Genomic DNA, 140,455 nt, shown 5'->3' with positions numbered 1-140,455 from the left:
CTTTAGGGACCCAGCAGGAGAAATAACTCACTGGGGACACCTGCTTGGAGCATCAGATGGCAGATGGGAAACGATGGCATCACTCCCACATCATCACTGACCACGAGGCATCAAGCTGGGGGTGCTCCCAGCTGAGCAATGAGCAGAAGGAAAACCCCAGTGAGGCTTTGTGCAGACACAGGGGTCAGCAGGTAGCACAGCCAGCCTCCTGCAAGTGCTGTGAGGAAGAGGAGCTCCTTGTGGAGAAGGCTGGGAGGGTGATGGATGACTGGGCTGACTTCCAATAGGTTCACTACCAAGTGACTTGTTGTGTCCATAGCTGATGCAATGCAAGCTGAGGTACACTAGCAGAGATTGTTGCACACCACAGCTTGTCCAGCTATGCCTGAGTTTCCTCTGATTGGCATCCACATGTCTGTCTTCATCCACACAGCATGTATACAAATCTATTTAGTGAAAGAAATGGTGTTCCAAGCAAGCCTTTAATGCCAAAGCATCTCCTGCTAGGGGAATGATGCTTCTGGGGGTGCTTACACAGAAAGTGGAGATGTGGGTCTGAATTCCCTGAGGCAGAGAGAGAAATCCATCCTGTTTGTCTCTCCTGGTGTGTGTTCACACAGAAGGAGTGTGCTGTGGGTGCTCTGTGCTTTTCAGTGCAAGCCCCCCAGAGCAGGCACACAGCTACCTTTGGCTAGTACATCAGCTAGTCTGAACATTACTGGTGCTATCAGTGAGTTGGTCTTTTTTTTTTCAGCCACTTCTGAAGAAAATCCTGACCAAGAACTGGATTTTGGGGATGGAAAGGCTGGACTCGCTGCCATCAGCAGTCTCACAGTTCTCCAAGCACCTGCAGCACATGAGGGAGCCCCTGGGGCAGGTAGGCAGCTGGTCCCAAGGCTGAGTGCAGGGGTGCTGGGGGGTCTCACTGTCATTTGCAGGCTATGGTCCAGCCTGCAGGCTCCTCTCCAGCAGTGGGGGCTACTTATAACCATGGGGACTGCTGATATGGGGGGGTTCAGCTATTACCATTCTTCCATGTGAGGATAAACAGCATCTTTGCTTTCTGTAGTTTAAATACAGAGCAAGAAAGCTTTGGTGAATGTTACCACTAAACATCATCATTCCATGAGTTGCAGGCTTATGTGCTCCTTTCACATCCATGCAGCTGTGAAATAGATGGGTGGGTGACACCACAGCTGACATGATGTGACACACATTCATAAAGCACCAGCAGCTCTGTTTAAAACCTGCAAGCATCATCAGCATCTACTTTTAAAACAGTCTTAAATAACCCCCTTTGCTACTGAGGAGCCAAACTGCCAAGGCAAAATCAGAGGCTGTTTCAGAGTGAGGAGTATTTCATTCCCTTGGGTATTGCCATTGGCTCTGTGCTGGAGCAAGGGGCTGCAAACCACCTGCTCCCTTTGCCATTCTGGCCCAAGCACAAGCTGCCTTTGTGTATGTGCTTTACTCCCTCAGCTGCTGCTAAAGCCTCAACGGCTTCCCCTCCTCCCTCTCACTGCCTTGCCCTTGCATGAGAACAACAGAAAACAGAAGAGATTTGCTCTTTTTGTTGCAACCAGGAGCTTCTACGTGATGTTCACAAGTATGTGGTGAGGGAATACATCAGGCAGGTCATCAAACCCAGGTACAGAATGAGCAGCCAGACACGGCAGCGAGTGAGTGAAAAGATGAAGCAAGAAGCCAGAATCCTGAATAACACACTCATTGATCAGGTATGTGAGCTCCCTCCTGGGCATCCCCTGGCTGCCCCATTCCCAGAGGCACCATATCCTCTCTTGGCTTCCCAGGGACTGAGCTGACAGGCTCTTGAGGAGGCCAAGCCTTGGGAAATGTGATAGTGCTTCAAAGAGATGGAGAGAGGTGGTTAGTGCAGGCTGATGGTGGGGGCTTGCAGCCTGGCAGCCACTCTGCAGCACTGGCTTGTGAATGCTCAGCTGGTAGCTCTCCAGTCACAGTGCCTGGTGTTTTAACACAGGTGCTTTGCACAGGGAGGGTTTGGGTGCTATAGCATCACGCTCGTGGCAACTTCTTCCTAAGCCTGTTCCCTTGGGCCATGGGATGCTCCTTGTCTCTGAAGGATCCCTGCCCTGGATACAGCTCAAGATGGTCCATCCAGGCACAGAGTATGCACACAGGAGGGTGATGGGGAGAAAGTTGTGGCTCTGTGTGTGTTTGGTGACTAGACAACATCAGCCTGGGATTTGCAGGGAAGCCAGCATTGGATTCGTTGGATTTTGCAGAAAGTCAGGTGCCTGAGGCAGTAAATCCCTCTGAGGCAGATCCCTCTCAGAGCTGAGGCACACAAGACTATCAGGTAGCAGGAGGGGAAGTCTCTGGCACCTGCTGCTGTGCTGTACCACAGCCACAACACCCTGCTCAGAGTCAGGCTCTGCAGGGTGCTCATGAGCACCAGGGAGAGCAGAGTCAGGCCCCAGCAGAGCTCCCAGGGGTTCCTTGCCATTGCCACCCAGCGCTGCCTCAGCCAGCACCCTGCCAGCCCTCACAGCATGCTGCCCACCACAGCAGAGCTGTCTCACACCAGTACATGCAACCCACTGCCATGGGTACACGTACAAAGGCGTTTTGGAGGTGCTGTGCTCCCTCCCTGATGTCCTCCTGTGCCTCTCCATTTCCAGGGCTCTGACTCTGACTGGCTCCTTCCTGCCATACACCACATTGCCAATATCACTGGGGAGAAGAAAATAGACAAGATCAAGGAGTATGTCAAGGAGCTGTGTCAGGATTATCCAGATATCAGGTATATGAAGGCAGAGCTGCTGGGCTCCATCCCAAACAGCACCAGCTCGCCCCTTGCCTCAGCCAAGCTCTCCAGCTTCTCCTCTCTGCTGGTAGCCACACACTAGAGGTCAAGGAGACAGGAGCAGGGGGGATCCTACCTTATCATTCCTTCTTTATGGCTGTATCCTTTCTCTTTTCTGCACAGCTTGCAGACTCCAGCTTTAGTACAGACCATCTCCCGTTCCCAGGCTCAGACATCAAAGTGCAGCAGACACAGTTCAGCTGCAGTTTCTGAGAGGGGCCTCAACACAACCACAACATTTTGGAATGAATGATGAATTCTTTCTTCCCTGCTTTCCATTTGCTCTTCCAAAGTAGCATCTGCAAAGCTTTAAGGCTACTGGAAAAGGAAACAGAGTGACTAGCTCTGTACAAGCCTAAGCCTGCTGCAGGTCAGAAGCTCCCTCCTTTTCTACAGCTCCTCTATCAGCCTTTGAGAGGGAAGATCAGTGGCACAGCCTGCAAAAAAAAAACCCCTTTTCATCACAGTCATTGCAGGAAAAAAAAAGACCAAAGGTTTTCACTGGGTTACACAGATCCTGCTGGATAAACCAAACAAACCCAACAACTCAGTCCCAGTGGGCAGAGCAAGCTGACGAAGGAGGCAGTGCCCATTCTGGGAAGGATGAGGGAGGTGGATGATAGCTAGTCAGGCATAGCTATTTGAAAACAGTTTTCCAGGCAGAAGAGATATTTACAAGGCTGTGATTTGTGGGACTTTTTCATCATTATTAGCCTTGGAGCCAAGCCAGGTTGGAAGGCTCATCCTCTTGATTGATCTGTTTCCTGGCTTTCCATTATTAAGTAATAGTATTCTTAACAATTAAGTTTGGAAAATGAGGTGGAACCTGCTGGACCTGCATTGCTTCCTGTTCAGTTCTCTCTTAATTCTTCCCCTGAGCTCTTGGAGACGTTGTTGAGTTTGTATATATCAAGATTACTGGAACAGGGTATGTTTTCAAGCTGGTTTTCCCTAAGCTCTAATCTAATTAGTGCCTGTCAGCTTCCTAAATGTTAGGACTTCCATTACTTAACTTAAAATAATCATTAAATAAAAGACCTGCAGCCTCTCAGGAAAACTTGGAAAAGACATCAAGTGTGTGTGGAGACTGAGGAGGAAACCCCCTGAAGCAGCAGCAGCAGGAAAGTGTCCCAGCAGCAGGAAGGTGTCTGAGCAGCAGGAGGGTGGTAGGAGCTGATGCTCGTTGACCCTGCAGGCTGCAGACTTCCATGCCAGTGGCTACTCCAGCACATAGAATCATATCATAGAATGGTAGGGGTTGGAAGGGACCTTTAGAGATCATTTAGTCCAAGCCACTGCTAAAGCAGGTCCCACCTAGATCAGAGGGCACAGGGACATTGTCCAGGTGGGTTTGGAAACCTCCAGAGGAGGAGCCTCCACACCCTCCCTGGGCAGCCTGGGCCAGGGCTCCCTCACCCTTACAGTAAAGAAGTTTTTCCTTATGTTTAAGTAGAAGTTTTTGTGCCCCAGCTTGTGTCCATCACCTCTAGTCCTGCTGCTGGACACTGCAGAGAAAGTGTCGCCCAGCCTGCTGCCACCCACCCTTTAAGTACTTATCATAGAATCATTACAGTTGGAAAAGACCTTTGAGATCATCAAGTCCAACCACAAACCTAAGCCTGCCAAGCCCCTTAATGAGATTCCCCCCCTTAGTCTTCTCTTTCCTAGGCTAAGCATCCCCAGCTCCCACAGCCTTTCCTCACAGGAGTGAGCCCTGGTCTTCTTGGTGGCCATGCACTGACCCCTGTAGAAGTGGTGGCAGTGGGTTGCCTGTCTCTGGGCTGGTTCTGCCGGGCAGGGCTGAGCGAGGTGTGTTGTTTTGCTGCAGGAAGGAGCACGTGCTGGCAGTGCTGGCGCTGCGGGGCCTGGGCCGTGCCAGGAGAGCGGGCATCGTGCGCCACAGCTACCGCGTGCCCCAGAGCCCTGCCAGCCGCCAGCCCAGCACGCTCTTCGCCGAGATCACCGTCCCAGCCATGGTCAGCTGCTTCTAAACCACAGCCCAACCAGCCAGCAGCACCCCAGCTCCTCCTGCGCTGCTGCTACGAGCTGCTGGGCAGCAGTTGCAGCCCAGGCACTGCGTTCACCCCGTGCTCAATAAAGATTGTGCTGCTGAGAGGTTGCTCTGTCGTTTGGTCCCAGGTTGAGTCTCTTTTTCAGAGGACAGGGGAAAACCAAAAGGAATTCACTCAGAGCTATACTGGACTGTGCATTGCATAATTACACAGCAGCAGAGCAAGAGCCTCCTTCATAATTGGTGGCCCTGAGCAAGCAAGGGTCAGAGCCTGGCAGGGATGTGGCCAAGCATCATTTCCTCTCCAGCTGGCCAAGCTGGTACGCCACAAGGTCCATGATGTGAGCTGATGCCACAAACCACAACCTGCCCAAGGAGGAAAACCTTGGAGGGTAACCAAGCCCCACAGCTGGCACACAGAGCAGCTGGACCACTCTGCACTCCAGGATGGACCTCGTGGCCCTCCTGCTGCTTCAGATTTTCCTCCCTCGTGGGCTTCTTTGCAAAACTCCTGTTGGACCAAAGATCTGTTCATGCCATCGCAGTCTTTCTGTGGACAGACACATCTGGGGACTGGATGGGCCATGTGGAGGGAGGGTCTGAGTCCTCCTTGCCCCAGAGAAAAGGGCCACCACATCCCTGAGCCCTCTTCTTGTGTGCTCAAATGTAGTTTAACAACCCTGGCACAATCTGACTGCAATATGAAACCTAATGTGAGGCGGGCAGGATCGGATCCTCACCTGGTGTAGACAAGTGTCATCCCATTGATGGGCATGAACCACCACCAGCTTAACCCTGCAAGAGACCCAAAGCAGCAGACCCAGCATCTGCAGGGACACTAACAGAAACATCCAGCAGCCTACAGCCAGGCAAATCTGATTTCACCTAATTCAATTTACTCTGCAGGGATTAATCCAGGACTGTACAGAGACATGGTTACAATCTACCAATTACTGTGACAAATGTGGACATGGCATAGCCTTGAACACTAATTTTTCTGCTGGAGAGTTTACAGCATCAATTGTGAGCCTCTTTCATTTCCTTTGCTCTGCTTTGCACTGGTGTAAATTCACCCTGAGCGAGCAGCAGGCGCTGGTGACAGGCCAAGGGAGCATGAGAAATACACAGTGCACCTTCAGTTCACAAGGGGAGGGAAACTGTTCTAAGGTGGACTTGCTACCTTCATGGTGAAGGTGAGGTGTTTGCCTAAAGATGGCTTGGAAACAGTAGGTATAAATTCTGGGAGGGATTTTCTGCCCTGTGTCATTCTTATGGCGACTCCTGGCTTGGTGACTCTCTGTATGTGCTCTGGAGAAGGATCTGCATACCACCTGCATCTCCCATTAGGTGTGCAGAGCTCAAGAACACTGTGGAGCTCCCCTGGCCTGTCCTGGTGCAAGCAGGGAGCCCTGGCTTACACCTGCTGTGGGTGTGCACGAGCTACACCTTCCACTCCATCACAGGGGAAGGGTATCAGCCGTGGGAGATCTACACGTGAAAAGCATTGACTAAGTGGGGAAGATAGGAAGGGGACTTCAACTTTTGCATCTAAGATTGGATTTTCAGAGTGGAGAATTCGAGGCACTGAAGCCTCAGCAGGAGGTTCTGTGCTTCAGAAATTCCCCTCTGCCATGTATGTATCTCTGACCCAAGCACCTCCCACAGGGCATCTGCAGCACAGAGATTTCCCCAAGTGCATTCCATCTGTACTGGGTTTACTGGCAGTCTCTCCCCAAGGCAGCTGCCTTTCCTTAGCCTCCAGTTAGATAAGACACTCAGCTTCCATTTCCTAATAAAAGTTGTTAGCCTGGAGTCATGGAGGGAAGCTGGGCACAATAACCTGGCTTTTGTCACAGCCTCTCCTGGGACACTGGGATCCTGCAGCCTGGCATCCTGTGAGTCAGCAGCTCCTGCTTCCTCCAAGAGCTGCTGCTCTCCTGCTGATTGCTCTTGAGCAAACCCATTTAAGGTTTAACTCCATTAGAGTGAGCCTATGGTTCAGTCCCTGTCCTGCCCCAACAGCCATGCAAGCAGAGAAGGAGCTCCAAGGAAGCTGGGGAAGCACGGATTTCACCTCTGGGCAGGAGGGTGATCGGTCTGGAGACACCTGAGCAAGGACAGATGAAGGGCTGTGCCCTCCAAAATGAGCTGCTGCTGTCCAGTCATCTTCTGTGAAACACCTGGTGTTCATCAGGGCCATATTTCACATTCCAATAAAAGAGAAGAAAGGCCTCCCAGGGCTTTTCTGTGGAATGTGTTGCTCCTGTGGGAAAGTGCTGAGCAGCTCACTTATTACCCTCTAAACTCCCTCTGTTTGTTGTTTCTCTGTGGTTTCCACAATCATCAGCCTTATTCCTACCCAGCACAGAGTTATATTCCACAGCTTGCTTTTACCCTGAAGGGTCCAAGCCAGCAAGTGCAGACACTCCTCCAGTGAACAAGGCTTTCTCAAAAGCATTCAGCTACATGGAAGGGCCAACCTCTCTCCAGATTTAGCTTCTCAGGGGTGAGTGCTGCACTTTGGGGAGGGACTTGGCACAGCTCACAGCCCTGTGTGGGTGGTGACTGATGTTATTTTTGTTTCAGAGGTCTCTGCTGTTTCACAATACTCTTTGTTTCTGGTTTGGGGTGAAAAGCAGGGTTTCCAGTTCTCTCTGTCCAAGGGAACAGAGCTGGTGGGCAAGGGGGTGGGGATAAGCTGGGGTTTGCCATCTGGGACCAGCCATTGAGTGCCCTCACTTCAGCCACTGCACTCAGTGAAATGGTCTTTTCCTGGAAGGAAAAGACAGAAAACAGGCTCACTCCAAGCAAGAACTGAACAATACCAGGATATTGCAGGGAGAACACAGGAGAAAAGCATCCTAAACAGCCAAAACACTGCAGAAAAAGCCTTTTAGTGCAGCAGCACTATAATGTTTAGGTCCCTGATGTGTCTTTCAGCAAAGAGCTCTCAGTTGGGTTAAAATGTGAAGGATGTGCCATGAGAAGTGGATGGCAGCTTTCCACCCACTCCCTGAGCCTGGCAACGTGGCCTGACACCACCCAGCAAACACAATGGGGAGGAAAAGAAGTGCCAGGTCACTATTATCTCAGGGCTGGCTATGAAGTTATATTAGTTCTAGGCTTCACTACTTTGGTAATGATACATCACAGTTCTCTAAGGTACCATTGCTTAGCAAACATCTCTCTTCTGTGTTTTGCCTGTTTCTCCAGGAAACCTTGCCATGGCTGGATGTACTGCCTCAAAGCCAGCCCTTGTGGCTGTGTGAGCCATGGGCAGGTAACAGGAGTGCTCTGTGCAGCATTGCTGTGCACTTCCATCCCTTAAAGGCATTTTCATGTGCTCCTCTTAGTCACGAGAGAACAGTAGCAGTGGGATTGCCCCACCTGTCCTGTAAAACCCAGGCAAGAGATCAGCCAGATTGCCAGAGCACTTATTTGACATAGCACATTTAAACTATTTACTGACACTGTTACAATGAAAAGACAATATTTGGAAAGGGTAAAGTCTGGTAGAAGTTAATGTGGCAAAAGTGGGTTAAGATTAACTTCTAAAGAAGCACAAGAACTTCCTCTGCTCCCACAGCAACGTGACTCTTTGCCTGAGGATGCTGAGCTAACGTGAACTTTGCCTCCCTGGCATCCAAACACATGATCCCAGAACATGAGCAACATGTAAAGCACAGAAACCTCCAGGAAAAGGCTGTTGTAGCATTTTTGCCATCTTGATACTACCCAAGTCAGATTCTCAGAATGCTTGTGTGAGGCTGCACAGACACAATACCTCTTGCTAATTAAGGCAGAAGAAGTGAAGGGCTGATCAAAGATGAGAACCTAAGTCCCAAGGTGCCTGCCAGGCATAGTTTATGTTTGGCCATGCATGAAATCGTTCCTGGCAGCACAAGCAGATCTTAGTCTAAGCTCTGTAATGAGCACAGGGCTGGGAAGCTGCCATGGCTTTGTTATGGGATGCAGGATTATGCCTTGGCTCCTGAGACTGTGGGGAGACTGGCACCAGGCAAGACTGAACTGCTGTTTTGGGAAGTGTTACACAAGAAACAGCAAATTGAGGCAGAAGGCAGAAAGGGGGGGTTGCACAGCTTGCCAAGCTATCCCCTGGCTGCACTCAGACCCTGGAGAGGTGCTGGAGAGCTGCAGCTGGCTGAGTGATGCTGATAGTCAGAAGAAAGTCCAGAGAACAAGAATGATCTTGCAAACTGCCTCCACAGAGAAAGAGAAGTTTGCTTCATGTTTGTCAGTGCAGAGCAGTGGCTCTCAGCTTTTTTGGGCTCAAAAAGTACTTCCAGTGAAGGCAGACACAATGATTGTCTCCCAGCTGTTAAAATACTGCTGCAAGAGGAAAGGAACACACTCCTCTCTATTTCTTGGGGAGGTCAGGCATAGAGAAACAAGCTTCTGCTACAGCCAGCAGAATCATGGAATCGTTTCAGTTGGAAAAGACCTTGAAGGTCATCAAGTCCAACTGCTAACCTCACACAGCCAAGCCCACCACTAACCCATGGCCCTCAGCTACACGTCTTTGAAAGATCTCCAGGGATGGGGACTCCAGCACCTCCCTGGGCAGCCTGGGACAGTGTCTGACAACCCTCTCAGTGAAAAAGTTCTTAATGTCCAATCTAAACCTCCCCTGGTGCAGCTTGAGGCCATTTTCTCTTGTGCTGTCATTTATCACTGGAGGCAAGAGACTGACCCTCACCTCTCTACAACCTCCTTTCAGGCAGTTGCAGAGTAATTGTGTCTCAGCCTCCTCCAGACTAAACACCCCCAGCTCCCTCAGCTGCTCCTCATCACACTTGTGCTCCATGCCCTTCACCAGCTCCACTGCCCATCTCTGGACACGCTCCAGCACCTCAGTGTCCTTCTTGCAGTGAGGGGCCCAGAACTGAACACAGTGAGGTCCTATCAGCACCATGTACAGGAGCATCCCTTCCCTGGCCCTGCTGGCCACGCTATTTCTGACACAAAGATGTAAGTGAGCTGCAGCAAAGCCACAGTTAGTGCTGAAGGGGCTGAGGCCAGCGTGGTGGCTGTACTGTCAGTGGCACCCAGCAGCATGCCAGGCAGAGCCCTGCTAGAGATGTGCTGGCATGGCTGGGCTTGCTCTGTGGTGGGGATCAATGGGTCCAGCCCCTTCCAGCAGAGCTGTGTGACCACATAGGTGCAGGAACATGTTGACTGGTAATCTTAGAACTGAAAATAACAAAAAACCAAAGTAATCACAAAGAGTCTGGCATCCTGAGCAAGGCACAAAGTGTTGGGGATCATTCCCTGAGGGAGGGAGATCACAACTTCACAGTACTTTTGTTGAGGCTTGGGGGGAAAAAAATAGCATCTCCTGATGGAACTGTGCTATGAACAGCAGCTCACTGAGTAGATGAGACAGTCATGGAATTAGTCATCAGGGACTCGTTAGGAGGACCAAAGCCAAAAAAGCTGGTGGCTTTTGTCTCTAAAAGCACTTCACCTGCACACGTGGACCATGATCGTCCCTTGGCAGCCCCAAGTACAGTGCAAGAATGAACTACATGAGCTTTTGTCTTGAGAGCCTTTTAAAGGAAAGGCCCTTGAGCATTCCAAAGCACTAGCAAAAGCCCACAGTGCTTCTTTCCCCTGCTGATCTCAAGGCTGAATCCACTCAGCACGTGTTCTTGCTGAGTCACCCTCCGAAACAAAGCCTGTTCTCTAGGATGACGTGTGCTGTTTCCAAGGACATCCATGGAGAGAAGTAACAGGCCAAAGGGCCAGGGTCAGTTTGCCCATGGCAAGAAGTTCTCTCAGCAGGCTCAGGGAAGAGCTGTTATTTGGAAGCATGGTTGCTTGTGGCTGCTGAAGGATGCAGCAGACACTGTGTTGACTCAGGACCTTCTGATGACCTGGGTTCTGGCACAGGGAGAGAGGCAATGGGGAGGCAGTGGGGTACAGGGAGGGGAAGCACTGAGAAACAGCTTGTGCTGCTCATCCCATACATCTTGACTTAGCATGCAGCCCAGACCTCTACCTGCCTCTATCCAGAAGGAGATGATGGCCCTGGGAAAGGAGGCACCCACCCAGCTCTGGTCCTGCATCCCCATCTATCTCAGGAGTGCCTCTGGCACACGTGAAATGCCTCTCTACAAGTCTGTTTTATCTGAAAAAGTAAACCCAAATCTTTTTCCCTTTGTTGTTAACCACAAAGCTTTTGATCATTGGAGGGTTGTTAAGCACTGGAACAGGCTGCTCAGGGAGCTGGTGGAGTCATCATCCCTGGACATAAACACACACATGAGGTGCTGAGGGATGTGGCTTAGTGATGGGCTTGGCAGTGTGAGGTTAGTGGTTGGACTTTAGGATCCTAAAGCTCTTTGCCAACCAAAAGGATTCTATGGTTTCTTCACTACCAAACAGCATAAAGCAACTTCAGCCCCAGCTCAAGAGAAAAATAGATCCATAGTACCAAGTCATGGTCTAAATTTCAACCTGATTATTCTATGCAAGGAAGAATCATACTCTCCCCTTGTGCTCTGCACAAGCAATGCTGGCTAGGGTCTTGAATCAACCATGGCACCCCTCCAAGGCTGGACAGGCCCTAGGCACAGCAGCACTTAGCATTGCAGGGAAGGCTGTGTACACCTCCCTGGAGCTCCCACAGCAAGAGGGCACCTCCTGGGAGCCCCCACGGCAAGAGGGCACCTCCTGGGAGCCCCCACGGCAAGAGGGCACCTCCTGGAGCTCCCATAACAAGAGGACACCTCTTGAGAGCCCCTACAGCAAGAGGGCACCTCCTGGGAGCCCCCACAGCAAGAGGGCACCTCCTGGGAGCTCCCACAGCAAGAGGGCACCTCCTGGGAGCCCCCACAGCAAGAGGACACCTTCTGGAGCTCCCACAACAAGAGGGCATCTCCTGGGAGCCCCCACAGCAAGAGGGCATCTCCTGGGAGCTCCCACAGCAAGAGGGCACCTCCTGGAGCTCCCACAGCAAGAGGGCATCTCCTGGGAGCTCCCACAGCAAGAGGGCACCTTCTGGAGCTCCCACAACAAGAGGACACCTCCTGGGAGCCCCCACAACAAGAGGACACCTCCTGGGAGCCCCCACAGCAAGAGGGCACCTCTTGGGAGCTCCTACAGCAAGAGGGCACCTCCTGGGAGCCCCCACAGCAAGAGGGCACCTCCTGGGACCTCCCACAGCAAGAGGGCACCTCCTGGGACCCCTACAACAGAGTCCCAGGTGTGATGTGTCAGCACAGCCCACAAGGAGGGAGCTGAACCTGAATGGATCATTTCCTCCACTTTTGGCCCTGTCCCTTGGGTCTGGAATTTCTCATTTCCACCAACATGCCTTTTGCAAGTGATTAAGTACTGACACAACTCAAAGTTATCTCTTCTGGTGAGTTAATTAAAAGAAAAGGAAAAAAAGCACAAGCAGCTGTTTGGCTTTCAAGAGGGCAAGAATACTTGAATGGATGCCTAGTTTTTTTGCTCTGTTAAATATCCAGAGCAAGAGAAAACCTTGAGTTAAGAAAACATCTACAGACAGGCAGCAAATCTCACACCAAAACTGCACCTTTTTCCCCCAGAGTTCTTCACAAGCCATTGCAAACAACAATTGCACTCTTACAAGTGAAGCTGCTTCTTCCCAATAGAGGCAGAGAAAAGCTTGAAGGAGTTAGAAGTGCACATATAGGGGCTCACATTTAAACACTGCATCCAAAATGTTGCCTTTGTATAGGCACTGCACTATTGGCTTTCACATCCATCACTCATCTTGTTTAGGAAGGATCCATGTCTGGCCACTGCACTACTGGGACAACTCCCAAGAGAGCAAATAAGCACAAAGCACCTTACCCAGCTCAGCAGTGCAGGCTCTGCCAGGGCAGGGAGGCTCAGAGAAAAGGGTTCTGGTCCTGAAGAGGCAGCAGGATTCCTCAGATGTTTGCTGAGGAAAGAAGAATATTTTATTGCAAGGTCAGTGGGAATTTCAGTCCTTGGAGATCTGTAAATCTCATTCAGGAACATACCACCATTTATGAAGAGCCTGCCAGTAAATGTGATAGCAGCAGCTCTGATGATTTCAACAGTGCAGGATAAACTGTGAGCTCCTTGCTGAGTCAGAGGGATTGAAACACAGGCCATGGAGACCTTACAGCCACTTGGATTTCCCCTGGAAACTTCTCTCTGTGCCATTCACCAAGCCTGGACATGCAAGGAGAACCCAGCACGAAAGAGCCCAGGAACAGCAATGGGCAAACCTTGAGGACCCAAAAGGAAGTTCAAAACAGAACTTCTTGGTGTCTGACTTCCAAAGCCTCAAGAAGAAGTACTGCTTTTGCAGTTTCCCATGTGTTTTCCCCCCAGTACTTTCCACCATGCAATGATGGGGAGTTTATGGTCAGCCCTTCCTGCTGGCCAAAAAGACATGCTCCAAGGCAGCAAGTCCTGGGGCATGCAAGGTGTCTAGGCTAGGAGAAAGCAATCACAGTGAAAAGACATCATGGACAATCCCACCAGGTCTAAACATGATGCTGGTACTATCATGAGGGCCAGCTGGGATTTGGTCCCATCCAGTGACCTTTGGGATCAGTGTTTCATTCCATTCTAATATTAGGCTTCTTACCCTCTAGCTGTGTGCCAGCCAGGCACAGCCTTCAGAGTCTGGAGAGGACCCAAGAGCTGAGCACTGGTGGGTACAGGCATGCCCCAGCTTCTAAACATGGGTGGGCACATTTCTCTCATGCCCATGGGCAGCAGGTATTTGAGCAGCCCCTCTGATGCAGCCGAAGCCCTGCACGGTGGGTTTGGCAGCATCAGGGTTCAGCTGGCAGAGTTTGGCTTGTGGCAGCTGGTGAAGATCACTAGACATACAGACAGCTGCCTTGAGCTTGGTTTTCTATTCAAGCCTCATGCTGCAAAGCAGGAGATGGGCAACTCAACCCTGCACTGAGCAGCCCAGCCGTGCTACCCCACCTGGGAGCACCGAGCCACACCATGGAGAGTACAGCTGTCTGATGCTGCCCAGGATGTGCCTTCTTACACCCTTTCTTGTAGTTAACTAGTGAGCAAGTTCCCTTTTGCCTTCCCTCAGCCCCTGGCTGTGCTGATCTCTGGGGGCATCACAAGTGGCCCCATCTTGGTGACTCGTTTTTAATGCAGAGGCATTCTAAAAACCAGCATGCATCTTGCAAGTATAACACACACACACACTTATCCAGCTTTAGAGAGAGCTGGTCCTTGTCTGCTCATGCTGCCCCTCCCCAAGGGCATTGGGAAGCTGTAAATAGAGAAGTTATATAAAGAAGCAAGAGCAAGCTGTGAAGAAGAAAGAACTACAGGGCAGCAAATAGCTTAAAAATAGAGTGATAAAAACAATGGTGCTTTCTTTTTGTCAGAGGATCTCTGAGGCTTCTGCAAAGCAGCAGTGCTTCCCAAAACTTCTGTGGTACAGACAGATGTGACACACAGCCCCCAAGTGCCCCAGCCTACAGCTCTTGCAGATCTGCTCGGAGCGCCTCATTCAGCTCCATCCCAGACACAAGCCCAATGCTGTGACTCCACAACATTCCCTCCACTCCCCAAGGGGAGCAATGTGAGATCCCACTCCTCTGGAGTGAGCTGTGTTGAGCTGACTGCATTTCCACCCTGGGAAAAGTATTTCAAGGTCCTTTCCCTTAGCACCTGCTGCTCCTCTCCATCAGTGAGATGCTGATCCTGAGGATGCTGGTCAGTCTGCATCAGCTCCAAACACAGGGACAACATCACTACCCACATTGCATGATTTGTCTCAGCTCAGGGTCTGGGGATAGTCAAGTGGGAATGTCTACACAAGGGGACCTCACTTCCAGCACATGATGTCTCCTGCCCAGTGTGAACATGTCAGGGACAGCTGGGCCCAGCCAGAAACCTCTGACATGGACCCCTCCTCCAGTCTCCCTGCCAGGTGGAGGGTGGCAGAGAAACCTCAAAAATGCACACCTCCCTCCCACAAATATCAGGAGGAGGGTGCCAGAGCCACCTCAGAGACAGATGCCTCCTCCACCAGGCATATCATGGCAAAGATGTCATCAACCTCAGCTACAGACCACTTCTCAAGCAGCAATATCAGGGTGGGGATGCAGACCACACTTGCATACAAGTCCTTCCCTTGGTGAAGATTTAGGACATTCCTGTCAGATTTGAATTCCTGGGTCATTGCTCAGACATGTAGGATTTTTTATGCCAGTGGAAATCAAAACTGGGAGAGCTCTGTGGAGTTTTCTTCCTTGGAGGGCTTCAAGACCCACCTGGACATGTTCCTATGCAACCTGAGCTAGGTGACCCTGCTTCTGCAAGGGGGTTGGACTGGATGATCTCTAAAGGTCCCTTCCAACCCCCAGCACTCTATGGTTCTGTGTGCTTTGTTCAGTTCAGATGTGGCTGGAGAGGGCAAAACTGTCACCATGTGAGGTTTGTACCTCTGGTAGCAAACTTCTCAAAAGAGGTTCATGTTTCTGAAACTACCAAATCACAGCTTTGCTGCAGGTCAAGCCTCCAACATCAACCTCCCTCAAACAGACCTGGTAAAAACATGTATGTTCACCATTTGGAGAAGGGAGATAGAGCTATGACAGAAGGATGAAGATCCACTGCTGCAGTGGCTGTTGCTGCTGAACATGGTTGGGGAAGGTCATCCCCCTTGGCTTTCCTATCTAGATTCAGTAAAGCCTGAGCAGATCAACCTTCTTAGCACAGGGGCAGGCTTTTGCCTGCAGCAACAAGCGCCATGTTGGAAAGGACAAAGGATTTTGCAGGAGGAAGGGAACATTTTGGATCCAAGAACATCAGTTTGGGAGAATCCTTCAATAACAAATATTCCCAATCATGTGGCACTAAGGGATGGAGGGTAGGTGTTGCTTTTGACCAGGAAGATATGACTAGAACTGGTCAACTTGATGGCTTTCCTTTAAGCTCTGAATTATCACAGATGTGAGTGAAGGGACTGCTCCTCCCCTACTGCAAAACAGAACCTGCCCAAGGGGTTCTTTAGGGAAAGACACAGGTAGGCTTCAAAGACAGCAGAAATGGCCCTTCTATGACTATTTTGAAAGCCAAGGGAAGCTGTGCTTACAAATCATATCACTTCTTGCATGCCTACAGACAAAGAGTTCATTGCAAATGCATCGTTAGCAAGGCTTGTGGGACTCAAATGGGATCAAAGTCAGGCCAGGGAAGTAGTTCATGAAATTAGATGGAAAAATGGGAGGTTATATCCCATTGTCTCACAGGAGCTGTCTCACACTGGCTAGAAACAACAGTCCTGTCAGCCTAAAAGGTTTCAGATGTGTGTCCTGGGTGATACTTCCCACTCACCCATCAAAGCTGGGCCCTCAGGACATCCAGAAGAAGCTCAGTTAGCTACAAGGTAGGAAGTTCTCAGTTCATTGACACATACAGAAACTGTGAAAAGAACCAAAACATCATCCTAGGGATTTGGGGTGTTGTCTGAGAGAAGTCCCAGGTCCTCAGTCTTTGCTCACCAATACTTGTGTCTCTTGCATGAAGCAGTCATGCCAGGAACGTTCCCCCCAGTGACAATGCTGCATGGCACTATCTGCATGGTGAAATCCTGGCCCCTCACCCCTTATTGGCCATACTCTGCTCCTGCTCCCAGCTGCCCTGTTCCTCTGCTCTAAGGCATATATTCAGGTGCATCATCAAAGCTCTTCTGAGCCTGATCACTGAGGGAGGAAAAAGACTTGCTCTCATTACTTGCAGTTGCCATGAATACTGGAGAGGAAGATACTTCAATCAATCAGAAGCAACATATTTTGGTGAGCACATCATCCAAGCAACCCTTTTATGACCCAAGTGGTCCAAGTTAAAGTGCACAACAGTCCTGAGAGCTGGGTCCATCTCCTCTAGGCTTCTCATCAGTGACCAGCTGCTTTGCCCCAGCTGCTGATCAGTGGCAGTGCCTTTTGAGCCAGCAAGCTCCTCCACAGCTCACTGACCCACCGTGCTCCTCTACTCAGGGAGAGGAGCTGGGGCCCCTCACAGCCTAGCTGCCATTTCTCTGGCCTGCAGATCTGAATCAGTCTTCACAGCTCAAACTCTCAGCCCTTTTGCTGACCCCAAACTCTATGAGATTCTGGAGACAGTGGGATAAATGTGGCTGATATGACCTCTTGGTCTTTTACTCCCCAGGTTAATGAGGATCTCAGATGCTCCTGCTACCCTAGCTTGCATATGCCCCCACTTGTGTCAAAGCATTCCTTAGTGAGCAGAAACAAGAGGGATTTCTGTGCACAGAAGCTGTGAAGCAACCAGCTAGAGGAGGCATGTGTGGGAGGCACTGCTCAGGCCACAGTGGATGCAGAGCCTCCCACACATGCCTGCTCCAGCACTGCAGGGAGGCCAGCCACCACAGGGACATGCCTCCCTGTCCCCCTCTCAAGCTGCTGCACATCCCATCCCCCAGAGAAAAGCTGCTGGACATTACCTGATCCTGGTTTTCCAGTTCAGCCCCACACTGAGAGCGTTTTCTGACTCTCTCAAGCTCTACACGAGCTTGTATATCCCACCAGCTCCAGGAGATCAGCTGGTGGATCACCAACAGAAGGTGATGAGGTGGTGCCTGCTCACCCTGAGGGCTGCTGGGAATCACCTGAACCCAGACCTGCTGCTTTTCTACCACTGAAACATGCACAGCTGGAATTACTTAGGACAGATGCATTAAGCTTGTGGAAAATCCCCCAGGAAAGCTGATAGTTCCTCTGTTTAGTAATAAAGGCAACTGAAACAAGCCTGAACAGGAATCTCAAATACCATGCAGCATACAGATATTGGAAGGGGTATGGTTAGTAGGTGCACAGAGGTTCTCCTCCCCCTCTACACTGCCCTCATGAGACCACACCTGGAGTATTGTGTCCAGTTCTGGGCCCCTCAGTTGCAGAAGGACAGGGAACTGCTGGAGAGAGCTCAGTGCAGGGACACAGAGATGCTGGAGTGGAGCATCTCCCTTGTGATGAAAGGCTGAGGGAGCTGGGGCTCTGCAGCTTGGAGGAGGCTGAGGGGTGACCTCATTCATGTTTACAAATCCATCAAGGGTGGGTGTGAGGAGGATGGAGCCAGGCTGTGCTCAGGGATGGCCAATGACAGGACAAGGGGCAACGGGTACAAGCTGCAACAGAAGAGGTTCCAAAGAATTTGTTCCCTGTTGAGGTGAGGGAGCACTGGCAGGGGCTGCCCAGATGGGCTGTGGAGGCTCCTTCTCTGGAGACATTCCAAACCCAGCTGTATGAGCTCCTGTGTGCCCTGCTCTAGGTGCTGCTGCTCTGGCAGGGGGGTTGCACTGGATGAGCTTTCCAGGTCCCTTCCAGCCCTTGAGATCCTGTGAACTAACAGATTCCTAGAGGAAACTCTTTCCCCTCATTGCAATCCCGTTCTTGACACACCTTCAGCTGGCAATGAAGCACAACAGTGTGCTGAAAGGAGACATTTAAACTTCACTTCAAAAACAATTGTATCAACACCTCTTTTTTGCAGTGCCTTCACTTTCACAGGTAAGACAAATCTTTCATTGCCTAGTGCAAAGGATTCACAACTTGCTTCTTAGTAGAGACACATCCCTTTGACAGACTCCTGTCCAGCTCAGTTTGGATATAAGGATAGCTAGCGAGAAAGTCTTTGATGCTCAATATAGAAGAGGTAAAGGATCCCATTTGCTGTTCAAATTCAAGGAAGCATGTGCAAAACTAAGTTACAAATGTCTGAAGTCCATCTTGCCTTTAAGTGTGTGTTGCAGCTGAGCAATGTACCGTGTATATCGTGGAAGCTAGGTGGAAAACCTCAGCTTTCTCAAAATCACAGGCTTAAGATAGCTTCTTAGATTATAGCACAGACTGTAAACACAGAATATCAGTGTAGCCCTGTGCAATACATTTAAAGTAGTTACAGAGCACAGAGAAGGTCTCATGCAGCACTAGAAGATGCTCAGCCTGGTGCATTTTGATTAGCTGATATTATCTGAGCAAACAGAGGATGCCTAGACAGGCAGTGTCATGCTGGTGAATCAGCAGGAGGTCAAAGTGCAGGTCTGTTTGGGGTAAATAAGGGCACCTGAAGGGTGACATTTAAGTTCTAAATGTTTCATGTAAGATCCAGTTACATGATGCTTCTTGTTCCTCTGTCTGCTGGCAGAATTAACTGAATGGAGTTAACTGAAGATGAGGCCCAGCAACGCTTTGCACTGTGACTCTAGTTTGGATCCCACATAAATGTTCTGTACAGACATTTATCCAAGGAAACAACCAAGGATGCCCTCAGATTTGCAGCTACATTTGCTAGCACCAACTGAGCATCAGACTTCCTTCCCACACTGCTGCAGGAGTCTCCTACAGTCAAATCATCCTGTTACTAGGCTGGGGATGAGACCTTGGTCTGCTGCTGAGCCAAATGCAATGAGGCCCCCTGAATATTTAAAGAGAGGTTCCAGTGGATCTGAGACGTTTGTCACTGAGCCACTTCCCACTGTAGTTTCACAGCACACGTGGGGACAGACATCTCTGTGTCCCACAGAGATCACATAACTTAGGACACGAGCAGCAAACAGCCTCAGGATCCTCACTGCAGCCACAACAGCATCCTCTGCTTTCAAGCAGCCACAAATGCTGCCTGCCCAGCCATGCCCAGAGACCACACTGGCCTCCCCAGTGCCTCCCAGGGACCACATCCTTTTGCCTCCTGCATAGAAGGGTCATTGGACACAGCATCATGCTCATCTCCAGCTGCACTATGCTGCCCCAAAACTGCCTGTAACTGCAGCTGGCAGCACTTGCCTCTCCCGTTCCCCATTGCTGTTGGAGCAGATGAGACACAGGGAAAGTTCAGGGTCAAATCTCACACTGTTTCATGTTTCCAATGACTACCAGAGTGACATGGCAGGCAGCATTTGCTCCACGTGATGGTGGTTGTTTCTGGCCACCAGCAGCCAAGCAACAAGGAGACTCAACCCCAGGGCAATCCCAGAGGGGAACCCTCCACCCAGCTCAGCTGCAGGCTGGCCTGAGATGAACCAGTGTTTTCCAGTGACCAGAGATCATGGGTTTGCCCATTGGGGTGGCCCCTCTGCTCTGCTTCCTGTTTTGGCAGCCACTGTAGGGGAAGAGGCTTTTTTTCCCGTTAGCATGGTCTTTCTGAGGAGAGAGAGAAAGGAAAGCAGCAGCCTTTGCAAGCAGGATGCCTGCTGAAAGGCACAGACGAGGGCAAGGATCTTCTCTGCAGTGCTGTGCCTGTTCAGCCAGGTGCCTCCTTCCAGCACAAACGTTGGCCTCAGACCACATCCACTGCTGGGAGATGCTTCCAAGCTGAGTGTCACATGTGGCACAGTCACCAGGCACTAGGACCTGCTGCCTGCCCCACTCCCTGCCCCACGGCAGCTTTCCAGGAAAGGAGCCAGGAGGTAGGCTCTGCAAGATAATAGTTTGATTTTCTGCCTGCAAGGCAGCTGCTTCAGCCCATATTTCACCCAGGTGAGTTCAGAAGATGCTCCACATTGAGACTGTCTAAGCAAGGAACAGCACAGCCATGGCAGCCTTCATGGACCCTCTGCAATTGCTGTCACCCAGGTGTCCCTTGGCTGTCCTCCAGTCACGTCCTGCCCTGGCAGCATGTACACCTCCCAGTGTCACACTGGGGTCACCACACTTCAACAGCCAGGGATCATAGAATCACAGAATGGTGGGGGTTGGAAGGGATCTTTAGAGCTTATCCAGTCCAACCCCCCTGCAGAAGCAGGGTCACCTAGATCAGGTCACACAGGAACGTGTCCAGGGGGTCTTGGAGACCTCCAAGGAAGGAGCCTCCACAACCCCTCTGGGCAGCCTGTGCCAGGGCTCCCTCACTCTCCTAGTAAAAAAGCTTTTCCTTGTGTTTCAGTGGAACTTTCAGTGTTCCAGCTCGTGCCCATTACCCCTTGTCCCGTCACGGGGCGCTGCAGAAAAAGTGCTGCCCCATCCCCTTGACACACATCCTCTAGGTACTTGTAAGTGTCGATGAGGCTCTCCCTCAGTTGTCTCTTGCCTAGGCCAAACAGCCCCAGGTCCTGCAGCCTTTCCTCATAAGAAAGCTGTCCCTGGCAGCAGGGATGCAAGCGCCTGGGAAATCAGGGACGGAACCCAGCAAGGCAAACGTCCCTTGTGCCAGTGGCAGACACAGCGGGAGGCTGTGAGGAAGGGAGAAAAGAGGTGATGAAGGAAGCCCGTGTGCCCAGCCCCTAGGCAGGGACTCAGCGCAGTGTCCGATGCTGTGTCTCATGCAGGACCTCGCCTGGCAGGCTGCGCTTCCCCCTGCCAGCCCTCCTGCGCCACCGCCCCGCTCACGGAGCCACCTACTCCATCCCTAACGGTGGGTCTCCAAGAACACCCCGCAGCCACCAACGCCGTCGGCAGCGGCGCCCCATCCATCCACCGCTCCTTCCCACGCCGGGGCTCAAGCGCGGGGACCAGCCCAGGGCTCGTACCCCGCCGCAGCGGATTTCTGGCTCGCCTTTGGGTTGCCGCCTCGGAGGGAGGGCGGCGCGGCCGGACTTTCCGAGGCGAGGGCTCTGCGCGGGCCGGGTCCCGCCCCCAGCCCGGCCCGTCCCTTATAGCCGCGCTGCGCCGGGGCCGCGCCGCTGCCAGCGCCCGACGCGCCCGGGACCGCGTGAGTAACGCGCAGCGGCCGCCCCGGCTGCCCGCACCGCCCCGGCTGCCCCTGCTGCCACACCGCGGCTCGTCCCTTCCCCCGCTGCTCCCACGCTGCTCCCGTGCCCCCCTGCTACTGCTTTTCCTCCCGACTCGGCTTAGCCAAGGGGAAGGCTGTCGGTTGGGGTTGGGATCGGGGTGGTGGGAGGCGGTGTGAGTAAGTGGAAGGTGCTGAAAGGATGGATTCGTGGACAAACGACTGCTTTCAGATCTTTCAGATCCACGTTGCGGCTGTTGGAATAGGAAAGAGGTGCTGAGAGGAGGGCAGCAGCTCCAGGCACACGCCAGGGCTGGGGGCTGGTGGTTGCTGTGGTCCATTGCTGCTGCTCATGCCCCAGACTTCAGGGCATGAGCACAGGGACTCCTGGTCTTCTCCTCTGCTTCTCCCTAACCTTTCCCCCAAAATCCAGTCAGGGCTCATGGGCACCAAAGCATACAATCATATGGTAGGGTTGGAAGGGACCTTTAGAGCTCATCCAGTGCAACCCCCCTGCAGAAGCAGGTCCCATCTGGATCAGGTCACACAGGAACGTGTCCAGGTGGGTTTTGAAGCCCTCCAGAGCAGGAGCCTCCACACCCTCCCTGGGCAGCGTGTGCCAGGGCTCCCTCACCTCAGCACTGAGTTTTTCCTTATGTTTAAGTGGAACTGTTGTGTTCCAGCTTCATCCCATCACCCCTTGTCCTGTTGCTAGATACCATAGGAAAACGTGCTGCCCCAACCTCCTGACACCCACCATTTAAACTCAGGTCAGGCACTGGGATGCAGATGCAGTGTGGCACTTCCCACCCCCTCCTCTTTGTTTGGAAGGAAGTGGTTTTCTCCCAAATTGCAGGAAAATCGTTGGATTATGATTCACTCATCCCAGTTGCACTGCAAAAACAGCATTTCAGTGCCTGGATCCTGTATGGTCCTGGGCAGCCCCTGTGCCCTGCACCCTGACAGGGTCACTGTGTTGAGCTGCTGTGTTTCTGCATTGCTGTGCTCATCATCTGGTGACTATTTCTTAGTCTCACTGCCCCTAGGACCTGCCTTTTCCCAGACCACTGAAGAGCCTGTCAAAGCTCCCTCCAACCCTTGGGTAGCTGCCCCACATCCACATCAGCCCTTCAGGCACAAATTGAAGGCTTTAAGCTCAGGGTGAGCATCCTCAGTGTGTTTAAAGTAGGATTTCTTCTTGAGGCTGCTGCAAAGTAAGGAAGAGACTTTCTGTGACTGGAGCATATGACAGCTCTAGGAGCTGTGGTCCCTCACCATCACATCCAGGTTGAGAAGAGAAAACCTGAAGGAACAGTCATTCTCCAAAGCATTCAACCAGCTGCTCCTGCCAAGGGACTTTGAGGCTTTCCAGTTCTGATAGAGCTGATGGGACTGGAGCAGACAGCTTTGGAAAACTCTGGCTTGGGTTTGCTTCAGCCACCCTCCCTGTAAAAAGAGGCCTGAAAATGCTGGTAGAGATGAGTGCTACTGAAGCTCTAGGTCTCTCTCCCAGGAAATCTGTCAATCTTCTCAGTCTCTGTTAGCTCTAGCAGTGAACTTTGTAAGCTCCAGGTCTCAATGCAAGATTTGGCTTTGGGAACAACAGTCATATGAAAACAAAACCCCAGACAGCAGCAGCTGGATTCTCTTTCAGTGGCAGCAGTTCAAAGTGATACTGCCCAGATTTGAAATGAGAAGGAACAGGAGCAGATTACATTGCATCTTTTCTGCTTGTTCCCGCTAGCAATGTGTGGAATTTTCCCTTCTCTTTCCCAGCTTGAAAAAGTCTCACTAACAACAGGAGATGTTGATTTACAGGACTGCTTTCAGCTGTCCTTCAGTAATTAAGATAAACCAAATATAGCTCTATGTACACTGCTCCCCAGGCAGATCCCACCATGGCTCTGCTAAGGCACATTAATTGGGTCCTCTGAGGAAGTTCTGCTTCTGACTTCTTTACTGGAGACAGAAGGTTTGTTTCCCCCCAGCATTTGAGTCCATTAGAAGCAGAGCTTGGCCACCATCAGGATGGTGCTGGAGCATGTGAGTTAGTGAGTGTTCTGCAGGGTTCTGTGGACAGGAGCATGGGCTTAAACAGCACAGTGCAATTTCAAGGTGGGGATGTTGGTGGCCCAGCTTGTCTGTGGGCTGTGATTTCCCAGGCTGAGCTGAGTGGGAGCCCTCAGTTCTACAGTGTCTCCATTCCATACCCATCCAGCTAATGATAATTGGTAGGAAAACCCCACTTCTTAGGAGGACTTCCCAGCTTGCAAAGGTTGGGGCTGGCATCTCCATAGACTCTTTGCTTTACTAGCAGCTTATTTAGGGGTCTGGCTGCCCTGCTTTACTGCTTCAAAAGATGCTTTGACCCAGTGTGATTTTCCTCCTGGGGACAGGAGAGTGGATGGAGGGAGAAAAGACTGATGCAAATGCAGAGAACAAACTTTGCTGAATAACTCTGGATTTCTGAGAGGCTGCAGGAGAATGAGGCATTTCCACTAAAACAAGACATAAATCCTTGTGACCTAGGATGTCAGCAGGCTGGAGAGCACTGAAAATCCAAACAAAGGCTTGCTAACGCTGGCAGCAGCTCAGGAAGAAGGAAATCAAGAGAAAGATCAGCAAAAAAAAAATCAGACTAGGGGTGATTAGTGAAAATCTCTTCCCCTGAGTGCTCTCTGGCACGCCACGAGCCTCCCTCACCAACGAGCTCAGTCCTCCCTGTGCAGTGTGAGAGCTGATTCCTTTGAGGAGCAAAAGGAGAAAACAAGAAGCTAGAGTCTGGGTTGTGTCTTTCTGTGTCTAGCTCTGCTCCAGGTGTTTCCCTCCCCCTTGCTGCCCACCCCAGAGAGGCTCACACCATGACCAGCACCATGCAGGGAGCTCGCTGGGTCCCTCTCCCAGCACGGCTGTCCAAAGGGTGCAGGGTCTCTGTGTGGGTAGCAGAGGATGCTGTGTGAGCTGTGCTGCTCTTCTGGTGGGCAACTGTGAGATGAATAGATAATAATTGGAGCTAAAGGCTCCCCTGGCACAAACTATAGGGTCACATAGTGAGGATGGTGATGATGATGACAATGAATTACCAGTAAATTAGTAATAATAGTGAGTTGGGATCTGTGACAAGTCTTGATCTTAAACCATTAAATTTCCCAAGACTTTGAATTTGAGCTCTGTGCCTGGGAAATGATTCAGCTTTTCACAAAGCATTAGCTGCTAGAATAATGAGGAGCATGCTGGAATTGTAGCAAGCTTTGATTTGTGACCCAGACACTGGTGTAAAGGAGGAGCCCGTGGCCAGCTGAGCCAGAGCCGAGCTCAGTGGGCAGGAGAAGAAGCTGGGGGGAAGAAGAGAACAGGGAGCAGAGCTGGCACAGCATCTCCTGCTCACAGCCTCCAGTGCCACCTCCTTTTAGCTGAGTGTTTCTGGTGGGAAGAGGGAGTTGTATATAAGAAAGTTCCCTATAGGAAGTTCCTTACAAGCATTTCTTACATCATTTGGCTGTGCTAAAGAGGTGAGGTGGGGGGAGTTTTTGGTACCACTTGCCATAAGAGACCGAGGCTGTGTTTCAGGGCAGAACTGTGAGCTGGGGTGCACTGGTATTTCCTGCTGCAGATACAAAGGTGTGCAAACCATCAGCAGCCAACTGATGAACACTGGGCCAGTGTTCAAGCTGGCCAGATGCCAGTGAGCATGGTAGCTGAAGTCAGTTCAGGATGAAAAAGCACACCCTGACGTCTCAATATGGCCAATAGATCCCATGCTGCTGATGTGCTGTCCCTGGGATGATTTTTACCTTCTAATCCAGCTGTAGGACAAGGTCTGGGCCCAGGGCCATGCTGCAGAAGATGGGGCTCACCCCAGCTGCAGCCCCCAGCAGCACATGCCTGGCTACCTGCTTCACTCCCAGGCATTACCAGCCCCTTTCAGAGCCCTACCAGGACAAAGTTCTGCCTTTCAACCTCTGCTTGTAACCAGCTTAATCATTTCCTTATGGACTCTTTTATGTGTAGTGCCACTTCAATGATTTCCAAAGGGGCATGCATGTTCATCTTTAGTCTTTAAAAAGCAGCAAAAACATTGTTAAATCAGTCTTTCTTCATCCAAAGAATCTGGAAGTCACCTTTGGCTGTAGGAAAGGGAGAGGTACAGTCTTTGTTTGGGAAAATAAGAAGGAACAATTACTTCTTTGACTGGAATGACAGGAGAGAGAGAAGAACTTGCATGAGGCTGTGCTTGAACAGGAAAGGGTTTGTCAGAATGAATCTAAACACAATGTCATGCTGGGAAATGCAGCTTAGGAAAACAGCCCTAAAATAAATGAGCAAAGTCCCAATCACAGAGTTCCTGTCACCATCACTTACATTCTGTAATGGAAATGTCACCAAAAGTAGCTCTTTTCCACCATTGTTGGGATTCTACTGGACCATCCTGACCGTACTAAGTGAACCATGGAGGGGTTTCCTCCCTCCTCAGTTAAGTGTTGTAGGGGAAGAAAAGAGGTGGGTGCTTAGCTTCAGCTTGGCTCAGAGCTGTTGGGTAGCTGTGATGCTCAGGTGCCCTTTGCTTGCTCAGCAGAGCAGCCCCACAGCTCTGGGACGTGCAGCCACCTGATGCAGTGACTCCACTCTTCTGGCAGCTACCACCATTCTGCTCAGCCACAGCAGCACCTTAGCTTCAGCTTCACACTTTGCCCTGGCTCACAGTTTAGCTGAGATCCAGCCAGATTTTGCACACACACCCCCCACTTTCCTTCCTAAATGACTTTTCACCTGCAGTGTGTTTTCAAAGCAACAGCATTACTAATGCTGAATGACGTGGCAGCCAAAGGATGGAGAAGGAAAGCTTTCAGCAATGCTAGGCTCTGACTGCTCTGATTCCATTAACTTGAGGCCTCAAAGATCTCCAGGCTGCCAGGAGCTAGCAGGAAGGATGGCAATTGAAAACAAAAAGCCACAGTCTTCCAACCTGTTTGCCCAGAAACAAGTATCACCATCTGTATCAGCAAGATATGTATCGAGAGCATGAACTTCACAAGGGTAGTTAAAGATCACCACATTGTGGCCTTGTAACTGAAGCCAAGTTCTTACTTAAAGCCTCATTTCTCTTCCCTCACACAGAACAAGTGAGCCAAAACTTGCCTGAGAGTTCACCACACAGAAGCACACCAGAGTCCCAGGAAGTCTCTTAAAAAGAAAGGAGTGTTGTTGGAGCAAGGATTGGAAACTGTGAGTCACTTCATTTGTCCACAGTAATTGCATCATTAGCATCCTTACACGGATAATTATTAGTGATGCAAATCCATCTGCAGCAGTATCTTGTACACACACATAAATAATTCTCAGTCTCACAAAGAGACACTGTCACAATAACACATTTCAATCCTTCACTATTAATAATGCAGGAGTGTTGGTGGTAGAGCAGGATAATGGCTGTTTAAACAAGCCTAAACCACCCTGATCCACATGCCTTGCTCCTCTTTCCCCCTCAGCCAGCCAAAGGCTTTCTCTGGACATGCAGCAGCCCTGGTCACCTCCACCAGTGTCCTTTTGGTCACTAGCACCAGTGTCCTTGAGCAACTCTGATAAAAAGCCCAGTTTGGTTCATTGCTGGTATCAGAACCTTCCCTCCTCCATCACCCCACGTCACCCTTTGTGCACAAGCCCCAGCCTGCACTGCTGCCCCACGTTACAACCTAAGCAGCTGGGACAATAGGTGCTCCCAGGCATTTGGAAACACCCAAGAAGCCACAGGGAAGTTGCCTTGTCTTGGGATGCTGTAGTGACCCTGGGACTGCTTTGAAAATGAGGCTACTCAGTGAGTGGTTTGCAGGGTCTGAGTGTGACCATGAGCTTGCATCTGCTGCAGAGAAACCATGCTTCTGGCAGGGAGTCTGGGGCCTCAAAGCTCATAAGCCTTGTGATGCTCCTGTCAGGGGATGCTGCTGTGCTTGCCACACTCCCATCCCTTCAATGTTGTTTTTTACACCCCTAATGTGTCTGAACCCTCAGCCATCTTCTCTGAGAGCTCTCCTCAATAAAGCTAGGAGTTTCATTACTGATTTAAATGGGGACACAGTTAAACCAGCAGGACTTTTGCTCAGCAAACACTGACTCATGCCTGCCTTGGTAGGCTCTTCTTGTTTTCATGGTGTACTTGCAAACTCAGTGTGCAATGAGCTACCTGGGTGCTTCCACAAACTGACCTGCAGCCAGTTGAGCAGAGCTCAGTGAAAACAGGCCTTGAGGAAGGTGGGAGTTGACCCTGATGCCATATAAAACTGGGAGGCTTGTGGCTGCTTTGAATAGGCCCAGGGCACTTGTCCCATCCACCTGCCTGTGTGCAGCATCCATGCTCACCTCTGTATGCCTACAGCATCCCACAGGAGAGCCCCATAACCAACCAAGCTCAAGGTTTCAAATCAAGCCATCTGTATCACCCTTAAAATCACTCATTGATTTTCCTCTGAGTGATTTATTAAACCAGAGACTATTTCCATGCCCTCAGTTATCTTGAGGTGCCATTGGTCAGGAGCTGTCCTCACACCACACGTGTGCAGAGCCCACACAGGGACAACTCATGCCAGAGCTTGTTGGGGGTGTTTGATTATGGGAATACACCTTGCCACATTGTGCCATGGTAGTTTTTCATGCAAGCTTGTTATAACCTGACCAGTTCTCTCTGAACTTTACAGGCTAGAAGGAAAATGATGAAAATGTTACCTTTTTTCCAAAGTGGTCCTATTGGAATGCGCAATGGATCAGAGGGTTGCCACAGGCAGCTTGAAAACTCTTCAACATCAGTAGCTGAGCAAGTCTCTGCTTGTGCTGAACCTTCTGGATACGAGATCTGGTCCAGGGACCAGGAGAAGATGAGTGAAAAACCAGAAGCAGCCTGCAGAGCCTCACGTGCCTCTTCCATCACGAGCAACGGGAGTTGTACTTCTGCTGGAGACAGCCCTGAAAAGGGCAAGAAAGGAATAAAGGGGATTTTTACCAATGCACTTAAGAAGATGAAAAAGGCCAAGCCACTCAGTGGTAAGTGCTCCTCCATCCTCCTTGCACCACCTCATCGACTAGCCATAGTTACCTCCAGAGGGGCTGCATAAGGCGGAGAATTGTCCCCTTGAGAAGGGCACTGGCAGACTGAAGTGTCTTGTCCAAGGAGCCTGGGGAAACATGGTCTGAGGGAGACATGACCTCAAGTCATAGAATCATAGAATAGTAGGGCTGGAAGGGACCTCCAGAGATCATCTAGTCCAACCCCCCTGCAGAAGCAGGTTCCTAGTCCTTTGGCACCAAGGGCACACTCCTTGAGGAGATGCCAGTTTGCAGGTTTTCCGTCCCAAACAAAACTTGTTTCTGCCTCTCATGGTAGCACAGAGATCTGTGGGTGGGTGAGAAACCAAGACATAGCCCTCTGCTCTGCTTCTTCATGAAACCCCTAGCCTGTGAAATCTCTTCTCCCAGGCACAGGAGTGAGCAGCACAAGTATGTCTTACCCATAATATATGAACATACAGCTCTCCCAGTTGCAGGCACCATCCCTGATGGGTGCTTAGAGAGGCAGAAAAATACCTGCTCAGAGAAACACAGAGCTGGAGAAGTGCATGCCCCTTGGTACTTCCAAGGCTCCCCTGTCACCTCAGGTGACATAACTTGTTACCTGGGTCATAAGCTTAGCAAGTTGTACCTTTAGTTCATTTTCTTCCTCCTCCAGCTCAAGGTGATTCACATCCAGCTTGCAGCAGAAAATCCTCTTTGTTAACACAGAATCATGGAATGATGGGGGTTGGAAGGGACCTTTAGAGCTCATCCAGTCCAGCCCCCCTGCAGAAGCAGGGTCACCTAGATCAGGTCACACAGGAACGTGTCCAGGTGGGTCTTGAAGCCCTCCAGAGCAGGAGCCTCCACACCCTCCCTGGGCAGCCTGTTGTTGTTGACTTTTGTTCTACTGAATTTGTCTCTTACACTTTCTGCTATTACATTTCAGCCTATTTACTCTTCAAGCTGTCCCATTGTTCCTCGTATCACACACCAAGCTCTCAGTTTCAATGATGTCTCTGAACTTTGTGCAGCCAGCACACGCCAGTAGGGCACTCCCAGCTTTTGTGCCACAGTCTCTGTGGAGAACACCAAGTAAAATGAGTTTCATGAATAATACAAACTTCCTCCACCCAGAGTTTTCCATGCAAACCTCACTCATCTCACGGAACTCACTTTGTGATATAACTTCTCCAGTTTAACTAATGATTTCCCAGACTGTAACATATAAAGTAACTGGCTGTAGTTCAGATAAGATTGTTCAGTTGTCTTTATCTTGCCTGCTGAATGTGTCCTCCAAAAAAAATCTCACAGGTCACGTTGTGCCAACCTATTTCTGGAGCACCCACGTGGTATCTCCTCTGGCACATCTTATTCAGCTACATCTTTCCATCTCCACTTCTTCTAAAGCCATGCTTCTGACTTGAGGTCAGATTAATAGGAAGGGGGATAATAATCAATCAGCCTCCATGAATCTAAATGTTGGGCGTGGGATAGCTGGTGTGTAACACCCAGGTGAGGAGTATTCAGATTGCTATTGCCTCAGTTAGAGGCAAGCTAGAAATAATCATAGACTCACAGAATGGTGGGGGTTGGAAGGGACCTTTAGAGCTCATCCAGTCCAACCCCCCTGCAGAAGCAGGGTCACCTAGCTCAGGTCACACAGGAAAGTGTCCAGGTGGGTCTTGAAGACCTCCAAGGAAGGAGCCTCCACACCCTCCCTGGGCAGCCTGTGCCAGGGCTCCCTCACTTTCACAGTAAAGTAGTTTTTCCTTATGTTTAAATGGAACTGTTTGTGTTCCAGCTCCATCCCATCACCCCTTGTCCTGTTGCTAGATACCATCAAAAATAGTCTGGTCTTTAAAGAAGCAGAAAGGGTTCCTGCATGGTGAAGGAGCCCACACTAGCATTAGGGAAAGACAGATCTCTTCTTTAAAAAAGAAGTGTTCCAGAGCCCCCATTTTTTATGAAACAGAGCTTTAAACCTTCAGTGTTGAGTAAACAAAGGCTGTTCTCTTTTTTCTCCTCAGTCAAACAAGTCCTGGAGCTCCTCGAAGAGCAAAAGCTTTGCGACGCCGCTCAGCATCTGATTGTCCTGGAGAAGAGCCTGTGCAGCAAAAGCGAGGAGGGGCTGAACACCAGCCAGCAAGATGTCGAGTCTGTCTATGAAGTCCTGAAGCACAAAGTCTTCAGCATCTTGAAAGACTCCATAGCGCTCGCGAGAACAAACCCAGAACTGCTGCAGCAGGCAGTGGAGGCACTGAAAGAGCAGGAGAGAGAAGATCAGAACTACACATCAGAGAATGCACCTGACCAAAACATGCAGTTTAGACCTAGGAAATGGAAGGAGCTTTGGATGGCTACAGTGAAGGAGTCGGTAGAGACTCGAATGGGAGACACAAGCCGTACTCCTAGAACTGAGAACCTCTCTCCAGTTGGCCAGAACCTCCTGCACATGGGAAAGACAATGAAGGAAGATCTGACAGTAGTTGTAAAGTACATTAAACAGCTTTATCCTCCTGATTTTAACGTGTTCAGCACATATGCAGACCTCTACCACAATTATTTTGCCTCCCAGGCAAAGCAAAGTGCCGAGTGTCATCTGGAAGACAAGGACGTTTACCTTCTCCTCTCCTGGGTGCACAACCTTTATCCAAAGTAAGTGGGCTTTCCCACCTGTTTACCCCTGGTGATGAGCACAGGTTCACTGGCTGCAAAACCAGGTGCTTGCCTGATTTAGGAGCTGGTGTCACTGTGATGCACTCTGGCACCTGGCTGGCTGGTGGTGTCAGCAGCATCGTGCTGCTGTGCACCAGCTGGCCAGCACAGCACAAGGGACACACTCAAGGCTGCTGGTCTGTAAACCAAGGGCTGACTCCACCATTCTGGCTTCTGGGCAACAGGCATGCACACAGATGTTGAGGCCTTTGCTTGTGGGATAAATTGAGTAGGTTCAGTGCCCTGATCTCTGTTGCAGTTGCAGAGCTGAACTCATTCTTGGAGCATTTGAAAATGTCAGCCCTCTGGAGCAGAGGGCAGCCAACAAATAGAGCAACATGAGAATGCTGCTGAGGTGTTGCCCACAGTCTGTGCTCAGTCTCCTGGGTTGGAGGTTGTACCCCTGCATGAGGATGTCAGCAGCCAAGGGTCACCCTTCACCCTCACAAGCCCTGTGCATTGCACAACTGAAAACATTCCTTGTTGTGGCTTCGAGTGCTGGATGGAGAACTGAGGGCTCACATTTCTCAGGTGAAAACTGGTAGATACACCAGCACTGTTTCTCCTGCTGTTCTAAAGCCATTCAACCTTCACCACTGCTTTTTCCTCCCTGTGTTTCTCTGACAGAGTATAATGAGCTGGTGTTGAGCCTGGAAGTGTTACAGAGCCAGTGCTGTGCTCTAGGTCAGGGTATTCAGGCCAGAACCAGTGTGTGTTTGGAAATGAGGAGCAGAGCAGCACATCCTGGGGCTGGGGATGGTGTTGGCCAGGGCAGCAGCTGCTTTGTGTGGTGCCCCAGAGGCCATGTCCAGGTGTCTGCTGAGGGATCACTGCTCTCTAGGGCCAGCAGCAAGGGGAACAGCAAGGAGGAGGAGAAAGGTTGCACATCAGCCTGGCCCCAGTTTCCAGTGTCACATCAGAAACAGCCCACGTGTGGGACGCACAGTGATGGACCCGCATGGAGATGAGTGATGGGCAAGCACAGAACTTGGGTGATATTCAGGGTTGTTCTCTACAGCTCCAGAAGGAGAGACTGCTCCCAAATTGCCCCCCTCAGCAAGTACTGAGCCCCCACAGCTGGCAAGTCCCTTCCCTCCAAGCTGCTCAGGAGCACCCAGCTCAGCCAACATGATGGGGACAGGACAGTTGGGTATGAAACCACCTGCTCTGCTCTCAACTAGGCACAAACCAGCAGCTTTTCACCTGATCACCTCTCTATATAGGTGTGGAGAGGTCGTATCCTGGGGCTAGACTGTCCTGCACGCTTCAGGTCTCACAACCCCACCAGAGTGAAATGAGCAGTGCTCAGGAGCTTGGCAGAACACAACTCCACTCTCCAGGGCTGCTTGGAGTCCTGCCTTCATAGGTCTCACCCCTGGCACAGCTTCAGCTCCTCCAAATCCTGCCTGGACTAAGGACAGTGTACATTGCCATCTTTTTTTCTTCCCACTGATAGCCCAAAGAGTGTTAGTGATTTGCATCAGCAGCTGTCTTCAATTACCCTGCCCTTGGAAAACAGCTTTGTTTGGCTTTTTCATTCCAGAGATATGAGAAAAGATCAACTTCTAGCCGAGGAGTTGGAAAAAGTTAAGCTTGGAAGCCTTTTGCCATCAAGTCTGAGCAAAGAGCTTGAAAAGAAATACCTTGAGAGTGAAGAGGTGAGAATCTATCCAGTCCTTCCCTTTGCTGCTCCCATAAGAATGCTCAGGGGAGCTCTGACTTGCCCTGCACACGGGGCTCAGCTGTGAGCCACACACCCTTCCAGAGAGGAGCCAAAACAAGAGTGCTTTTGTTTCTTGTTGGGGGACAGGTCAGCTGCCTGCTAGATGGGACTTGCAGAGCAAACTTCTGCTTAGCCCTGGGAGTCACCAGAAAAGAGCCTGCTCTGTTCTTGCAAATCCTGTAGTAGGAAGATGGGCAAAAATCCAACGGCAAAGCTTTATGAGTAACTATCCAGTTGTTTGTTACATCCCCGGAGGGATTTATGCTCCCTCTGGCAGGTGAAGGGTTCAGAATGACTTCTGGTCTCTGCAGTGGTGCCAGAGCTTGGGTGAGCATAGCCCATGCAGGTCTTGGCATGAAACATCTGTTTCTTTGATGTGCCCTGGTCTGTGGAAAGCCACAGTTGAGTTTTGGATCACTTGATGGGAACGAGAAGCAGCTTTTAGAGTGCTCCCAGAACTTAGTGCTGTGGGGCTGGAATTCCAGGGGAATGAGAAGGACGTGGTCCAGGTTTAGCTGTAGCCTGTGATGGTTTGCAAATGGGAGGGGGTGGGTGTGTGGGCTGCAGAACACATGAACACTGGGAGGTCAGAAGTACAGCCACCACACAGACCGTTTCCACAGCTTTGCTGCACGGTGTCCACGGGAGAAGGCTCAGAGAGCAGAGAAAAGCTGAGCACATTTTGTTTCACTCTCTGGCACTCACAAGATGTCAGGAGTGCTCGTGGGAAAGGATTTCAAAATCAGGCCCAGAGAGTAGCACTGAGTGTGACACACGGGCAACACATGGCTGGGGGAATTTGGGCTCTGGCACATGTGGAGGGCTGCAGCCTTCTCCCTGCCCTCCAGACCCTGCTGACGTGGTGAGCAGGGACATACATTTTGATCTCTATTCCTACCCTGAGATACTCAATTCACTGAGGGGGATATTCTGAGGGAGTTGCCCTTCTTGCCACGAAGGGGTGGCTAAGGTGCCTTGTAGCACAACCCCTAGATTTCTCAGCCAGGACCATGAATAAAGTCTGCTGAGCCAGACAAAGGGTGGGTGAGTGAGTAAAACCTGCTTAAGGGCAGGAGCTGCTCCATCCACTTTGTGGTAAATGCTGTTGTTCTTCCTTCCCTGAAGGCTACCGTCAAAAATTCACTCAGCAAATGTTTAGATAAAGAAATTCAAAGATGGAAAGAAGACAAAGAACCAGAGAAGCTAAATGGGCATTTTCAGAGTGAACTGCTAGCAATATTTGTTATCCAGGTAATGCTCATATGTATATCTCAAAAAGAAACACTTGCAAACGTGGCTCAGGATTTGAGGTCAATGCAGGAAAGCAAAAGGCCAAGTCACTCATGCAGGGATGGAGTGGAGGTGAGTGAGCTTCGTGGTCTGGCATGGTCCTGGTCTGCCACATGCTCTAGGCAAACTCCTCTGTAAACAAAATGAGTGGGAAAGCTGCCTTCATTTCTCCACTGTGCAGTCTCTTCTGCACCCCCAGCCGATGCCATGCCACCAGGCACCGGGTAAATGTAACGGCAGACAGGCAAGAGATGGGTTTGGCCAAGCAAGGAGGCAGTGCAGTGCCGTTGCTTGTTCCCAGGGAGGCTGCCATGGGCAGAGCTGCTCCCAGTACTCATGCCCTTTCCCCATGCTCAACAGTCCCCTACTCTGGCTGCAGAGGATTAGTAGAGCTCATCTGTGAGCATATAAACCTTTCCTGCATTGAGGTTGATGTGCTTGAATGGGGTTTATAATGCAATCATATGACACTGGGCAGAAACACCAAAAACCCCAGGTGTGACTTTCACAGAGTCACAGGATCTCGAGGGCTGAAAGGGATCTTTCTCAGCTATTTTATAGGCTCACTTTAATGCTTCTCTCTCCCCCTTTGAGAGTGGAGTTCAAAATTGGCTTGAGCCCATGAAATAAGTTCAGCTGCCCATCGCTGCCCCCGGCTCTGTCGCAGGGAGGGTGCAGGTGACCCACGCACACTTCAGGCTCTGGAGCAACCAGCAACCCTGCCCCTGTTTGAAGCAGGCAGCGTTAAGCCTTGTCCTTGTCTGTTTGCTAGAGTGTGTACAGCGGGCAGAAGCGAGCTGAGGACATCAGCGTGGCAGTGGGCCAGGAGCTGGCGCGGCGCCTGTGGAAGGAGCTGCCCGCCTTCCTGAGAAGGTACGGCACGGCACGGCACGGCGGTGCGCAGCCGGGGCCTGGCCACGTGCTCACCTCCCTGTCTTCCCATCTCCCCTCCAGCTACAAGGATGCTTTTGAAGACTTTAAGGAGAGATGCAAGAAGCACAGACACTACAAGCCCATCCTGATTGCAAATATTAACAACTGCTGGAACTTCAGGTAGAGGCTTCGCTCCTTCCTCTGCGGGTAACAGTGTGAGACAGGGGAGGCACTCCAGAGTGGCCAAAGATCCATCTTGCTGCAGAGACCTCTAAACTTCTCCCTTTTGACCTTGCTGATATTTCCTTGCAGAGACTATGCAGAGAAGAACATGTCAGAAAAGGATGAGAACAAAGCCAGTATCCTCAGCACTCTCAGTGACATTGAGAACAGCGGCTTTGACGTGCTGCTTCAACAGCTCTTTGCTCAGCTAAAGGTACCATAACCCTGCCCCAAAACCTCTTGCCCCATGGCTCAGAACACTGCCAGGTGTGTTCTGCTGCTGTGCTATTGCTGAAATCTCTGGTTCCAGTCACAGAATGGTGGGGGTTGGAAGGGAGCTTTAGAGATCATCTGGTCCAACCCCCCTGCAGAAGCAGGTTCACCTAGATCAGGTCACACAGGAACGTGTTCAGGTGGGTCTAGAAGACCTCCTAGGAAGAAGCCTCCACACCCTCCCTGGGCAGCCTGTGCCAGGGCTCCCTCACTTCAACACTGAAGCACCAAAAGTGCTCTGAGGCCACCTCTCAGCACCTGCCCTAACGTTGCTGCCACAAAACTCAGGCTCACCTCTCCTTGACCCGCTCCCTAAGCCAAAATAGATGCACCTACCATAGGCATAAGTGTGCAGAGGAACCTAGAACATGCTGATCACATCAAAGATATAACTGCTGCAGGAGGGAGAGTCTCAACCTGCAAGTGTTTACACTCCAAACTGTAGGAAGCGATCACAAATGACGTGACCTGCAGTTACTCAGCTAAAGGTGGCTTGAAAGGCACTTTTGATGTCTTTCTTCTTATATCTATATATCTATATCTATATCTGTATCTATATCAGAAGCTTTCTAAGTTAAGTGAATGTGCTGGAGAGGAAGGCATAGGAGTCAGGAATATTCAGCCACAACCTCTCCTGCTTTCTCTGTAGGGCCTTTAGAAGGTCTGACAGAGAAGGAGTGTTTCTTTAATTCTCTGATTTATTTACTCATGGCCAAGGAAAAAAAAGTGATTGAAAATGTCTCTTAATGATTCTTTTTTCCCCCCTTCCCCTAAAAGCCAGCATCACGTGTCCCTCCACGGGACAGCACTCTGTAGGATACTGCACGTATCGAAATGCCAAACGTGCATGTGCACACAACTTGTTTGGAAGGAACTAAGCACATTTCCCTCTTTTTGTTCAGCCAATTTATAAGAAGTTCACAGAGCACAAGTGGGACTCCAGCAATGAAATTATGAATGAGATCATTAAAACCACCAGCAAACATGTTTCAGACTTCCGGACCCTCAAGGAGCCTTTTTACCACGTAAGTCCAAGGGAAATATTGGAGGGATTCTGGGATGCCAAGACTGCATTTTCAGCTCTGAACCTCTGCAGCTCAAGCTGCCTTGACCCACATTAAGCTGGTCTGGCATTGGAGAGACATCTCAGACAGGATTTCCACCAGCAAGCAGTTTACCTAGATTAGCCATATAAAATCTTGCCCTTCTCCAGCAGAAGCAGGCTCGGGCAGCTCTGCTGCAGCATTTGCAGAGAGAACCGCTCTTGCTGCAGAGAACATGCTTTAGGGACCACTCAAAATACATCTTTATGGTTGGGTTTGGTTTAGCAACCTTGGAACACAGATGCAATTGCACAGTTGTGTCTCATGGCTCCGTTGATTGCCCTCGGGAGTGGAGGAGCTGGTTGCAGCCCTGACAAATCCCACATAACTGAGCCACAGCCCCATCTTCAGCAGTGCTGGGGTATATATGAAACATCACCATACTAAAAACAAAACCTTTGCTTTCCTGCCTTTGTCTTTTGAGTAGCTGAAACGAAATGATGGTGTTTTCTGTAAGAGAGAGAGGAACAGGGAGGGCAGCACAAATCCCCGCTTCTCTGGAGTACCGTTACTTCTCTAACACATGGAGATCTTTTCAGCCCTTTTAGCTCTTCCCAGAAGGAAGCAACATTTGGAAGTTCCCACACTTCATTCTTTTGAGCACAAAGAAATTCTTGGCATCTAGGATGTGAGGGAACCAGTCACTGGGAGGTTGGCAACCAGCACCAGTCCCGACGCGTGAGCGGCAGCAGGCGTTTGGTGGGACATGTCTTACAGCATCCAAGATGGTCCTGTCCCCCATCAACACACATGATTTGTTTCATCCCCCAAGCCAAAGACAGATGGGTGATTCATCCCCCTCCCTCCTCTGCTTCTCAACAGGCTATCATTGAGAAGATCCACGCCCGTTTGGTTAAAGACTACATCGTGAGGCTGCTGAAGAGGAAAGTCAGCCTAAAGACTCCAGCACAACAGCAAAACCTGGCTCAGCACATCTCCAAGAACGCTGCTGACCTGGAAGCCTTCTGCACCAGCAATGTACGTGAGTGCTCGCTGCACCCAGGGCAGCACAGGGCACCAGCACACTGAAAAACAGGAAGATGTGTTTCCTGGAGCTTCTTGCTAAGCTTTGCAACTCGGCTTAATTTCCTGTGAGGCAGGACTTTAGGCACAAAGTTGTCTTCAAGTGCCCGAGGGCAGGAAGGCTCCCCTGCCACCAGCCTCTTTCCCCAGATGGGGGACAGCTATTTCATCCTCCTTTGTCCCATGGGCAGTGGTTTCCTTTTGAAGATCTGTATTAATAGGGTCAGAAGTCTGCCCTTCTCTGGTTTCAGTACAACTTCTGTGGAGTCTGTGTTTTGACTCTTCTCCCTTTGCCCTTGAGTTCCCTCACCTTGTAGCTTTTAGGTCAGGCAGGGGCTGGAGCAGGGGTACACAAGGGTTTCCTCCACCAAGAGGTTTCTGCCTCTGCATGGCTGAAACACCCCTCTGTATTCTGAGATCACCTCCCTCCTTTCCCACCTGTAAATTTGCCTGCAAGAAAGCTAAGGCAAGCTCTGACCTCCACCCTGTGTGTATTTGACTGGAGAAGGAACAAGCCTGAGCATCACTCAGTGTGGGCTGGAGGTCAGGCAGACCGTGCCTTAGGGCATCCAACAGCTAGAGAACAGGTCCAGTTGGAGCTTTTCTCTGAGTGGGCAGGGAGGGGATTTTGGCAATGCCTGGGGATGCTAAAGTATGCAGAGCTGGGAGAGAGTAGCACATTAACTGGCCCATCAGACCTCTTACATGCACCAGGCAGCACAGGAACCCGAGGAAAGGAAAACGTGGTGAGAGAGGAGAGCTGTTGAGGTGGATGGGGAAATCTCAGTCCTACAGCAAACCCTACATCACCTGTGTAAGAGGATTAAAAACCACCACAAAGCTAATGCAGTTTCTCCAAGGCTAGCCCAGGCAAAGTCTATGCTAGGAAAACCACTGAAAGCAATGGGGCAGCTGAAATGGCCTCTGAGTCCTTCCCTCTCACCAGGAAACAGCCTCAGGAGCTGGCTCAGCTGCACCCACCCTGAAACACAGCTCCTGGGCTGGGTGGAGGTCTGCACCTCCACAATACTCTGGTGACCACTTTCTTTTCTGGCAGGGATCTCAAGCCACGTGGCTGAATTCTGCACTCCCCAAGCTGGCTGAAATAATCCGACTTCAGGATTTGGGTGCTATCAAAATTGAAGTTGCAACACTTGCCACGAAATACCCAGATATCCGGTAAGAGATGCTGCCACAGACCTGCAAATACTCATGAATCACAGAGTGGTGGGGTTGGAAGGGATCTCTAGAGATCATCCAGTCCAACCCTTCTGCCAAAGCAGGTTCACCTCGATCAGGTCACACAGGAACGTGTCCAGGTGGGTTTGGAAAGCTCCAGAGGAGCCTCCACACCCTCCCTGGGCAGCCTGGGCCAGGGCTCCCTCACCCTTACAGCAAAGAAGTTTTTCCTTGTGTTTCAGTGGAGCTTTTTGTGTCCCAGTTCATGTCCATTACCTCTATGGAACTGTAGTTGAGCCAAGAAACAGACATGAGTACAGGCGAGGGTCTTATAGCTTGAGCCTATAAAGGCAGGTGGGGGCTGCCAGCCACGCTGTGCCTCAGACAGCAAACCTGCCACTGGCCTATTTACATATTCCAAACCCTGGCACGAATTTCTCCCTTTGCCTTGGAGATTCCCAACTTACCCCCGAGCTCCTGGGACACTGCTGTGTCTCGTGCAGGACCGCCAGGTGCTGAGCTGGCATCCACTGCAAGGTGGAGCCCCCATCCTGGGGGGGACCCAGCATGCAGAGGAGATAACACCTGCATGTTTCTCTTCCACAGCAAAAGGCACCTGGAAGCATTCCTGTACATCAAAGCCAACCTGTCACGCAGTGAACTCAAAAGCATCCTGGGTTATCTGGCAGACAGCACGGCGTCCACGGCGCCCGGAGCCCCGCTCTTCTCCAACATAAACGTGTCCTAGGCCAAGGCACCCCGTGGCACCTCCTTGTGCTGGACTGTTGGCCAAGCCAGGGATGGAGACAGCCCCTGGAGATGCACAGCACACACTGCTGCCTTCTCCTGAGGGAGCTGTTTTGTCCTGACCTGGTGCTCAGCACCTCCTGGGGAACCGCCGTCCTCTGAGCGGGGCTGGAGGAGGAGCAGTGGCCACAAGGACCAGGGCTGCTCCTCACACCGGTCCTGGCTTCCCTGGAAGGTCTCCTTGGGGCCACCATGTTCTCTGCCTGGACACTGCCCTGTTGCTCCGACCTCCATCTACCTCACAGGGTGCCGTGACGGCCACCTCGCTGCCTCCCTGACTAGCCCAGGCCCAGCTTTGCCTTCGAAGGAAACAGAGGGAAACAAAAGCCAGCCTTTAGACTTTAGAGATGTTGTACAAGTCCCACATGAGCATCTTGCACCCCATCTGCCTGCCCCCGAGCCAGGCTGCGTCAGGCTGACGGGAGAGGCGCCAGGTTTCGGGCCAGGAGGAGCTGGGACTCCTGCTGTACTGCAGCACCTGAGGCTTGGGGTGGCCCTGGCTGCACGCTCTGCCACGTGCAGCAGTGTGCATGGGGTGTGAGGCTTCTCACCCTGTGTGGCCCCACAGCAGCCAGGGCAGCGTGTGCTTCCTTCACCTCTGTGAGGTGGGAGCATCCGACCCCTCTGGCATCTGCACAGCGGCCACATCTGCACTGGTGTGGCGCTCAGCTGGCGAGCCATCACGTGGGCTAAGCCCTGGCATCTGCTAAAGCACTTTGAACATTCCTTAAGCCTTCCTTCTGGAGCAGAGGACTTTTCCAGACCCTGCTGGCATCACAGGCTTTGAATGGGCGGTGGAAGCGGTCTCAAATGCCATTGAAACAAGCTGAGCACCCTGTGTGCGTCACCCTTCCCTTGCTCCCTGCGGCCCCTCGTGCTCTGAGGTAGATACGATGTGGAAACACACATGGGTCTGTTGTGAAACTGTGTTTTGCTTTTTACAGCCCAGTCCTTGCCAGAACAGCAATGTGTTCAGTTGAGACCTTTCCCTTCTGTTTGACTCTCTTTGCACTCCTGTCCCAGGCTGTGGAACGTCGGTGCAGTGACTGTGCAGCCCATGTAATGTATTGATATGCATATGCAGTGTACCATTGGGGTATTTTTTGCATCCAAGTGTATTTTTTTTCCTCAGAGATATTCATTTGCAATGTTTCTATTTAAACAGTATCCAGATCTGCTAGAAAAGTGACTCATTTATTCTGTCTCTGGCTGTTGTTTACTGTGTTGCCACGTGTAGTCCTAGGTACTCCCTCAAAGGGATGGTTTCTCCCCTTCTCCCAAGCTGCTTTGGTGAATGCCACCCACCAGTTCCAGATAGGGAGGGTCTTGCTGGACCACTGACAAGTTGGAAAAGCAGAGTGTGTGTCCCATAGCCCTTCTTTCCTTGCTTTCTGAGCAAGACCTGCCATGTGCACTGTGCTTATGGTATCTGGTGTAACAAGATCCAAACCATCAGCCTCTAAGCACTGCTGCAGTCCTAATGTTGAACAATAAAGATATCTATTTGACATGCATCTCATCCTTACTGCTCTGGCATCTCCCTTCCTCCATCTCTCTTCCTGTCCACACCAGCAGATGCAGCCCACCAGAGTTTGGCCTCAGCTGGCCCCACTGACCCCCTTTCACCCTCCTCACAGCTGCTGCTAAACATGTGGCTTCACTGCTGCCTGCAGAAGGAATCCTCTGCCAACAGCTTAAGTGGCAAAATGGTGCCCTGGGTGCAAACCAGAGCTTTGGTTTCAGTCTGCTGCCTGGCCTTGGGTGTTGCAAACCACCCTCTCCTTCCATTAACACCTTCATGCTCCCACAAAGCTCCCATGTACACACAGTTTTAAAAGTCATTACAGGTTATTTAAACACTTATACCAGCACCAATTCAAAGCCAAATGCTGAAATGGCTCCTGACAGTGCTGAGCACTCACAACAACTCTCACCCATTGGGCAACGTTTTCTTTCCCAATTAGTGAAAGGTCATGTTATTTCCATAAATAATTGCTGTTTGACTTAGAGATCTTACAGAAATGTATCATGCAAGTGAGTCTTTTGAGGAAAAGGAAAAGGGTTCCAGCTAAGTAAGTGCTTGAAAGAAAATAGTGACTCTATTTCTACACCATCATTGGGATGGGTAGGAGAAAACGGTTTTCATACACATTTCATAAGCCATATGGAACTGCATTGTGCAGTTCTCTTCACCCTGCTATAAAAGCCCAGCTCTCAGCTCTAATGAGCTGTATGACTCGACACTTGCAGTGGCATTGGTTGCTATGGGGCATATTACACACAGCCAGGTACTTTCAGGAGGTTGCACAAATGTCTCCTGAAAGCACTGGTAGGTTAATGCTGATAAATAGCACTCTTCTAAACTAACCCCACAGCGTTTTCTGAGGGCACTGTGGCTGGGTTTGCTTTATCAAGCAGCCTCAGCTCATGTTGATGTCTGCCCTGATGAAAAGAATCCCAATCAGCTTTGGAAGACAGTTAAGAAAGCTGGTTGCTGGGCACAGTTGCTGTGGCATTGCCAGCTCTCCCAGCTGGTCGCCATCCGTGTCACCAGCCTGCAACAGCCATGGCTTGAGCTCACAGATTCTCACACACACACCCCCATGGCTCCCTACCCTACCAGGCACTTCCATCACTTGCCAGGAGGCTCACAATTTGCAGGGCAAAAGATGCAGGGAGGCAAAGCTCAGCAAAGCAGGGGATGGGCCAAGGTGTTTCTCAGCTCCTCTGCAGGAGCCATCTGCTGCACGCCAAGTCCCTGCTGGCACCTGGGCAACCTCTGCTCTTGCTGCAGTGGAAACCAAGCGCTGCAAGAGTGCTCCTGGATGATGTAAAAAACAGTTACCTCTGTTAACAGAAACTTTGGGGCCTGCAGGTCTAGGAATGAAGCGTTAAGAACCCAGAGTTGCTCCCCTTTGCTGCTGGATCTTCACACCAGGATCGCCTGACAGATGACAGCACTGGACTAAAGGCTGGAGGATGTGTCGATGTGCTGAGAGACACACTAAAGCAAAGTACTTTGGTAACTGGGCCTTTCTGAATTCAGCCTGGGTGGACAGTGCTGGCCTCACTGACGTGCCCAGTGACACAGTTCCTCACTTACTAATTGATGTAAAGCAGGAGGAGTACGTGCAGCTACATATTCCCACAGGGCAAGGCAGACCTCCGTTTGCAAATCTTGTCTTTAGCTCAGCTGGTAGGAACTGTGCTAGGAGAAAGCCTGGAAAACACAAACAAGTGGGAAGAGACCATGAAGCTTGCCAAAGGAAAGGTGCACCTGCAGTGAGTGGGGAAGGCAGAGCCTCCTTCCCAGGGCAATTCGGGCACACAAGCCCTAGGTCCTGCACCTCCCAGCACAGCTTCACATGCTGCCCCATCACCTGCCTCTGCTTTGCACAGCTTAGGTCAAAAGCCAGTGCTGGGGACCAAAAGGGCAGGAGCCAGCATCACTAAGGTGGGGGGAGGAAGGGTATTTTGGGCACGGGCTAGAGGCTGCTAAACTTGGGTGTGACACCATCACACTGGTGCTTTGACATCCCTGAGAGTAATTGCTGCCTTCCTGCCTGGCTTAAAAGAGGATGTGGCCACACCACCCACCCTGGCAGCCCTGAAATACAAAAGAGCTCTTCCGTGGCCACAGTAACAGAGGTGGCAGCTAATGGCAGGGGATTTCAAGAACCACTCATCAGTGCAGCAAACACAGATTTCCTCCTGCAACTCCACACTGCTGGGGAGGGAGCTGAACCTCACCTCCTGGGAGGAAACCTGATGGAGCAGACACACACATCAGGCTGTCCACGTGCCTGTTACACAAAGAAGATGAATTGCTTTTTAAGGCTACTGTGCAGTGAATATTCACACCTGCTGGACACTCTTTCTCTTTGCTACCCAGGGCTCTCTATCCTCTAGAAATCTGGTTTTAAACCCTTTTGAACTGCTCGTGATCAGATTGGAGGCTTCCTCACAAGCCCATTTTTCATCTCTCCTCTGGGTTTTGTCCTCTCAGAGGTTTTCAGGAGCTTCTTTCACCTCTTCACAAGTCTTAGATGTTCAGCCCAGCTCCCCTCCCAACTCTACCTAGTAGTGCTGGACCATGTTCTCCTAATCCTTCCACCCTTCATTCAGCAGATGGGACACACCAGGACACATCATGTACCAGCACTCAGAAAGACCATCATTTAAAGACAAGGAAAACATGGCTATTTCTCTGAGTAGTTCTCATCCAAATAGGACTGAGCACTTGAGCTGTAACAACTCTCCTAATGGACTAATAAAAGAGGCAAAGTTATCATTTAGCAGAAAAGCTGAGTTCTCAAAAGTACTCATTAGTGTTGGAATGACTGTGATGGGGACACATTAGCTCTGAAAGGGAGGAGATTATAACAAACTAGGGTAGAACAATATTGGTCCTGGAGTCTCTGAGAGCTTTTGAGCCCTGTCCCAAACTCAGGACGCCAAGCCCCACAACCCACTGCCAAGAGCAGTGCAGCCTGAGAGCTAAACACTATCAGGATAAAGTTAACAGCACTGTGTCCTAGTTAACAGAGGGTGGTTTCTGCTCTTTGGTTTCACTGCAGTCCCCTGTACCCTACACTAAGGCTACAAGAAGTGGTGACAGCCCTCTGAGCTGTGGGGCAAGGACTGTCATCTTCACCCTCCTGCACAGCAGATCCCTTGCCTTTGACAAAGCCCCAACTTCAACCTTTGTCAGCAAGCTGTTGTGAAGGGAATGTCACCTGCAGAGGCTGAACTTCACACAGACATGTCATTGCCATCTCACCTGGGCACGGGTGCTCTGCAGAAAGCAGCTCTGAGCAGCCTCCCCCAGAATGCTGAGGGCATCCCTTTCCACCTCCAAAGGATCACAGGGTTTGGGGTAACTCATGAGAGGCAGGTAGGACCTGTGACCTTACAGGGCAGAGAGATCCCTAAGCTACTGAAAAAGAAGGGCAAAGCAAACTGGGGTAACTTTTGCATATGCTGGGCAGGCCAGACCTGCTCCTGGAGGAACCTTGGCAGCTCTCAAAGGTCTCACAGGTAACACTGCTAATCCTGGAGCTGGCAAAACACGAGCAGGAATCCAGATAACTCTTGCTGTATCTGAGTAAGAGAAACACAGGAGGTGCCCTAGAGAAACAAGGCTGCAGAAGTAGACACCGAGAAGGTGGGAAAGCAGCCTTCAAGTACCTGCCATGCCACTGACTGTGCTCAAAAGCCTTTTGTTGGTCTTGGTTTAACTGTCCAGCTCAGTGTCCCCTCCTGAGCCATCCAAATAGCACAAAGACTAGAGTATTACTGTGGAATGCATGAACTGCCCAAGCTCCCAGCCTTGTTTGATTTGATTTCTCTGTGCAGCTTCTCTCAGAGAGCTCAGATTGCATTAACCTGGGGAACCTTTTGTCGGATCAGCACGTAATCAGCAGCAGCTTTTGAAGAAAGACCAGATTCATCTGTCACCCATCAGCCAGCTTCTCCTGGGTGGAAACCACAGTTAAGAGAAGGTTTCACCTTCCTTTGACCTGCCTCAAAACCTCATCCTCTGTTCCCCCTGTGAGCAAGAGGCAAAACCCCACCTCTCCACATAGCGCTGCTTCTGTACAGAACAACCCTGTTTCTATCCAGGTGTGATGTTCTTTTCAGTGTGAGTTTCTACTGCCTCACAAACAAAATACCACAAGCTTCAATTTCTAATTCAAAATGGCCCATTTCCATCCATTTCAGTATTGACTTGAGAAGCAAATCTCTGCTTTCAGGAGGCCAGAAGCAATGCTTCTGTGTTCGTGTCCAAATTAGCACCGAAAGAGCCACCACACAGCAGATGTCTGCAATCTGCTTACACCTCTCTTCACACACACATCTCTCTTCAAGACAGCAACAGAGGCAATAAATCTATGGGTTTTGAAAGCTGATATGTGGAGTGGTGATGGATACTGAGATCATTTCCTAGGCTAAGATTTGTGCATCACCCATGTACACAGTGCCACCACACAGATGCTACTACCACAACAACTGTTTTTCTTACAGTCACTCTGGAACCAGCCTTTTGCCCACTTTCAGCTCTTCAAAGAACATTGTTTTCTGGGAATCCAGCATTTTTCTCCACAGCATGTGACCAAATCAGGGTATTTTCCTTGGCAAACTCAAGCCATAAAATCTGGGAGCCCCTTCCTCTTCCCACCCTCTACCACAGCGTGTAGTCCCAGTGTGGGTTTTGGTCACTATCCCTTCAGGTAACTTTCTCTTCAAGAAAAACATCAGCAAATCCAGGCCATGCAAGTTCACAGTGTTGTAGGAGCTTTGACATCTTATGAAAGAAGCACAAATAACATGCAGAAGGCTTCCCTGTCTTCTCCAGGTCTGTGAGCTGTGGAGAACCCTCAGCGCTTCACTCGCACAATCCACACCTAACATACAATTCACTAACCAGAAAACATGATCTTAATTCCACTTCCAGTATTCAGGACAAAGTGGGAGCCCTGATAGTCTGAATTCTGAAGCTTTTGGTAGACAAACACAAATCCCTGCAGGCTATGCCCAGAGAACCCAGACACAGGCAGAGCCATGGGAGGGACGTCAGCGCTGAAGCTGAAAGCCAGAGACTCAACCTTCAAGGTCAAATGATGACCAGCTGAGGACATGTGGCTCTATATTTGGCAGTGATGCAGCTACCTAGAAGCAAATACTTGTTTTCCATTGATCTGTAGGCAGGGCAACCATCCCCAGGGGTAACATGAGCACTGCTAGTGACAGGTGATACGTTGTGGAGGTTCAGACCATCTGAGTCTCCTGTGTTTCCATGTGGTCAACAGTTTAAGAACTGCAATTTCACTCCTCCTGGGACAAAAACCAAGTGGAGAATGGGTTAATTGTCTCTTGCTAGTCAGTACCAAGCATGCTAAGAAATGATGTGGTATTTAGACAACCTGAGAGGCAGAGGCTTCCTTTTCCAGCCAGGGTTTGTCTGTCAATCTGCAGGGCTTCGGTGCTGTCAGTCACAACTGTGCTGCACACAGAAGCCAGGCTGAGGCCAAAATGCTTTCAAGGGTGAAGTTGCAGGCAGCAGTGTGTGCCAAGGCAAAGTTTAGCTCAAGAGCAGGGGGAACCTGTAGGAGGGAGTGCCTTCCCTGCCCTGGGCTACCCCTTAGCCACAGGAACCACAGCCCTGCAGATGCACCTTCCCAAGTCTGTAACCAGCCAGTCCCACAAACAGCATCTTGTCCTAAACTCAGCCTTGCCTTCAGCCAGGGCATCCAGAAAACTGAGGTTCTTCTTGAGCTGCTTGGCCAGAGCTCTTTCCTAGCCCTGATTTAGCTGCCATCTGCCTACATCAAGGCATTTTCTTTATGGCAGCATGTTGCTCAGCACGTGCCAGCTCTCCCATCCTTGTCTGTCCTTCATCCAGCTGAATTCAAGTAATGGCACTAATGAAGTTCATCAGACATCATTTATCACCTCTTGCAGCCAGACCAAAATGTCTAAATGCTCTATGTTATGCAGTTGAGGAGGGAACAGGAAGGAGGGAGAGATGACTGAGGGATAAGAGAGCCTTCACGTGCATTGAATAACACTGAAGCTGTGGGACAGAAGTACCCTGACTCTCAGCAAGCCAGAAATATGCTGAGCTGTGCCTGCTGGGGCACCCATCCCTGTGAGCATTGATTCTACTCCAGCAGCTCCACTGGCCACCAGCTGATGGATGGTGATCAGCCACCTCCATCATCACTGACTCCACAGATGCTGTTATCTCACTTATCTCTGGCAATAACCCTCTAAACCAGGAGGGAAAAGAAACATAGGGGTGGACTCTGTGTGTGTGCAGTGTGGGGAGCTCAGAGCACAATTCTGGGCTGAAGACTGTGGCCTTGATGCAAGAAGTGCATATCAAACTGCCTCCTGAAGCCAGGTGTCAGGGACACGTGGTGTCGGTCTCAGAGGGCACCTAGTAGCTCTGGAAAGCAGATTGCTCTTTCTCACTTAATCACATGGAGGAGCCAGGTAATTCATCAACAGTGTGCAGCCTCTTGAAGTCATTCAAGATGTGGCTGTGCAGCTGTGAAGAGGAGGAAACCTCTTCAGCCTCAACCTTTGGCTAAGAGCTCCAAAGAGCTGCCTAAACAGATCATCCTGGGCAAACAAAACCCAGAGGCACGTAGGGAGCCCACAGTGGCTGAGCATCCACCCGACCAGCAGCTGGGCAGGAGCTGTCCTCAGCCTCCCCCCACCCTCCACCATGGGCCTGTGGGTGCAGTGTTTACCCTGCACAGAAGCAGGACAGATGGCAATGTCATCAGCCCAGGGACACACATGCCCTATGAGGCCTTGGTCTCATGTTCCCTCTGCTGTCTCATTTTCCCCTCCCATCTGAAACGTGCTTTAGCCTGTAGCTCTTTGGGCAAGAGGCTATCATATGTGAAGCTGGCTCAATGCCTAGACAAACCTGCTCCTCAAATACAAGTGGAGCTGTCAAGCATCTCCAGCAGCAGAGCAGAGCAGCACAGGCAGATTCCACTGTGCCCTGCTGCAGCTGACACAGCCACAATGTGCCTCCACCAGCTCAGCCCCCATCAAGCAAAAAATGAGGACAGATGGTGTTACTTTTATTGGCTCCCCTCCACACAGGGGAATTGGGTTTGGTTTGCTTTGCTTTGGGCTTGTTTGCTTTAATTTATCCCTCATTACAGGAAAGTATTGGCAAGAGAACTTTGAGCAGTCTCAAGTGTCACGAAGTTAACAGTGGCTGGAAGAATCCAAACCCAAGCAGCCTGAGTAGTTCAGTTTAAACCCCATAACAGAGTCCATATAGCCACAAGTATACTTAGTTTTAACCACACAAGTGACTTTGTCATGTATTTCTGCAAAGATTTAAGCAGGTATATAAGGACTGGGCTTAGAAGCCTTTGCTACAGAGTGCTCTCTGCTTTTATCTCCAGAACATTGTGCTTGCCTGCTCCCTCCCATTGGAGCACACCTCGGTTTGCAGTGGAAATGGAATCAAGACAAGCCAAAAAATTCTTAAAGAAATAGACTGCATTCTTTTTTTCAGGGGCAGATGTGTAGTAATAACCCTGCAGAAGTCACATTGTGCTCCAACTGACTCAAACCACACTGCCATTTCACTGGGGGAAGAGGTATTTGGCCTTATTCCTCCTTGGAACAGCCATCTGTTTAGATGGCCCCTTGTGCCCTGGATCACAGCCCAGTGCTGAGTATTTATTCTTTCTGTGTGACAAAGAAAAGAGCTGTGTTGCCTTTTACAGACCAGGAGATGAAACACAGATGTGACCTGCCCTTGGACAGGAGTTGTGAGCTTGTAGAGGAATGGATTTGTGTCCAGGCCCAAAGATCCCCACATACCTTCAGCTTAGATTATCAATCAGGCTAAGGCAATGAGCTCACAAATGCAGAAGTGTCTACCATCATCCTCACTTCTGACATCTATCCTGCAATACAGCCAGAAGAGGCAAGCTATGGCTTGGGAAGTCCCTGCATTGGATGCTGCTGGGGCTGGACATGGCAGAGAGCATCGCTGAGGGCATGCTTGGCTCTCACATTCCTCCCCTGGTCACTACTAAAAGCCATTCTTCTGTTTGCTTTTTCCTTTTACTGCTCTAAAGCTTCCATGGCAAGGATAGCAGTGTGCCTGAGGAATGGACACCCTGTGAATGATACACACCACTGGAATCACACACTACATGGATGGTCTCGGTTGTACTGGACCATAGTTGTTCCAGGACTTCCATCAGACAATGCTCTTATCATTTATTGCCAGCATCCCTGTCATCCCCTCTACCATCATCTGTGACCAGATGCATGGTGGTGGCTGTGTGAGAGTCAACCTGAAAGAGCAGTTCCTGGTGTCTGTGTGAGAGTCAACCTGAAAGGGCAGTTCCTGCTCCAATGTAGTTAACTACATCCCTTGCAGAAGGACATAGATGTTTTCCTTCTGCACTCACTGCCCTGCAGCTCCCTGCTGCCTGCCTGAGGCCTCACAAAAAGCCAGTCCTCTCCCTTAAAAGCAATTCTATCCAAGGAACAACAGAAGCCATGGACACAGAAACCAGAGAGCACGTGAGAGTCTGGCAGCATCTTGTTACTGCAGTGGGTCCATAGCTCTGCCACCACAGCTTCCTTCCCCTGTGCCATCGTCACTGATGGCTTGGTGGATAACCCCAAGCTTCCCTTTTTGTTTCCTCAATCCATTTCATTTCTTTCAATTCTTCTTTATCTGAAAGCCTCTGACCTCAAGCAAAACCAGTGAGCTAATGTCACAGCATTTAACAGCAAGTATTCTGTCTCCCCTGCCTGTGTCTGCTCAGGCTGAGCCAGGATGGCTGTGGCACCCCAGTGTTGCTGGACACAAACTAAACCTGCAGCACAATCAACAAGGGTTAAGTGGCCACATGGGGCAGGAAACACACTGGAGCCCTCTTTGTGGGAAAGGGCCAGGGTGTGGAAATGCATTAGGTCTTGAAACACTGTCTTTTTCCTCAAAAGGCTAGCTCCAGCCAGCTAGTATGTTTTGGGGCAGAATTCTCTTCTTGGAGCACTTGGGTATATGCCAGCAAGGGGTCAGTTTGGCTGAGGGCTGTGTGTCACAGCCTTACAGGTTTTATTTCACTTGCAGATGACTTTTCAGAGTGTGGAACTTGCAGGTTTTTAACTACCCCATGGGAAAGAAAGGCCAGAGAACAGTCACCTTGTCCTTGGCCAAGGAGAAGGTATCAGCCAGGCCAGGCTGGCCAAGGTGAGGAGGGAATAGCCCAAACTGCACCCCATGTCCCAAGGCTGCTGCTCACCCCCACAGCTACCCAGGAACCCAGGACACACCTGAAGAAACTCTACAGCTTTGGGACAACTTTACTTCAGGGGAGCCCTGGAAACCTGACAATTCAGATCACTTCCCTAGAGGCAAAGCTGTCTGCATCCTGCTCTGCAAAGCCTCCCTTCAGCCTAGGGGCTTTACACTGCTTTAAGGCAGCAGAGGACAAACCCATGTGGGGCACACTGAGGAACCTCCTCTCTGTGCTTCCAGCTTCAGCTTCACATCCCATTCACTCAAAACGGGGTGAACAACTGTGTTATGAAAAGGGAGGAGGGAAGCCATTGTCGTGGGTGCAGTGGACTCTCCCCACAGATGGGACATTCCTGGTGCAAAGGAGCAGCATCACCAGCATGTCCCCATCTGCTCCTCTGTGATTCTTATGGAACAAAACTCAAAGACTTGGAGACAACAAGGAGGGACCCCTGTGCCATAAGATGCAAAGCTCAAATGTGATGTGGGGATGGAGAAGGGACACGTGCGTGATGTGCCAGCCCCTACCATGCTATGATTCTATGACAGATCCACGTAAAGGCCTTAGGAAACCTGGTAGATCTGTCTCTTTTTGCAGCAGATTCAATTGGGAAGGATGGAAAACTGTTGGGTGAGCCTTGGAGAAGCACAAAGCAGCAATATCCATGTTGCACTGGTCACCCCTGCACAGGAGAGGCTCCTCACTAGGGTAGGGATGCACAAGCTTTGAGGGAAACTGGAAAGCAATAGGATGAGTGAGGTTTCACAGGGACAAGTAACAGAGCAAAGAGGGGAGAGAAGAAGCAATTCTGATTTTTGGAGGAGTGTCATTCAATGCAGGGTTGTGCTGAGGTAGAGATCTTGGTGATGAGCAGGCAGGGAACAGCTTTTGCAGGTGATACCAAATGACTGGTGGCAGTAAAGGTGACCTTATGATGTTAAGGAAGCTCAAGTGGCAAAGGAGATCCATGCAAAGGGATGCAAAACTCTTGGTTTACATACCAAACAGGGGAGCTAAATGAGACCCTGGGCAAATGGCTCTGTGGAAACGTTACCTGACACAAGGAAGAGGTGAAATCTCAAGCTAAATGCAGGGAGTTAATAAGAGGGGGGAAAGCGAACAGATCAGGAACAAGAAATCATGCCATAACAAAACTCATGGCAGCCTCAGCATGAAGACTGTGCACAGTTTGGGTACCTCTATCTCAAAGTGGTGCTAAGAAGGTCCAGAGCAGAGGTATGTGGCTAGCAGAGACATGGTAGAGCTTCTGAGCAAGCAGGACAGGACTCTCCAGGCCAGAAATGGGACAGCTGAGGATGGGGGGGTGCAGAATAATGGAGGACTAAAGAGGGTGGAAAGAGGAAAACTGCCTCTTCCTACACAAGAGGTATCAGGTGAAAGTAGTAAGTGCATGACAGAGAATGAGAAGAGCAAGGTGTAATTAGGCTTCAGGATGCTGTAGTTGCTAAAAGCTCAGCTGTATGCAGAAAGCAGCCAGTCAGGGATGGAGAGAGGCAAGAGGAGCAAAACAGCATCGAAGACTCTTAAATACAGATACTGCTCTGGCTCAGGAAACATGCAAGCCACAAATTGTTGGTGTCTGGGAGTCTATATGGGGGTGGATCGTGCTTTTTCTGTTCCTTCTGCTTTCCCTGGGCATCTGTTCTGGTCATGGAGAGGTTGCTGGGCTGGAGGAGTGTTTGGCCTGACCCATGCAGCTCTCCTGCACTCACTCCCAGACTCCTCAGCTGTTTGAGGCTTGTGGACTGTGTCAGTTGGCTCCATACTATCTGCATGGTGTGTTTGTTTTAATCATTTTGGTGTAGTGGCCAGAGGTTTAGGAGAAGCAGTGAGTTCCTCTACGAAAGGTCACCCTCAGACTCTGCCAAACCTCAGTCACATTCATTTTCAGTCCCAAGAGTGGTTTGGGAAGTCAAATTGGTCAGTCAGTTTTCTCATAGTTCTTCCCCAAAATATCTTCTGTGCTCTTTCTTGTCAGAAAACCAGAACAAGGCTGATGCTAGATTAAATATCAATGTCTTTGCAAGAGAAGAAATGAGCTTACACATCCCAGTCAGCTTCAGGTGACCAAAATCTCCCACATGTATTCATTGTAGAGTTCTGGTTTCACAGGAGGCTGGAGCCCTGCCTTGCATCCTTGTGCACAGCTAGCATGTGTTTATGTTGCTGTATGTCAACAAGAACAAACATCCCAAGCAAGCATCACTTCTTGGTTTGATGCCTTGAGAAAGCAGGGCTACGTGGGAAATTCCCCCCTTGCCACAGGCACTTGGGAGCCTTTGCTTGCCAGGAAATACACAGAAATGTAGGTCCTCCATGCCAACAAGCTTCAGACTGGGAGGAACCATCCAGTGGCACAGGGAAATTCCCCTCCTTCCACTCTGCTCTCATCTGGTCCCTGGCAGGGACTTTGGCTGCCCCATCTGGTCCCATCTCGGTGTGGTGAAGAAAACAGACTCCTGACTTTGATGAGATGCAAACCCCTCTAATCTACCCTTAATTACATTTTCCCTCTCTTTGTTTGCCCTTTCTCTTAGTACAATAGGTCAGTGTTTCAAAAATACAGAGAGAGAGTGTTCCTCAGCCCTGCTCTCCACTCCTTCAGCCTCCCTGCTACACTATCCTTGGGAACAAACTCTTCAGGCAAAGTTTACAGAGCCTTCACTTCCTATTTATCTTCAATTGAGTGAGAAGTGATGCTGCATTGCACATAAGCACTCAGGCTGCAAGTAAGCTTGGCCTGGCCACAGGGCTCCTGGAAGGGGGCTCTGGCAGCCTCCAGCCAACCCTCCCATTGAAAGCAGGACCCCTGCCAGCACGAGTTGAGGTCAGCCCATGGTTTTGCCTAGCAAGGTCTCGAAAAACCTTCAAGTGGAGAGTCCATTGCCTCTCTGGGCTGCATCACCTCCTAAGGAAGAAGTTTTCCCTTTTCCAAACCACAACTTGTGCCCATTTCCCCTGTTGCTACTGAGAAGAGTTTGACCCTGTCACCAGTGTAGCCACCCTCCATGTATGTTGCTGTCAGACTGTCCTTTCTCTCCCTCTCTGCCAGGTTAAGCCCAGCTTCTGCAACCCCCGTTCATCAGCCACACAGTCTAGACCCCTCTGCTGGACTCTCTCACAAACAGCACATCCAATATCTAGGCATCTCTCCCCTGCATGTGTTTTCAGACACAGAGGACTTCAGTGGAGATCCTTCTGGCCAAAAACTGTGGTTTCCCAACACCAGTGGCTGTCAGAGGAGAGGCTGCTGCCCCTGTCTCCAAACCCCCTGACACCGGCTCCCATCTAAGTGCCAGGGCAAATGCTGGGCAGAGGTATCAGCCCAGGCCCAAGGATGTGACCTTTGCTGTTGGCATCCATGTCAGCACCTTGGTGGTGCAACAGTCTGCCCTGGCTGTGCTGGCAGCCTCAGGAAAACCTGGCCAGCACAGAAACTCGTCCCCAACCCTCACTCGTGGCCAAGCAGGAGGTGCCCAGCTGCATCCTATTTGAGGCAAGAGGGGAATTTCATCCATGCTTAAACCACAGGAGTCCAGCATTGTGCAAAACACTCAAGGCTGACATAAACATCTCTGCATCTATGAAAATGGGAATCAGATGGTGTCTAAGTGAAACCAGAGTGCTGTCCCTTCGGGGCATTTCTCCACGGATGGAGAAACGGCTCTCTGGGAAGAGCACAGCTTTTCCAGCCAAATGACTCAAGCCATGCTCTGCATTCATTGGCAGCTACAGCCTTGCTTTGACACAGCATTTAAAGCATGCAGAAATATGAGCTTGCATCATGCCTGGAAGTTCTGAGCACTTCCAAAGGCTTGGGGAGACACGTGGCTTCCCAGAATCGCTGCTTTTCCCGCATCCTTCCAGCCATGCCAGCCCTTAAATCCACCCCGCTGGGATAGGAGAGGGAAATCCCTAAACATACACCTTAACCCCAGGGGCTTTGGCAGCTCAGCCTCCACTGAAAACCAGGACACACTCATAAGCCAGACACCAGCTTGGTTTTGGCTGCACAGCCTTGCATCAAGTCAGGACAGAAAAGCTCCCTGCACCTTCCCTCAGCTGGGACTCACATGACAAAACTTGCCGGGGCATGTAGCAGCAGCTTTACAGGGAAACTGAGGCACAGCATTGCTGTCTGATAGCTCCTCACAGTGCCATGTGCCAAGGGCTCCCTGGGCATCCCAGAGACATGTGAAGCTCAGCTGCAGAACTGATTTCTCTGGAGTTCACCCACTCAGGGTAGTTGCCATTCCCAAAACAGTCCTGTGCTGCCCCAGAGGCTGGCAGCATCCAAGGCATCCATGAGGCTGGCCTCAGCCTCTGGGCTATCCTCCTTCTCTCCTTCCCTTAGTCTGCTATTCTGGAGAGACCTTTTCCTCTCAGAGTCCCCACTCTGCTGCTCCCACACACATAGTTCTAGAGAGGCCTGACCTAGGTGGGCCCGTGGGCTGCTCTGCTTTGGCCCCAGGGATGCCTCTTGTGAGCCTGAGCATCCACAGATGCCGTGGGAAGTGCTCCTCACCTCTGCACCAAGTACACATGGCTCAACATTGCCTTCCTGACCTCCTTCTTCATGGGGTGGGAGAAGGGACCCAGCCCTGGGCAGAAGCAGGAAGGCACCAGGGATGAGGAGACCAGAGAGGTGATGATTCTCAGGAGCAGAGGAGCTGGAAAAATGTGGTTGTTGGGGACAGATTGCAGCAGACACACAGGAGAGACCCCAGGACCAAGCTGGTCTAATGGAAAAGTGGGATTTAGAGGAGCAGGCAGCTCCACAGAAAATAATATCAAAGGCACAAAGAAATCTCCCTGTGCAGGAGGATGTGCAGCATGATAGGAATTCAGCTGAATCATAAATTCCTTAATCTCCTGATGTCTCAGAAGGAATTACAGAAGGAAAACAAGTTGTTCAAAAGTAAAACTGTGGCAGAGGCATCTGGGGAGCAAGTGGAAAGCCAAAGAGCAGATGTGGGTATGGAGGGATGAGAAGCCCCAGGGGAACACAGCTGGAGGTCCCAGGCAGGGAGGACACGTGCTGTAGGGGCTGCTTACACCAAAGACACAAATAGAACGAGATAGTGCTACCAAACTGTGCCTGCAACTGCAGCTGAGATAAACCAGAGGCTTCCTGAGGCACATTTCATCCATCCAACTTGTCCCATCTACTGTGATGGCCCAGAAGGAGGTGGCTCCCTGGGCAAGGGGTCTCAGAAAAGGGGAGTGGGGAATAAACCCTGGGGTTACGTCCTGCAAAAATATGGGTAGATTTAAAGAGGTTTAAGCACGAGAATGATACCAAGACAATACACTAAGACTGTTTGAATCATATTCTGCATAAATCTATTTGCTTTCCCTCCGTGGCAAAAGTTTCTCCTCCCTGAGGACAGAGCAGCTGCAAATGTTGGGAGTCTTTGCTAGGGAAGGGAAGGGAAGGGAAGGGAAGGGAAGGGAAGGGAAGGGAAGGGAAGGGAAGGGAAGGGAAATCTATCTCCACACTGGCTTTGATGGCAAGCCCTGGTCACATGATGTCAGCTCTTCCCCAGTGACTCTCAGGAAACCACTCACTGCCCCACAGGACATGGGCACTCCTGCAGTCACTGTCACTTCTCCTCCCTCTCTGCAATGCAGAGTCGTTTCCCACTGAGCCAGCACAGCAGCCCCAGCCCACATGGCTGTCAGGTGATCTTGGGGAACACATCTCATTCATAACTTTTTAATTATGATCCCATAACCTGAGCTCTACTTGCCTGGGCTTGGTTTCTTTAAGGAGCCACAAAGGAGCTGCTGATAGGGCTGATTATCATGCATTTTGTTACTCTATTTAGTGAGTCCTCTGCTTGGCACTTATGCTGAGTAAACTATCATCCCACCTCTGGCAGCTGGCAGGGCAGGGGTTTCCAATCAGCTTCTGATCCTTCTTTAAGAATACAGTTAACAAGCCATACAAGTAAAGCAACCAGGCTCACCCCATGAAGCTGCTGCTGATGGTCAGAGTACAGCCCTTACCAAGTCCTGCATATAAAGTGATCATGGTCCCTCCTCCTGGGGCAGAAAAGCTTTCATTGCTGTTTGAGGATATCCTTTGATGGGGAGAGCTGGCTGTCCTGAGACCATACGTGGTTGTTTTGATCAGCACCACATTAGTTCTGGCTACAAAGCACCTGTGCATCTGCACCTAGTGCAAACTATTTTAATCCATGTCCTACGATGTGGTTACAGAAGCACATCTGCAGTGGCCCCTCTGCCCCGGTGCAGAGCTGCTCCCGCTGCTCAGCCCTGCTCTGCATGAGCCTGCCAGGGTGCCAGGGGCTGGGGCAGCGGGCATTTGTGCACTGGGAGCCCGTCCGAGGGCTGTGCTGGGAGCCCACCCCAGAGCCGGGGCACCGGGCTCGGAACGGGACGCAGATTCGCCTCTGCGAGCGAGTTCAGCTGCACTGCCCAGGGTCTTTAAGCTGAAAGCCGTTGGTGCTGAGCTCCAGAGTACCACGCACCAGTCACCACCGGGGCGACCGGCGGCCGGGCGTGCATCGGCTGCACCTCCCGGGGTGACCGGGCACCGTCCGACGCCGCGCTCCTGCGGGACAGCCCTCCCTCCCTCCCGTCCCGCGCCTCTCCCGTCCCGTCCCGTCCCAGCCTCCCGCAGCCGGCCCCGGGGGTCCCGTCCCGTCCCGTCCCAGCCTCCCACAGCCAGCCCCGGGGGTCCCGTCCCGTCCCAGCCTCCCGCAGCCGGCCCCGGGGGTCCCGTCCCGTCCCAGCCTCCCGCAGCCGGCCCCGGGGGTCCCGTCCCGTCCCAGCCTCCCGCAGCCGGCCCCGGGGGTCCCGTCCCGTCCCGTCCCAGCCTCCCACAGCCAGCCCCGGGGGTCCCGTCCCGTCCCAGCCTCCCGCAGCCGGCCCCGGGGGTCCCGTCCCGTCCCGTCGCAGCCCGGCCGCGGCCCCGCCGGCCCCACGCGTGTTCCCGCGGGGTTTACCCCCATCTAGCGGCCGGTCTCAAATTCACAAGAGTGTCCCACCGGTAGAGAAACGGCATCCGAGAGCCCTCGCTGCTTGGCATCAGGCTGGGGCAACGGGACCTCCTGGCTTGCGGGGATGGAATGGCACACAGGGCCAGGCAGGGTAAGCAGCGAGAGCAGCCCCTCTGCCAGATGAACCTTCTCTGCCCCAGCTGGCCCTGGCTTAGGAGGAAAAAACAGACCTTCCTAACAGGTGGAACGAATTACAGAGTGAGGTTGTAGCACTCCCAGCCCAGGTTCCCACCCTGCAGTTCCCTTCATGCTGCTGCCCCAAAGGAGAGCCTGTCACCCGTGTCCTGGCAGCCAGCCTGGGGCCACAGCCCAGGTACCTAACACCCTGCAAAAGACAGTTCATCACAAAAGGGTCATGAAACGTGGTTACCACAAGGCCCCCGAGGCCACCACCACGTGGGTTATTGGCTGAGTGCACCACCAAAGTGCCTCACCTCAAACACTGGGTTCAGTTCTGGCCCCTCACTGCAAGAAGGACACCGAGGTGCTGGAGAGGAGCAACGGAGCTGGGGAAGGGTCTGGAGCACAGGTCTGATGGGGAGCAGCTGGGGGAGCTGGGGGTGTTTAGTCTGGAGAAGAGGAGGCTGAGGGGAGACGTGAGCACTCCCTACAACCAGCTGAAAGGAGGCTGTAGGGAGGTGGGGGTTGGTCTTTTCTCCAGTGATGAATGATTGGAGAAGAGAAAATGGCCTCAAGCTGCACCAGCTGTTTAGATTGGACATTAGGAAGAACTTTTTCACGGAGAGGGTTGTCAGACACTGTCCCAGGCTGCCCAGGGGAGTGCTGCAGTCCCCATCCCTGGAGCTATTTAAAAGATGTGCAGAAGAGGTGCTGAGGGAGTGGTTCAGTCATGGATTTGGCAGTGTGAGCTGACTGGTTGGACTTGATGATCTTAAAGGTCTTTTCCAACTAAAAGGAACCTGTGATTCTGCATGCACAGATGGGTGCTGCCACCCACATGAGGACAGCCCTGGGATGTTGTCACCTGGGCAACAAGGGCAAAGCCCTGACATATGTGTCAGGATTGCACAATGCAGCCTTGTGCAATGCCAAAGCTTCCTCCATGCTGATCTTTCCACGGGTGCTTCACACCAGGCAGAGCACAGAAGTGCTCTCCCTCTTCTCACAGTTTTTAATGAAGACCCCACGTTTAGTGGCTGCCCCAACTCCTGTCTGGGCTGCAATGCCTCACCACAAACTCATCCTTCTCCTTGTCAGACCCAACTCTTCCCTCTCAAGTTTGGTTCATGCTGGATGAGGCCCCAGCAGACATGAGCTAAATGGGCCATGGACCACGTGGCAGCATCAGCAGAAGCCACAGGTAGTGTCTGGGAATGGAGATTCAGATCTTTGTCAGCACTGGGCAGTCTGGTGGGGAATAAAATGTCATCATTCAGCATAGCACAAGCCCCTTTTGTTAGGCACAAAAGATCAGTGTAGAGAAGTTCAGAGGGTATAATCCAGTGAAGGAAAAAAACCTGATGCTCATCTGTGAGCCAAGACTTGCCTTACATTTGCTCCAAAACCTTGCAAGGATATACAACATAACAAACTGCTCCAGACACCAGACAGTCTTCTCTTGCAAAAGTCCTTGCAAAGGCTTTGTCCCAGCCTTGAAACACAGGGGGTTTCCCAGCAGCTGTTTTAAACCCAGCTCAGTTGTTGTAACTGCTGGCAGACTGGCATCCCTTTTAAAGCAGTCCCAATCCCACTGGCCCCTGCAGAGGCTGCCTGGGTCAGGACAGGCAGCACCACAGCCCCACTGTTTCTTTTTGGCTGATAATTTGCTGTCATGGAAGCAGCTCTAGAGCCAACCTGATGGGGGTGGTGGGGAAGCACCAGGGAGTGAGGGCAGGAACCCCTCTTCTGATGCCAAAATGGCTTTAGGTCAGATAAACCAACTAAAACCTTATCCTAAAGCCCTTCACCACAGCAGGAATCTGTGGAGAGGGAAGAAATCTCCCAAGAGGAAAGTCCCTGGGGTCCAAGCCGAGTCTCTCACCCTCCCCTCTGTCCTCACAACCTCCAGCTGTTTTTATAAACCACAGGATACAACCTGACAATTCTGCCCATCATTTTCCATCCCAGTCTCTCCCCAAAGCTGTTATTTGGCTGGCAGAAACATCTGCACATCCTAGTTCAGACCAGAATTCTCAGCTTTGTTGTTCTCCTGCAAGCCTCAGGCCCCAGTGAGGGGCCACTCACAGCCCACACAACTCATGCCACACAGTCCCATCCCCCTGGAGTACCCTATAGTAATGCTACCAGTAACACATGTAGAAGGTCCACGGCCCTCCCGTGTCCCAGTGCCACTAGATGGCACCAGGCATGTGGCCTTCCCGGCCAGGGTGGCCGCAGGGACACTGGGGGACACCGGGAGAGACCTGGCCCAGCCCCTGGGACAGAGCACGAGACCTCAGCACATGCCAGTAGTGCCTTCTTCATGGGTCATGAGGTGCTGGGGTAAAGACAGGTATTTAAGCCTTCAAACCAACCCTTCTGCCACTTGCTGAAGTGTTTTCCTCGAGGGGGGAATCAGCTGTGGTGGGTTTTGTCGTGCTGCCCACCCACACGTGCACCCATCCCTCCCGTGGGTCGGGCATCGCTGCCCAGCTGCGTGCTGGCAGAGCTTGAGGCTGGAGAGAAGAGCCTTGAAGGAGGGTGTGAGTTACTCCTGTTAACACTGGGAACCAGGGTAGGATTTTCCCAGCACTGACAGGCTCCTCTTGGGAGGGGGGATGGAAGGGAATAAACCACAGCTCACTGTATCGCTTTGCAATCAGCAAGTGGCTTCCCTGTCTGAGGTCTCAGGGTTTTAGGGATTGGTTCTGCTCACACACCTTTGCTACCCAACAGAGTTCAGCATGTCACTAATCCCAGTATTAGAATCACACAATGGTAGGGTTGGGAGGGACCTCTAGAGATGACCCAGCCCAGCTCCCTGCCAAAGCAGCTCCCACCTAGCTCAGGTCACACAGGAATGTGTCCTGGTGGGTTTGGAAACCTCCCAAGAAGGAGCCTCCACACCCTCCCTGGGCAGCCTGGGCCAGGGCTCCCTCACCCTTTTTGTGTTTGTGTTAGATCTTTGCTCAGACCTTACAGCATAATTAAGGAGCAGCTGTTTTCCACTGTCCTCAGTGCTGAAGGTGACCCTTGAAGACAGGAGCTGGGATGAGAGGACAGTGGTGAGGCTCTGCCACACACAGCCCTTCACAGTGACCTACCAAACCCCAGCCCTGGGCAGTGTGGGGGACGTGGGTGACAAATCCTTGCTCACCACCCAACCTGTGGGCCCAGTGCAGAGCTGGAGAGGTGATGGATGGAGAGCAACTCCCCAAAAAGCCAGAGCATGAAACCCTCAGGAGCTGCATGTCACTCCATGCTGCCCACATCCCTGGCCCTGCTATGGCTGGGTGATGGGGAAACCTTGGGTGCAGAGAGAGTGGGAGAGGGCCTTGGTACACGGAGCCTCTGGGTGCTGAGCTCACAGAGGTCCTGTCCTGCTCACGGCAGTTGAGATGCTGGGCAAGAAGGCAAGTGGCAGATGCTCTGTGTGGCCAAGGCAGGCTGACAGCAATGGCACTGCAGCTCCTGCCCACATCCTGAGGCCACGAGATAATCCTGCTGGAGGATGCCAAGCATGACCCTGCTTCCCAGCCCTCTGCAGAGAGCAGCACAAAGCCCACCCGAGCGCCTTAACCCCAGCCCAGGGGAAAGGCTAGAAAGGGTCACTTGGCAAGGTCAGGGCACACAGCAGAGTCAGTTAAAATCCCTCCCAAACAAGGGAAATCCTTCATCCCTCTTCCCCAGTCTCCTCTCCCCTCCTTGATTACCCCAGATCATCCCAAGGAGTGACCCAGCATCCCCCCTGTCACCACCTCTCCTTCCCACACACCATCTGCTCTCCTCAGCCCACTTATGGGTAGCTGAGGACATCCCCCCACACCATCTGCCTCCACCCCAGGCAGCCTCTCCCCATGCCCACCCCAGCCAACATCCCTGGGCCCTTAAGCTCATGGACAAATTCAAGTCTTTATTTACCTTCTCCACAACTGGACACCACACACAGGGTGCAGAAGCCTAAGGAGCTGCTAAGAAACCTCCTTGGAATGGTGCTTCTCTGCACATACACAGAAGTTGCTGCCCACCCAGTGAGGACAGGCACGGGTCACCCAATCTGCAGGGCCAGCAGTGGCCAGCCTGGCATCCCCTGTAGCTGCTGGCTGCAAGCAGAACATACCCTCCTCTGACTGCCAATGTCAAATGGCAGAGACAAACACAGACATCGACGTGGACGTGGCAGGAGCCCGCTGCGTGGATTATTTTTAGCCCAACTGTGATCGAAATGTCAGAGGGGGGGTTTTATTTCTTCTCTTTGGAAAGCTCATCACTTGTAATCCCCATCATAGAGGCTGACTCTGCCCCTGCAAGTAGGCTCTGACATCCCTTCCCACCCTCAAAAGCCCCCTGCACTTGGTGGGGGAGGATGCAAGGGAGACAGGAGCTGGGCCTTTAAAGCAGATCAAGGGTGGGCAGGCCATGGGATGCTCTCACCACCCTGCAGTGATGTAAGGGATGGGATGTAACTATGCTGAGGTCCTGTGGTGCCCCAAAAGCCCACAGAGGACTCCCTGGAGATGGAGCAGCCTCTTTCTTCCAGCTTCCTTCCACTCATCCCATACTCAGTACCGTGCAGGAGCAAAGCTTGTGACAATTTCAAACCTGATCTGGCTCCTGTCAAGCTCCCAGGACACATCTGCACAAAGGGCTCCAGGCACGTGAGCTGCAGCCCTGGGGTGACAGCATGGCACTGCAGAGCATGGCAGCACCCACCTGAGCCCAGCTCCCAGGGCCTGGCAGTCCCTCACCTCAAGTATTGATGGGTTATGCACAAATTTGCCCCTTTTCTTCTTAGGGAAGCAGATTGGAGGGAGCTGCTCAGAAAAGCACTGGCACTGAGGCAGCAGAGCTTTTTTGCTTGTTTACATGGCAAGAGAGGAGGGTGATGACCTGTATTAACACAATAGCAAAGGAGGGCCTTGAACCAAATCCAGCTTGGAGGCTGTGACCAGTCCATAGATAACTGGGAAGAAAAGTCAATGTTTTCCCCAAGGAACTTCCTATTTACATCTGAAAACAGCACAGATCTTGCCCAGAGGCTGGGACAAACAGCTCCTTTCACTGCCTGCTTCCATGAGGCTTTCCCCCTCTCTCTCCAAGAGGAAATTTCCAGTAACTGAGGTATACAAATGAACACAAGGCTCTGCTCCAGAGCCAGCTCTAAAACTCACGTGGGGAGAGCTGCCTGTCCCACAGCCAGTGCCAGGCCAGACTGCCCCCAAAGCAGATCACAGCCTTTGGATGTGGGGAGCAAGGGAAGAGGCAGCTCTGTCTGTACCCCTCCTGGGGCAAGTCAGGCTTTGAGGGATTGATCCACGTGCCCAAAGCCCCAGGCAGTGCTGGCAGGGTGGGCTAGGCAGAATTCCCTGAGGGAGGGCCGTGGGTCACGTGCCAGGACACGGTGTAGTGTAGCAGTCCCTGGGTTTGTGTGACACTGGATGAAGCAAGGGATGCAAACAGAATCTTCATAAGGGGAAACCCTCCTTCTCCACACAGCACCATGCTGCATCCTGGGAATAACCACCAGGTTGTGGCTGAGCAGCAATGTCTAGGCAGTTCTGAAGGAACAACTTTCTGCCATATCCCATTCATCTTCTGACCAGGCTTTGCACAGAAGATTGGGCCACGTGCTTGCCCTGCAAAAGTGCAGGGATTGTGTCTTCCATAGCTGTCAGGCTTCCCCATGCACCTGGCTGAGCAGGTCCTCAAAGCTTTCAAGGAGCTGTGAGTGCAGGTGTTGCCATGTGGGAGCCAGAGCTCTTGTTTCTCACAGCAGGCCTGAGGGCAAGCAAGAAAAGAGCTGGGGAATTAAATAGTACTCATTAGAACACGTGCAAGAGTCAAACAGTGAAACCACCCCTCCTGTGCACAGTCATCTGGGGCTGTATCAACCTGCTGAAAACCTCCAGTTCCTGGGCTACTCTGGCTAACACAAACCATGGGCTCACAGCTGTGGGCAGCATCCCTGCTGCTCCCTGCCCACCCCAGCTCACTCATCTGGGACTGAGTGACTGGGAGGTCATTTCATGCTAACATGTAACAACCAAAGTCAACTCTTTCCAAAATCCTCCAACCTACACACATAAAGAAGACACAAATGTGCTCAACTACCATGTTCCTGGCTGGGAGACAGCAGGTGATTCCCAAAGTACCTGCAGGTCACATCCCAGGGCATGGCAGCAAAATCACAGGGCTGGGATGGAAGGAGGGAGGTGACCTTCCTTTGAGCACATCCCAGAGCTGATGTTACCATTACTGCTACCCCTGAGCTCAGGTGAGGCTTCCACCCTGTGCAATACACGTGCCTCCATCACACTGCAGACTCAGGTCTTCTGCAATTTGGGAGCCTGTCTACCCAGAGGATGTCAGAAGAGGAAACACTGATTTACAGTGTTTTAAAAGCATGTTCCTGAGTACTTTTTCTTTAAAGGAGGGTATAAAAGTGGGTGGCTGATGGCCAGTTCATTATATCAGAATCAACTTCTCACCAGACAGGGAAAGCCTGTGTGCTTATTAATTGCTTTTCTAATTGCTTTCTCTCCATGCTGCCAGGGTCTGGTTGTGTCTGCCTGTGCCTGGAAGCCCCAGGTCAGAGCCCTGCATAACTCAGCTCTGAGCTGCTAATATGGAGATCTATAAATAAATGGTGACACTGGAGAGCAGAGGAGGAGGTGGAAAGGGCCTGTGCTTCTCAACCTGAGATACTCAGCCTAGTCAGCTTATCCAACAGAAGGTGGCTGGTGGCAATCTCTAAATATCTGCTTAGTTTCAAGATCTGCTGCAGTTTATCCCTCCTCCCCCTGCCTCCCTCCACTCCCCCCAGAAAAGATCCCCAGTTGGTAAAGGAATCCCTGGGGAAACCAAAAGGAGGTTGCAGGTGCTTCAAATGAGCCCTGGCAACTCACACCAGGGGATTTAAGACCTTACAGTGACGGTCATCCCTCCGACTTTTATCCCTCCTCCCTTCTGCCACCGGCTGCTGTTGCCAGCACAGAGGGAGCTCGCTCCCCTCTGGTGCTGCAGACACAGCCACCTGAACAGGACTGAGCCTGGTTTAATGAATACAGCTCTCCTGGAGGGGCAGCAGTGAGGCTCACACATCCTCCCCTCCACACCAGGGAAGCAGGAGAAGGTCCCTCAGCATTCTCTGCCAGGAGGCAGCGGGAGACCCTGCCGCTCATGGTAAGAGCAAGGAGAGAGGGGATGCTGCAGAGTGACCTTGCTGCAGGGACACACAGACAGGACCAAAGGACAGTGAGGAAGTGCCCCTTCTTCTCCTTTCTCCCTGCTGTAACCTCAGCCACACACCTAAGCATCCAGCGCCTTGCTCTGCCTACAACACGATGCTCCGTGACACAGACATTTGCAGGTGGAAAGAGAGAAGCAGAACTCAGCTGTAGAGCAAGGAGGGCCCTGGGGAGGTGATGCTGCAGCTGTAGTGTTCCACTTCCCTGCAAGCAGGAATGCCTACACCAGTGCAGGTACACGTGTGACACACAGGCACGCTCACGCACACACTCCTACCTTTGCTAACAGCAGAGGCAGCCACAGAGCCCAGATTTTCCAGGGCTTACTTCTATATCCTCAAAAAGCAAGTTTGCTTCTGTTGCTGATTCCCTGCAATTATCATGAAATGCCTTCAAGACAGCAGCTCTGTCTCCTCGGCTGAGCGAGCCTTTGATGTCCAGCACTGCACTCAGGTGTTCCTTCCTTTCCAAAAGGATAAGAGGGTAGTCAGAGAATGAGCCGAGGATAAAAAGCTTGCTTCCTCTCACTTAGGTTTTCTGGACCAGACTGGACACTGTTGAGCTGCTTTTTGACACCCTCTGGCTGCCTAACAAGGAGGAGGCTGTATCACGAGAGCTATATGGGATATGGCTGAGCTCATGGGTGCCGAGCCCAGTGCACTCAGCGCCCCCATGAAACTGTGGAAAGCTCCACCTCACGTTGCTCCTAGAAAAAGATCTGGATCCACCATAATAGGTTTCTGGTAACTCCACATTTGGAAGCATTTTTGATAGCTTTTTCCCCCCCTCAAATAGTACTACTTCTTACATCACACTTCTCCACACCATAGCAGTCTGATTAACAAACAGGGTGTCTGCAAGCCAAACAGTTTCAAGCATACATGAATCTGCTGAAACCAAGAACAGTGCATCTATTCACATCAGGATGACCTCCTCTGAGATTTGCATCACAATAATACTCTTCTGAGTACTTCCTATGCCTGCTTCCTATACTATATCTATCTGAATATATATTAGTTATCTATTCCTGGTTCTGTATGTGTGCACATGGAGTAGGAGAACAAGACTTGCTGTGCTGTATCAGAAAAGCAACTTTTTAGCTCAATAGTATCTTCAAAAGTAGGAAATGCTTAGGAAAATAATACAGGAATCAGACAAAGCATAAGGTGATCTCTCACTGTCTGGGGTTTTTTGTTGTTTCTTTGCTTCTGGCAGTCTGCAGTTTAGGGACTTCCTTTGCTGGGGGTTATATCATGACTGTCATGTTGAATAGACACTGAAATAATTATCCACTACAAATTGCCTACTCCCCACTCGATGCTATGCACACTTTTGGCCTTCACAGCATCCTGTGACAGAGAGCTCTACACTGTAATCATGTCAGCTTGGAAAAACGTAGTCAGTAGCAGAAGACATCAGAACAAAAGACAGATGTAATAAACTCCAGACTTTGGAACAAATGCAGTTAGCCTAGCCCTCACCTGCCTAATAAAAGCTGGGTTTCATTTGTGTTAGCAGTTTTCTTTGAGACAGTGATGTGCTGCTGAATACACCTAGGGGTTTGTGGAAATAGCTATACCTAGAAAAGGACTGGTGAAGTGTTAAAACCAAAATCCAAGTGCTTGGATGTTCTCAAATGCCTGAGTTAAGGATGTTTTTGAAACCTACATTTAGCATGCATATGCCTGTAAACTGTCCATTCGGGTAGTACTTTTTCCACAGCATTCCTGCTTTGTTGACAGCCATTTCATCCACCCTTCACCTTTACAGAAGGACATCTCAGCTTCACTGGTTAATATCTGGTAAAGTTATAAACCCTGTTCACCAGTCCCTGTGAAAAGGCAGCACAGAGTGCACTCAGAGCTGAGCACTGTGCTTGGCCCAGCATGCTGCATCACAGCACTGAGAGTGATGTAGGTCTTCTGGTGGCAAGTATTCATGACTACAGAAGTCAAACCAATAGAAGACCTTACCTTAGATCAGGAAAGTCTTTGAGGATGGGCAAGAGGGCTATTATCATCCCCTCAGCATCAGAAGTTTGAATAAGTTCTAAAATTGCTCTTACAGGATCCTTCAGGGAACCAGCTGCATGACCCTGGGAGGGAAGCAAAGGTGTGTTCAGGGTAAGGGAAGCAGCATACAACGTCAAGAGCTGAACTCCTATCAGACTGGGCATCTCACAGTGTGGGTTAGGAGCTCTGCAGGACTGTCTGTGCATGTATAGAAGCTTGTTTTCCTTCCAGGGTAGCAGAAAAGAAACTGGAATGTACCCACAGACTGCATCCAGGGTGACTGGGTGACAACCTTCAGCAGCACAGAATTCCCTCCTGCATTTCCTTTGGCAGAAGGATATGAAAGGCAGAAGGCAGAAATTTGGCATGGGCCAATGTACCTCATTTTTCCCTATATCACCTGTCCTCTGAAGGCCATTTCACCCTTTGGGAAGTGATTTACTTGCAAAGGTAAGCACAACCCTGCACCTATGTGAAAACAAGCTCCATTGGCCAGACTTGATGGCATTTCTGCTGCCCTGGAGCAAACCCAGGGACAGCAAAGCAACGTTGGGGAGTGGGTGAGAGGACACAGATCCTCCAATAGAAGAACAGAAAAAAAGGGAAGTGGAGCTGGACACTGTGAAGGGTATGCCACAGCTGGTAGATGCTGCATATGGTCAGCTCCCTCCAAACTGGAGCACACAGAAGAAAGCAACCCTCATCAAGAAACACACAGCACGTTTAGCAAAGCCAGAGGAAGCAGAATGCAGATGAACTGCCAAGAAAGACCTTCAGGTCTTGCTCACATTTTTCGTTGGTGTGGTAATGCAACTAAATTGCTTCCCTGAATTATTGATGCCATCACATCAACAGAGACTCTGTGACAAAGCAAACCTGGTGAACAGGTTGCCAAAGTGGGGCAGGAGAAGCCCAGATTGCCCTGATGTCCACGGGGTGTTAGAAACAGCAGCCACTGTGACTCACCTCTGCACTGCACATCAACTAAAAACAATAGGAATATTTGAGGAGGGCCTCCTCTCTCTCTCTCTCTCTCCCCCTCTGCACTGCAGACACAGAGCGCATCTAGCTCTGCACAGCACACAAGCTGTACTCAGCTCCTCAGGGTACTGCACAGCCTCCCACTTGGCAAGCTCACCATTATGAAATGGTAATTGATTTGAAGGTGTCAGCTTTAGTTAAGCACTAGATAGATAGGCAAGGTCAGAGGTAAACACCCTGCAACCTAAAAGGGCAAGAAGGAAAAAAGTGTCTTGTCAGCAGTGCTTACATGCCTTTGACATGTCTTGCTCTTAGGAGAGAAGCAAAGTTATTTCCTAATGTATTTTGAAGGGGAGGGGAAGGAAGAGCCTGAAGAGAGGGCAGAGCAGGGCAGGGAGCAGGTGCAGCCTGTACAGCAACTGCAAGATAAATTCAGTCTGCAGCAGAGCACATATTTTGCATGCACAACCCTGTACCTCATTTGGCTGAGGATCAGGCTGTCCCCTGCAAACTGCTTATGCATTTCCTCCCCGAGGTTTTGGTGCTCCCACATCAAGTAAGAAAGAGAACAGACTGGGGACATGAGGGGAAATGCTGCTAACTAGATGCAGACTTCTATTCAGCCAAGCTGAATGAAGGGGTTTAGGAGATAATTAGATTTCCTGTCTCTTCTTTACACTGTAAAACCAGCTTTCCTTGCACATTATATCCAAAGCTCATGCTGAGCACAGCATTACTAGTAAACTTCAGAGGTAAGATAGAGGATTCTCCTGCTATTCCCAATGGCCTGTCTACTCAAAGCATTGACTTGCCAGTGATTGATCACTCCAGGAGAGGTGGGTCTTCAGCTAAAAGCACTGGCAGCTTCCAACTTTCCACCATGAAACTAGTGCATTAATTGTAATGGATCTGAGAGCTTTTTAGAGGACCCCCCCAGACAATCATTTTGATTTCATTCTATTCTCTGGCCAAAGTAAGAATTGCTGACAAATGACTCACAGGGGAAAATAGTCTGAGATGAAATGGATTTCCAGTCCCTAGCACTTGAATTCACAAGTTGTGAGAATGACTCAGAATATGTGAAGTCATTCAAACCAATAAAGCTGAGTTTCTTCATCTGCTGTGTCACATCTGAGTCCTGTTACCACAGTGACTTTGCAACCACCGTCAGCGCGATGCTGAGGGCAGCCCCTGGAGGAAGTGCTGTGCCTGGGCGCCCTCAGCCTGCGTTTGCAGAAGAGCCAGGGGAGGTTGCACCACAGCGATGCTCCCGCAGGAGAGGATGCTGCTGGCACTGCAGTCCCTGCCCTGGGGTAATCGAGGGATCCATGTGACAGCCTGGTGCCATCCACAGCTGTCATGTGCAGCACTCCCAAGTAATGCTGGATTATGAGTTAAACAAAGAGGCATTTTTAAGCTTCTGAAGTTGCTTCTGCAAATTAGAGGAAGCATTTCCTACAAGTTTTCTTCAAAGGTGTGGTTCTGCTTTTACACCTCATCTAGAGAAGAGGAGACTGCAGGGGGATCCCATGAATAGTTACAAATATCTCACTGGTGGGTGTCAGGAGGTTGGGGCAGCACTTTTTTCTGTTGTATCTGGTGACAGGACAAGGGGTGATGGGATGAAGCTGGAACACAAACAGTTCCATTTAAACATAAGGAAAACCTATTTCAGTGTTGGAGTGAGGGAGCCCTGGCCCAGGCTGCCCAGGGAGAGTGTGGAGGCTCCTTCCTTGGAGGGCTTCAAAACCCACCTGCACACGTTCCTGTGTGACCTGAGCTAGGTGGGACCTGCTTTAGCAGGGAGTTGGACTGGATGATCTCTAAAGGCCCCTTCCAGCCCCCACCATTCTGAGATTCTATGATTCTATGCCTTCTGCAATGCACCTGCACCTCCTGATGGTGTGAGGTGTTCATCCCTGCAGGAAGCCTCGCTCTTCCCCATAGCTCTCACCAGCTACAGCAGCATCAGCATGCTTCTGCCCATGAGGAACCACTGCAGCACAGGGAAAGGACTGGGGCAGACTCCAGCCCAGTTTCAAGGAGCTGGGAAGGTCCTGAAGGGAGGAGGAGGCTGGACAGAGGGGTAACAACACATACCCCATGTCCAGGGAGGAGCAACCATACAGGGCAATCCATGGAGAAGGTGAAGATGGGGAGTAGCTGATTCGGTTCATCACTCCAAAGGCTTAGAATCACAGAATGGTAGGGCTTGGAAGGGACCTCTAGAGATCCTCCAGTCCAACCTCCTGCTAAAGCAGGTTCACCTCAATCAGATCACACAGGAACACATCCAGGTGGGTTTGGAAACCTCCAGAGAAGGAGCCTCCACACCCTCCCTGGGCAGCCTGGGCCAGGGCTCCCTGACTCTCACAGGAAAGAAGTTCAAGGCTCAAAGGAAAGCACTTGGGGGAACACAGCTGTTCCTCATCTGCAGCCCCAAGGCAGGCACTGCAGGCCTGCCTGGAGTTGCTGGCAGCTTTGGAGCTGTCTCACCAGCTCAGAGGAGCACACCTCATCCTTACACCAGCGGCAGGAGCACAAAACTGGCCGCCTCTAGTCACACATTTCAAAACTACCAGCTTGTGACAGGTCAGAAGAGCTATCAGCACTCCAACAGTCATTTCTGTGAAGCTGGATATCATTGTGGTAAGACCTCTTAAGCTGTTCTGTTGCTTTCAGAGTCTTTTCCTCTGCTGGTACTGTTCTAGGTGGGGGACAGCAAAACTGTAACAGTATCAGACTTACTAAGCACTCTTGAAAGACGATTTGTAGCATCCTATGATCTTCTTCTATCTTGCTGATAATCTTCCTCCTCTGCACAGCAGATGGTTTCCTGGAAGTGGTCAAGAGGGCCTGCACATATTCTGTAATAACGATGGCATTGACAGCCTTGACGAGGGCCTGTTCCAGAGCAAAGACACTGAGATTAAGCCTCTGTACTGAGCAAGGACCACACCACACCTGTAGGGCTCTGACCAGTGTGAACAGCAGGTATAGGGTCCATGCAGATGGATGTGTCCTCCTTTGCTTAAGTATCCCTTTAAAATGCCTGGTCTGACACCTGGAGTACTTCCAAGCTCTGTGCATATGCATAAACATTGATAGTGAGTGTGAAGACATCCCACCAAAAGCAATGGGACCAGTTACCTGAGCCAGACATGACACTGCAGAGCTGCAGAGAAGCTTGGCTTAACCTCAAGCTAACAAACACATCACTTGGAGGCAGCTTGGACTACAAATCCAGATCCAGCATCCTTGGAGCATTCCCACTAGACAAGTCCCAGGGCCATACCATTGGGCACATAGTTGTGACTGGGCACAGAGAAGTCACTGGAACATCTCTGAGCCACTCACTACCTGCTGAGAAACCCCAGTGCCGAGAACACGAAGTGCCTGAAAGGGAGAGGGAGGGTTTCTAAGGGAAGCTGTTTTGCACAGGAACCACATTTGTATTAGCAAGTGGAATCAGAGCAGTTTTAGGCTGCAGTCCAAAGGTACAGGAAATTCCCAGCTCTGCCCAGAACAGACAAAGCAAGAGACAGCTCTGGCACAGCACTCCACCACGGACCTGCTGCTTGCCCCAGCACTAATGTGACGTAATGTCCAGGGACAGGCTCTCAACAACAGCAGAACAGCTCCTGCTTTTTTCTGTTCCATTACCTTTTTCCACATTTCAAAACGTTAATTCAAATCAGCACTGACAAAGAGCCCACAGAGCTGGGAGGGTAAGCCAAAGAGGATCCAGTGCTTAGGGGGGCATGTGCAGCACAGGTAGCAGCAGCATATCCAACCTGGGTAGAAAAAGGGCTACCCCAGGTACCAATCTCATTGCTGAAGAGAAGAGTAAGGGTGTCATGAGACCCAATATAAATTGTTTAGGCTACTGTAAGGGTGAAGAAAACTTTGGGGCTCTGTGAGGTTATTCTTTGCTAAACCTGGCCAATCTAACTCTTCCTGAGGGACTATGTCCTCTGGGGATCTGGGCCTTTCACCTCTCCATGTGTCCACTCTCCATCAGAGATAAATATTGCTTCCTACCAAGGCTGAAGCACATTAAAAGCTGAGATGATGTCCAATATAATGACATTGAGGTAACAGTAGGATCAGAGATGACCCAATGTTTCCCTTCTGTATTTGGAAGGTATATCCAGTTTCCACATTCCTTTACTTGTTGGTTCCTCTGCTGAGATTACAGAAAGGCTCTGGCTGTCACAGTGAAGAAGATATCCAGCTCTGCTGGAGACAGGAACTGGGCTGAGACCATTAAGTCTTTAAAAGTGCTTTTAAGAACAGACAAAATTGTAGTTTGGATTAATGTTCCAATACTGTGACATCCAGAGGTTCAAGGACTCATTTTAGTGGTCTCCTGAGTAATTTCTTGTACTTATTTCTTACCTCATATGTGTCTGGTTTTTTCTTCCCAAACGCCAAAAAGCTTTGTTTTAAAGATTCAAGGATGTGGTCAAAACCGCTGTCACACTTTTTGAAGTGGTCCTTCAGTGTTCCCTGAGGAAAAAAAAGGGACAGACAGAGTCAAAGGGTGCACATGCAGAGACACTGCACAGACAACAGACACGGATTATTGTGCTTCTGCTCTTGGAAACGGACTCCCAAGGAAATGCACACCACCACACACTACTAGGAGCCTGCAATTATGTTCTATCTAGACAGGATTGTGCTCTATCTAGTCCAGGATATGAAGGTGGGTGTCTGGGCTAATAATCTAATGTTAGAAAGTGTGAAGAGAGGGGAGCTTATCCCAAGAGAAGGATACATTTCTAGACAGTCCTCCCTACATCCTGACCACCAACCACAGCCTTGGCCTCTGTGAGTTATCACTGCCCAGTGAAGATGCTGCTGGGGATGAGTAGGTACTAGATGAAGTTCAGCCCTTGGCTCTGGGTGTCCAGGGCCACCACGGGGTGCCCATTTGTAGCACAACAGCAGATTGTTGTAGTTCCACAACAAACAGTGGAACTGGGATCTCAAAACCTGGAGAAGACAAAGCTGTCAGTATACAGCTCCAGATGAGGCAGAGGAGGGTACTGGGCCTGAAGACCAAACTATGGCTTCAGTCTTTCTGAATCAGGTCATGACCATGAAGCACGTGCCTACAGTCTGACAATGCTCAGTGTTAACGTGGTTCTCCCATACCTTGACTTTAGAAGTGACTATGTGCAGAAAATGCTCTGTAATCTCATCTTCCATCCTGTCTAGAAATCCATTTACCATAGCATCCTGACCAGTGCTGGCACTGTAAATGTAAGTCAGCTTATGCCAGACAGTCCTGTCAAAAAAACAGAAGCATATGGAAAGTATTGATCAGCTCAAACCAGGCTATTCTCTCAGATCAAAACTCATCCTACACTACCCAATGTGACTGCTTGGCTAAGTGCCTGCTTGGACACATGCTCAGGTCCAGGGCTAGCTCAGCGACCCACATATGTGTCCCCATCTTTTGAATGGCTCTCATTAAGACAGTGCCATAAGGACATCAAAGAATCACAGAATGGTAGGGGTTGTAAGAGACCTTTAGAGATCATGTAGTCCAACCCCCCTGCAGAAGCTCAAGACATGAAAGCTCAGTGCACACAAATGCCACTTGTATCCATCACTAGGAAGAGCAGGTAAGTAAAAGTTCTAGTATTTTCAAACTGAGTTGGCATGAAGTGGCCTTGAAAAACAGAGGCTGGGTGAGCATCTTGTGTGCCTCCAGCACTGTACAAGTGCAAGAACCTTCCATCAGAACAGCCTTCAAGCTGGCAAATCCTGGTTAAAATGATCACCAGCTTGAAATCAGACATTTTACTTTCTGCAAAGGCTCAGAGTGTAACTTCATTCTCAGTATCACTGTAAAGAATTACATAAAAGAGCCTCATAAGTATTCACTCAGGGATCCAGCATCAGCAGCACACAAATACAACAAACAAAACAGCTACCTGGGCTTGACACAAGGCTCTGATGTCAAGCAAGCACTGTGCATATGCTGGATTTAGGCATTTTGCTGAGTCCAGAGATCCCCAGATAATTTCACAGAGGAAGAAGGGAAGCAACCTTGTTTTTTCCATCACTGCAAGCACTTCTGAAATTAGCTTGTAGGTGCGAAGAGCCTCCCTCGCTCTTCTGTGTTTTATTGCTTCCCTCCTTCCTAGCAACCCCAGGGAGAGACAGGCATGTTCCACTGGGTTTCATTCAGCAAAACACTTGAGCTTGGGCTTGCCTTGAAGTGCATAAGCACATGCATCTCAGGGCAACATTTAGGAAGGAGTCCTGGCCTTGGCCACTTGCACAGCCCCCACCTGAGTCTCCTTTTCACTGCAGCAGCCAGGGCAGCTCTGAAGGAGTCTTGCCAACCACAGCCTGCTCTCTCCACGCTCAAGTGTTTGTGTGCCTGGAGCTGGATGACCAGATCCAGCCAGAGGCAAGACTAACCCCAGAGAAGAGTTAGAATAGGATCAGAGAGCAGAAAATTCATCTTGCTTTGCATGCCAATAGGCTCTGGTTTCTAACCTGAGAATGCAGCAGTTCTCCAAGATTCGTAAGCTGCTGCAGATCCCTGGGCAGCCATCGAGCTGGACAAAGCTTCTTATTTCATCTTCATAGCTAAATTAAAACAGGAAGACATATCTTTCTTTAGGCTGGCATGCTCCATCATGCATTTGTCAGCATTAGCCCAGCAGCAAGTGGGAGAAATATTCTGTGGTTGTCTTTTCAGCATGCACAGTTTCACTCTCCAAGGTGGGATCTACAGCAGGGCAAAGACAGTGTCTGTCTTGCCCAGCTGGTGAGGAGGGTGACCATAGGAAGGGCACAGGAAGAGCCTGGGTGATACAGCTAGGGATTGAGAGGCAGAAGGTTCATTTTACCATTGCTTCAACACTGGCTTCTGGCAAGCAACTTGGGCTTTACCAATAAAGCTGCAGCAGAAAGCCTCAGCATGTGTGTATAACTGCTTTGGCACAGCTTGTCTCACAAATGGCTCCTGGACAACTCTTTTTTAATAAGAATTTCCTTTATCTCATAATGTGAAGGGCCAAGGAACTTAAATCTCTGACATATTCACCTACCACCAGCAGTACTGGCATTTTGTGCTGCAGGGGATGCACAAGAACAAAAAGCAGATAAAAGAAGTGGTGAAAGGGCAGATGAGAAGACAACATTTGTCCTTCTGTGAGAAGCAGGACAGAGCACAGCTCCTCACACTCCAAGGGAGCCAGCAGAAAGCACCATGCCTGAGAAGCACAGCCAGGGTAGGAGGGATCAAGCCACTGGCCGTGTGACTGCCCCTCCTTCTGGTTGTTTTTAAGGTCTGAGCCCCTCCAGAACATCCCCCAAAGCTTTATCCTGACCTGGCAAGTCCAGGTGCATTTTGTTGCCTTAGCTTTAGCCCGACAGCAAATGCTGAGCAGTGAAGCTCTGCCTCTGCAGTAACAGCTTGATGGGAAACAGCCATCAGAGTAAAAAGGGCCAATGGCAAATCCAGGTGAACACAGAATAACCAGTCACTTGGTCAGGATTGCTTTCTTTTGTGCACTGAGGACATTGTCAATAGCATCCTTCATACCTCTGCAGGAACCTCAGGCACTCCATCAGGCACACAGCTTCCACCTTCTCACTCAGGCTCTCACTGACACCCTGGGCAGCCTCTGTCTTCTCTGTTAGTATCTGTGAGAGAAGAGCAGGCCAAAGTCCTTTTTTTTCACTGTACATCCCATCCCTCACCCTGCTGCAAACCCCTCTGCCTTCTAAGCCACAAATTCTGTTGTTTTGAGAGTCCTTGTGGAAATGAAAGCATTTTTTAGGAGCTTCATTTTAATGCCTGATCCCACACCTTTTACTACCACTGCTTCCATGGGCTGGTCAAGCCCTGTGCTCAGCTGAAAGCCTGTCCCTAGACATGTTCTCTGCTAGCACTGTCCAGGCAGCTCAGATCATACACAGGCTGCTGGAGCACTTGTGCTTCTATATGACTCACCCTCACAGATAAATTTGGCTGTAGCCACTAGGCAGCTCTGTGTGCCCTGCACCAGGGATGTCTGAAGAAGACAAGTGTCCCAGCCAGTGCCTCTCATGCCTGACAGGGCAGGGTGTGTTAAGCCCCACGGCACCTGTCTCACCCCACTGAGCCCATCTGGGTGGTCCAGGTGCCTTTAGAACCTCCTGAGTTGTGCCAGACAGCTAAAAACCCACCCCATATTGGGCAGGCTTGAGCAGGTGGCAACTTAATGCTGCTCATTAGTTGCCCCGTGGAAACAAAAGCTTTCGAGGGGAGGAGAGGCAGATGGATAAAAGGAGACAGATGGACTCATAGGCTGTGCTCTCCCAGTGCTAGGGGAAGCATCAGCCAGAGATAAAGGATGACTCACATCGTGAATGGGTTTTTCCACTGCTCACAACAGATGTAAAAGTTCACCCAAAGGGACAAGATGAAATACACCATCTCAAAGTGTCAGGAAACCATGGTTGATGAGTTTCCATCACACCTCGTTTATTTTCTGTCTGATCTTTAAGTGTCAGCCTGAGAAAATTAAGGAGGTAGTAATTTTGTAAGGCTTGCCTATTTATCCAGGCTTGTCCCTCTAACACTCCAGAGCATCCAAACTTGTCAGCTACATACACAACAGACCAAAAACACTCGTGCTGAAGCATGGCCAGATGTTGCAGATATGAGCACCACAGCATTCAAACCAGGTTTTGGCCTGGTCCACGTTAGAAAACTTTTGCTCTGTCAGCCAGAAGCACAAAAAAACCACCCAAGCCAGGCAAATCAGTAGCTAAACGGCATCCTAGTGGGTACATCCCTGACTACATCACTGCTCTACTGCTCCAGTGGGCACAGGTCAAGGAGAGAAGGGAGCAGACCCCTCTGTGAGCTCTGCATTTGGGTCAGTATTGGGTCAGAAAAGGCAGTCTTTGCCAGCTAAAGCTGTATCCTCACAAGGAAGACCAGCTGCTGTTGATCTGCAATGCCTACTGACAAACTCCAACGAGATGCTTGAGGTTATCTGCCATCCCAAAGGACCACAGGGCTACTTTCCTCTCTCATGGCCTGAAATAGGACTGCTGCTGGGCAGCACAGAAGAAAGATACAGTCATAGCAGCAGCCCATAACCTACCCTTGGTCTCTAGCATCATTTGAGTCCACATGTAAACTCCAAGGTTTATTTTAAGCCTTCTGCAGGTCTTGATCCAAACAGCCTCTGGTCATAGTACCTACTGCTCAGAAATCAGCAGAGCTGCTTCTGCAATGCAATGTGAGCACTCAGCTTCACTGCCTGACCCATCAGGGCAGCAGCTGCAGCTCTGCCCCTGCAGATCACACCACCAGGACCTGCCATGGCTTTCACACAAAGTGCTCTGCAGAACTCATTCAGAGCACACTGGTTAACACACACCACGACTTTCCAACAGGTTATATGAAAATCCAGGGGCATATATGAAACTGCAGCTTCAGAGGGAACCAGCTAATCTCAGGCTCATCCTTTTTTAGTTTTCTTTACATATGCACAAGAGAGAAACAAGTTTAGGAAGAAACAGATGAAGCTGAAGCATGATAGCTAACTTGCAAGCTTTTAATGCACCAAGTTTAGCCCAAGACAAACTGGATCTTGCCGAATACCCACGTACTTGTGTGAGAAACACGACTGTCACAAAATATGAGAGCTTTTCAGTTCCTCCTAGTTTACCTGAATGACTGCAGCATCTGCACAAGGGGGTTTCCCAATATCAAAGGCTTCTCTCAGAGCTTTCCCTACTTCCTTCTAAATATTAAAAGAGAAGAGAACAGTCAAGACACAATGGCATTTGGAATGAGTTAGGTTTCCCAGACCCTCGTTATGCATTTGGACTAGATGAATTTCTGCCTCTGTTTCTTTGGCTGTGTCATTTCACCCAAAGCCTGGCTATTTTCCAGGTGACCTAATAACATTGCTCTGTTTTGTTCTACATTGTTTGTTTGAGTTTAAATGATTTGCAGCTTCCTTTCATCCCAGTGTCAGCTTGGGTTATCTACAGTCTTCCCGAGTTAGCTTGGTTCAAATGAAGGTGCCCACACAGCAAAACAACGATTAGACACAACACTCTGATGCCAGCTACTGTAGCTGGGATTTTCCACCCTTCCTAACTCCAACTGGCACCCACATAAACCAGCCAGTGCTAATTAAAAGCATTCCCCCACTTGAACCAGGGACTTGTGAGTGCAGAGAGGAGCTGAGTTAGTGTTTAGAGCTACTGTCACTGTGAGATGAGCCCCGTGAGGCTGCTTGATGGGAAATTTCCCAAGACTTGGCTGCATTGTGTTATTTTGAATGAACTGTAAAAACAAAACTAACACTGCAGAGAAAGGCCTCATTGCCTAAAACATGATCTGACCTTTATAGAAGCTTGCAGCTCAAAAAGCCTGGCTTGCTTATTTATTCTTTCATTTCTGCATATTCCTCCAAGGAATTAGAAAGAATGTGAAGTCTGATCTCCCTCTTTTTTTTGGTCTTTGTTCTTTTCTGGCTGATGGATTAGGAAATTTGTGGCTGTCACTGAAGAATTTCATCAAAAGTATATTCAAAACCACTGCTCTGCCACACTCATTGAAAAGTGTTAATCCAAGACAAATAAGCAGTTGTAAACAACCCAGGAAAAATGCCTTTCCTCCCAGAGCGCCATCACCTGACTGTGAGCAATTGTGTGAACACGATGTGCTGAGGTAACACATACCAGCAGAGCTGCACAAACACTTCTAGCCTGCCCCAGTTGCACAGTAAAATGTGTCAGCTTAAACCAACACCAAGGTCTTGTTCCTCAATGGGACAAAGCATGCACTTAGTCAGTAACTGCAAGGCAATAACTTGCTGAGCCACGGTGCTTAGTTGCTTCTGATGAGAGGATGATGTGCCTGAATTAGCATCAGCTTGCGTGTTTGTAGCTGTTGTGGTGACACCAACACCTCAGGCACCAAAGCTCCAAGGTGGAGAGGACCAGAATTTCTGCTGTAACAAACAGGCTCATAAATAACCTCCAGTTTCCTCTGTCTCTTCCTGTCTGACCGAGACATGAGTCCACCAGTGCTGACTGCCCAGCCAACTGCTTCCACTCAGAAAAGGCAAAAGGCTGAGTTATAACTCACCTTTCTAGCTGCTGTTTTAAAACATGCAAGAATTGAACATCCTTGAGACCTCTACATTATCAAGTGGTGCCAAGATAGGCTAACAGGCTCAACATGGGTGGGAGTGCACTGCTGACACACTGGCAGGCAGGTGGGCAGGACGATTCTGCAGCCTTATTCCTTGGCTAGCAGCAGGTCCTCAGCCCAAATTCTCCATAGCACATCAACTTCTCAGTGCTTCTTTTGTCTACTTGAAAAAATAGAGGGAGGGAAGAAGACACAGACACAAGTGATCCCTTGCAGGTCAGTCTAAACCTTCCTCAAGCTTTTGTCCAGGTATTCATTTCCAGTCCTGCCATCTGTTTTTGGACCAAGAGCCAGTTTTGAGCTGAGGCTGCAGAAGCAGGAGACAGAAAGTTCATTTTCCACCTCTCAGTATCAGAATGAACCCTGGTATCATGCTGGGAGGTTTGCCTTGCATTCATGTCAAATTCCAGTACAGCAAGGGCAGGGGTGACAGCCTGACAACCCAATCAATGGAATCATCATTTCCAGTTCTTCCAGCCTGATAATCTCAAAAGGCACAAAGACCCCTTGTCCTAGATACATCTGGGCTGAAGGAACACTGCCCATGTGCAGAGCTGGCCAAGTTCCCACAGTGGTGTCTGGAAGTGGTTTTGAACCCCATGTGTCATCTGGGCACTCAGCACTTTCAGATGTGGTCACAGCTCTCATCATTCGTTTCTGTTTAAAAGACCTATAGTTTGCACAACTACCAGGCTGGCACTTCCAGTGACAAGCCAGGTATTCATAGGCAATATTCATGGCTTATTCTGGTCAGTCTCTTTTCATTTAGACAAATTTAGTCATCCACTGAAGTGGCAAAACCTGCAGCATGTGATTTACAGTCACAATTATTGCAATTGCTCAGAGATAACGGGCAGGGTATTTGCTGAGTAGGAGCTTCCTGTATATTTGGAATAATGAAGGGTTGGAGTACTCTGGTAAAAGAAATAGAGGAATAAAGCAGGTTTTATAAGCTACACCACTGAGCTGAGTGAAGAGACAAGCATAGTTTATCCATATGGAATCAGTCATGTTCACTTAAGCTCATTAGCTTGAAGCTGGAGCTGATCCTAATCTGACCAGGTTTGAAGCGGGCAGCAATGCTGCTGTACCACACTCTGCAGCAATTCCAGCTCTGTTCCCTACGTACAGTGCAGCACTCTGAAAAGCTGGGATGCTTCCAGATCTAAGGTGGCCTGAAAAAATGCAACCAGCTCAGGGCAGCATGGCACAAAAGCTCATAAGCACTGCCAGATGTAGGTGAGCCTGCTCAGGTCACAGTGTACGGGGAAAGCAGAGAGCTCATGGTTAAACAAAAGCTCTCTCCAGCCAGTATTTTAGAGGGAACTGGAAAAACCAGAGTTACATTCTCCACCACTGTTAGTCAGCATCTGTGAAGGTTTGTCAATGACTCAGTGACATGCTCTAAGATAACCTCACTAGCACTACCCTGAGTAAAGTCATTTCCTTCATTGAAATGTGCTAAAAACAGAACTTGAGAACATGTGGCTTTCACCAGGGTTATGATTAGAAGCAGCCCATAAAGATGCTTAATGCTAACCCCTGAAATCAGTAGGTTTTAAGCATATTGTCACCAGCTGGCACCTCTACTCCCATGTTTGTGACTACCTTCATGTTCTCCTTCAGGGAACAGGTCTTGAGGAAAAGCTCTGCCATAAATTGCAGAGCACTTTCCCTGGGCTGATTCAGCAGCTTGCTGTGGAATTTCCCCTCCTCTGCCCCTCAGGGGGCTGGTAGAAAGGGAAAGCAAGAGAGATGAAGGTGGTAACTCTTGCTGCTGCATTTTGGCTGTAGTTGAATCTAAAAGGCCTTGCTGAGTTTCCAAATAGTACAGTTTCCTCTGGAACTCCCTGTTGCTACAACACATCTTTCTTGCTTCATTTGTATTCCACAGGCCTTGACAGCATTCTTCAAAGGGGAAGCTTGGCTGAGAAAAGACAGAGGTCCTGCTGCCCTGGAGCTGAGGTCACCCAAGGGTTCACAAGGCTGGACACCCTGTTCCAACCTTACAGGAGGGCTGTGCCAGGTGTGCACCAGCTGCAAGGTTTCTTGTGCTGGGCTCTGGAAATAATCTTTGCTATAACCTCAGTCCAGCAGGCTGGAGAGGGCTGTGAGGGGCCCACATACAGACAAACCTAGCAACCTCAATATCCTGCACAGCTGAGGTGAAGGGATTGTGAGAAACCTGTTGCACACTATGGGCTCATTATCAGCTGAAGAGAAGATGAATAGCACCTTGAAATGCTCCTCAGTAAGGAAGTGGATTTCACCCATAGGCTTCCTTTCCTCCAGATGAATTGGCTTCAGAGCAGAGGCGATTGCAGCACTATGAAGGTGTAGCAATGGGGTGAAGACAGATTTGCAAATGTCCCAGCATCTCTTTGCTAAGGAGCAAGGATAGGTTGTCCAGAGAGGTTGTGGCTGCCCCATCCCTGGAGGTGTTGCAGGTTGGATCAGGCTTTGAGCAATCTGTTAGTGGAAGGTGTCCCTGCCCACGACAGGGAGGCTGGAACTAGATGATCTTTAAGGTCCCTTCCAACCCAAACCATTCTATCATTCTATAATCCCTTTGGCAGAAAACAGTCATGAATCTTTACACCTGGGCTCTGCAATGAAGCTCATCCAAGATGGAGACTTTGGTGTTCATGCACACCTGAGCAGAGATGGCTCAGCCACTGAGGGAGCCACTCATTTATCAAAGGTATTTCTTGTTTTAAACCCATGAGAATAAAACATGAGATTGAGGTAAAACTCTTGAGTTCTTACCTGGGCAACTGCAAGTAACTTTTCCTCAGTCTTCAAAATCCACACAAGACACTGCACACCGAGGGAAAGGCTGTGCTGGGGGGGCTGCCTGGGTCTCACACACATCTCGTTGCCACTGTGTACAGAAACAAGAGCTCAGCCAGAGGAGCAGCTGATCCACAGCTCCTTCTTAGCACCGTGGCCTCACATGAAGCAAATGGGATACCCTTCAAGCACCCTGCAGTGCAGCCACAACATGGTAGAGATTCTTTAGCATGCCCTTTTGCCAGCTATTCTTTTGTGCTGTTTGTTTTCCTTCTTAAGTTTTCTGCCCAATTACACCTTTTGCTCACTGTTTCCCCTCTCCTCATCCCTCAGTCCTGCTGCTGAATTCCTTCTGGGGGCTGAGGAAAGTCACCCAAATACAATTCCATGGATGCACCATTTTACAAGTGGCATATTTTTTCTCTGCAGCTATAGACCAGGACAACCTCATCTACACAGGAGCTTTCATTAAGGTTGTAACTGCATTCACAGAGGGGAAAATCCAAATAGTTGAAAGTCTGACATGTCTGCTCTTCTCATTCCTACTTTCTCCACTACCTCTGACCTTAATGCAGTCACAGGCTCCTCTTGCTTTTGTTTCTTTCTTGAAGGAATTCACCATTTGCATAACATCTTTCCTACCTTTGAGCTTTCCATTCCATGTTTACATTACATGATTATTCACCTCCAGTTTCATGGAGCTTTTCAATATTTCATCAGTCTGTCACTCCTACTTAAAACCAAAATGTTACCATTTTAAACCCAGAAAAGCAGCAGTAGAAGGGATGCATCCTGGCCATGTGTCTGAGGACAACACACATCAGCATGTACTCCCTTGCCCTGCTTCCCTCTGTTGGGAGCTGGTGAGGGGAAGAGCCCACCACAGGAGCTGTTTATGAGCTAATTGAGGGTTTATAAGTGTAATTAATAGATAGAAGCTCTAGGCTTGGATGGAAGCATCAAATAACTGAAAAGGGCTGAAAACTATTAGGACATAAGTAATTGGAGCTGTCAAGTATCAAAGTAACCATGGACACAGAGAATGAAACACCTCATGCACCACTGTCATCCAAAAAGAAATCACAAGAAAGCTTCAGGCTTTGATGACATCCACAGGCTTTGAATTCACACTGGGCAAAAAGGTCCCAGATGTGCTGCTCTTCAGATCATGGGGGAAGCCACATCTGTTTTCCCAAACTTGGGCAGGAATTTCATGACCTGCTGTATGTTTTTCCTCTGATCTGAACTAGATTCAGGAAAAATGGAAACAACTGGTCAAACTACAAGCCAGATAGAGCAGCAAGAGAACCAAGGAGACACAAAGAGAAGGCTGCAGAGCACCATGTTTACATGAAAACAAGAGAAAAATTATTCTGGAGTAAACAGAGTATTACAGACCTTGCTAAAAAGGACTTAATGTGAGAAATTGTTCAAGAAAGCAGGACATTGTCCATTCCCTACAGGAGAAATACCTGCCTGCTCTCTAAAGGTCCCTTCCAACCCCTGCCATTCTATGATTCTGTGATTCAGGTAAGCCCCTGAGGCTGATGATAAGGATTTACAAAAAGGTAGTATTGCAATGGAAAAAAACACTCTGATTCTGAGAGCACAGAAGATAGAACAGGCAATGGGCAAGTCTAATCTCAGCAAGAGTCCTGAGCATCACTGTGTTAACAGGAAGCTGGGATTGTGCTCAGAACCAAAGAATGGAGACATAGAAAGAATGTGGAGAAAAATAAGTCCTTCAAACATACCTTTGGTACATTTTAAGGCCCCATTCATAAACTAAAAGATATTGGCTGAAGCTGAAGTGGTTACTGTCAGTAAGCATGGAAAGGTGAGAAGATAAAGAGGCATGACAGCAGTGGGCATAGGTCACAAGCAGCCCTGCTTCCTTGAAGACACCACTTCTCTGCTCCAGGCTAGGGAGAAATGTTGTTTCCAGTTGAATCAGATGCTCTCTTAGTGCAGTCTCATTTGTGTCACTAGAGGAATCAAACAGGGGAATCTGAGCTGTCATGTACTGTATTAGCTTTTCCTCCAGATCTTTCCTCCAGAAGTTTGGGCTCCAGGTAGAAACAGATTCTGTCTCTTGGCTGCTGCCAAGCCATTCCACTTCCTTCTGCTTCTCCCACCTCAGTGATTCTCCCACAGACTGCAACGGCTCCAGGAATATCCCACCACTTTCACTGAGTGCTTCTCCCATCACAGTCCACATTCGTTCAGCCAGGAGCATATAAAGTGATTCAGACTTTCCCACACCATCATTTCCAGAATGCTCCAGTTCATAAATAAGATCACAAGCTTCAAAAAATTTTCCTTGCTTAATGAATCCACAGATGGTTTCCTCTGCAATAGAGAGTAATAAGACAACTTGATATCTGCTCAGTCCTCTACAGGACCCATCACTTTAGTACCAAAGTACTGAACTACACAGTTTATATGTATCCTAAATCTCCTTAGGATCTACTCCAAATCACCTCACTTAAGCTCTAGCATTAGCACCTCTAAGTTTCCTCATGGCAAACTCTTGCTTTCTTCCTTCTGTGGTCTCTTCTCCTCCAGGCTAACTAAGCCTACAGATCAATCTTCTGCAGCTGTCCTCATACTAGTAGAGCCCAGAGGAAAAATCAAATGGTGAAAATCCAGGGAAAGTTAAGTCAAGGCCAGAAGCAGTAAAACTCTGAAATCAACTCAGGACACAGGTTTGAGTGTAGAGTGAAGAGCCAAAGAGAGTGAGCTTCCATTGTCTTTCACCTGTATCCTAACTTTCCTCTACGAACACCTCATCTGTGTAGTAAGATTTAAATCAAACAGGACTGGAGAAAGGAACGTGACACAAAACAGAGAAGGGCTGATGCAAGGATCTTCAGCAAAGCAATGGGCAAGCTGCTCAGATGGGGTCTAGTAAGCTGCCTCATCCTGCCTCAAGACATGCAACATAAAGGAAATATTTACTCGGTACAATTAGCCCACATACAACCTACTTCCACCTCCCCATCTGTGGAAGAACAGCACAGTGACACCCGACAGGGCGTCAGTCACACAGACATTGACTTTCTCACAAGACACATCAGGAGTCTTTGCAGGGATAAAAGTAAGAACAGCAAAATGAAATACTCATGAGGCAAAGAGAAAGTGAGATACAAAAGTTTCCAGAGGAGAAAGTGTATGGTTCAGAAGTGACAAGAACTCAGGTGAAAGCTGGGGAAGAGGAAAGTGTAAAGGACCGACTCCAGCAGCTAAGGAAAACAAGAGCCTGCAGGGCTGGAAGAGGCAGGGAAGGTCCAGGAGAACGTCAAGGTTACCTGCAAGCATCCCTCCTTCCACTCCCTTCATACTGGTGACTGTCTTCAGCAAATTTGTTGCCACATCCTCACTGCCAGCCTTCTCCTTCACTGCCTCTTTCCCACTGGCCACGGCCTTTAGCAATCTGCCTGCCACATTTTTCAGTTTCCCTCTCCTCTTCGCTTCTTGCTTCTTTCTCTCCTCATGTGTGGCCTTGGGCAGCATCCTTGCTTTTTCTCCAGCCATCTTTTCCCACTTATTGCCTTTTCCCACAAAGTCTCCCCAGGAATACTTTGTCTTCTTCATGATCCAAACAGACTCAGGTGCTTTCTGTCCAATTGGGAATATGATCAGAAAAAAGGCTTAGAAACACTTCTATGCAAAGTGATCTTAGTGGCTGTCTCCCACAGAAGCCATTTCTCCCCAGATTTATTTTGCTTCTGTGCAGCCACAGGCTTCAGTTGGCCACAAAGAGGTCTCACCTGATCCCTGTCTGTGCTGAGTGAGGACGTTTTTATAGGCCAGCTATCTTTTGTAATATCTCTCTCTTCTAGGAAAATAATGTCAAAACCCTCATACGTGACCTAACCACAAGTACTGGGGGGAAACCCAGTGGGATTTTTGGCATTTTCTAAATGACCAAAACATCCCTGTGAGCTGCCAGTTATTTCAATGACAGTGCTATCAGTTTAAGGGAGTTGATTATTAATAGTTTCTATGAAGCACACATCACTCTCCACCCATCTCATGTGCCCTGGTTGCACCTGAGTTCTTATTTGTCAAAGAGGTCATACCTGGCTTTGGAGACAAGTTTTTCCCCACTCCCAGCAAGCCTGGTGTTAGCTAACAGGGAAGCAAAGCCCCAGAGAACAAGCATTGGTTTTCATGGTTTTAGCAGCACCATTCAGAGAATGAAAGTGTGATCTCAGCCTTCTGGATTGTGCAATTTTCCAGTGACTATATACACTACTGTATCTCATTTTCTATTTATATGCACACACAGCTATATAAATGATGTAACATTGCAGCAATCCACCATAAATGTGTGTGTCTGTCCATATGCACACATATAGGTCTATTCACCAGCCAATGTTTGCAGTGAAGAGAAAGGAGATGTATGCCTGATGATGTATTGGCATGTATTGGCAGAATCTGCTAAAGGTTCTGGTCATAAACCTCCAAACAAATCCCTACACAAAAAGTAGTATTTCACTCCAGGAGCTTGTATTTAAAATAGATGCTTTTAAAAGCCCCTGCACTGCTGTGAGAAACACATCTCACTTGGGGACAAGGTGAAATGCTGTCCTTACCACAGTGTCTCTGCTAGATAGTTACCTACTGGTTTATATTCCTCTGTTCTGTTAGTATAAAAATGAAATCAAGAACTTGAAGATTTTCATCAGCTGAGGACAGTCTTATATTATCCATTACAAGCTGCATTGATTCAGACCCATCCACTATTGAAAAGTGATTTTTGGGGCTGTGAATTGAAGGGGCACACAACATCTAGATTGTTCTGAATATTTGCATTCTTCTTGCTGGGTTTAACACCTGTGGTTTCTTCCATGATTTTCTACACCTTCATGACAGTAAAATTCCACTAGTTTCCTGCTTGGAAACTAAGTAAATGTTCTGTTGTTCTGTCTTTCTTACTCAGTGCTTAATTCCACCAGCATGTTATCATGGAGCCATTTGATTCCTTAGTAACAACTAGGAGGAGGACATAAATACATTTCATTTGGAAGGACAAACAGAAATTCCAGCAGTGGTTATACATTTGAGCTGTTGCCAGTAGGGAACACTGAGGTTGCAAAATACAGGGGTTTCCCAGACTGTGAGAAAATAAAAAGTTGAAAATAGAGAGGCTTTATGCACATTCCATTTTGACCTTTATTTTTAACAGGATAAAGTTGAAATGTTTCCTTTGGAATATTCTAGCTGCACTATATATGAACACAAGACAGGGTAAGAGAGTTAGTACTGCAGAGATGCATTCCAAGCCTGCTGAAACCCTTCAGCAATATTTTCCCATGAAAATTCCAACACTATGTTTATGTTTCACTTCATCAGCATTTTTCCAACAAGCTCTACTCTAACAAAAACCATTTCCTTAGACTTCTCTGTGGAAGGAAATTAGATGTCAAAGTGCCAGTCCTGCAGGCAAGATTCTCTGTAGTAGACAGACTTTGAACACGCTACAATTGCAGATCGTGCCCTAAACTGGGGCAACATGATGTATGGGAATTGTTATGTTTTCCCAGAAAGCTTCTTTCAAAGGAACACAATACCAGCCTGTGGAAAGTGGGGAGTGACTGAGCAGAGATGGATAGACCTCCTGAGGCTAGGGCCATCTTTTACTCCATGGCCCACTCAATCAAAGCTATGGTAGACGCCCCACAGCTGTGGTACCCACACGGATGGCTCCTCTGTTCTACCTTTACCTTGCTCACTAACCAGGGGTAGTGTGTGTGTACAGGCAAAGCAGGCAGTTGTCTGGAGGTGAAGGGATAGCAAGTTGAGGATGGCCTTTCTGACCATGGGCACTGAGCCTGTCAGCAGTCAGCAGCATGAGGTGATGCCCCATCCCTGCTGCCACAGCCAGAGCAGCAACCCATCCTTAACCCGCTGCATGTATCTCTGCACACAACTACTTCCCAAAAGCAGGAGTTGAAGGATGGAATCACTGAGGGAAGATGCACTGTATCAGGAGAGGACAAACCACAGGAGCAGCCAAAAGGCCACTAGCAGCCTTTTCTTCTGGGTTTATGTCTTCACAGCTCATGGAGGGTGCACTGCTCTCTCTCCTCTGTCTCTAATGCTATTTTAATGCTCAGGCTACAGTTCTACAGATAAAACATGGGCATGATTTGAATCTCTAGGAACACCTTCTACTGCAGTGCTTCCATGAATGGTTTTAAGCCTCAGCAAGCAAAGTCCTCAGTGAAGCTGCACTTTTACTGCACAGGAGCTGAGAAGTTTTAAGATCAAAGTAGAACAAAGGTGTTTCACCTTTGTGGCCCAAAATCAGTGATTTGCAAAGGTGGGTTGAGGCACTGCTACACTCAGCTGCCCCTTCCATGGGCTCCTGAGTTGCCCACCCAAGGGGAACCCTTCTGAGCAGAGAGAAGGGCAGTAGGAAACTAAAAGGACACAGCACTGTACCAAGCACAGTTCTGCTGAACAATCTCCTTTGTCAGGTGTACCAAATGACCTTCTTCTTCCTCAAGAGCCACTTCTTGGAAGCTGGCCCCTGCTCCCTCCTTCCTCCTGGTGTTTCAATGCCTCTATTATCCAAGTTCTCCTTTCTGCCCTGACCCTTGCTATGCTCACTGGAAAAGAGGTGCAATTTGTCTTCTGGGAACATCCCCAGTGTCCAGGAGTTTCCCCTGTTGCCTGGAGCTCCTGGAAAAGCCCACAATCTCCCCACATCACACTGAGACTTTCTATCTTGGAAAAACTGTAACTCCTTTGTCTTTGGGATCTTTCAATAAACAAGGGAAGATCTCAGATACATTTTTTATTGTTTCTCTGTTGACTTAACTCTTTATTCTGCTGCTTCCCATTTCTCTTGCCTGTATAGATAAAAATCTCTTCATAATGAGTGGATTGTGTGCCTCACTTCAACAATAGCTGTTTGGTCTGGATGCTAATTGGATGAAGTCAGACTATTAGCACTTGAACCGACTTTGCAAGAGTCCAATTGCATTAATGTTCCAATTCCAGCAATGCAGTGATGCCCCTGCTTGCTTTGCAGGGACTCCACATGAATGCAGTCAGGCATATACAATGGAAACTTTGTGCTTAGTGGCATCTGCTATATAAAATACACTTGAGTCCTAACAGTCAGGCTGGATCTGACATATCTGGAGTGAGAGATCTGGGGTTTTTCCACCTCTTTCTTTGTTTCCAGAACATGGTGGTACTCTCCACTGCTTTGAACCAAAGGCATGAAGGATGGCAGAATCATAGAATGGTAGGCGTTGGAAAGGACCTTCAGAGATCATGTAGTCCAACCCCCCTGCAGAATGTTAATTATGCTAATAAAACATGGAGAGTATGGCACAGAAACATGGTGGTTCCCTAGGACATGAATCCATGCAAAAGCACTCTGAGAAGCTATGCTGTAGTCAATGACAATGTGTTCCTCCACTCACATCAGCACCTTTGATTTCATCAGCAATCAAAGAATAGCCAGTCTGTATTATAAGGAAGGCTGGCTTTCTGGACAGAGAGAAAACAAACTAAAGGAAAACACTTTCCCCTCCAGTTTGACATTGCAGTTGGCGTTGCCATAACGGTCATATGCAAGAGGTGAATTTGTTATTTGTGCAATACTAGCTGTTTAGCAATCAGTGCTAAGCATATATTTATTCTTATTTCCTAAGGAGGACTCTATTTCCTAAACAAATGTGACAACACAGCCACATGTTTTGTCCATCTGATCCCCTGCCCTAACATACTTGAGTGAGTTTTAAGTCAATTTTAACCAAATTGACAGAAGGTGGCTGGCACAAAATAGTACATCCTTACTTGATGAAGATATGTGGCTGAAGAGAGAAAAGCCTTGTTGATCCTAATGAGGAACAAAACATAGCATGAACTCAGCCTTTGTTACATATCAGAGACACCACCCAGCAGCTGAACCTGAAGGTACAGAGATGTGGTTTCCTTGGCTCTGTTGTTCACCAAATCCTCTGTTTACTTGCCAGCCTATATGTGTGCAAGAGTAAACAAAGCAGCACAAATATTTAACACAAGCAACCCTTCCCATAGTAACAGCTGAAACGAAGCTGCTTCCCTAGGGTGCCTCCTCACCCCAGGCTGTATCCCCTCACCCCCCCAACATCTGTGTTACCACAAAAAGCAAAAGAGCTGTGAGTTGGAGCTAACTTGGAGCTGCCACTGCTGCCCAACAGCCATGGTTGGAGCAAAAAGGAAAGAAGGAACTTTCTTTTTTTCTCTTACTGAGCACATTTGTTTGAGTAACACTTATCTGCTCAGCCATGGACTTTCATCACGTACTGCAGATGTTAATCTGAGACTTCTCTCCTGCTCCAGATATATCCAAAACTGGAGGAATTCCATTGAGGAAGAGTGGACAGAGAGTTGGATTGACAGACAGACAGGCTACATGGTCCCAGCAGTTTCAGAAATCACACAGAAGTCCTAAGAATAAGTTCCCTGGAGAAATGAATACTGCCCCTTCCTCTGCCCTGAATACTGAGACAAAACACCATTAGACCTGATGTACAATTTGATCTGTCACTGTTTTCCTCCTGACTGTGAGGATCCCATTCCAAACTGACCTCAATTTTCACTTAATTAGCAACCTACTTTGCTGTTCCTTTGGAACATTTTTAGCTAATTCCTGGGGATTTTGCCTAATTCTGTGCTTTTTTCCCAGCATTGCTGGAAATGCATTTGTTTGCAGCAAGCATTGCTTTGAGGAAGATGTTTCCCCTTTTGACAGCAACAATAGTAGTAACAAAAGAAATCCCACTATCCTAAAATTTTTGAAGATGAACTGTAGAAAGCCAAGCAATAGGGATGTTCAAAGCCACCCTCAAAATTCTGTCTATGTATTGAGAGAAGAATAAAGCAATGCTTCCTGAAGTAGCAGCTTTGTCTTCAGTAAAGAAACTGAGAGGAAATGGGAATTGTCACTCCCTGATTTTGCCCTGCAGGCCTCCAGCAAGGACTGAGGATACTGTAGTAGCTGCCACTTATTCTGTTTTCCTTCAGCATCAGTGAAAAAGAGAGAAAAAAATTATCCAGTAGATAGTGTACATAGCACACAATACAGACTGGTTAAAAAAGAGTTTCTCCAGCCCCCAAAAATGAGGTCATGGAGTATTTCAAAACAAACTTGCTAATTTTCACATATTTAATGAACCCTGAGGCCCTGTTTGGAGATGGGTTATGTTTACCTGTAGAGAGGTGCAGAAACAGCAGCCACCAAGAGGAGTGAGAGGCAGTTTCTGTGCCACTCATCCCTTACTGAGGCCAACAGCTGGTTTGGCATCACTGGTTTAGAGGGACAGGGGCTGCAGCCCTCAGTATGGCACTGGCACCTACAGGGCACATGGGGAGAGAAGAGGGCTCACAGACCTAAGTCAGTGAGGAGATGGAGCCCACCAGCTCCATCCCCTTGCCACATGCACCCCAGTTGGGTAAACACACCCCCACCCCCCACCCCCCCGACTGCTTGCTACAGCACGGGCTGGGCAGGACATAAAGTTTCTGTAAAGGTTTGAGGGCTGTTTGCCAATTTCTCCACAGATAAGTTATCAGGGAAAGCACCTGGCAAGGAAAACATCAGAGTCACAAAATGAGGCAGGCTGAGGAAATCTGTGTTTGCTCAGTGCCTCCAGAATCTTGCATGGGCAGCAGGTGTAGAAGAGATACTGTCTGACCATGCTCTCCTACCACACATACCTCTGTGTGAAAGATACAGACAACATATACCCCATGCCAAAGGGCAAAGTATCCTGTGCCAAGAAGGGGTTTGAAAGACAGGTGACCTGGCCTCTCTGCCTCAAAAGAAATCAGGAAAATACAAAGGAAAAACATCCCAGAGGTAGTTTTTCACACCTCATCTCCTGTTACTCAAGATCCACCCTCATCACTTCAGTGCTGAGAAAGTCCAAGTCCTGAATAACAGGTCAGGGAAGTGTTTCTGCCACAGTGCCATGGGCTGCCAGACTGATCACAACCCTAGAAGAGCAGCCACCCAGCAACTTGGTTTCTAATCCTATGAGCTACCTGAAAAGTTTTCCAAGGAAGGTCTACGAGCTGTCTGAAGAGTCATCCAGGGGCAGGTGTGTCAGAGGAAAACTGGTTCCTATCCTTGAGATGGAAAGAGCTTTATAAGAAATTCGTTCTGGATATTGTGACCTGAAGTAGGTGGGAGCTGCTTTGGCAGGAGGATTGGACTGGATGATCTCTAAAGTTCCCTTCCAACCCTCACCTTTCTATGATTCTATGATATTGTTTGTTAGGGTGGTAAAGAATGCATTACCTCAGCCACCACCATGTCTCTTTTCAAGATGATCCATGATTTTATCCAGAGAGAGGTTTTTTTTGGGAAACTTGTATTATGAATATTCCATCTCCACTTGGAGAGATAAGCCTAAAATTATTTGATTTGAGTCTTTTCATTTGCCTCAGATTGGCAGGATTCCTCTGTGCCTTGTCACATAGACTCTTTCTAGCAGTAAAAACTTAAGGTTCAACTTTGCAGGAAACTTCCTACACACATCTGTACCCACAGCCCTACCCAGAGCAGCATATGCAGAGATTTGGGACTGAAAATCCACGTTACATGATTTGTATATCTTTCCCGCTGCCACAAGAGGCCAGTGATTGTGTCATTTCTGACCTCCCGTGTTTCACTCCCACCACACTGATGTGGCTCCACAGGGACATCTGCCAAACACCATCTGGAGGCTAAAAATCATAACTACAGATTGGCTTCCAGCACATGCCAAGACCTCTCAGGAGCTGGGCACATTTAAATATTACCAGAAGATCAAAACTCAGCCGTTCCTCCACTCAACATTCACAGCAGGTATCTCTGGCTACAAACTATGGCAGGAACATCCCACACACCTGCACTGACAAAGGAATTGTTATATGGGATGGAGTACATTAACAATACAACTCAGAGCCCTTATCTTCATTGCTGAATACTTTGACATAGCAAGTTATTTAGGAAAGGTGAGACAAAAGAGATGAGCTTTCATATAGACACATAAATAAACCATGTTTTCAGAAACACTCACCACCTAGATTGTCCTGTCTGGCTTGACCAAGAACTCCATTCCCACTCCACAGTGAGCAGGGAGCTGGTTTAGCCACTAACCCTAGTGAATTTCAGAATACCCAAGAAGATGCCATGTCACATTGTAGAAAAGGTCAATTCAGAGAGATTTTTGCAATCTTTAAACACTGGAGCTACAGAGAGGGATTTACTACAGCAAGAGGAACCCAGAAGGGTCCTAGGAGAGAGCTAATCATCCTTTGAAACTGTTTCAGAAAAATACCCTGGGGAGGAACTCTGCATGAGCACAAAGAGAAGCATTAATTTTTTATCAGCATGAGTTCAGGCTGAAGAAAGCAGGCCTCTCAAATACATGGTGGTAAAACACTTACTCTGCACCACTGGGTTTTCTTCCAAAGGCAGAAAAGCATACAAAGGAGACACAGCACTAGAAAATTCAGCACTGCTACATGATGTGGAAGCTTCCTGAGAGTCCTCAACATTTTCTGACCCAATCTTCTCTTACAGGAATGAAAGAAATACCAATAGAGAGAGAGGTGGGCAAAACTTGCTGGGGGAGGCGTAAGATACAGGCAAGGAAAAAGAAAGGGAAGAGTATATGTAATACATTCAACTGCTGCCAGTATCAGGATGGATCTGATCTTTCCTCTGTCTCATCTTTCCTTTGCTTCCCACTTCTCAGCAAAGCAAAGGGAATGCTATATAAAGATTGAGAGACACTAACCCAGCTCCCAAGAGCTGCACAGCACCGAGTGGCAGCACATTGGCAGTGTTCCCCTGCCGCCTTCATCGCAACCACTCTGACGGCATTCGTCGCTCACAGCAAGTTTTTCTCTGCAAAGGAGAAAGATGTGGTCCTCCAGGAACCAAAATTAGACTTGTTAAGGATGTTTCTAAATCATCAAGCAATTTTTTTAAAGGATACAGTATTTTTTCCCATCCTGAACAAGGCTGTTATCTGTACTGCAATGATCCTAAATGTCCAGCACATGTTATTTACTGGGTATCGTGAGTCAAGGCTCCTAAAACTCGATTAATAAAAGAGCATTAACACCACATTGCAACAAAAGATTTAAGGCACTATTTCCTTTTGTTTCAAAGAGAATATTCAGCCTCTTAGCTGTACACATCTGCTTAGTGAGCAGGAAATAGTGTTTTGAAGTGGTGTTTGTATGCTTCATAGTTCCATGACAACAAATGCCTTGGAGTCAATAATGTCTGTAAATCCCACAAACTGCGACTCATTTAATGCAGCTGGTCTAACACAGCACAGAATCTTTGGATTTTAAAGCAGCTGCCTTAAAGCTTGTTTGTTTGAATGAACTGGGTTTTAATGGTATTGTCTGCACAAAGCTTTAATGGGGAACTTCCAAGCCCTGAAATAGTCACGTGTTCACTGAGGTCTCCTTGGCTGTTATCAGTTAAATATGCCTTAGGTGGGCAAAATGGCAGCAAAACACAAATTTCAGGCTCCAAATGTGCTGATTTTGTTGATGAGGATAAGAAGATGCTCTGTGCATCCCCTGTCCCAAATTCCTAGTAACCTAACCCTGGGTAACCATTCAGGTCTATGCAAAGTGAAAGCCAAAGACCTGTAAAACATCTTCTGGTTCAAAACGGCTTCCACTTTGTACAAGTAGGACGTGAGTCCTTCATGCCTGCAATTGCCTTCCCTCACCCCTTGCATGTGTGAATACAACTGAGAAAAAGCATATTAACATTTCCCTTCCTCTTGCTTTCCAGTCTCAGGGGGCCATCACAGAGAGAGAAATCAAGAGCTCCAAGCTGGACCGTAGTCTTACATAAAACATATAACACAACAGATCTGCCATGGTACAGCTAATTCCAAGAAGGAGCAGATGTACCTGGTGATATTCATTTATTCTAACATGTTTTTTGAAGGGAAGAGATAGGGAGAGATATTGATATGTATGGCAGGTACTGACTGATATTTAAGACCTTTGGCATTACCATATGTGCCTGGAAATAACTGCCAATGCTATTAGTTGCTGTCATTGATGACAACAACTAAACAACCATCTAATCTGCATATTCAATTAAATAATTAGATGCCATATGTAAAAGCAGTTATTTATAGGTGTGGAATCAGAGAAAAAATTAAGTCCCATCTTCACAACATATTGTCTCATTAATCAGATCCTCTTGAACATAGGTCCAGATTTTCATTACTGAGTGCCCCATCTTAGGTTTAAAAAGTAGTTCAAAATCACAATTACTATTTCATATTATTTTCACCTATGATACACTGAATCAGTAATGCCTGCATCTAGCCTGCTGGCAGTAAGCCATATCTGCCATCCACAAAATGCCTGTCAACTTTTGGAGCTCATTATGAACAAAACAAGTCAGGAAAAAGACCCTGGCCTGCTGAAGGCCCGTCCACTGCACTCAATGAAGGCTTGGGCTATTCTTACAAACAGCTGACCTAGATTCTCTGCTTGAATGAGAGCATTTCCCAGCATCGAGGCTGTTCAGAGTCAGAAATTCATGTATCACTTATAAGAGAGGAGGAGAAAAAAAAAGAAAGGATCTAATCTTAAGGGAAAGTGGTGGCACCCGTTAGTCATAAAAAGTGCTTTATCCCCATCCACACAAAGCACTCCCTGACATGCTTCTGGTCTCAGAGTACGGAAAGCACTACAGCCCTTGTTGCAGCCCCTGCAGCAGGCCAGGAAGCCCTGGCTCCATGGAGAGGGTGAGGGAGCACTGGCAGGGGCTGCCCAGATGAGTTGCAGAGTATCCTTCTCTGGAGACATTCCAAACCCATCTGGATGAGTTCCTGTGTGACCTACTCTAGGTGGTCCTGCTCTGGCAGGGGAGTTGCACTGGATCATCTTTCAAGGTCCCTTCCAGCCCTTAAGATTCTGTGATTCTGTGAGAGGCTGAGAGGTGCCAAAGCTGTGGAGGCCATGGTGCTGGCAGGATGGCCAGCTTGCTGCTCCAGAGCCACTCGTGCCTTGCCAGCAGCCCAGAGGCCCCTCCTGTCCCTGCACTGCCGGTGCTGAGGCAGCGCCTGATCAAGGACTGCTGGTTCACCTCACACCAAGGGGAAACAAACCAGTGAGCTCTGCTGAGGCCTACACTGCCAGGTGGCAATGGGATCCAGCTGCACACACATGCACAGCCATCACCCCTGGGAAGCTAGGGAGGCCTTGATGAGGCAATGCCATGTCCTGCTGGTGAACCACACACGACGCTTCTCCACCTGGCAGTTCTCCACGAGATGAGAAGCACATGCTGCGGCATTCAATGTAGGGACAGAAAGGCTGGTCAACCCTGCAGTAAATACCTCCAAGTCCTTTTCTTCACAGAATCCCAGAATGGTCCAGTCTATCCCCCTGCTAAAGCAGGTTCACCTCCTTCAGGTTGCATGTGTCCAGGTGGGTTTTGAAAACCTCCAGAGAAGGAATCTCCACAGCCTCGCCGGGCAGCCTGTGGCTCCCTGCCACTAAAAAAGCTTCTTCTCATGTTCAAGTGGAACTTCTTGTGTTACAGCTTGTGTCCATTGCTTAAACATCCTTTCTTCCTCTGTTACTGATCCATTTTGTCTGCAATCATAGTCCTTCCTCATCTTTCCAAGATCCTAGCAGACCTCTCCATAAGCCAGGCCCTTTCGTATTAACCAATAATACTCACCAGACTAGCGACTAGAGGACCTTGAGAGTGTCCATGGCTGTGAGGGATGCCAGATTGCTGTCACTGATGCTGAGCTTCCCACAGGAAAGCAGCTCCAGGTCCAGGCCAGCACCTGAGCAGCATCCGCTTGGGTAGGATGAGAAGGAGCTGGCAGGCAGGGGCTAGTGCAAGACACTCTCATGTCCCCCAGGGTACAGCTCCCAGCCCAGGGCTGTGCTGCTGTGCTGGCCACAGGGACAAGGACAGGAGTACAGGCAGAGTACCTGGGATGGGCAGGAGCTGGGCAGTCAAGGGACCTTTGGTATCCTTCAATACTAAAATGTTTTGATCTGCCTCACAGATGGAGACAGAAAGCTCAATTCACATACATCAGCACGGGTCCTCTGATCACAGAGATGTTCTGCCCTTTCTCCAGATATTAATATCTTGGACTGGGTCTACAGAGGAGGACTTCTGCTCATGCAGACCCTCACTGACTGCACCACACAGGCACAACCAACCAACCAGCCCACGCAGAGGGCAAGTGACTGGTGTGGGCCATGCTGCCAACGAGCATCCCCCCTTCCCCTCTTCCCTGAAACCTCCAGAGGGGCTGCCAGGAAGAGAATATAAGATCTAATTAACCACTTCTCCATTCAGAACTGGTTCAGCAAATGCAAATAGCTCAGCAGGCAACTGGGTTTTACTCACCAACTTATTTATTGCATGTGGGCAACATGCAAACTAGGTCAGTATCATTCCTACTGAAACACTCGCTACGGGTGTTATCTTTATAAAGCCATGTGATTGTCTGACTTTTATTTATGAGAGCACAGAAAAATCCACTGTATATTTTCCTGTCTGTCTTGTTTGGGATGGTTTGTTTTTATAGTTCTTTGGGTGGGTTGCTGAGATCTCAGGCCTCTTTTTAAAGGCAAAGTCAAACTCAATCAAGAGACCTTGCAGGTCGCATGCCTTGGCAGTCAGTGAAGCAAAGCACATGCAGCAGTGAGCAAAGCAAAGCAGACAAGAGGCTATGAAAAGGCAAGACAGTGATGCAGGTAACAAGGGACACGGATATGGAGCAGAAAAGATTCCACAGGGTCATGGGAGCTGAAGAACCAGGCAGAATTTGAAGGATGACAGAAAACATTGCACTTACATCTTCATAATTCCTGAAAGGGTAAACCCAAGATGCCAGCAGCTAGACAAAAGTCAGCAAAAGAGACAAGTTCAGCAGCAGAATACTTATCCAGAGGTTCCAAGTTTATTTTCTGAGACCTCTACTTATCTCTGGGACACAAGCAAAACAACTCAAGGCAACAATGTCCTGTATCAGCTTTACATTTAACAGGTTAGTGGCCACAACTCTGACTGACATCCATCAATCAAGCCAGGGTGGATCTCCTCAAGGAGGAGAGGACTCCTATGGCTGAGAGCTAACAGTGACCCTCTGTGCCCAGATCTCTACCTGCCTGGTTTTCCTCTGGCCTGTCGGGGGAATCAAGAGCCTTTTGCCCAGCACATGAGTTAACTGGCAATGTGAATCTTTTTATTAACCTTGCACGGCTAGTGTGAAGAGATAATCCACAAGAAAGGTACAGGCTTAGGCAGTGCCCTTTCTCTCTAGCAAATGCTGACATCTAAGCCAGGCCAGTCAAGCAGCATGCCAACACTGCCTAATTCGCCCCATCACCAACAGAAGGAATTCAGAATGAGTAGCTCAGATGGCAATGTGTGTGTTTCAGAGCAGATGAAGCATAACCCCAATTTCCAAACATTAACCACCAAAAAAATGTGTCAGAAACCAGTCCCCAGGCCCACATGTCTTCTGACTTTCCACTCACATGAAACAATTCAGATACAGTCTGTCAGGGCACAGGGTCAGTTGTATGGCTGACAGGTCTCGTGCCTTTGTCTGGCAACAGCACCAGCAAACACTGCCTGCTTCAACCTGGCTCATGTTGAGCAGAGAGGAATCCTGAGTGGGAATCCTGCTTGCTCATCTCCCCAGAACACCACCACCAGCCCAGGGCTTCTGTACTGCTGGCAGCCAATGCTGGCTCTGGGATTCAGAACTGTGCAAGCAGCATTGAATTTTGCAGCTGAGAGGATGAAAGCATGGGGACAGGCTGCTTCTGCCACAGGGGAAAGGGAAGGAGTTGAGCTGGCTGGGAGAGCCTAGTGCTTGCTGACATGTTTTCTGCCTCTGTCCAGGAACTGCTGCCCTATGAACCATGGCCCTTTTAGGGTCCCAGTTGCATCTGGCAATCCACCAACATGCTGCATACATTCAAATTTGAAAAAGCTGTTTTCACCTGTCCTATCTAATTGATCTCAAGCCCTGAAGCTCCCATCCCAGGCTGCCTGCCTCCCTGAGCTAATTGCTGGTACCACCTAGGTTACTCTCCCCCAAAAGAAACAAACATTTCTAAAGAAACAATACAGGCAGAGACAAAGACAACTGGATCAGATCCAAATCAGCTTTCAAACCACAAATATCATTTCTTTCTCCAGCAAAACCCACACTGTCACAGAGCATTAGATACGCACTGCAGATAAAGCTACAAAAGTTCCCTTCTCCACACAGGGCAAGGAACTGTAGATTTTCCTGCAAATAGAAACAGCATGAAGCAATGAAGACAGGCCATCCTCTGGCTAGGCTACCATACATCTTGGGAGCTCAGCTCTGTATTTCAAGGGTGGTGAGTGAGAATCACATTACAGGGATGCTCAGAGGTGTTTTAAGAACGCAGGACACATTCTGCAAACTTGCCAGAATGGGCTAGGTGATAGAAGCTGGCTGCAGGATTAGCCATGCATGGCTGTGTCATCATCTAACGCTGCTATGCCACATGATTCTAACATTGCTCCCAGGAAAACCAGTGGTTTGGGGAAAACATGATAAAGATGGCTTTGTATACCCCAAACTTCCCTTTTTTGTCCATCCCTCAGGTAAGAAACACATATGGGTCACTCCCTATCACCTGCAACACATCACACGTCATGTTGCACTGAAGTTTCTGTAACTACACTTTTCTGGGATCAATTTGTACAAAAATGAAGTGTACTTTATCAGTCACTGACACATGTGTTCTCTACCTTATTATTAAAACTAGCAAACTAACACTGCCTTGAAAAAGAACCAAAGGCAGCAATTATTCCCTGCACTCATTAGTAGCAAAAACTGCTTTCCAGCCATTTGAGTTACCCTCCTGAAATTACGCAGTTAGCTGTCAGTGCCAGATTCCCATTTGTCTCAAGAGCCTTTTGTATCAACAAACAATGGCTTCTTCTTCATTTATCAGGCTTCCCATAAGAGGAAGAACTCATGTTACAAAGGAAAGGCCACGTAATCATGCTTTACTAGCTCAAGGTACACAGGACTTGCACAAGTCTCTTAGAAATTTCAGTGTACACAACACCTAGGAGAGTTATGCCCAAGCAAAACAGTCTGATCTCAGTAACAGAAGAAGTACTAATGAGTGCAGGACAATAGGCACAGGTGGGCAGGCAAACAAAAAGCAGAAGAGTAATGGGAGCCAGGTTATCAGTTGTCCTGTAACCAGAGAGCTGATGCAGGTTCGCTGTGTTGCCCACCAGCACCATGCACTGTGTCACCGAAGCTGATGGAGCCAAGGCAGAAGCTGAAGCTGTTGCAAAGGTGAGACATGCAACTGCTCTGGTTTTGCTTATCAGAAAGCACAAGTTCTCTCCTCTTCTAACCAAAGTGACGTTCCCCTCACTGCTATGTTTCCTCAGGAGATGTGCACGCATCATTCCAGTGCAAAGTTGCTGTAAAAGCAGATTCAGGATGACACCAGATTGCCACACACAGGAGAATCTTGAATTCCCTCATTCTTTAAACATCCTTTCTTTGTGTATTTTTACAAGCATGAAATGAAGACTTTGCGTCTGTTTCAGGGAGGGGAATGTTTTATTTAAGATGGCCTTCTAGCACCATGAATTTTACATGACAGAAGCTCCATCCCACAACATCTTTAAACCTTTTCTCATTAGTCAAAAGGGCTGTGATCAGCTAGGAGATGTGACACCTCCCACCAGGAGCCCTGGCATGGGGGCTGACTCATGTTGTTCACAAGCACATCCCTTCTCCCTACTGACCATCACTGAAACCCAGCCTGCCCTGAAGAATCCGCCATGTTAAAGACTTTCCCAGGAGACAGATCTGTTGTGTCAGCTCTCCCTCCCAGTGCTTCCCACAGAAATCCACCCCCCCACACACAGGCTGTTTGGAGACAGACAGATGTGAGCAGAGGGTGGGCAGGTCTAGCAGAGCATCCTATCTGCTGCAAGGCCTCTGGAGGTCACAGATAAGAAACCACAGGCAAGAGCAGTGCTAAGGGCACAGATACATAAGCAAAACAAGCCAGGCTGCAGATTAGACACACCTTCCCACAATTCTGGGTCCAATGTAGAACTCTGTTGACATCTGTGGAGCTATGCCTGCTAGGAAGGGTTCAGCAAGGCCAGTTTCAGTGTAAATCAACCATATTCAACACTCAACTAGCCATGGAAGATTAGCTGGCTGGAGGATTTACCAACCACTTCCTCCCCATAGCAACCATTGCTACACCGCCATGCACACTGCCGGCCTCTGGGCCGTGTTCCCTGGGTCCCCACTCAAGCCCTTCACAGATAGAAGAGCCCAATATGTCTTTATCTCCTAACAAGCATATCACCTGTACTAACCAGGCTCTGATTTTATCCAGGTTACCTCACCCCACATTGTCTTTGATGGCTGAAAGCTGACAAATTTGAAATGAACCAGGCACCAGTAAAACAAGAAGACTCTGTGCAGCCTGCAAAAGCTGTCCCAGGCGTCAGGCAGCTGGTGTGCCGACATCGTTGTCTATGTGCTGACTAATGATGTCTCACTGTCTTTTTGTGCTCCCTTACCCATCTCTTTCCATCTGTTGTTCCTTGTCTTCTGCTTAGACTCTATGCTGTTCAAAGCAGAGCCTTCTGTTAACATCCAGAAGATGATCTACGACAGGGCCTCAAAAATTGGTCTGATCAATTCACAGGAATAATTGGTGAATTGAAGTCAATGTTCTACAAGGATATGTGGATGAATGGGTTAAGCATGGTGTGTCTGAAAGGAACACACGACTCAGAGGTGTTACTAACATTAGTCTTTCTCTTGTCCATAAACTTAAGAAAGAAATGGAAGAAATGGAGTGGGTAGAAAAAGACAGGAAGGCAAAGAGACAGCAGGCTGGCGGGCAAGCAACTCTCAAATACAAATGTACTCAATTACGGGTACATAGATAAGATGCTGAGAAGAGCTGAGCATTTGCCACTCCTACACACATTCTCATTTCTTCTTTTATAGCTAATAACTTTGCTCGCTTCTCCATTTGGTTTCTGCTTCATCTCTCACACATAGACCAAGACTGGTATCTTATCTTCCTGTATCCCAGTGACTTACTGGCATCCCACGTGCACGCACGGCTACACCCACAGGTCCAGGCATCTCTTTCGCTGCCTTCTGTGCATGATGATAGTGCAACTACAGTGGTCACCAGGACAACAGGCACAGCCTGTCAAACTGATAAGAACCTGGTCAGCTGGGATTACACTGGAGAGAGCAAGACTGAGGCGATGAATGTAATACACAGCAGTGAACTGCAAGTGGCATTTTGTTTTCCCCTTAGGGAGAGAGAATGAGGACAACCATGAGAGCAAAAAGAAAGAAGAGGGTCTGAAGAGAAGAGGTTACCTGTTTATCTTTTAAAGCTCCACAGTTAGTGGGAAATGGGAAAGATTCAGGACTGGAGCTCGGGAATGGGGCTTGTCTCAGCCCTCCCATGCAAGTGGAGTGGTTTTAAGCCCACATAGTCCCAAGCTTCCAAAAGTGAGCAGAGCTACTGTCACACCAATGGGCTCAGGGGTTGTCCCTGGTGGAGTAAGGGGCAACTAAAAGAAATAAGTATTACATCCCAGGCATTCTCTGTTGCTAGAATTGCCTCTTGCTAACAGCAGCCAGGACTGCTGAAGGGCCAGGTGTCTCCTGGCTGGGCTTGAACCCACTGCAGGAGGAGGAAGCTACCCCTTCCCACAAAACAGCCCCCCTAAACAGTGCTGAGCTGAATCCAGAATCAGGGCATGCCACTCAAGAAAACTATTTTGCCAAAAAGGCATTTGGTAGTTTGCAAATCAAATCTTTTGAATGCTGCCAGAGTTCAGGGAAACACAGAACAAATATCTCTCATGTTCAGTCTTACAGCTTCAAGGCCCATGGTCTGACTATTTTACCAGTGCAGAAACAGATGTGAAACACAACCTGGAAAGAAAACCAGTTGAAAGTGGAAGGCAAGTCCATTTTATCATGTTGTGTATAGCATATGGCAGGGGGATGTGACAGACAGATTTATCAAAGTAATACAGCCTTGTCAGAATAAGAACTGTGCATATCCTGGCAAAGTCCAAGAATCCTGATAAGACCATTCCTTGTAAAACTGATAAGAAATATTGTCCTGGCTGTTTGAGGGACATTCATGGACACAGCAGGGCTTCTGCCAGAGCAAGGCTTGCATTAGCTATGTTCAAAATAAGGTCTGGAAATGCACGTCACGCTGGTCAAGCTCTAATCTAAAAAGGAACTGGGGAGCAAGACAAGTACTGTCACGTTGTATGCCATGGGATCAGGCAGACATACCAGCCAGTGATAAAGGGATAGGTAATGGTTAAAGGTCTCCTCCCCACCTTTGCTCTCTGCTCCTTCCTGGACAGAGAGGAAGAACTTCAGTCTCTTTCTGCTGTCTCCCAGATGTGAATTGTCTCATTAGAAAGGTGCCCCAGCATTCAGCACCCTCTCTGTGCCTGCACATTAGCGAAAGGGCAACTGCAAAGCCAGCTGCACAAATATCTCTGCTTGGCAGGACTGTGATATGAGATTCTCACAATGGTCCAACACATTCAAGGCCTCAGAGAGCACAACAAAGCAACGTCAAGAAACAGAAAAATGTCATCAAGGCCAAATAGGTGGGTTTCTTGCATTTGTTTTGCATCTCAGTCAAAACAGACAGGCATAGTGCAGGGAGACAAAGAGGCCTTTCTCAGCAAGCAGTGTGGCATGCACTCCTGGGTCACCTTGGGCAGCTTTTGTCTGCTGAGTCCCCTTTCCCCGTTTTGATTGTAGCTGCATCTTTTCTGCATCATACTTAATGCATGCCCACCTCTGCCCTCAACCACAAGCTGTTTCTGCTTAGCTAATGCTTTTCTTGGCAAGCACAGCCAGGCAAGCCAGAGTTCAGTCTGCACTCCACTCAGCTGAAGCACAGATGACTGGCTCTGGGAAATGCTGCAGAGCTATGGCCAAAATGAACTGAAGTCACTTACATGGAGCTGCAAATTGCTCTGTGTTGGTACTTGGCCAGTTTGATTCTGGCCCATGACCGGGCATCCAGCCACAGCCAAAGGACAAATCAAAATAAACAAACCAGGAGTTTCTTCTAAGGACATTTTATGAAGAGATTTTCAAAGAAGGATTTAAGAACAGAATCCTGTCTGTCCTTAATGCCTTGGCATGGACTGTGCACAATGACAGACTCTCTCAAAAGCTTTAAACATGGTGTTAAGTGGGAAATGGGCAAGATATAGGACAAGAGTTAAGACTTACAGGGCTTCTCACAGCTCTATCACAGCTCTCCCTTGCAAGTGACACATGCCAAGCTTTCAGAAGCAGAGTGAGTGGCTGAGGCTTATGTGCTGCTGAGTAAAGGCTTACAAATTTGTCTTTATTTTATCTGATGTTTTTATTTACTTGTAGAGAAGCAGTCCTCAGTTAGCACTACATCAAAGAGCCTGATAATTAATGAGCCCATGACTAATAACTCTCCTTTGATTCTCTTGTTTTCATTACTGAGGTTTTTTGAGGAATAGGTTATAGAGCCTCTTGTGCAATAGCCCTGTGCAGAGTCCACAGATGTAGGGACATAGATCTCCCAGAAACTATAAAATCATAGAATCACAGAATGGTGGGGGTTGGAAGGAACTTTTAGAGATCATCCAGTCCAATCCCCTGCCAAAGCAGGTCCCACCTAGATCAGGTCACACAGGAATGCGTCCAGGCAGGTCTTAAAGACTTCCAGAGAAGGAGCCTCCACACCCTCCCTGAGCAGCCTGGTCCATCACTGTGGCAAACACAAGACTGCTTGCAGATCTGGAGCACGGTGAGTAAACAGGCAAAAATCAGGCAAATTACCCAAAGTAAGCTACAGAGCTGCCCCTTTCAGACCTTTGCTAAGGCAAGGGAAGACATTACTGCACATTTTATTCCACAGCAGGGGATAAGGAGGTTTGTGCTGACTCCCAAGCCACTAGCTAGCAAGCTGTGACTTGGCAGCCCATGGCTACTTTGCCTGTTTCCCTGCAGCTCCAGGAATTGAGTAAGCTGTGAGTGATGTGCTTGCACACGTCATAGCACCTGCCTCCCTGCACAGCAGGAACAGCAAGCGGCTGGACCAGCCACGGGGGCCAAGCCGCTCACCCTCCTGCCCACCCCAGTGTTGTGCAGGGTGCAGAATGCAGTAGCTCAGGACTCTCTGCAAAGGGAGGGGTAGGATTCCCTCACATCTCTGAGGGGAGCTATTTCTGACTTCATCTGTATGACTCAGCTGCTCACTGCAGGTCTCTGTGGGAGAAGTAGTGGCACTGAGATTCAAGTCTCTATGGGAGAAGTAGCGGCATTGAGATTCACAGTTCATTATCTATAAAATGAAAAGAAGTTTTATCAAATATGTACTAGTCAACATCCTCCAGAGCACAGAGACTGACATGGAGACTTATACTCGCAGCAAACTAAACTCTCAAAACCCCTTGTCTCAGTGCACCAGGTAAAAAATGCAAGCAGGGAAAAGAAGGGTCTGCTTTAGCCACTGTAGGTGCCACTAATCAAAAGAAATGGATAGCTACAAACTAAAAATAACCACTTACAAGGATACACCTTTAAAGACAGACTATGATTATGCCATGTGATCTATATACTGTATGATCTATATGGCATAATCAGGGCCAACAGCACAAAGTCACTACGAAGAAAGACATCCCAGAAGTCTCCCACATTATCCACTGGTATAAAATGGTCCCTCTCCAGGGACTTGAATGAGCTTACATACATTTACATGTAAACTTTGAGATCCCACCTGTACCCACACATCCTCCCTAATTTGATTTAGAACAGAGAATTCATCCATCACCCATTAATCTGTCAACTGTGCAAGAATCAGAAAGGACAGCAGCTGTATATTTATTACACACTTCTGAATAAGTCACGCTCAATATCTAGGACAAACAATACATTAAGCCCTAAATAACTCTTTGAAAGCTTTTTGCCTGCTGAAGACAACAATGAAAAAGTAACATGATAGAAAGAACAGTAAATCATTCATGAGAATGATTAAAAACAGAGGGTGGGGTACAGCAAAACAATACTGAAAACAGCCAGTGTATTCTTCTTGAATATCTCGTCTTTTAGAGGGTGGAGTGGTTGTGAGCAACTTTAAGAAGTCCTGCATTGGGTTCCTTAGTGCAGAGAAGATGTACCAGACATAAAATCCATGAAGAGCTGCACAACTGCAAGACAGAGCTTATTCAGATGTCCCATGACTACATCAGGCACTGAAGCAAAACTGCTACTGTGGCTGAAATTAACTTGTGCAAATGAGGCTTGACTTAACAAAAAGGCGTGTTAAGGACACCAGTGAAATAAGTCTAAATTTGACTCTGAAAGGCTGAATAACACTTTACAACCAGTGATCTCACATGCACAACATCATTTTGAAATCCTAAAATAGAGTTCTGAAAGAGTTACAGAACCAAAGTGATCACAGCTACCACACAATGTAATCCAGTCTCTGGTACTGTAGTTTACCACAGGAGTGTGGTAGTCACAAATGATGTTATTAGCATTTCTGTTAGATCCCTTCAACTCTATGCAAATGCCTGCTTCAGGAAAGCTTGTTTCATGCCAATCAATGGGGACAAGGTTTGTTTCTTAAAGAGCCTTCAAATAATGTTCTAGAGTTTCAAGGCAAAATGCAGCCCCCAGTATGCATTTGAGCATTCACTGACCTCACTGTGTGTCTTGAGACCTTTCAATCACTCATTCTGAAAACAGTTCAAGGCAGTAATATCCTTGTAAGAGAGTTCTGCCTTGACTGTGTGTGCTGGGTTGTTCTCAGAAAAGCCCACATTAGGTCAATAAAATCAAGCTAGACTTTATAGGCAACACCGTGTTTGTCCTGGATTCACATTCAAGGGTATTTTTAGCCTCATTTCTTAAACAAACAAGATTTATGTGATTGTGGTGTGTGCACTGTTACCCCATTTATCTCTTGCTGAACCCCCTGGATAATTTCAAGTGCACTGACATTCAGGTACACCAGGCATGGGCAGATGGGTAGAGTGAGACATTATTAGTGCTTCAAGTCAGCTTTTATTAGCTATCACAGTATTCCCAGAGGTCAAAACCAGCCTTAATTCATTACACCCCTCTTGGAAAGCACATGTGTTATCAGCTATTTTAATATTGTAATTAGTCTACGTAATATTCTAAGCATACATAACATTTGCCATATGTAAACCATAGAACAAAGTTTCTGCCTCTATTTGCCTATTTTAAGTACCATTCCTCACCCCACCCCCCAAGTTTAGCAAATAATTTACTTCAGTAACATAAATATTTGAGCTGCAAAGCACCAGAGCATTCATAGACTTTGGCACTGCATTGCAGCCATGTATTATTTGCTTCACTACAAAAGGTAATCCCTGCATTTTTATTAAGAAGCCTGCATACTCAATCTCAAGGCAAAACATATCAAACAAGCAGCAAATTCTGAATTACAATCTACAAATTCAACACTGTCCACTACAAAAGCTCTACTGCCCTGCAAAATACCTTCAGTGTTGCAAGAGAAGCAACCCTGTCAGAGATATCAAATAGACTTTAGAGGCAAAACTTTTTCTGCTGTATGTCTAGTTGTCTGGTTCCAAAGGCACAGCTCTACCCTCTCAGCCAAGCAGCACCTTTGAAGGTTTAGTTCTGGAGAATACAAAGATTTTCTGTTGCTTTCAAAACATGCTTTTCCTTTGCTTTCAGCACAAGCATCAGGGATACCGTCTTCTCCATTAGATCTGCCAAGCAGAAGCACAAACAGAATCCCTAGCTGGGCCTCAGTACTGCTCTCAAAACCCAGCTCTCCCACCAATGCCTTCATACTATTCTTAAGCAAAGAAACTCCACGCTCACAGGAGCAGAATAGAAGAACAAAACATGCTGTAGCAGCAGTCCAGACCCCTAGAAACTAGCTCAGCAGCCCCATGTTTCTGCCAACAAGAGAAGGACTTTGAGAGCGCTTGAGATCTCCGAGGTCACCCCAGACTGCGAGGAGGTTCTGCAGCCAGGCTCTCAAATCCAGGGGCTACCACACCTTCCTCTTAGGAAAAATAGAAGCCAACGACTAACTAACTCTAAGCACTCATTACTCTTTTTTCACTACTTGGAGTTAACATCTGCTGGGAAATCAATACTAATTATCACAGCACTGGTTGCCAGACAATCAGTGGCCAAAGGAAACGGATGAGAGAGGATGGATATGTGGAAGTGCTGGCAAAGCACGACAGGTGCAGAAGGCCTGAGCAATTTCTTTAATGAAATGGAAATGAAAGCATAAATCTCTAAAATGATACTGGAAAAGAGATTTAACTTAAGGCACAGGCAGACAGATTTTGATGTCTGAAGTCTGGCAATGACAAGTAGCAGTGAAATGTAAATGCAGTGGTTGCTAATGGGCATAATGAACAGGAAGGCAGCTTTGACAGTACTTTCTCAGCTGGAAGCTCTATTCCTCAGGGACTCCTGATCTTCTACACCCACTTCTTTGAGCAACCATGTAAATGTAGCAGGCAGATTTGCCAGCCTCAAGCATGCAACTGCTGGATAATGCTAGTGGTTGCCAGTTAGGTCCATGGCCAAAGCTGCTACTTGGACAAACTCAGGAAACCTGCCTTCTCCAATTCCTATCATCACCAACACTTCCACCTACTGCTGAGACACATGGAGAAAAGACAGCTCTCCAAGCTGAAGGCATCTCTCTTTCACAGACCTCCGAACTGTGCTGTGCCAAATTCACCTCCCAATCAAACTTCCACCCCATCTGTGCTTTTCATTCATTTCTGAGAGTTTGCCTTTGTTTTTTTGCCTCTTTAAACACAGACAGCCTGAGTTTTATTTGCTCAAAGGATTTTTTATTTTGGCCTTTCATCCAAATAACCACTGTCTGTAAAATTCCAAACAGACTCTTCCCACAGGCAAAAAAACACCCAGCCAAGTGCCACCCCAAAGGTAAAGGTACGCTACTGAAAAGTCACCAACATCTACAAAAACCATGCAAGGCAAATCAACATGCTCCTGTTCAAAACACACAATGAAAATCCATGGTATCCTAGCAAACACAGTGAGATCACTCAAATGGAGTACATGCAGCCTGACAGTCCAAACACACACTTTTCTAACACACTGCTGAAGATATGAACTGCTTAAAATTCAGCAATGCACATGACAACCTTCAGCCTTTCTCTCAGCTCTCATGAATGGGTATTACTCAGCTGTTCAGGAAGCTTGACAGTTCTTCCAGATGTACAATTGGTCTAAGAAAAGATACATTACTACTATTATTTTGGAAAGGGCATTCCCATAAACATACATCCAGCCAGAGCTGGGAGAGTTGGAGAGTCAGGTCCAGCATCTTTAGCACTGCTCCCCACCCTCTGCATTACATCCTGATAGGAAACCCTGGGATACAGAAAAAGTATCATTTTCCCTTAGTCTTTACAGCTATCAGAGACTAGTTGATATTCTGCAGAGAAGGCTGGTCGCTTCTTTTTGCTGAGACACCTCCCTTACATCAGCAGACACACTGGAAGAGAAAGAGGGAGGGCAGGAGGGAGCCTCATGGTGTCTACTGAGGCAGTATCAAGAGATCTGGAGCAGAGCCTGTCCCACGCTGCCAGCTGAACACCAAGCCCCTGCAGGGCACTCAGATCTAAAGACTAGCTGGGAGATTTTAGCATTTCTGCATAGTAATAGAAGGAATGTAAATAACTACTATAAATAATGGCTGTATGTGCATCATATGGTGCTCTCAGGTGTTTTTTTTCTCTGATTCCTGAACTACTACTAATAGCTAACAGGAATGCTAATGTTACAGAGCATGGAAAGGAAGACATTTCACAGTGAGTCTCCCCAAGATGAACAGTGGGCTGCCAGCCAGCAATGATTGTAGAGCTTTTGAACAGTAAAACCAGAATTAACCTCTGCCCCATCCTTCTGATTGGTGCCTAGTGTCAATCCCACTGGATTTTGGACCCGTGCTTCCCCAAAGGTTGCATATTCAAACCTGGTATGTAAATAATTAAACTCACTCTCCACATTGCCAAGGCAGGAAGAAGAAAGGCTATTGCTATTCAGGGTTCAGTGTAACTATACATAACCCTGGCCCTCCTTCCATCCTTCTGAAATTACTGAAATTCCAGCCAAAGCCGTGAAGACAGCACGATGAGGAATCACTCACTCAGCTGCTAAAGTGTTCCTGCCCTCACTGGACAAAATAACAGCCTCTGGGAGATAACACAGCTTACAGCAGAGGGAAAAAACATTCTTCAAGGTCAGGGTTACCAAATGGTATTGAAACAGGGTTGTGCTTACAGCCAACCACATCACTGACAGATGACAAACTTGCTGATGGATAAACCACAGCCAGGACACAAAGTTGTCTATCAGAGAATGTAAACACACATGATTGCAATGCCCATTTTTGAAGATTTACCTTTTAAATGTAGACCTGTACTAGGATTTTCAATAGAATTTTTATTTTGCAGCTTTATCACAGGCATTGACTCTTGGTTATTTCTAATAAAAACTGTCTGAGGCAACATAGAACTGACTCGAATTGCTCAAGGCCAAGCTGAAGGATAACAAAGCTGTGATAAGAAAAAGCACCCTAAGGTCTTTCTGTTCTCAGATGCAAAACACTTCCAAAACCTGACTTACTAATGGCATTTAAAACATCTTAACTCCAAAAGCATACGTAAAACCTGCTTAGTTTCTGCCAATGGACTGCAAATCACACAAGTGGTCTGTATGTTGAAGGTCACACAAGCAATGTGAACTATGAACTTCAGGATTCATGAAACCCTGACATTTTAAAGCAGGAGGGGAGAAAACATTTTTCTGTCCTGTTCAAGCTGGAGGCATTTCAGAGATGGGCAGATGTTGCACCTAAGGAAATGGTCTAGTGGTTGATAGGGCTGGGACAAAGGCTGGACTCGACGAGCGTAAAGGTCTCTTCCAGCTGAAGTGATTCTATGATTCTGTGAACTATATTCAGTAAAAATATTTGGGCTACAATAATTAGTATTAATGAACTGTTCCAGTGAGAAAAAGCAAAACAAACCAGAACAAAAACTAGGCCCCAAGAAGACAGTAATCGACAATTTCATTCTGTTTTATGTAATCCAGGAGAATATCATATGACTTCATCTGGATGGCGCCTGCTTTTTGCAGAAGGAAGGCTAGATTAAAAGGCAACTCTTTAATTTAATGATGTCAATTTACATACCATATTTAAAAAAAAATCCTTCTTCATGCTACTAATCACAGCTGTTGAGTTTTTATGGCAAGTAGCACCAAATCCAGGGCCTTGTTTCTCTTTTGCTGCTCAATTAAATGGTGTTGGCAGAAGTACGCTTTAACACTTGTAATTTATTAACCTCATAGGTGTTGTAGTATGGAACCAAAGCCACAGACAGGAGGCATTTAGCATGTTATACACACTGCATATATTTTCCCAGCAAAGGAGTTCCTGCTGGGCTTTTCTTGCCTCCCACATTTTCATTACTTTTCTCCCCTCGTGCTAACTGCCAAGCCTGGCATATTTTGGATGTGCTTCCTTATTTTGCCCTAACTCTGTCTCTCTCATGTGTTAAAAAGTGTTGCTGTGTATTTATCAAGGAGACATTCAACATAACCTGAAGAATTTTTAATTGTAGTAAATGCAGATAGCGGAGTCTAAGACAGGATCTCACCTAATATTTGACAGGGCAGTGTTCTGGCTGAAGAGACTCGCTATTCTGTAGGCTGGAAAGAGACAGGTAACTACAGCAACAGCCATCACGTAGGAGGGTCCTGTTAGAAAGCACTGACGTGTAGACATTTACCTCTGGTTGCTCCATGAGGCAGCAAGCAGATGTCTTCGTAACAACAGCCCAGCTTCCATGATTTTCAAGAAAACCTCATTTGTTGGTCACTTTCATGTTTGAATGCTGAGTGTTTTTTGCATATCACAACAAAAAATGTTCAACTGTATCAACATGTTGTCAAAGTCTGCTGAGGAACCTTCCTTTCCAAACTAACTTCAATCAGGAAGTGACTGAGAGCGTTGTGTGACTTTAATATAAAGTCACTGCTAGTTTTCTCTTTGTTCCTTCTTTTCCTCTGTACACCCACATAGCCATCAAGAAGCTTCACATTTTTCAGTTAAGTCACAGTGACAGAAACAGAGGAGTATTGTTCTGCTGGGGAATATCTGCAGGAGTAAGAGAGGTGGTTCACCACTGATAAAGTCAAAAGAAGTTCTTTGTCACTTGAACCTTCTTCACTTTCTAAGATGTCCAAAATACACAACTCCTGTGATACATGGAAGAGTGAAGGTGGAAGAAGATTGGGGAGGGAGGGGGGAAGAGCAAATAGACAAAAGGGCCCATGCTTTCAGCTTTTAAGTGAATGTTCAGTCCAAACATGTATTTTATCTGGGGTCCTAGCTGAGTTACGGAGGGGTGACAACATTTTATCCCTTGTCGGGTTGCCCAAAGAGCTACCCCAAAGCTGGGTCTTTATGACAGTGAACAACAGGCTCCTTCCTGCATCCTCAAAGCAGGCCATACAGGAGAAGAACACAACTTATTCAGCACTTAATTGCTTGAAGTCATTTGTAACGCAGTTGCTGTGACGCCAAGCACCGGCCACTGCCGGTCTGTTCCGAGTCACAGCTCACCCACATTTCCCCTCCTGCAGCCCTGAGGGCCCTCTCGGGGCCCGAGCCTGGCGCGGGGCCGCGGCGTGGCGTCCCGCACGCCACCCCGGGAGGGACAGAGCCCTGAGGGCAGCCCGAGGGGCTCCCCCCGGCCGCGGTGGAGGTCTGTCAGCACTGCCGGGGGCAAGGCGGGGCAGGGCAGGCGAGGGGAACCCGCAGCGCCGGCCCTGGGCCCGCCACACTGACTCAGCCCTCACGGACGCCGCGCGCCCAGTCCCGCGCTCTCTCGCGAGAAGAGGCCGCTGTAGACGCGATGTCCTTTGGGGACTGGAGGGGGGAGGGCAGAGGGGGCGGGAGGCGAAGCCAGCGGCGCTTTGATTGATAGCGGCCGCCGCCAATGAGTGTGGGGGGGCGGTGAGGCCTCAGCCAATGGCTTCGTCCCAAGGCGAGCGGGGAGCCAATGGCGGGGCTGAGGAGGCGGGGCACGCCGCTGGCTGATTGATCCCAGCTTTGGCGTTGTTCAGTTAGAGCGAGAACATTCTAGAGGTGAGTACGGGGCAGCCATTGCCGGGGTCCCGTCAGCCGCCCCCTCCTGCCAGCGCTGCGCGCCGGCCGCCGCCTCTCCCTCCCCCCTTCCCTTTTCTCCCCCCATTCTCCTCCTCCCTCTCCTCTCAGGTGTTTCCACTAACGATGCTCTTAATTGTGTCCTGCCCGCAGATCGTCCGGCACTGCTGTCCCTGCTGATACCGCCCGCCTCAGGACGCCGGGACCCGGAGGCTGCGGCGTCCGCCTCCGCCTCCCTCTTCGTCTGGATATAAACGCCCCCTCCCCCGGCCCTGTTCTCCTCGCTCACTCGGCTTCGTCGCAGCCCGGGGCGAGCAGCGTTGGGTTTATGTCTTTATTGGACGAAAACGGTGAGTATTAGGAGCGGGTTAGAACGGAGGAGGACAGCCGGCCGGCGCTGAGAGAGAGGGCTTGGCAAGGCGGGGGCAGCGGGCGGCCGTCTGAGGCAGCAGCTAGTGGGAGAGGTTTTGTGTAACGAAGCGTCCGGGACCTTTATGTGAGGCTTAAGAGAGGCTAGGGGAGAAAAAAACCTTCACATAAAAATACCTGAGTTTCGTGTGCAGCTTTTAGAGGGGGCTTTGTTTAGAATTCGGGGTTTTTTTCTCGCTTTTTGGCCGCTTTTTTCCCTTTCCCCCCCGCCCCCTCCAGCCGCCGCCATGCGACGAGACAAGATGGCGGCGGCCGCGCCTCCCAGTGCTGAGGGCGGGCGGAGGGGGGCCGTGGCGCAGTTACCGACCCGCGGGGTAAGGGGGGGAATGGAGGGGCGGGGGGGGGGGGCTTCTCTTCATGGGCTCGCCCCGGAGCGTTGGGCTGGCGAGCGCATGCGCGACTGGCGGCCGCTTCCCCCATCTCTTGCGGGGCTGACTCAGTGCTTAATTGCTGCATTTATGACTCATCAGAGCGGGGAGGGGAAGGTGGGGGGCGGGGAAACGAGGCTTTGAAGCGGGGAGTCTTGTCTACCTTCCCGCTTTTTCCTCTGTGCTTAGCAGATGGGGGGGGGGGAGGGTGGTGCTTGGGATGAGCTGTCCCAGGGACCAGGAGAGGGAGCTTTAGTATATCTGCAACAGACAAAAGCCGTAATCTGGAAGGAGGGGGAACCGCGTGCTCAGTGTGAGAGCTCCTGCTCAGCCACCCAGATACCTGCTTTCGCAGTGCCTCTGCAAGTACGTGCTCGAGTCGCATGGTGGCTCTTTTTAAGACGTTTTGGGGAAGGGAACCTCCTCCTTGAAACAAAGCCTGCGGTGCACTTTTTGCTGAGGAAGGGCAAAACCGCCCTCTGGGTTAACGTAGAACACAAGGCATATACAAATCCATTTGCCTCTTGTAACTGAACTGTAAATCTGAGCAGAGGGACTGGGATCATGTGGCACCAACAGACGTGCTGTTAGGAGTAAATACCGAGAAGGTTGTTTTAATGTGTCAGCGCTTCTGTCGTTAACGAAAACGACATGCTGACGTGTCAGAACAGCCATGCTGTACTCAGGGCTGCCTGTGTAGTCAACCGGTTGTAGCTTAAGTGCTCTTAGATCTGATTATGGACACACATGCTACTTTAGATACATAATACTGCTTAAGGCAACTTTAATTAGGTTTTGTGCTCCTTCCTCCTCCTTCCCCTAAGGAAAAAAAGTTATCTAGAAAAGTTGCTGCACTGCCCTATTACCTCTACATTACAAGGCTTTCTACAGTGAAGCAACTTATGTCAGGTTTTGCCAAGCTTATGTAATCAAAACTCAACAGAAGCTGCTGTGAGAATCCCGAAGTGAGGGACAATTACCTGACTTTAAACTCTTTCCCACTCAGGTCCCGAAAAGATAGTGAACCATGTGAATAGTACATTGCTGCTGCTTCATCTTACTGATAGTTCTCAACCATGTGGTAGCTTTATGCTACAAAGTGGAATTTGAAACTGTTTTCCAGATCTTTCTCTTGTTTCCTGAAATGTATCATGTGATCCTCTCAGTGGGAGAGCTGTTGGTGTCCAGATTAAATCAAATCGTGTTCCTTCCCCTTCCTTACTGATCACAGAGTGCCTTCAGGAGCTAATCGTACAAGAAAACAGTCCTAAGGTGTTCAGTGCAGTTTTGGATGTAAGAAAGAAGAGGGTGGAAAGCTCTGTGGTGCAGCTGAGGAAAAGTTAAGTAGCAGTACAATTGGAGGCTATTATCAATCCCACAAGTTAAAGCCATAGCATAGGGGTTGGGTTTTGTTTCTGCTGTAAGTATAGTCCCTTACATAGCTCTGTGCAAAACGTAATGGGTATGCTTTAAGGTAAAGTTGACTTGTGTTTGTTGCCACTTGCAGAGCTGTTGCGCAGCCACTGGTACCTGTATTGGGGAAACATAGCGTACAAGCAAGAACCTTACAGCCTCAGTGGCGAAAATTTTTTCATGTCAGAGACCGAGAACTCTTGCAGTCGTTTATGTCATCCCGTCTTCTCCAGACAGAAGATACCAAAAAACTGCAATCAAAGATCTCTTCATCTTATTGATAAAGCTACTAATAAGGCAAAATGTCTGTCAACGTCAACCGCAGTGTTTCAGATCAGTTCTATCGCTACAAAATGCCCCGTCTGATTGCCAAGGTAACTTGCTCTTTGGGTGAAGCTGGCAGTGTTCCACACAACTTGATATGGGAGGAAGAGAGGTGTGAGGTAGCCAGTCAGAACAAGGAAGATATCTGCATCTTTCAGTCCAGACTGAGGACATAAGGTTTTCTTATAATACACAGTTGAAAGAAGAGTTTTGATGTAATAAAATGAGGAATGCACAGTGGGGTTGGCAGCTGCAGTCACATAGTCATGAAGAATGGTAGGGGTTGGAAGGGAGCTTTAGAGATCTTCTAGTCCAACGCATAATCTTTGTTTTTTCTTTAGGTGGAGGGCAAGGGAAATGGAATAAAGACGGTTATAGTCAACATGGTTGACGTTGCAAAGGCGCTTAATCGGCCTCCAACGTGTAAGTAGCCTGGGCTGACACAGTGAGGGTTTTATGCTTTGGTGTTTGAAGTGTTGGTGTCAAGTAGATAACAAAGTACTAACACCATTCTTTCAAGATTTGTGAGAAATGTGATTATCTCAGGATGAAGTAATGCATAAAAACAAATCAGGGGCATGTTTACTTGCTGTTAAACATCACAGTGAAGCTGCCAGGGCAGTGGTGGTTATTGTACTCTCTTTACAGATCCTACCAAATTTTTTGGTTGTGAGCTGGGAGCACAGACCCAGTTTGATGTTAAGAATGACCGTTACATTGTCAATGGATCTCATGAGGCGAATAAGCTACAAGACATGTTGGATGGATTCATTAAAAAATTTGTTCTCTGTCCTGAGTGTGAGAATCCTGAAACCGATCTGGTGAGCACCCTCTCTCTCTATCATTGCTTGCACCAGGGGAAACCCTTCATCAGGTGTTTGTGGAAGTTATGGGAAGTTAATGAGCTGACTTGAGTAGATATAGAAAGAAAATGCACGTGTACACCCTTTGGTAAAGTTCTACAACAGCTCTAAACTTCAGAGCTAAGCTGCTGCTTTGAAACTTACTCTATTGGGAGGAATACAAAATGTTTAACAGTCTAGCTTAGTCCTGTGGAAATGATAATGTACACGTCAGGTTTAGACTTGTATCAGGCTTAGTGCATAATGTGTTAACTGGAAGTGATTCCTTTTTCTTTTACAGCATGTCAATCCTAAGAAACAAACTATAGGTAACTCTTGCAAAGCCTGTGGCTATCGAGGCATGCTTGACACAAACCATAAACTCTGCACATTCATTCTCAAAAACCCACCTGGTGAGTGTGTTTCCTTGTTTGGTGGGGGTAAAGGAAATTTCTGCAGTGTGACTGTTGTTAGTTGAATTGAAAAATGAATAGCTCACATGTAATTAAAGTGTCAAAAAAGGCTCTAATGTACTCCTAGAGTACGTTTCTAGGTCACAGTGGAGTAGCTTTGCTCATAGTTTCGACATGAGCAGTCTTTGCCCTATTTACTAAGACTCAAATTCTCCTGTGCAGGGCAAAACTTTAGAGGAGGAGCTCACTGCAATTTTGCCCTTTAAGTCAGTCAAGGAGAAGGGTAGGAAGTAAATGCAATGTAGTAAACAAATGCCTACTGTAGTGTACCGACTCTGTGCAAGCAACACTCTGTAGTAAGCATCTAGTTGCCTGCTGCAATTTAAGCTTGCTAGAGTAGAAAAGTCTAACCTATTCCAGGGGTCTCTGCTTTGTGAGGTCACCTGTTATATAGACTTGGACAAACTTGTGTGGGTGAGAATTGAGACTTGTCACCAGAACTGGGGACTTCCCAGCAGATGTATCTCTGCCCTGTGTCTGGGTTCTGCATGGGATTTGCTGCTAATAAAAGCGTGCAAACACAAATGGGATCTGGTTTGGCTTTCTCTAGTTCCTCAAATTTCATCAAAATTCTCTTGCAGAAAGTGGTGACTCTGGTACAGGAAAGAAAGAAAAGGAGAAGAAGAACAGAAAAGGCAAAGACAAAGAGAATGGTTCTGTGTCTGGCAATGAGACACTTCCACCCCCACCACCAGAGGAGATCACCCCTCCACAGGTTGTGGTAAGTAGGAGGGGAAGTGAGGAGATCAAGTGGTATGATGTCTTGCTCTGATTTAAAAATGGGGTTCCTTGGTAGGCAGCATTACATCAGAAGTTCTTACTGTATCCAGAACTTCACTGCTGGAAGAGAAGTATCCCTGTGCCTCCCGTGTAGTAGCTTTATCAGCTGCTCAGTAACAGAATTTGTGCTTCTCCCTAAATGGAAGCTGCATATCCTGTAACAATCCAGGTCCCTGAAAAAGAACATCTCAGCAGTGTACTAGACAGAGGGGTGGGACTACACTTCCACTAATAACCCTACAGATGGCTACAAACTCATACTTGTCAATAAAAATGCTCTCAAGTCTGTATCTAGAAAAAGCACTCACCTATTGCTAAGCTTATAGTAACGTTGTATGAACGTCTTGGTTTGTTTTTTAGGAGGAGGAGGATGATGATGACTGGGGTGAAGACACAACAGAAGAAGCCCAGAGGCGTAGGATGGATGAAATCAGTGACCATGCAAAGAACCTCACACTTAGTGAAGACCTCGAAAGAACAGTGGAGGAGAGGGTCAACATCCTATTTGATTTTGTGAAGGTGAATATTGTCTGGTGGTTTGCTTGGGAGCCAGTGCTGTGGTTCCATAAGAGGAGACTAAACACAAGCTGCTACTGAAGCACTGGGGCTGCCAGTGGTGGGACAGAAAGCTGTGCAAGAGGCCATTGCCGCACACCTCGGAGCTGTAAAGTATTTCTGTCTATTCCTGTCTTGTAGAAAAAGAAGGAAGAAGGTGTCATTGACAGTTCTGACAAAGACATCGTGGCAGAAGCAGAGAGACTGGATGTCAAGGCCATGGGCCCACTAGTGCTCACTGAAGTCCTTTTTGACGAAAAGATTCGGGAGCAGATCCGGAAATACAGGCGTCACTTCCTTCGTGTAAGCGGCTGCTGGGGGCTGCTCTGGTGCTGTGGGGAAGAGGGCTCTTGGTAGGGGTTTATCAAACCTCCCCTTAGGGAGAACTGCTGGGAGGAATGGTACTGTAAATGTGCAGTCTTGTTGAGAGCTGAAGCAAAGCTCCTTGGTGAGGGGGAGGAAAAAATATTTAACTCTTTTGCTTTTCTTGCAATTGTAGTTCTGCCACAACAACAAGAAAGCTCAGAGGTACCTTCTCCATGGCTTCGAGTGTGTGGTAGCCATGCATCACTCTCAGCTTATTTCTAAAATACCACATATTTTGAAGGAAATGTATGATGCAGATCTTCTGGAAGAAGAAGTCATCCTTGGCTGGGCAGAAAAGGTGAGGAGAAGGATTTCACATGCTACACCAGTGAAGTTAACCTGCATGTACTACATGTAGTGCATCTGGTTTCTCTCTTCTGGTTGTGTTAATGTCTTGTAAGAAACTTCCCATCAGAAATGGTCTGTTTGAGACAGTGAGATGAGGTTTGAGTTGTGAGTTAGACTCTTGCTGTATCTAGCTGCATAAGCTCCTTCAGGGTTCAAGCAGTCTCCCTTTTCCTGTCTTCCAGGCCTCAAAGAAATATGTTTCAAAGGAGCTTGCCAAAGAAATCCGTGTCAAAGCAGAACCATTTATTAAATGGCTAAAGGAAGCTGAAGAAGAATCTTCCGGTAATGAAGAAGAGGATGAAGATGAAAACATAGAGGTAGGAAAGGCTCCAGGGGTGCACTGTGTGCTTGTGTTCTACCTCAGCTTTGTGTTCTGTCAAATAGCTCACTCTCTGTTCCTGAGAGTGCTGGGAGCTGGAGGAACACTGTGGCTTTGTGAGGGCGTTTGTGCTCCCACAGATCACTTGTGTAACAGCAGGGTGCACGCTCCCAGGCAGAGGCTGTCCCTGAGGGGCTCACACACAGCGGTGTTTCCTAGCACAGGAGATGGACCAGGGCAGTTGTGTTGCAAAGAGTTGGTGGATTAATTAGTAAAGCTGATTCAGGAACAGATGACTGGTTCTGCACCTGGGTGGGTTGGTTGGTCTCCTCTCAGTAGTACCTACCCCTGTTCCTATCCTCCATATACGTGGGTGCAGCTTTAATGTGAACAGCCTGAGCTGCAGTGCTAACCCAGCCCAGGCTATTTCCAGCATGCTGAGCAATAGATGGGGCTGTTGACCAGGCAGCTGTTGCTACTCCTGATGCTCAGCTGGCTCTGGATGGTAGTTGGTGCTGCAGTAACCGCAGTGTCTGTCCCCACAGGTGGTGTATTCTACAGCTGCCAGTGTACCTAAAGTTGAAACTGTGAAGCCTGCAAACAATAAAGATGACGATATCGATATTGATGCCATTTAAAGTGATGCAACGTAGCTTCCAGCATAATGATGCAAACTTCTCTGGGTTTTCTGCCAGAAGTGTGACTTGTATGTGCACAAACTGAAATGGCTTAACATCCTGCTACTCTTTGTACTCTAAAAAATGTATCTTTTTACTGTGACTGGTCTTGTGTAACTAAGCCCAATACCAAGGAGTCAGCACGTGGGTGAACTGATCTAGTTTGCAATTGGCATGTTCTATTTTGTTTTTCTAACTTAGTGTTGGACACATACTTGGAGCACATTTATACAGTTGTGGAAATAAAGGATTTGGGTTTGGTCAATCTTCATTTGTGACTCTGAACTCCCCTATTTCTCCTCCAAGTAAGTATTTACACAACTTGGTGAAATGTACAAAGCCCCAAGACAAAATGATGGAAGCTAATCTGCAAAGCTTGAGGCAGAGGACGAAGACTTGTTGAATGAGACCATAAAAAGGGCAGTCTTCCCTTCAACAGAGATTTGAAACCTGGGCACGAAAGAGGAGTTGGGCAATCAGTGTGCAGAGGCCAGCTTCTAGAACAGAGGGCAACTGTCTGCATCTAGATCCTTGTTAGGCTGCTTTTAACACAAACTTCCCTAAGTCTTCACCACAGAAGTGGTTTGGAGTGCTTTTTAATGAGCTTTATGAGGTGTTGGCCTAACCTGGGAGCTGGGTCTTCTGCTCCAGGCTTGAGTGAGAGGGAGGGGAAGAGACCATGATCTGCCTTGAGCAGCAGAGCCCCTGAAGCTCACCTGCGTGGCTCAGAAGGGAGTTTAGGTAGCAACACTTGTGCTGAAGTACTACTTCAGAGATAAGAGTACAAAAAGCTGTAGTCCCTCTGAATCAGGGTGTGATGGGGGAGCCACAGCTTGTCACAGAGGGGTGGTCACTGTTGAGGGTCTGGGCAGGGTGTGCTTGTTTTTTTGTTGTCCTTTACAGTGTTTTTGTTCTGTGAAATGGAGACAATGTTTCTCTGTGAGATGAAAGTCTCAGGGCCCAGCTGCGTTTTGTGGTCTTTTTTTCTGAAGGTAGAGTGGGTTGAAAGGGAAGGTTTTTTGCTGGTTACAATAGAGATGACCTCAGCTGCGGGTTTTTCTCTCCAAACAGGTGTCTGTCCAAACTTGCTGTGGGCTTGCAAGTGGCCCTGGCATCAAACTCTCACTTGGCATTAGCAGATGTGGCAGACTCTAAGAAGGGTGGGCTGATGCCACAAAAGGAAGTAGAAAGGTTCTGCTCTTTTAGCTGGGTGTTTATTTGTTCATTTAAATAGAAGTTAACTCATGAAAAGGAAACTTTGTTCTCCTCTCTGTATTTCAAAGGCAATTTCAGTGCATCTTTGGAAGCTGGAAGCACACTGTGACCTCTGTGAAGGTGGCTTTGTCCTGATAGGTATTCCCTTCCCACCTGCAGCAGCTGTGAGCACACTCTTACAGGCCATGTGCCTGCTAGGCTGGAAGGCTGAGACCCTCTGAAAAAGGGTGGAGTTCAGTTCATGGGGGTAGCAATTAGAGGGTCTAGAATTGAGGAAACTTCAGTGGTGGTGACAGGAGCTTGAGAGGGAAGAGTTAAAATCTCTGCAGCTGCCAGGGGCGGTGGGTGCTGATACCTCAGGCAAGGGCTGGAGGCAGTGTTGCCTTTCTGAGCCCGATTCTTACAGTAGGAAAAGGAGAAGCTTTGGTCTCTTTCCCAGGAGCACATCAGAGCTGCCCTGTTGAGAAATGCTGTGGCCCTTCACTGACTGCCCAGTGTAAGCAGCCTCCTTTCCTCATCCTCAGCCCAGCTGCTAGCTGGTGTATGTCAGTGGAGTTCACCAAAATAATGGGTTGCTTTGTCCTGAAGGGCTGCAGCTGTGGCTGTGCAGAGCTGGGTCGATAGCAGTTCTAGGATGTATCCAGAAGGATGTGTTGGGTGCTGGTGGCTGCTGCCAGCTGTCACACAGTGAAATGTCATTGAGCGTGTAGTTCCTTCAGAGCAGACTGGATGGTGATTGCAGGCTGCCACCACAGGGGAGAGTTCTTATTCCACCCAATTGTGCCTATCAGAACAGAGCTGCACCTTCCAGGAGGAAGGCTTGTAAATAAATCCCACCCACAAAATCACCCCAGTTTTCTGTATCATGAGTGAGCTGATGCTGTGCTGGCAAAGCTCTCTGAAGGTAGATTTGGGGCAGACATGGCAGCATGCAGCAGGTGCAGCCATTCTTGGTGTAGCAGCCCCTGGGTGGATGAGGGGCAGTGCATTACAAAGTGGTACCCTAATACCACTGAGGCCACCACTGTGAAACTCCTGACACAGGCTTCCCACCTGCTTTTCACATGCATCTTGCTGTTTCCACTTGGGATTCCAGTGGCTAATGAAAGCGGGTGCTTCATGAGGGAAGGAAGAAGCCTGACTTGCAGTTTCCTGTGCCTTTGGATTTATTGCCACTGCTATCTGATTAAAGGCAACAAGCTCATCTTCCAAAGGCAGCTTGGTGTTTAGATACAATCTGCCCAAAGCTTCAAAGGCATTCCTGGCACCTGGGAAGGAAGTGGTGTTGGGTGATTTCCCTCACCCTCCAGTCTGTTGAAGAACCTCAGTGTGAGTGCTGCTGGTTGGGAGGTGGAAAATGCAGCAGCCGGTCCGTGAGCTTTGGCTTTCCACACCTCCCTCTCCCTGCAGGAGCTTGGGAGCTTTCCTGCAGCTCAGCAGCCTTCAGCTGTGGCTTCTGGTCCAGCATGACCTGGAGCTTCACAACTGGTGGCTTTGCTCAGCACAGCAGCAGCCAAGAGGAGCTCAGGACCTTCAGCCAGGGCTTGAAAGCCTGACTGATGGTGTATGGGAGAGAAGTAAAATTGCCTGGTTTTACTCTGATCCATGAGAGCCTGGAAATGACTTCTCAGAGGCCAGAGCCTCGCTCAGCTAGACATGGATTACGTGAGAGGATGTTCTTTGCTCAGGGTTGTGGTGAGGCACTGTCTATAAAGCTGTCTAAAGGGGTTGCAGTGAGCACAGCAATGTGCTGAAGGCTTTTGACTTGCCTTTGCTGTGGCAGCAGCTGCCCCAGCCACAGAGATGTCAGCCTTAGAAACAGGCTGCAGTTGACTCCATGGCGCTGCTTGCACGAGGCTGTCATTCCTTCCCTGAGACCTTCCTTGATCTTTGGGTTGAGCTGCTTGCTGAAAGATCCCAGTCTCCACACAGGTCAGACAGTTCTGTGGATTTGCTGCTGCCCAGCAGTACCATCAAGTTAAAGAGTCGATTTAGGACTCTGAACAAAGCTGAAGGTGTGAGTGTGTTCCAGTCGTGCAAGTTCTGAACCTAGAGGTTGGAGAAGTAATTGATGTAGTGATGTGTAACAAACCTGTATTCATTTGAGGGCTGCTACAGGCTTAGTGATTAAGATCACAGGGATGCTGGGCTCCCAGTGACACCAGTGAATGGAAATGGCAAGGAGAGGTGCAACAGAAGCAGCTGACACACCACTCTTCCAAACTGTGGCAGCTATTTTCTTCTCAAGCTAATTACTGAGAAAGAGCCCTGGAGGGCTGTTGCTGAGGCTTCACTCCCTGGCATTCAGTAACACCAGTGAACTGTGAAAATGTGGAATAGAAAAGCCACAAGACAACAAAAAGCAGCTTGAAAATGATGCTTCTTAAAGCCTTATCTGTGAAATACTGTTTGCACACTTAAATTTCCCCTCAGATCCCTGTTATTGAGTTGTTGGAGCCTCTGGGGTTGTTACATGCTTGACAGGCTGCTGGTGGTGTCCCTGGGGTTTATTTGGAAGACAGTCATCTTGCTGCCACAGAGGTGTTGGAGTCTGTCCCTGGACCTGGCCTCGGTGAGGGGCTGCAGCCCAGCTTCCCCAGGACATCCCTTCCTTACCTAGTGAGGCCCAGGCTACCTGCACAGCTTCCTCAGGCAGCCACACGCCTGCCAGGTGAGGGAAGAGGTTGCTGAGCCTGTTCCTGCTCCCACAACCCTGACAATCTGAGGCTGGAGCTGGAGAGTGCTGGGTTTTTTTTCCACTGCTAATCTTACTCCTGTGGCATTAGGTGCTTTTTCTGCCCAGTGTTTTCTTTCTCAAGGGGAGAGGAGATGATCCAAATGAGAGCTCTGGCCCACAGCCACTTCAGCTTTACATTTCAGAGGAGGGAATCATCAGCACCAGGAACTCCTCAACAGGAGCTTGTGTGGGTGTTGTATTATTCTCCCTGAATTTGTGCTTGATAGTGATTTTTCCATCTACCTGATGTTACTAAACCCAGCTACTGGCACTGACGTCAATGGGGCTTGGCTTTGGGTCTGTGTGACTGAGGCAGACATCTGGCATCTTTAAAAGAAACATGAGGAAAGGATATTTCCCCAGGAAAATCCCAGCCCTGTATTGTCAGGGAGCTGTTAATAACTTACTAATTAATCAATTGAGAAGCACTCTTATGGACAGAGTCCCAGCTACACAAGTTGGAAACAGAACAGTCCACAGAGGAAAAGACTTTATAAAGAAAACACTAAATAAAGGGGTTTTCATGTGGTGTCTGAGCCTGGGAAATGTGGGTCTAAAGGTTTGCATCTCCTGCCTCCTGTTCCTTCAGCCTGTGCTCAGTCTGTGTCATGAAGAGAGGAGCCATGGGGCTCAGCTGGACGTGCCATGGGGCTGGGGGAGTTATGGGGGTGGGCAAGGAGCCCTGGGAGGGGAGTGGGAAGCAAGAGCACAGCTGTGATGGCAGGATAACACTGTCATGGGATTTGAAATTATCTCTTTTAGAGTCTCGTTGATCACCTGGCATTTAATGCAGGAGTTTGCCTTCCCCATGGAGGGGTTGGCTAGGTTTGAGCTTCAACTGATTGTGCTGAGAGGCTCTTATGCAAGGTCCAGAAAGCAGAAGGGGCCATTTTAAGGAAAAGTTCATTACCAATGAGGGGACTTTCACCAAAAGGAGATGAAGGGTGGCAGGCAGGTCCCGTGAGGTCAGAAGGATGTCACTGCACACACTGGCTGCTGAGCCATCTCCAAAGAAGAGCAAAGTCCCCACTTAGGTGGAGTCTGACAGAAAAAGGGAAGAAAGCCATTCCCTGAAGCTGTATCCTACCCAGGGGAGGTCACTCAACACCACCCTCAGCTTGCACCCAAAGAGAGGAGACAAAGCTTTTCACCAGTAGCACAACTTGCTGAGGTCAAGAGTCCAGGGATGGAAAAAGCACTGTTTGGAAGAGTAGTAACGTTTAGGCAGAGCTGATTAACTGTGTGCTCCTCATGCTCATTAACAATAAAGGGCATGAGTCCTCCCCAGCTCCTGGTCAATCCTGATGCCAGAAGACAGCAGCAACACATTTAACCTTGGCACAGCAAAGGCTGTAGGAAGAGGGAGGTGCTGACGAAGCGGCCGTGCTGCACAGCCAGCCTGTCCCCTCTCACCAGCCCTGGCAAACCTCACCTGCAGGTGCTTTCACCTTTGTGTGGCCAGGTTTGTGTGCCTGGGTGAAACGTCTGTCTGCCTGGGACCAGCCCCTTGGACAGGGCAAGAGTGTGCAGATAGAGGCTGGGCTTGGCACCCCAGGCACATCTGGCTGCAACCTGGTCTGGGTCAGCGAGCAGCAAGCCAGGAGGCGAAGGTGGACGTGGGATGTGGAGGAGTGTGAGTGCCTGCTGAGGCCTCCCTGTTTGGCAACACCAACAGGCTTGTCCTGGAGATGGGGCTGGTTTCATCTGGATCATCAGGGGGGAATCAAGTGTTCCTGATGGGGAGCAGGAGCGGCAGAGCTGGCACCTGTGTGTGCTGAGAGCCTTTCTGGAGGCGTTAGGTACGTGCGCCAGGGAGCTGCAGTGCTCCACCAGCACAACACGCCAGCTGCTGCGGTCTCTTCTGGGGCTTCTTGCACACTCTTTTATGCTATCGTTGCTGCCTTTCTTCCTTTTTTTCCCTCAGTGCTGGGAGGTGGGACTGGAAGACAGAGAGAAGCAGCTGGTATCGCTAATACCAGCAAACCTGTTGTACAGGAAAAGCTGCAGGAGGGGAGGGAGCAGCTGCAGGCGTGACACAGCCTGCCCTGCCCTGCCCTGCCCTGCCTGGAGCGGGGTGCAGGGCTGTGGGGCACCTTCCTCTGTGCTCCTCCTTTCTCATGACCCCTTCTCAGCCCTGCACCAAGCAGCTGGCTGGGGCCTGGCTTGGTAACCTGTGAGGAGCTACTGGAGGGAATGTCTCCTCCTGGACTGCTCTGCCACTACACAGGGCTTGCCCTGCTTTGGTGGTGGACAGTTTCTGCCTCAGTCCAGAGCTGTGGTGGGGTTTGGTGTCTGCAGTGGCGATGCCTCTGGCTGTCAAGAGGGTGCAGGTCACGGAGAGGTCCACGCTCTGCAGAGGCACCTGGGGATCAGAAAAGCCACAGTGCTGGGAATTTTCCATGACCCACTTCCAGAGAATCACAGAATGGTGGGGTTGGAAGAGACTTCTGGAGATCATCCAGCCCAACCCCCTGCTAAAGCAGGTTCACCTCAATCAGGTCACACAGGAACGTGTCCAGGTGGGGTTGGGAACCTCCCGAGCAGGAGCCTCCTCACCCTCCCTGTGCAGCCTGGGCCAGGGCTCCCTCGTCTGAGCAGCAAAGGAGTTTTCCCGTGTGTTTCAGTGGCACTTCTGGGTTGCAGCTTGTGCCCGTTACCCCTTGTCCTGTCCCTGGGCGCTGCAGTAAACAGTCACCCCATCCTCCTGACACCCACCTTTAGGTACTCACAAGTGTTAACGAGCTCCCCCCTCAGTCTTCTCTTCCCCAGGCTGAACAGCCCCAGGTCTGGCAGCCTTTGCTCGTAAGGAAGATGCCCCGGTGCCCTCAGCGCCTGTGTAGCCCTCCCTGGATGCCGTCCCTTGGCGGTGTCAAAGCCCCCTTCCCACGGACGTCCGCAGCCGGAGCTCCGCGCCGGGCCCGCTGTCCTCCCTCCGCCCCACGCACGCACCGATCCCGCAGCCGCGCGCCGCCAGGGGGCGCCCTGCGCCGCCCCCCCCGCCGCGGCCCGGGGAGAGCAGGAACCGGGAGGGGAACGGCAGCGGCGGGAACGGGCACCGCACAGCGATCACAGCAACACCGCACAGCGATCACAGCAACACCGCACAGCGATCACAGCAACACCGCACAGCGATCGCAGCAACACCGCACAGCGATCACAGCAACACCGCACAGCGATCGCAGCAACACCGCACAGCGATCACAGCAACACCGCACAGCGATCGCAGCAACACCGCACAGCGATCACAGCAACACCGCACAGCGACACCGCACAGCGATCACAGCAACACCGCACAGCGGCACAGCGACCGCAGCGACACCGCACAGCAACCGCAGCGACACCGCACAGCAACACCGCACAGCGGCACCGCACAGCGATCACAGCAACACCGCACAGCGACACCGCACAGCGGCACCGCACAGCGACCGCAGCGACACCGCACAGCGACACCGCACAGCAACACCGCACAGCAACACCGCACAGCGCCCACAGCAACACCGCACAGCGACCGCAGCAACACCACACAGCGACACCGCACAGCGACCACAGCGACACCGCACAGCGACCGCAGCGACACCGCACAGCGGCACCGCACAGCGCCCACAGCAACACCGCACAGCGACACCGCACAACGACCGCAGCAACACCGCACAGCGACACCGCACAGCGGCACCGCACAGCGACTGCAGCAACACCGCACAGCGACACCACACAGCGACACCGCACAGCGATCACAGCAACACCGCACAGCGACACCGCACAGCGGCACCGCACAGCGACCGCAGCGACACCGCACAGCGACACGGCACAGCGGTACCGCACAGCGATCACAGCAACACGGCACAGCGGCACCGCACAGCGACCGCAGCGACACCGCAGCAACACCGCACAGCGGCACCGCACAGCGATCACAGCAACACCGCACAGCGACACCGCACAGCGCCCACAGCAACACCACACAGCGACACTGCACAGCGGCACCGCACAGCGCCCACAGCAACACCGCACAGCGACACCGCACAGGGCCACCGCACAGCGACTGCAGCAACACCGCGCAGCAACACCGCACAGCGGCACCGCACAGCGACCACAGCAACACCACACAGCGACACCGCACAGCGCCCACAGCGACACCGCACAGCGACACCGCACAACGACCGCAGCAACACCGCACAGCGACACCGCACAGCAGCACCGCACAGCGACCACGGCGGCACCGCACGCTGCCGCTGCAGCACGGGCACCGCGGCACGCCGGCCCCGGGCACAGAGCTGCCTCAGCGCCCGCCTCAGCACCACCCAGCACAGGGTGGCCGGGAGCTGGCAGCACCCGCCTGTCACCTCCACCGGGCATTTAACGTGAGATGCCTCTGTAAGGAAACAGCGAGGAGCCATGAGATGGGGCGGGCAGAGGATGGAAATGAGAGGGGCAGAAATGATTCTCTTACGAAGCTCCTGTAAAGCAAGTGTGTGTGAGGGAGAGACAGAGCTCCAGCTGCCTCTCCATCACACACACAGTGTAAATCAGGAGGCATTTTCCTCCAGAAGGTGTGTAGTACATCAGTGACTTGCTCACTGATACCCTGTGTCCTGTGTTAGGCAGGATGGCTTTAAACCTCTGGACCATATAATCTCAATTCACATGCACCAAAGGCAAAATTATGCCCTTTTCCTTGGGGGATATGTTCAGGCTATGCATAGCCTGCTTACCATGGGCAGCACCTTCAGCCTGTGGGAACAACTGCCACATCTCCACAGCTGGCAGGGTCAATGCTGCACAGTCAGGAGCTGCATCCTCTGTGCAGCTCCTGGCTCTGTTTCTGGGTAACACGTCTTGTGAACGCATCACTTCACCAGCTGCCTTCACCTAAATGCCAAGTGTGAAGGGATTCTACACATGGGTGCCTGCCCTGCCCTGATTGTGACCTCGGGGGCTCAGCCTCCCTCCTCCAGCAGCAACACAACTGGGGGAGTTCAGTCTGGACAAGAGGAGGCTGAAGGGAGACATGATCACTCTACAACTACCCGAAAGGGGATTGCAGCGAGGTGGGAGTTGTTCTCTCCAGTAGTGAGTGGTAGGACAAGAGGAAATGGCCTCAAGTTGCACCAGGGGAGATTCAGACTGGAGATTAGAAAGAACTATGTCACAGAGGATTGTCAGCCCCTGTCCCAGGCTGCCCAGGGAGGTGGGGGACTCCTCATCCCTGCACACATTTAAAATACACACAGATGAGGTGCTGAGGGACGTGCTTTAGTGATGGGCCTGGCAATGTGAGATTAGTGGTTGGACTTCAGGGTCTTTCCCAACCAAAAGGATTCTATAATTGAGTGGCTTTACCATGCAGCACCCTGCTGGCCCACGGCCCCACCCCCATCTGCATTCCTGGTACCCAGGATGCTGCAATTAAACACCTCCAAAGAGCTGTGTTAGCATGAGAGGTACTCACAGCTGCAGGGAGCTGCAGGGAAAAGAAAATGCAATGACCTGGCAACACCATCCATCCTGCCCAGCATCTGTGTTTTTCCCATTCTCCTGTGAGGTTGTTTTTCTGAGGATCATGTTGCACACAGCAAAACTGAATTGAAAAGCACAATAGCAAGAGCATCAGCCGTGGGAGAGAACTCCCTACATCATCCCTCCTGAAGCTGCTCCTGGGCAGCAAAGTTGAGCACCTTGGCTTTGCTTGGGCAGTGAGGGAGCTGGCACAGGGCTGCTGGGGTGGGCTGAGTTGTGAGAGCACTGGGGCACTGGCTGCTCTGCCACCCCCTTGGCTCTGGCAGAGATTGGTCCAAAAACTTGCCACTGGCATCTGGCTGCATCCCTGTAGCTGTGCTGGGCACAGGCAGGTGCAGCATCCCCTGGGGAGAGGCAGGGAGGTGACACAGCTCTGTGCTTCACCTTAGCACCTCTGGTTCATTCACTCAACCTCTCCTGCCAGCACCCTGGAGCCCAGTAGCTCCACTCACCATGGGGCCATGGAGACATGGCTGAGCACCTCCCTCTTGCCTGGGGACCTCAGAGGTGCTCCTCAGCGTGGTGTTTTCCCAGTGTCAGCAGCTGCTGAGCATCAGGCAAGCTCTGACCAGCATCCCTCCACATGCTGAGCAGGGGAAAAGGCATCACTGAGAGCAGGGAAAATTTTGGAGCCACATCTTTTCTTGCCAATGGGAAGTAAGTACCATCTCTTCATGATGAACAAAGGGCCCACAGGGGTTTGCTTCTTTGGGGGGGTGTCTTTGAAAGGTTTCCCCCCCCAGCCTCTCTAACTCCTTCAGACACACAGCCAGCCAGCCTGCATCTTCTGGCTTGTAGGGGACTGCCACACAAGTGAATCTATGGCCTTGCAGGTGTCAGAGAAGCACAAACCTGATTGTCTGACTCAGATTTGGGCAATTTCAAAGCATTTGAGCTCTGCTCACTCAGCACCTGTGAGATCAGATGCCTGGGGAGAGGCTGCTCAGCCCCAAGCCTCTCTGGGCGGTGGGACCAGCTGGACACTGAAGCTCAAAAGCCACAAGAGTGGTCCCCCTGGCCCTGGGTGCCGAGGTGTTTGCAGGGACAGCAGTGTCTCTGCAGCCCCCTGCCCTGTGCTGCAGGCACTCCCAGCCCAGGAGGGGCCAGTCAGACCCTGCACATCTCCAGAGGGTTCCCACATTTCTAAGCAGCACATTTTTTTTCCCCAAACAAGGAGCATGATGAGAGCTGCATCTCTGCATCCCTGTTTGCTTCTGAAGCACTAAACCCAGGTCAGGGCATTAAACCCAGGTCAGGGCATTAAACCACCCTTTGTTCAGGCTTTCCCAGGCAGGTATTTTCTCTGTGCTGGGTTGCTGATGGTGACAGCATGTTTCCCCCCTCCCCATTCTCCCCCACCTCCCCCAGTCTTTGATCCCAGCAGCTCTGGAAACTAAGCTTTGAAAACACAGTGACTTCACAGACGTGTTGATTAAGAAATGAAATCCCAAGAAGCAAATGACAACTCGGCTTGCAGGGGCCTGGCTCTGCAGCTCCCCACCAGCAAATAGACTCTCATATGTTTTTGACACATCCAGGGTGTTGTATCATTAATAAAGAATGCAGACAGGACTTCTTAAGAGAGAAAAAAATGACTTCCAAAGAAACTGCCTCTTTTAATGTATTTTCTTCCTGTGAATCTGTCATCTTCCATGGAGACAGCTCGGGTCTGTCTCTCTTTTGCAGGGCAAAAATGAAGCACACATTTACCCCAGAACAGGAACAGTCTCCTGGGCACACAGAAAGACCCCAGGGGTTTGTCTCCCCTTAGCAGGCTGTTAATCAAGGTTTCCAGTTTCACAGGAAAATGGATTTAATGGAGGCTGGAGAGTGGGCTGGGGACCATCGTGGTGAGTTCTATGGAAAAACAACCCCAGCCTTGCAGTCCTGTGAGGGCTGGATTGCATCTAACCCATCCAGCTGGGATGGGGAGAGGACCAGCTGATGTGGCTAGTCATTCTGAGCAGGTCTTTCCTATGTGAACACCCCAAAATGCAGCTCTGAGATCCAACAGTTTTTCCCTTCTGTGAACAGCATCGTGGCTTTTTGAGTGCTCCTGACACTTCTCTGAGTATATTGACCCAAGGTGGAAAGGTGTTTTGGGGCTGATTCTTCCATTTTTGTGTTGATGAGGGTCTCCTCTGAGTCTTTTCTAGACTAAACAGCCCCAGTTCCCGCAGCCTTTCCTCATCAGGAAGATGCTCCAGTCCCCTGATCATCTTGGTGGCCCTGCACTGGCCTCTCTCCAGCAGTTCCCTGTCCCTCTTGAGCTGGGAGCCCAGAACTGGGTGTGCTGCTCCCTCAGGAATGAGAGCCCAGGGAGCTCAACCCTCTGTGCAGCCCCAGCCAGTAAGGGTGATGGCAGGGCTGAGCTGGTTTGGGTTCAGAGAGGGTTCAAGAAGCATTTTGAGGCTGGCAGATGGGGAAACTTGGCAGGGGCTGTGCCTGAGCAGAGCAGCCACGTGTGCAAGGGGGAACCAGCAGCCCTGGGGCTGGGGGAAGGTTCAGACCTGCTGGAGGGTCAGGGCTGCAGCAGCAGGTGGGACTCTGGGGTGGGATCACAAGTTGCTTTGTCTCTAGCTTAAAGTTTAATGGGAGGGTCTTAAAGAAGGCTTGAAAGAAAGATGAGATCTTCAGAGAGCCTTGCTGAGAGGTAGAGATACCTGTGTAGGAGGAAGAGGGAAGATCACTGCCTGGGAAACGTGGCAAGCATTCAGCAGCAGAGTGAGCAGTCTCTGCTTGGCACTGCAGGTTTGATGTGAAAAGGCTGTAAAGAGCTTCCTAGGAACAGACAGATTGGGGTGGGTTTTTTCCTGGATGTGTGAGGAAAGAGAGCTAGGAAAGCCACACAAAGAAACCTTGTCAAAGCAACCAGCCAGGAAAAGCAGCTTGGCAGGAGTGCTTTGAATGGGTGCAGGTGCTGTGACAGGGGGTGTATCAGAGCCAGAGAGGTTACAGCATCTAAAGTGACAGACAATGCTGCCCTAGATGTGGGGGACTTTATCCTGCATCCTCTAGGTGATGCTTTTGCCTCTGTGCTGGTGGCAGAAGGCAGCTCTACCGTGGGAGAGGGGACAGAGCTGCCTCTGGAGGGATAGCACAAAAAGCACAGGCTGGCAGCAGCTGGGAGCAGGTGCTGGTGCCAAAGTCCACTCCCAGGAACAAAGGCAGCGGCTGAATGCATCTGCAGAAGGAGCCACCTCCCTTCACCCTGCTGCCTGGGCTGCAAGGACCAACCCAGGCACCACAGCCTGGGGCAGTGGGAGGGGATGAAGCTCAGGCTCAGTTCAGCTGCAGGGAATTCTGCTCCCCTCCTTCCAAGGGAACACAGTTTGTAGCTCAAAGGAATTTGGTGATGTGCTAATTAAAGATGTCTCCCGTTAATTGGCAATCCTACACATTGGATGCAGGTGGCAGCAGCACCAAGGTGAGGGATTTATCCATTAGAGGGGAGAAGGTGACCTGGCATCCTGCTGCTCTTTCTAGAGGAGAGGAGAGGCTGAAGGGAGGGTGAGAAGCTGAGCTGCTAGGTCCTGTCTGCCCCTACACTGCTCCCTCCAGGAGCTGGTGCATCCTGTCACACTACAAATGGACAGAGCCTGGGTGTGGGGATGTGGCAGTGCCAGGAGACTGTGCCCATGGAGGCTTGGGAGGCTCTGCAGAGCAGTGATGGCTGCACTGCCATGGGGATGCTCATGGACCAAACCCTCTCCCAGCCATGGGAAAACATTACCTCTGCATCTTTTCCTGAAAGGTGTGGGAGTTGTAAACATGCAGAGCTGCTTCTGCAGAGCTTCCTGAGGGGTTTGCTGTGGTGCAGGGGCTGGAAGGTGCTGGTAGGAGGAGCTGGGGGCCAGCCTGCACAGGGGAAAGCTGGGCTCACCAGCTTTGCTCTCAGGCTGGGGCTTCAGCTCCCTTCCTCCTGGGTAAAATGGAGAATAAAACTCGAGTCAGCTGAATCACTAGTGGGTCTAAATCCAGGGTGGTCTGAACCAGATGCTGTCTTGTGTTTGGGGAAATTAGGTAAGTTCAGAGGAGGGTGAAGTAATGAAGCACTTGGATCTCCTGAGCTTTTGATGAGAAGCTCCCAACTTCTGCTGCTTTGTGTGTCTGGGTCTCTGGGAGCCCCTGTCAGCAGTGGATCCCCTCACCTGTGCACGCCTGGGGACTGAGACCCACCAGACAGAGAGTCTTCAGGGGACTGTCCCCTTCCTTACCCCTGCTGCCAGTTGACTGGCCAGAAACACAGGCATGCACATGTTTCAGGATGGCTCTCCTTTTTGCTGCATGTATTTTTAGCTTGTTTTTGTGGCCTGTAGAGGATTCCACAGGAGATGCTGCAGCCAGGGGCTCATGCCGAGCTCGGGTTCCCGATTGTGTTACATACGTTAACAGAGAGGGGATCTACACAGGTTCTGCTTTAAAAAAGCAGCTATAAATACTTCCTCCAGCTGCACCAATATCCCCTTGTCCCTCTTCCCTCCATGGCACCTGTTGACACTCGTGTACCCGGTTAAGATTAGCTGCTTCCCAGGGAAGGGCAGCCCCAGCCCCGGAGCCAGCCCTCTGTGCCCCAGCACAGTGGCACCTGCCTGGTCCCTTCTGGGAGGCTGCTCGGGCTGTGAAAGTCTGCACAGCCCCAAAGGGCCAGCTCTACCTCAGCCCAGCAAGCAGCTCCCTGGGGGAAGAGACCCAGGAGCTGTGATGTGCTGTCCCCTTGCTGACTGGTGCCAGCCTGGGGTGCTCAGGGCTACTGTGCTCGTGGGTGTTTTGTTTGGCAGCCCTGGGCTGTGCTGCCAAGAGCATCGTTTCCCTCCAGCTGGGGAAGCTGTTGGCTCTTTTGCAGGACCTTGCTGGAAGGAGTAGTGACTGCAGGGTTGGCCTGTGCCTGTAAAATAGAGAGATACACTTGTGTGCAGCTCGAGCTCCTGGCATCCAGGCTTGGGGCAGATGTTTGAGTTCCTTTGGCTGGAAGAAGAGAGACATAGCCATGAGAGATGCCTCATGGTCTCGTTGCCAGCTGTGAGCACCATGGGGGGAAGGTGATGCAGTGGGTGCCCCAGCCTGAGGTAGCACACACCCAGAGGAAGCACCAGCCAGGAACCTGCCCCAGCTGCTGAGGGACTCCTGCAGCCTCCCAGCTCCATCCCCAAACCCTCTCCCACGCAGAGCAAACCCCAACGAGGTGAGAGGGAGCTGTGCCAAGGGCCAGCCCCGTGCTGCTGGCCGTGGAGGGCACTGCTTGGCATTGTTCTGAGCTGTGCCCCTGCTTTTCCCAGCCCCATGTGCTGTCATGCCTGGCTGCTGGGGACTGAAGCCCTGCCTGTGCTGGTTGCCTCCACAGCAGCCCTGCTCTGCTGCTCTGCACAAAGCCTCAGCCATCTGGGGGAGCCTGGAATATAGCGGTTGCAGACGGTGTTCCCCATCCGTGCTGGGAATGAGCCAAGGCTCTCTTAAAGGTTAGTTTATGCAGAAATTATCCAATTCATAAGAGAGAGTCTTTCATTTGCCACTTTCTCTCCTACACACAAGTGCCCCTGCCCTGCTCTCTTGTCCTTCTCCTGCTCCCCTGGGTGATCCGTTCCCTTCCACCAACACAACCTCAGCAAGGGCAGGACTTGGACTGAGGCTTCTCACTCCCTGGGAGAGCTGGAATCATGATGCAAATGCTTCAGTTCCTGCTGGCAGAGAAGTGTGGCCAGCCCAGCAAAAGCTGTGCTGACATCTTGCATCTCCCTTGGCCCACCGGCTCAGGATCAGGCTGCCGGGGGGAGCTGGCAAGCGTGGGATGGAGTTTGGCTTGGGGTCCCCATGGACTTGGTGAGTGCCATAACCCTTCACACTCCTCTGGCCCTGGGTTTGCCTGGAGAGTCCATCCTGGAGCCAGGAGAGATGCCTGATGAAAGTTTAGCTGAACCTGAAACATGAAACCTCCTGGCTCGCATAAATGAGCACTTGCTGGTGAAAGCTCAGCCATGGACTGCACCGCAGGACTCGGGGCCCGGGTCAGCGCTGGGTCAGCAGCAGAGGACAGCAAGCTTGGAGGTAAATTCCATCTGTTTCTGGAGCTTTCAGGTTGAGATCCAAGATACTGTAGGGAAGCCCATCCTGGAGGAGCACGATGGTGCCCTGACTGCCCAGGGCCTGCAGCTGGAGAAGGTCTTGACAGAAGAACCAAAAGGAGGAGTGGGGGAAAAGGAACAGCAGTATTTGCTTGCTTCTGTCCTGCTCCTCCCAGGCTGTTGCTTTTGTCAGGGCTCCTGACAACCTTGGAGATGAAGTGCACTCCAGAAATGTATGCCAGGGTTATGTAAGACTCCAGTACCTTTAGTGACTCACACACCTTGTCCTAACATGCCGCTCCCCACAGCCGTTGTGTAACCTCACTGGGAAAGCACGTGGCGGCCAGCCCTGGGGATGGAGAGCTGCAGTGGGGATGGGGAGCTGCAGTGGGGATGGAGAGCTGCAGCGGGGATGGAGAGCTGCAGCGGGGATGGGGAGCTGCAGCGGGGATGGGGAGCTGCAGCGGGGATGGAGAGCTGCAGCGGGGATGGGGAGCTGCAGCGGGGATGGGGAGCTGCAGTGGGGATGGAGAGCTGCAGTGGGGATGGAGAGCTGCAGCGGGGATGGGGAGCTGCAGCGGGGATGGAGAGCTGCAGTGGGGATGGAGAGCTGCAGCGGGGATGGAGAGCTGCAGCGGGGATGGGGAGCTGCAGCGGGGATGGAGAGCTGCAGTGGGGATGGAGAGCTGCAGTGGGGATGGAGAGCTGCAGCGGGGATGGGGAGCTGCAGCGGGGATGGGGAGCTGCAGTGGGGATGGGGAGCTGCAGTGGGGATGGAGAGCTGCAGCGGGGATGGGGAGCTGCAGCGGGGATGGGGAGCTGCAGCGGGGATGGGGAGCTGCAGTGGGGATGGAGAGCTGCAGTGGGGATGGAGAGCTGCAGTGGGGATGGGGAGCTGCAGCGGGGATGGGGAGCTGCAGTGGGGATGGAGAGCTGCAGCGGGGATGGAGAGCTGCAGCGGGGATGGAGAGCTGCAGTGGGGATGGGGAGCTGCAGTGGGGATGGGGAGCTGCAGTGGGGATGGAGAGCTGCAGTGGGGATGGGGAGCTGCAGCGGGGATGGGGAGCTGCAGCGGGGATGGGGAGCTGCAGTGGGGATGGAGAGCTGCAGTGGGGATGGAGAGCTGCAGCGGGGATGGAGAGCTGCAGCGGGGATGGGGAGCTGCAGCGGGGATGGGGAGCTGCAGCGGGGATGGGGAGCTGCAGTGGGGATGGAGAGCTGCAGTGGGGATGGGGAGCTGCAGCGGGGATGGAGAGCTGCAGCGGGGATGGGGAGCTGCAGCGGGGATGGGGAGCTGCAGCGGGGATGGGGAGCTGCAGTGGGGATGGAGAGCTGCAGTGGGGATGGAGAGCTGCAGTGGGGATGGAGAGCTGCAGCGGGGATGGAGAGCTGCAGCGGGGATGGAGAGCTGCAGTGGGGATGGGGAGCTGCAGCAGAGATGAGGAGCTGCAGTGGGGATGGGGAACCACAGCCCCAGGAATGTCTCCTCCCAGGGAAAGGTAATCCCACTGAGGGACCATTCCATCCCTCTTGCATAGGGAGAGGAAGGAGTCCTGCTGTGGGCTTGGTCCTGCAACTGGAGGGGCTGCAGAGGAAATGAGATTCATTGGACTGGGAAAGTGGTGGTTGGCTGTGAAACCTGTGGTTTTCCCTGCTGAGGGCTTGCAGTGAAAGGTCTAGCAGTGCATGTAATAAAAGGGCTGGTTGGTAGGAGGGCAGGAAGGGGATATCTTCTTCCCTCTCCAGGAAGCCTCCCTCCCACAGTGAAAGAGCCAGAGTCCTGTCTCTAGGGAAGGGCTTTGCTGCCAGCAGTGGGGATACTGGCTGTCTCTCCAGCACAAAGGCAGGATCAGGCCTGTGAGGAGCTCCAGGAGGTGCAGCAGAGGTTCAGGCAGGGGGAGAGGCAGCTTGCTTTGTGGCACCAAGGGGTGCAGGCACCCACAGGCAGTGGCACTGGGAGTGGGGGTGATACCCCCAGAACTGGGGTGGGGATGGGGCAGCCTGAGGGCGTTGGGATGGATAAGCCCACGGGAGCAGATGACACAGCGTGAGAGGCTGCGAAGGGGAGCGCGCGTGTCTGGCTGCTGGGAAGGGAGTCTGGCTCCTCACAGCCAGGCCCAGCCTGCCACGTTTCACCATGCCATGGGACAGCACCCACACCAGCATGGGGCAGAGCTGGCAGGGCAGAGGGCGCCTCAGCCAGCCTCACTTTCCCTCCCCTACAGCCTGAAGGACACAAGTTGCACCCGGGCAGCTGTACCTCGGCGTTTGGTGGTGGGGTGGTGTGGTCTGGTTTGGTTTGGTTTTTCACTCTGTGTTTCAACATTTGTGCCATGAATTGAGCTCAAACATCTCAGCCCCTGCCAGGGCAGTGGAGCTGCTGCAGATGTGGGTATGCTGGAGGGAGACTGAGCATTGGCAGGCCAGCAGCACACGTGCGCTCCTCTGAACTCGCGCTGCCGAGGACGTTTGGATCTCATCCTGCCTTGCACTGGCATCTCTCACAGAAATGACAGGCATTGAACAACACTCTGCAGGTTGGGGTGCTGCCTGGTGACTTCAGGGCCAGCTCATCAGTTGGGACAAGTCAGGGTGGCTGCACTGAAGGCAGTCCAGATGAGCAGGTATTTTCCTGACGTCTTGCCAGTCCTTGGTTTCCGTCCAGGATTCCACACCTACCCTGATCTACCTTCTGCTGCAAAAGTGCTGGGGTCTGAATCATGCAAAGGATTCACAGCCTGGCTCATTAGCTGAACTGGAAAATAAAGTCAATGAAACTCTTCTTGTTCAGCCAAGGATCTGGTTCTCAATGCTTAGGAGCTCTGCAATGGAATGAGAACATATTGGGGCTGACTCTCATCTCTGTGACTCCACCTTTAGACTGGTGCAAAATGCCAGTAAGGGAAGCATCAGACTCATTACTTAGGATACAGTGATAAATGATGCAATTTTGCCCCCTCAGTCCATAGCTAGAAATCACCACTTCCCACATGTGGCATATGCAAGGCTTTATTTTTAAACACCAACTTCCATCCCTCTAAAGAGTAAAGGCAGAGCAGAAAGATGAATTCGTGTGACCTGTTATTAAGTTATGAAATGCTTACAAGCCCAGGAAATCATGCAGCTGAAACAAACTTCAGAGCCAGAAGCTGGGCTGGTGGAAAGCAGAAGACACTGCCTTCAGCAGCAGTGACTGTTCCCAACTGTGCCATGGCTTCCCAGAAGTGGCTCACCGTGAAGGCCAGCACTGGTGATGCTGAGGGATGCTCACAAGAAGCAAGCCAGTTATTTTCACTGATTCATAAGGCAGAAGGGCCCATGAGTTTTGTTCTGATGGCTACAGGGCCAGCACGACTGGAGAGTGCAGGAACGTGCCCTGCCTCTGCCAGCCACCCCAGGACTGCTCAGGCACGGGAGGTCTCTGCCACCCAGCAGTGTCAGCTCCCCTCAGCACAGCCCAGGTTTTCTGATGGTAAAACCTGTTTCAGTCACTTCTGTTTTGCCAGGCTCTACCCACCCAGGCCAGCCTGCTGCTCCTGGAGGTCTCAGACAAGGGTGAGGTTGGAGGATGACATGTTTTGGCCTTGAACATTTGGAAAAGCTCTGGGATGAAGAGAGCTGGAAGAGATGTGGGTATCGTGGGAACAGAGGGGGAAAGTCTGAGATGGGGCTGGGATGGATGAGGAGGGGGATATTGGGATAAGGAGCTGGGGGAGAGCAAGAGATAGACCTCAGACAGAAGGAGGAAAGAGGAGTTCCTTCTCCCCATTAGGACATGTCCACTGCAATGCCTGTGGTGAGCAAAATATTCCCATCTGCATTTCTCCTCCAGCACTGGCTGAAACCTTCTGGTTTCAGAGGCCAGCATGGGTGCAAGCGACCTGCAGCAGCTGTGGGTACATACCTGGCTGCTCTGGGGCTGGGAACCCCAACAAAAGCTGCCTCTGCATTTCTCATTTTGCTGCTTCCTCACCCAGGCTCATGTCCATTCACTAAAGGGATGGTTCCCACCTGCAGAACAATGGCTACTCCTGCTTGGAGAGGTACCTGAAGAAACCCCAAGCGAGCCCTGAAGCAGTTTAGCACCTGAGCTTTGGGGAAATTAGCCCACTCCATTGCACTTAGATTGCTCCTGGTAGAGGTACTCTGGTTATAGGTACTCTAACCCATCTAACACCCAGCACAGCCACACCTCACTGGCTTATCCTGACAAACAACTCCGAGGTTTCCCTTCCTCTGTGCTGGCCAGCCTCTCAGCCCCATGCTGCCTTTACAACTGACTGCACAAGTGGCTGTGGAACTGAGCTGTGCAGGCTGCAGTCCCCTTCCCCCCAGCTCCACAGCCTCACCTCCTCTGGCAGCAAAGCCAAGGGGATTCCTCTCCCACACACAGCTCTGTGCCCCCAGAGCAAGCCCTGTCCGTGGGGGGCTCTGGAAAGGCAGTGTGCAGCCCTGTAATTAAAGCCTGCATCCTAACATGCAGGAACAGAGAAGCCACAGGCTGGCTGATGTACCTTGTAGCTTGAACAGCATTCCTTTCATGTAGGTGGGTTGGGGGTTTTTTATTGGTTGCATTGCATGAGAGAAACATAAATAGGACACATCCAATAGTAAAGGCAATACAGCTGAACCCCAGACAATGCACTGCTGTAGAGTATCATATTAGTCTTTTCCCTAGGTGTTAGAGATGGTGATAAATCCTACTCTGTTCCACATGACAGCCTGCATGGATC

General features: G+C 49.8%; 4 protein-coding genes, 1 long non-coding RNA gene and 1 other non-coding gene across 12 annotated transcripts in view; 5 read left to right on the top strand and 1 right to left on the bottom strand.

Annotated features, from left to right (window-relative positions):
- The window catches only part of EXOC3L4 (exocyst complex component 3 like 4), a gene marked incomplete at its 5' end in the record, with an annotated part of 20,828 nt that extends 15,992 nt beyond the window's left edge, over window positions 1-4,836 (top strand). Inside the window, 4 exons of the mRNA XM_010198934.2 lie at window positions 755-877; window positions 1,584-1,736; window positions 2,661-2,782; window positions 4,674-4,836. Coding sequence (XP_010197236.2) covers window positions 755-877; window positions 1,584-1,736; window positions 2,661-2,782; window positions 4,674-4,836 — 561 coding nt within the window. The remainder of the gene's footprint in view (window positions 1-754; window positions 878-1,583; window positions 1,737-2,660; window positions 2,783-4,673) is intronic.
- Window positions 4,837-21,502: 16,666 nt separating this feature from the next.
- On the top strand, window positions 21,503-41,299 carry TNFAIP2 (TNF alpha induced protein 2). Of its 3 annotated transcripts, none has more exons than XM_061998766.1 (13): window positions 21,503-21,527; window positions 26,664-26,771; window positions 28,279-28,580; window positions 30,617-31,244; window positions 32,848-32,962; window positions 34,153-34,278; window positions 35,090-35,190; window positions 35,272-35,370; window positions 35,503-35,626; window positions 36,588-36,710; window positions 37,611-37,766; window positions 38,869-38,990; window positions 39,597-41,299. In XM_061998766.1, the coding sequence occupies exons 3-13, from the start codon at window positions 28,292-28,294 to the stop codon at window positions 39,736-39,738; spliced, it is 2,025 nt and encodes a 674-aa protein (XP_061854750.1). In that variant the 5' UTR covers window positions 21,503-21,527; window positions 26,664-26,771; window positions 28,279-28,291; the 3' UTR covers window positions 39,739-41,299. The 3 variants fall into 3 exon arrangements, with proteins under 3 accessions (XP_061854750.1, XP_061854748.1, XP_061854749.1); XM_061998764.1 differs by having other exon boundaries at window positions 28,238-28,580; XM_061998765.1 differs by lacking the exon at window positions 26,664-26,771 and having other exon boundaries at window positions 21,510-21,527; window positions 28,238-28,580.
- A 20,427-nt stretch (window positions 41,300-61,726) lies between these two features.
- Window positions 61,727-102,310, bottom strand: LOC133625652 (exocyst complex component 3-like protein). Of its 4 annotated transcripts, none has more exons than XM_061998608.1 (13): window positions 102,131-102,310; window positions 85,283-85,592; window positions 83,729-84,323; window positions 81,951-82,065; window positions 77,686-77,760; window positions 75,564-75,664; window positions 74,510-74,602; window positions 73,154-73,286; window positions 72,395-72,505; window positions 70,745-70,900; window positions 66,977-67,098; window positions 65,281-65,466; window positions 61,727-63,556 (listed from the first exon to the last, which is right to left on the bottom strand). In XM_061998608.1, exons 1-12 carry the CDS (start codon window positions 102,173-102,175, stop codon window positions 65,286-65,288), a joined length of 2,037 nt encoding a protein of 678 aa, XP_061854592.1. In that variant the 5' UTR covers window positions 102,176-102,310; the 3' UTR covers window positions 61,727-63,556; window positions 65,281-65,285. The 4 variants fall into 4 exon arrangements, with proteins under 4 accessions (XP_061854592.1, XP_061854593.1, XP_061854595.1 ...); XM_061998609.1 differs by having other exon boundaries at window positions 61,727-63,534; XM_061998610.1 differs by lacking the exons at window positions 61,727-63,556; window positions 66,977-67,098 and having other exon boundaries at window positions 65,301-65,466.
- Window positions 102,192-110,629, top strand: LOC133625653 (uncharacterized). 2 transcript variants are annotated; one of them, XR_009818947.1, is made up of 3 exons: window positions 102,192-102,416; window positions 102,921-103,686; window positions 107,804-110,629. It is a non-coding gene; the product is annotated as an uncharacterized LOC133625653 (long non-coding RNA). The 2 variants fall into 2 exon arrangements; XR_009818948.1 differs by having other exon boundaries at window positions 102,921-104,876.
- Window positions 110,630-113,193: 2,564 nt separating this feature from the next.
- On the top strand, window positions 113,194-120,465 carry EIF5 (eukaryotic translation initiation factor 5). Its single transcript, XM_061998297.1, has 12 exons — window positions 113,194-113,282; window positions 113,454-113,650; window positions 115,605-115,884; window positions 116,176-116,257; window positions 116,483-116,655; window positions 116,978-117,089; window positions 117,731-117,870; window positions 118,290-118,448; window positions 118,626-118,787; window positions 118,984-119,148; window positions 119,381-119,515; window positions 120,063-120,465. The coding sequence occupies exons 3-12, from the start codon at window positions 115,813-115,815 to the stop codon at window positions 120,153-120,155; spliced, it is 1,293 nt and encodes a 430-aa protein (XP_061854281.1). The 5' UTR covers window positions 113,194-113,282; window positions 113,454-113,650; window positions 115,605-115,812; the 3' UTR covers window positions 120,156-120,465.
- Window positions 117,431-117,554, top strand: LOC133625687 (small nucleolar RNA SNORA28). The gene has a single exon (XR_009818993.1). It is a non-coding gene; the product is annotated as a small nucleolar RNA SNORA28 (small nucleolar RNA).
- Window positions 120,466-140,455: the final 19,990 nt, after the last annotated feature.

The sequence above is a fragment of the Colius striatus genome, chromosome 6 (assembly GCF_028858725.1).
Source record: "Colius striatus isolate bColStr4 chromosome 6, bColStr4.1.hap1, whole genome shotgun sequence".
Classification (NCBI taxonomy): domain Eukaryota; kingdom Metazoa; phylum Chordata; class Aves; order Coliiformes; family Coliidae; genus Colius; species Colius striatus.
The sequence above is the reverse complement of the archived record's forward strand: the minus strand, read 5'-3'. Positions and strand labels throughout refer to the sequence as shown.

Excerpts from the sequence above, each read along its gene's own strand:
- LOC133625652 (XM_061998608.1), bottom strand. The coding sequence starts at position 102,175 with ATGCCTGGACCTGTGGGTGTAGCCGTGCGTGCACGTGGGATGCCA. Across the intron at positions 85,593-102,130 it reads TGCGTGCACGTGGGATGCCA|AAAGCACCTGAGTCTGTTTG; the intron begins GTAAGTCACTGG and ends CCAATTGGACAG. Across the intron at positions 72,506-73,153 it reads TAGTCACTTCTAAAGTCAAG|GGAACACTGAAGGACCACTT; the intron begins GTATGGGAGAAC and ends TTTTTTCCTCAG.
- EIF5 (XM_061998297.1), top strand. The coding sequence starts at position 115,813 with ATGTCTGTCAACGTCAACCGCAGTGTTTCAGATCAGTTCTATCGCTAC. Across the intron at positions 115,885-116,175 it reads TGCCCCGTCTGATTGCCAAG|GTGGAGGGCAAGGGAAATGG; the intron begins GTAACTTGCTCT and ends TTTTTTCTTTAG. Across the intron at positions 118,449-118,625 it reads TCCTATTTGATTTTGTGAAG|AAAAAGAAGGAAGAAGGTGT; the intron begins GTGAATATTGTC and ends CCTGTCTTGTAG.
- TNFAIP2 (XM_061998764.1), top strand. The coding sequence starts at position 28,250 with ATGATGAAAATGTTACCTTTTTTCCAAAGTGGTCCTATTGGAATGCGC. Across the intron at positions 34,279-35,089 it reads TAGCAATATTTGTTATCCAG|AGTGTGTACAGCGGGCAGAA; the intron begins GTAATGCTCATA and ends TCTGTTTGCTAG. Across the intron at positions 35,627-36,587 it reads AGCTCTTTGCTCAGCTAAAG|CCAATTTATAAGAAGTTCAC; the intron begins GTACCATAACCC and ends CTTTTTGTTCAG.